This window comes from Orbicella franksi, chromosome 15 (genome assembly GCF_964199315.1).
Source record: "Orbicella franksi chromosome 15, jaOrbFran1.1, whole genome shotgun sequence".
In the NCBI taxonomy this organism is placed as follows: Eukaryota; Metazoa; Cnidaria; class Anthozoa; order Scleractinia; family Merulinidae; genus Orbicella; species Orbicella franksi.
Window position 1 is genome coordinate 15356693 of NC_138159.1, and position 130160 is coordinate 15486852.

The 130160-nt window shown below is 39.8% G+C and overlaps 16 protein-coding genes and 1 non-coding gene across 24 annotated transcripts in view; 8 read left to right on the top strand and 9 right to left on the bottom strand.

Annotated features, from left to right (window-relative positions):
• Positions 1 to 4557: 4557 nt before the first annotated feature.
• LOC145469857 (uncharacterized) lies at positions 4558 to 12546 on the bottom strand. Of its 3 annotated transcripts, XM_081453670.1 has the most exons (6): positions 9438 to 12546; positions 8940 to 9080; positions 8696 to 8842; positions 8299 to 8409; positions 5891 to 7742; positions 4558 to 4662 (listed from the first exon to the last, which is right to left on the bottom strand). In XM_081453670.1, exons 2-5 carry the CDS (start codon positions 9045 to 9047, stop codon positions 7719 to 7721), a joined length of 390 nt encoding a protein of 129 aa, XP_081309796.1. In that variant the 5' UTR covers positions 9048 to 9080; positions 9438 to 12546; the 3' UTR covers positions 4558 to 4662; positions 5891 to 7718. The 3 variants fall into 3 exon arrangements, with proteins under 3 accessions (XP_081309796.1, XP_081309794.1, XP_081309795.1); XM_081453668.1 differs by lacking the exons at positions 4558 to 4662; positions 5891 to 7742 and having other exon boundaries at positions 8107 to 8409; XM_081453669.1 differs by lacking the exons at positions 4558 to 4662; positions 5891 to 7742; positions 9438 to 12546 and having other exon boundaries at positions 8107 to 8409; positions 8940 to 9423.
• Positions 12547 to 15848: 3302 nt separating this feature from the next.
• On the bottom strand, positions 15849 to 17863 carry LOC145470134 (uncharacterized). Of its 3 annotated transcripts, none has more exons than XM_081453965.1 (4): positions 17352 to 17614; positions 17108 to 17254; positions 16711 to 16821; positions 15849 to 16149 (listed from the first exon to the last, which is right to left on the bottom strand). In XM_081453965.1, the coding sequence occupies exons 1-4, from the start codon at positions 17457 to 17459 to the stop codon at positions 16126 to 16128; spliced, it is 390 nt and encodes a 129-aa protein (XP_081310091.1). In that variant the 5' UTR covers positions 17460 to 17614; the 3' UTR covers positions 15849 to 16125. The 3 variants fall into 3 exon arrangements, with proteins under 3 accessions (XP_081310091.1, XP_081310090.1, XP_081310089.1); XM_081453964.1 differs by lacking the exon at positions 15849 to 16149 and adding an exon at positions 17848 to 17863 and having other exon boundaries at positions 16177 to 16821; positions 17352 to 17492; XM_081453963.1 differs by lacking the exon at positions 15849 to 16149 and having other exon boundaries at positions 16177 to 16821; positions 17352 to 17639.
• A 3712-nt stretch (positions 17864 to 21575) lies between these two features.
• On the bottom strand, positions 21576 to 23778 carry LOC145470181 (uncharacterized). The gene is made up of 5 exons (XM_081454013.1): positions 23613 to 23778; positions 23117 to 23257; positions 22873 to 23019; positions 22476 to 22586; positions 21576 to 21887 (listed from the first exon to the last, which is right to left on the bottom strand). The coding sequence occupies exons 2-5, from the start codon at positions 23222 to 23224 to the stop codon at positions 21864 to 21866; spliced, it is 390 nt and encodes a 129-aa protein (XP_081310139.1). The 5' UTR covers positions 23225 to 23257; positions 23613 to 23778; the 3' UTR covers positions 21576 to 21863.
• A 2165-nt stretch (positions 23779 to 25943) lies between these two features.
• LOC145469400 (uncharacterized) lies at positions 25944 to 30233 on the bottom strand. Of its 2 annotated transcripts, none has more exons than XM_081453106.1 (6): positions 29718 to 30233; positions 29332 to 29437; positions 29078 to 29224; positions 28141 to 28251; positions 27501 to 27669; positions 25944 to 26742 (listed from the first exon to the last, which is right to left on the bottom strand). In XM_081453106.1, exons 2-6 carry the CDS (start codon positions 29431 to 29433, stop codon positions 26411 to 26413), a joined length of 861 nt encoding a protein of 286 aa, XP_081309232.1. In that variant the 5' UTR covers positions 29434 to 29437; positions 29718 to 30233; the 3' UTR covers positions 25944 to 26410. The 2 variants fall into 2 exon arrangements, with proteins under 2 accessions (XP_081309232.1, XP_081309230.1); XM_081453104.1 differs by having other exon boundaries at positions 25945 to 26742; positions 29332 to 29456.
• A 5573-nt stretch (positions 30234 to 35806) lies between these two features.
• On the top strand, positions 35807 to 40348 carry LOC145469399 (uncharacterized). Its single transcript, XM_081453103.1, has 6 exons — positions 35807 to 36371; positions 36646 to 36772; positions 36902 to 37048; positions 37547 to 37657; positions 38454 to 38622; positions 39763 to 40348. Exons 2-6 carry the CDS (start codon positions 36671 to 36673, stop codon positions 40221 to 40223), a joined length of 990 nt encoding a protein of 329 aa, XP_081309229.1. The 5' UTR covers positions 35807 to 36371; positions 36646 to 36670; the 3' UTR covers positions 40224 to 40348.
• Positions 40349 to 42642: 2294 nt separating this feature from the next.
• LOC145469404 (uncharacterized) lies at positions 42643 to 50618 on the top strand. Of its 2 annotated transcripts, XM_081453110.1 has the most exons (5): positions 42643 to 46194; positions 46361 to 46507; positions 46967 to 47077; positions 47441 to 47609; positions 48349 to 50618. In XM_081453110.1, exons 3-5 carry the CDS (start codon positions 46976 to 46978, stop codon positions 48636 to 48638), a joined length of 561 nt encoding a protein of 186 aa, XP_081309236.1. In that variant the 5' UTR covers positions 42643 to 46194; positions 46361 to 46507; positions 46967 to 46975; the 3' UTR covers positions 48639 to 50618. The 2 variants fall into 2 exon arrangements, with proteins under 2 accessions (XP_081309236.1, XP_081309237.1); XM_081453111.1 differs by having other exon boundaries at positions 42643 to 46507.
• A 92-nt stretch (positions 50619 to 50710) lies between these two features.
• LOC145469405 (protein phosphatase 1 regulatory subunit 27-like) lies at positions 50711 to 55501 on the bottom strand. The gene has a single exon (XM_081453112.1). It carries the CDS (start codon positions 53285 to 53287, stop codon positions 52820 to 52822), a length of 468 nt encoding a protein of 155 aa, XP_081309238.1. The 5' UTR covers positions 53288 to 55501; the 3' UTR covers positions 50711 to 52819.
• Positions 55502 to 55600: 99 nt separating this feature from the next.
• On the bottom strand, positions 55601 to 71583 carry LOC145469398 (serine/threonine-protein phosphatase 5-like). The gene is made up of 16 exons (XM_081453102.1): positions 71218 to 71583; positions 69186 to 69355; positions 68163 to 68234; positions 67171 to 67315; positions 65968 to 66089; positions 65053 to 65118; positions 64661 to 64759; positions 63854 to 63959; positions 63263 to 63327; positions 62805 to 62882; positions 62255 to 62342; positions 61504 to 61544; positions 61218 to 61302; positions 60040 to 60133; positions 57123 to 57201; positions 55601 to 56686 (listed from the first exon to the last, which is right to left on the bottom strand). Exons 1-16 carry the CDS (start codon positions 71303 to 71305, stop codon positions 56621 to 56623), a joined length of 1464 nt encoding a protein of 487 aa, XP_081309228.1. The 5' UTR covers positions 71306 to 71583; the 3' UTR covers positions 55601 to 56620.
• LOC145470893 (small Cajal body-specific RNA 8) lies at positions 66542 to 66673 on the bottom strand. The gene has a single exon (XR_014042543.1).
• Positions 71584 to 72009: 426 nt separating the features above from the next.
• LOC145469403 (protein max-like) lies at positions 72010 to 78771 on the bottom strand. The gene is made up of 6 exons (XM_081453109.1): positions 78561 to 78771; positions 78439 to 78480; positions 77967 to 78074; positions 76641 to 76715; positions 75519 to 75567; positions 72010 to 75035 (listed from the first exon to the last, which is right to left on the bottom strand). The coding sequence occupies exons 1-6, from the start codon at positions 78624 to 78626 to the stop codon at positions 74797 to 74799; spliced, it is 579 nt and encodes a 192-aa protein (XP_081309235.1). The 5' UTR covers positions 78627 to 78771; the 3' UTR covers positions 72010 to 74796.
• Positions 78772 to 79915: 1144 nt separating this feature from the next.
• On the top strand, positions 79916 to 90872 carry LOC145469334 (alpha-(1,6)-fucosyltransferase-like). The gene is made up of 4 exons (XM_081453015.1): positions 79916 to 81321; positions 84185 to 84361; positions 87853 to 88003; positions 88785 to 90872. The coding sequence occupies exons 1-4, from the start codon at positions 80198 to 80200 to the stop codon at positions 89094 to 89096; spliced, it is 1764 nt and encodes a 587-aa protein (XP_081309141.1). The 5' UTR covers positions 79916 to 80197; the 3' UTR covers positions 89097 to 90872.
• A 146-nt stretch (positions 90873 to 91018) lies between these two features.
• LOC145469335 (UDP-glucuronosyltransferase 1A1-like) lies at positions 91019 to 98999 on the top strand. The gene is given in 6 exon segments (XM_081453016.1): positions 91019 to 91384; positions 91387 to 91424; positions 93030 to 93639; positions 94703 to 94912; positions 95625 to 95913; positions 96104 to 98999. Coding segments are annotated over 6 exon segments (1539 nt in total). The 5' UTR covers positions 91019 to 91275; the 3' UTR covers positions 96387 to 98999.
• A 2251-nt stretch (positions 99000 to 101250) lies between these two features.
• LOC145469248 (UDP-glucuronosyltransferase 1A6-like) lies at positions 101251 to 101907 on the top strand. Its single transcript, XM_081452935.1, has one exon. The coding sequence runs from the start codon at positions 101269 to 101271 to the stop codon at positions 101905 to 101907; it is 639 nt and encodes a 212-aa protein (XP_081309061.1). The 5' UTR covers positions 101251 to 101268.
• A 913-nt stretch (positions 101908 to 102820) lies between these two features.
• LOC145469249 (UDP-glucuronosyltransferase 2A1-like) lies at positions 102821 to 104626 on the top strand. Its single transcript, XM_081452937.1, has 3 exons — positions 102821 to 103019; positions 103485 to 103773; positions 104416 to 104626. The coding sequence occupies exons 1-3, from the start codon at positions 102821 to 102823 to the stop codon at positions 104624 to 104626; spliced, it is 699 nt and encodes a 232-aa protein (XP_081309063.1).
• Positions 104627 to 106598: 1972 nt separating this feature from the next.
• LOC145469395 (UDP-glucuronosyltransferase 1A5-like) lies at positions 106599 to 111930 on the top strand. Of its 2 annotated transcripts, none has more exons than XM_081453099.1 (5): positions 106599 to 106771; positions 107625 to 108231; positions 109336 to 109545; positions 110359 to 110647; positions 111115 to 111930. In XM_081453099.1, the coding sequence occupies exons 1-5, from the start codon at positions 106604 to 106606 to the stop codon at positions 111392 to 111394; spliced, it is 1554 nt and encodes a 517-aa protein (XP_081309225.1). In that variant the 5' UTR covers positions 106599 to 106603; the 3' UTR covers positions 111395 to 111930. The 2 variants fall into 2 exon arrangements, with proteins under 2 accessions (XP_081309225.1, XP_081309226.1); XM_081453100.1 differs by having other exon boundaries at positions 106679 to 107162.
• An 82-nt stretch (positions 111931 to 112012) lies between these two features.
• LOC145469396 (2-hydroxyacylsphingosine 1-beta-galactosyltransferase-like) lies at positions 112013 to 120892 on the top strand. The gene is made up of 5 exons (XM_081453101.1): positions 112013 to 112871; positions 116040 to 116646; positions 117401 to 117610; positions 118206 to 118494; positions 119429 to 120892. The coding sequence occupies exons 1-5, from the start codon at positions 112704 to 112706 to the stop codon at positions 119706 to 119708; spliced, it is 1554 nt and encodes a 517-aa protein (XP_081309227.1). The 5' UTR covers positions 112013 to 112703; the 3' UTR covers positions 119709 to 120892.
• Positions 120893 to 123913: 3021 nt separating this feature from the next.
• Positions 123914 to 130160, bottom strand: part of LOC145469250 (uncharacterized) — a 25952-nt gene continuing 19705 nt past the window's right edge. The window contains exons 10-13 of the mRNA XM_081452938.1: positions 127670 to 128282; positions 126274 to 126483; positions 125881 to 126169; positions 123914 to 125650 (exon numbers count right to left, since the gene is read on the bottom strand). Of these exons, the coding sequence (XP_081309064.1) occupies positions 125368 to 125650; positions 125881 to 126169; positions 126274 to 126483; positions 127670 to 128282 (1395 nt within the window). The 3' untranslated portion in view covers positions 123914 to 125367. The remainder of the gene's footprint in view (positions 125651 to 125880; positions 126170 to 126273; positions 126484 to 127669; positions 128283 to 130160) is intronic.

A 130160-nucleotide genomic window follows, 5' to 3' on the forward strand; every position in this document is an offset into this window, starting at 1 on the left:
AGAAAAATATTGACATATTAGTAGTTTGGCTACCTGTAAATACTGCTTTTTCTTTAGGATTTCACATTTATTGTTTAATCTTTGGTATCTCAAAAGGAAGTACTTCGATTTGTTAAGTATATTTATTGAGTGGCAAAATAATCAGAAACTGACAGTATCAATGTTATCACTCTTTTTCAGTTGGCGCCATAATTTTTTTATTAAACAATTGCCCAATCATTGCTAAACAAGTTGAGGTCATTTTCGAGATACAAAAGGTTACCATAGGCCGGCACTTATCTCCGGTTTCTATGCAGAGTGAAGCAACCAGGAGATTCGAATTACTGATATTCGAACTGCTTTTAATTTCCCCCGGGGGTTTGAGTTATACATTTTACCGCTCCACAAGGTCACGGACAGCACATCTTAAAAATCATTTTGCTGTTTAGGAAAAAATTCTTTTCAGGCCTCCTTCTTGAGGTGAAAGTGAACAAAAAAGACCTAGCTTGCGCAACAAGCATCCCCGTACGAAGATCTTTTCCGCATTGCTCCAATTGACGCGCGGTCAGGATGCGGAAAAGCTCTTTATACAGAAACGTCTACGCAGGCTAAACTAAGACCCAAAATATCGTGACCAAGCTCCTTTAAATTAAGGTCTTGAAATTTCCTGAAATAAACGAAGGTACCTCAGATGAACGGGGCGGCCCGTACAGCTTATGATTGTCAGGGCTTAACGAGGATATATGGTTATTTATTCTGCACAGATATTCCACCTACCTTTCAAAAGGTTGCTTTCACGCGATACAACAAAAACAAGAACCACATATTGATATGCAAGGGCATCTACGTTTTTCTCTTTCCCGCAGACCTTCAATATAATGTGACGACGGCATTGATTGCTGAAAGAAATATATATTAAATAAAAATATAGAGTCAAAAATTTAACTGATTCATTGCCTATGCGCATGAATAACTTGTTGCGAAGACATTAAACAAAGATGAGGATTTGGCGTGGATGTGTGAACATTTAAATGCGCGGACGGGAATAAAATTGTGATTATAGTGGAACCGCACCGCACTTTTAAATTCCCTATTCTCCATTTCCCGTTTCCCACTCCCTATTCCCCTTGCAGTAACAAGAGGAAAGGTTCCCTAATTTTAAAGAACCTGGCTCGCCGCAGGCCAAACAGTTGATAAGCAAAAAACAGCCTGAATTGAAAACAATTAGGGCAAACCTGGAAAAAAAATTATTACTTTATTTTTTTTTTTTAATTCTATTTATTTATTAACGCACAACAAGACACTGCTGAACCTGCTTACAATCCAAACTGCTACAAGCTAAAGGACAATTTGATTTCTATCATCACTTACAATATTTTCATTTAACCTACTTATTTACAAAATCAGTACTTTATGGAGCATCAAAAAAGTGTTCGATCTGAAAAGGAGGAGACACCTTGTAGAGCGTATGGCATTATCTTACAGAAAATTAAAGTGCTTAATGGGGGGTGGGGGGGGGGGGGGTTAAGGTGGCTGGCAACAGTTTCCAACACTTCCAAGACTTAGACTTTGTTGAGTCGTTATAACCACTCTTCATCAGCTGACGCTAAATTCATGGTATTGAAAAATCGACTGGAAAAATCGAAGAGAACCGAAACTTGTTTGAAATCATGCAAGGTGTCGCTGCGATCCACTCCAGGATGAGCGGGAACTTCAAACAATTCTGTTCGCTTGTTTGGGTCTACCTCCATGTTCTCGTTGTATTCTATGGAGTTCCATCCCCGCCAAAAATCAAAGTTGATCACAACATTCAACTTGACAGTCTAACAATTAACTTGGCAAACATCAACATCATATTTCACTCCTCAACTTTGTACTTTGTATCACAATCATTGAAACTTTAAACATCAACTTTCAAAGTGACAGTTCAACGTTCAACTTTATCCATCAACATTCATGTTAACATGTCAACAATGATCTTGACACTTGGGCTGTCAGCAAAAGATGAAGTTTGAATCTCCAAGTCGAATGTTGAGTCACCAAAGGCGCACCAATCCCGCCAAAATTCAACTTGAGAATTTGACTTTCAAGTTGATAATTCAACATGAATTGTTACGTGTCAATATCCGTGTTTAGCAATGAACATTGCTATTGCTGATGACGCAAATATGTTCACCATGACGTAATGCTCTCTCTCTTCCTCCCTCGAGAAAGTACCCTGGTTGCGGTTGGTCACGTGTCTAAGTATGCCAATCAAAGCCGCACAGAGGGTGGGTCCTCAACTTAAATTTAGTCAACACTGTCTAGGGAGGTAAATGTTTGCGCTGCTATACAGACGTTATTTATTTTGAAAGTGAAGCAAGTTGTTTGTCAGAGATCCTCCCTGACCAATGCTTCGTCGCTATGATCTGAACTTCTATGAGTATGAGATGCTAACTGAGAGGGAACTTTGCTTATTTTTCAGTGCTTTTTTAAAAACCGTCAACAACCTGCTTCGGATCAGTTTAATCAGTTTTTCACAGCAAAAGAATTAAGTAACCGTCAAATTATCGACGGGATGCATTCAGCTAAATGAGAAGCTAGTTTCTTGGCCGAAAATTGGACTTACCGCTAAAACAGTTTTAAAACGAAAGCCACTGGATTTTACAAACGCGCGACCGATGTCGCTGTTGTCAAGTTCTTCATAAAATTTCTCACAACAAGAGAACCGAATGACCGTCAAACTGTCGATTGGATAAATTCAATCAAATTCAAAGCTAGTCTCTTGGCCATACACTGGAAATATCAAACTCTACACGAAGGCATCAACGTCTCCGTTGTGATTTTTTCGATCGAAAAATATAAGCTGCTTAATCAAGTTATTGGTGTTCAGCACTCAGTCGTTAATGCTGTTGATGTCAAGTTCTTCGTAATTTGTTTTCGCCGCAAGAGAATGGAATGACCGCCAAACTGTCGATGAGAGTAATTCAATGAAATTCAAAACTACCTTTGTGGGCGAACAAACAACGTATTTAACTCTAAGCGAATGAGTAAATACCTACGTTGTGATTTTGCCGAATGAAAAATGAAATTAAATTCACCGCGCGGTTCATTTATTGTTGTGGTCGTCATTTCCAAGTTCTTTGTCAATTATTTTCACCACCCAAAATTCCAAAGACCGTCCAACTATCGATGGGAAAATTCAGCCAAACGCAGGGCTAACCTTTAAGCCGAACTTTGATGCATTGAACTCCAATATCGAATGTGTCAATGCCTTCGCTGTGAGTTCGGCCGAGGTTACAAATTCCACTCCATACTGGGCTCAGGAGGTGAGCTCAGTGGACACAAATTTTAACTGTCCTGCCCCTCCCTCCAATCATTTTTCTGGAATCTGGAAAAATCTAGCAGACACGTGACCAGCCACAACCAGGGTACTTTCTCTGACGTCCATTCTAGAAGTACTAGAAATTGTAATTTAAATTTATTATGCCCCTCTCACAGAAACGCCTCTGAGGGAGGACGCACTTTCGCCGTCAGAACTATTAAAGATTGGAACAGTTTACCCCGGTCTTTAAAAACAGAGAAGTCCGTTAAATCGTTTAAGGCTAAATTATGTAATACTATTCTTAACTCTCAGAAAACTAATGGAATTTTTTAACTCTTATTATTCGTAGTATGTTTGAAATTGTAAGTCCAGTTTATTATTTGTAACCATTTTTAATAGTAACTTAATTAAGTATTTTATTGTAAATAATATAGTATTTTAGCATTTTATTGTAAATAATATATTTTTAACATTCTAATCATTTTAAGCTGAGGGCCCCAAGTTTATCAGTAACTTAAGTTACTGTCACGGGTCACCCTCATTAAATAAAGTCTTTCCCTTCAATTCACTTCAGGAAGAGAGAGAACATTACGTCATGGTGAACATATTTGCGTCATCAGCAATAGCAATGTTCATTGCTAAACACGGATATTGACACGTAACAATTCATGTTGAATTATCAACTTGAAAGTCAAATTCTCAAGTTGAATTTTGGCGGGATTGGTGCGCCTTTGGTGACTCAACATTCGACTTGGAGATTCAAACTTCATCTTTTGCTGACAGCCCAAGTGTCAAGATCATTGTTGACATGTTAACATGAATGTTGATGGATAAAGTTGAACGTTGAACTGTCACTTTGAAAGTTGATGTTTAAAGTTTCAATGATTGTGATACAAAGTACAAAGTTGAGGAGTGAAATATGATGTTGATGTTTGCCAAGTTAATTGTTAGACTGTCAAGTTGAATGTTGTGATCAACTCTGATTTTTGGCGGGGATGGAACTCCATAGTATTCTTCCCCGGCCTCCCCAACGTGAGCAGTGAGATCCACAACCTTGTTGGATAAAATGGCGCTTATATGACACTATATTCTTGGGCAAGAGTAATAGAAAAAGCAAGAATAAACAAAAGAGATCAATACGTAAGCTTACCTTTTGAGGGGAAATGTGGGACTCCTTTCGTTCGTCGTGGCCTTTGTAAACAGGGTTACCAGAAGTAGAACTTAACAACACGAATATGACGAATAAAAAGTACTCCATTTTCTTGGGACTGCCTGGGACGGTGAATGACAATATATTCTGTTCGCTTGTTTGGGTCTACCTCGATCTTCTCGTCGTATTCTTCCCCGGCTTCGCTGATGTGAGCAGTGAAATCCACGACCTTGTTGGGAAAAATGACACTTACGACGTAAATATATTATTGATCAAGAGTAATTGGGGGAAGTCTGAAGAATAAGGACATCGATATACACCTCTTTAGGAAAAAAATAGGACTCCTTTGTTTCCTCGTGGTTTTTATAAACAGGGCTACCAGAAGTCCAACTTAGCAAGACAAATACGACGACGAAAGAGCACGCCATTTGGGACTTGGACAGTGAAAGGCTTCTGCAAAACAACTGTGGAGAAAATTGAGGACAAAAACAAAACTATGGTCGATTGCCGCACAGGTGACCCAAGATCTCTCTGCGAGGAGTAACGGTAACTCACGGTAACCTGTGAGATGCAGGATATGTTGGTTACACTCGTAGCCACCTCCACGAACGCGTTGATGGGCACAAACAAAAATCGTCGTCAATATGTAAACATTATTTGAGCGAACATAAGTTGAACGTACCTCCTTGTCTTTCAGAACAATTTCACGTGCATACTAAATGTTCTAACAAATTTGATTGCCTAATCAAGGGGATGCTTAAGAAAACTTAAACCATCCCTAAACGTGCAAACGGACTCGATTCGCGCAAAGGTATTCACTTGAAGAACTTATGATCCTTTGTCATTATGCTAATTTATAGAGACTGTATAGAAATCAAATCTTCGCATTATTTATTCACTTTGCCTTGAGAATGGTGTCACACTGACGCCGAAACGTCGGCTTTTAACGTTAATATTCGCCTGCTTATGTTTTAAGAAATCATTATTGATCAAGGCGATAAACATATTCAGCTATTAAATAGAAATAGAGCCTAGTCAGTCTTCGAATGGGGAAGCAGATAGGGAAAAAAATTAAATCTGAGATCTAAATTCACGGGTCACTGAAACAAATAACTTGGTAAGTGTTAAAATATTGAGAGAAGGTGGGCCTTTAAAGAAAAGTGTTCCCTCCGATGGTCGAAAGTTTTCTCTTACTTCTAATTTCCATATGAGAATGACATTGCCAAAGGCTTCCAAATATACAAGCAATTGGTTAAAAGGACCCTACTGTGCAAAATGGAACTATTTCGGGGACGAAGATGGAAGTGGATTGCAGTTTATCATTTTGTGAAAAACCAGAACACACTGAAATGCCAAAGGAACTAACCACAGTCTACTTTTCTAGTAGATTCTAATCAATTAAGCGACTGAAATATTAGAATCACTGATCAAAACGCTTCAATGAGAAGAACACTTACCTGCTGTAACAGGCACTCGATAGTCTTGTTCACTCAACAAACGTGAGGCAACAAGTCACGGATTGTTCAACAACAAAGACTTCCTATCATAAAGATTGGTTTTAACTGGCGCACTAGCAACATACGCAGACTCAACAGAGTGTAGCTAAGAAACGCCTTTTGTTTGGAAATTAGCATAACTAAAGGTGCTAACTATCAAAATCTTACTGCTTCTTCGTATGTCAGCTTATGCTAATGCTTATGCGCTAGTGAAAACACATGGCACATAAGAAGAGCACATAACACCCGACTCTATTTACACCAGCCCTCCTTAGCGCCTCCTCTCTGCGTGGAAAATGAAGGTTCTGCTCACATGCTTGCTGCATGAAAGGTCACAACAGAAGATATACATTTACGTTACGTTAGCAGTTGTCCCACAATTGCGGCGAAACTCCAGAACGTGTAATCTGAAGCTCTCATACTGTTTATGAGGCTAATTGACAAGTGATGTTTTAGATGCTTATCGAAAGTTTGTATATTACTGGGGCGAGGAGCACGCGAACACTCTGCCTGTGGTCTGATCTCTAGCTAGACCACAGGCTACCCAGGTGTTGTGTATACGATTTACGTGACATTTGCCTTACGATATCAGTCGCTTATAGGACAATGAATGGGAATGCTACGAAAATTACTCTTACTCTTACTCTTGCTACATGTACAAAAGATTTTTAAATAAGATGGCTTCCTTAGTATTATTATTACACGAGTTATATTTTCTGGTGTCTCGCCTCCATTAAAGAGAAATGGCTATAACCCACACTCGAAGCTCCATAAATTCTACAAAAATGGCCTAATCTCCCAAAAATTACCTCACGGTCTACAACTCTCATTTCTAATTGCTTCCTCTAGGCTTCCAAAGTTTATCTTAACCAGGCGAGAAACGCTACATGGTTTACTAGCGCTAAGTTTACATTTCTGCTTCGTCTCGAAGCTCACCTCTTCCAGAAGTTCAGTTAGTTGGGGCGCAAGCGTAAAAAATGACGTACCAGGCCTCTCTTTCCTTTATGTCGCTCCGCCGTTCTCTCTACTGCGTCCTAACTAACTGGATGCCTGGCAGAGGCTATCCCGAAGCGCAACCTGTTATCTCGAGCACTGGATTAGAAATTCTAGCTTAATGACCATCGCCATCGTGACAAAGGTGGAGGGACCGGAACGACTCTCATCATGCAAAGAGCACCAAGCGACGGTCATCTGCAATTTTCCTGCAGAAAAACAGATCGTAACTGGGCGCAGCTATGGAAATTTCCCTGCCATCCACAGTTAAGGCTCGCCTAACGGCTGTTGTATCACTTTTTTCTTTCTACCACATTTTGACGTCATCGGGAATCCAGTTACTGCACAGACGCACGGCAACATGGGGTCTATTTGCTAAACATTAGTCAGCGAGGCCGAAGGCCGAGTCAACTGCCGCCTCATAGAATGTATGCAATGATGTGCAATGTATACAATGAGAACACGATGCTGCATAGTGTTGCCATTTTATCTTATGAATAAATCACAACTGATGCAGTTTGCTTTCTAATTGAAGTTTATTTATACACAGCTTGAAATCTTAGCAAACTATCAAAAGCAGTGCATGCACAAGATCAGGAAAATGTTGCGGCACTGAAAATTATTTCCACCGTCTATTTTTTAGCAAATATCCTAACAGCAACGCAACAAAGCTTGAATTATTATTTTTACTTTATCTGCTGTTCTACTGGCCTTAATCAATTTTCTTGTGCCAGCGATAGCGATGTTCCTCCCGTTAAAGCTATTCTTTTGTCAATTCCTCTCCGATGTCAGCTTTTTAATGCCCGGCTGACTGCTTAATCTGTGAAGGAAAACATTTTGAAATATTAGTATTTTGGCTACTCATAAATACTTCTTTTTTAAGGGCTTCACATTTATTGTTTAGTCTTAGGTATCGCAATAGGTAGTCGTTTTACGTGAGCCTTATTACTGACATCCCTGGGCTAATTGCGTTATTGAGTTGATATCTGTGAATATACTTTTGGGGGTAGAATAGCCATCAATTGAAACTGAAACTGTCAATGCTGCCACTATTTTTTAGTTAGCGCCATTTTTTTTCATGCCACAATAATGATATCAAACAATTGCCAAATCATTCGTTAACGAGTTTTGGTCATGTTCGAGATATGCAAAAGATTACCATAAGCCGGCGCTTATCTGGGTTTCTATGCAGCATGAAGCGACAAGCGAAGGAGTACTGGAATTCCTGATGTCAAATATGCGACGATAATATAAAAAAAAACTAAGAAATGAGACACACTAAAATGTTCAAAAGAAAAGCATTGGAACCCAGATTTAGATTTTCGGGGCCTGGTGAGAATATATGATGGATTATTGTGTACGCATAATTGACCGACCTTTTCGTACGATCTACAGCACTGCCAACTATGCACACCGCAAAGGCAGTACTGACGTTTTTCTCTTTTCTGCGGTAAATCTTCAACATCCTGTGACGACGAAATTGATGCCTAAAAGAAATAAATATTGAATAAACATGTACAGTCAATTAGCTTTCAGAAGAAGAATGTGGTGATAGGAATGTCTAAAGCCGAGTACAACATTCAATGGTATGGGCCTAATTTAAACTGCGACTGACTCAAAAACGTGCTCGATGACCCCAAATCTTTATATTATAGAATTTTGATTAGCACTATAACACGTAACTTTTGGCAATTTTTGAAACTCGTTTGTACATATATACATGTTGAATTGTTTTGAAATTAATATGGGAGATAGTAGAGAAATGAAACTTACTGGCTTGAAATCATGTAAGGCGTCACTGCGATCCACTCCAGGGTGAGCGGCAACTTCAAACAATTCTGTTCGCTTGTTTGGGTCTACCTCCATGTTCTCGTTGTATTCTTGCCCGGCCTCCTCAACGTGAGCAGTGAGATCCACAACCTTGTTGGATAAAATGGCGCTTATATGACACTATATTCTTGGGCAAGAGTAATAGTAAAAGCAAGAATAAACAGAAGAGATCAATACGTGAGCTTACCTTTTGAGGGGAAATGTGGGACTCCTTTCTTTCGTCGTGGCTTTTGTACACAGGGTTACCAGAAGTAGAACTTAACAACACGAATATGACGAATAAAAAGTACTCCATTTTCTTGGGACTGCCTGGGACGGTGAATGGCTCCTGCAAAATAGAATTGACTAGTGTTCTGGCTAAATGGTCGAAAGCGTATATAATAATTATGGTATAGTGATCTCTCGGCCACACTTTTCAATTGAAACACTGTCCCTTTAATGAAGGCAGAAACTGCGAGTTTTCCTCAACTGCTCGACAAGGCAGGGCTTCCAAATGATTCAGCCTTGAAATAAAAGTGCTTACAAACATGACAAAACTGAGATATTTGAAAACGAAAACCCACTGAAGAAACCAGCCACGGTCTACAGTTCTCGTATTAAAGATTTATAGGTTAATTCTAGAATAATATAATTAATCGACGGAATAACTGAATGGGAACGGCTTCGATGAAAAGAACTCAGTTACCTTCTCGATCTAACAGGTTCTCAATAGACTTGTTCACTCGATCAACAAACGGGACGTTTGCGTAAAAGTGCAGCGTTGTGGGACCATTTATAGCGAACCATGCCGACAAACGGCGTAACAATATCCCTTCTGTCTCAACAAGACGATTGTTCAACAATAAAATCGGAAAGCATTAGTTTTCTTTGGAGAAAAAAAGAAGCTCTCTTGGGGTGCTTTCACGTACGCCGTAAAAACGGTACGTCACACCTATAGCCGCAAGACCATCCCTTTAAGGAAAAAGATGTTCTGCTCACACACGCGCCTGTTTAATAACTGCTGTATGACCACGAAAGGTCGCCATTTTTTTTTTCTTTTTTGGCGCGGTGATGACTCAAGAATATATTGAAGACAGCCATTCAAAAAATTAAGTCACGAATCTGAGATCGAGATGCTTGAGACGTAAACAACCTTTTCAAGATTTATTTAGATCTGTTTGGTTTTAGTAGCTGCGTTAATTCCTAGAAATATTTACCCAAATTTATAGAGCTTTGTAGGGAGACACCATTTTTGTTAGTTTACCTAGGAAAATTTCGAAACCTGTGGAATGTCTCTCATATTTCCTGTCTCTACAGGGCAAGGTTCAACTCTTTTATTTGGCCGACTGATTTTGAAGAATTGAACGGAAACTCCATGTAGAATTTCACTGTAAATGCCATAGCGGACACATTTGCACGTACGTACCAGTCCTGCGTTCCTTCACCCTGCGAGACAGAGATTCTCAGTTCTCTTGATAGTCCAGGAGAGACGAGAGGGAAGCTCTGCTCGCAACCGCTCGATCGTTTGATCAGCCGCCACCCACAAGCTGGGACGAATAAATTAAAAATACTGGGCTTCGACATTTGAAAAGACTCCCTGCGTTAGCTTCAGTTGCAAGCTAGTTCCAGTCGAATACGAACATAGCCTATTGACCGATGAATAACTGGCAATCTTTGATCTTTTGCTGTTTGTGCAGTTCCAGAAACTATTGCCGTACATTAATTCAGCTTAACAAGCTATTCACTGCCAGAGGAGTATATATATGAGGGTTGATAGGCAGGGCTTTTTTTAATTATTCCAAAAGAGTTTGTTTATCTGCAGCTAGCTTGCATGCAGTTTGCGAAGCACGCGCTGGACAACTTCGTCTTGGATAAAGCCAATTTTGGTTTATTTTGTATGTATGTTTTGTTGTCACTCAGTACTTCGTAGACCTTTACGAGATTTCCGATCGTAGTTTTTACATATATTTAGAACAGGACCTCTCTGTATATCACCGGTAGGTGAGTGAGTTTCCTGTGATAAATAATGTTATTATTATTGCAGTTTCTGTAAACTACAATGGAAAATTCAGAGTTCGAACGACAAGGAAATCGAGCCGTTGCAAGCAGAGGTTCCGTCTCGTCTCTCACCGAGCAGAGAGGGAAGGTAATGTCTGTTTGGCAGGGTACCCAAAGGTTGAAATAAAAAACAATATAAGTTACCAAATACTCAACTTTCTTCCGTGTTTTTCATTTATGAAACTGTTCCCTGAAAAACCTACGAAATAGCACCGTCAGCCTTGAGAAAAGAGGTTTTCCCCACGAAATAGAAACTTATGCTCAGTGGCGGTTTTCCAGGACATGTAATCTGAAGCTCTCGCTCTGTTTACAAGGCTTATTCAAACAGGTGATATCTTAGAAGCTCATGGAAAGCTTGTATGTTACTGGTGAGGGTACACTCGGTGCCGGTGGGGGTACTCCCAGAAAAATGTAGTGGGAGTGTGCGAAACCCTTACCCGTTACCCTATTTCAGACCAAAATCTGCGATTTTCCCTACCCTATGTCAGACCGGAACAAAAATTCTAATCGCTATTTTAGACCTGACCCTTAAATTGACACCACGTTATCATAAGGAAAAAAAAACTTACACAATTCGAGGCTAGAGAGCACAAAAATTTAGCCTTTTCTTCCCTCGTGCAACTGAAGTTTTCTTCGAATGCAGATGGGCAAGACAAATATGTATTCGTTTCTCAGCGAACGAAATCAGCTACAAAAGTTTACCTGACTTGGTTGAGTTGAATTGAGAACGTTAACCTGACTGGCTAATGTGGCGTCTTTTATTGCTGATAGTTGTAAGCCAAGATCGTCTTAAACTAACCTTTCTAACCAAAGCTTCTATAAAAACGCATGGTCTTCCGTGCACCTTACCTAAAAATAAGACTCATGAACCCTCATTTTATTGCCTTTTTGGCAAAAGTTGATATTTACCTTACTACACGCCAATTATTTCAAAAAAAAAGTCTGTTCGTGGATACTTTTAAAAAAGTACCCATTCTAAAGAACGATGAAAGTAATTCTTTGCATTCTTTTCCTGTGCTCATTACACCCTGAGAGGGGCTAGGTAGTCCCATTTCCCCTGGGTCATGGGAAATACTGGTCAGCAGAATCCCACGGATGATGACTTACTAACTTCTCATTACCTACATGTTTGACATTGTAGCGGTATTGTGGGAAGAAATTAATCTTGATAACGCGGCCCAAGTGATTTTCATAACAAAGCAAACCAGCGTGGCTTGAGTCAGGCAACCGAGAATTTAGGGAGTCTGGGACTGCCGGTAAAATTCACAAATTCTTGGAGGATCCGCTGATCTCGGATCCAGACCTCGTACTGGCTGACCGCGAATTTAAAATTTAAAATGGCCAACCACAAGACAGAAGGTACGATCGAAAAAGGTAAGTTTATCTTTTATTCATGTTCCAAATGGATGTATGGGCACCCTGTGACGAGATACCGATCTAAAGCTGGTTACAGCCGTTCAGCGATTGCTTTTGCTTCGAATCCTTGCGGCTTCTGTCGTGAGTCTTTTGCGGTGATCGCCTGACGAACAACTAACGATTGCTTTTGCTGCAAATCCTTCCCGCTTCTGTATTGAATCTTTTGCGGGGATTTGCTATTTTACCATCGAATTGTTATACTGACAAAGGTAGCTGACATCTGTTTTTTTCGTGGGTTCATTTGAAAATAGAAATGACAGACACTTGGTAGCCAAAGCCTAGTGAGGGCTTTGTAATCTTGTCTTGTTTTTACTTCATGAGCTAAACAGTTTTTCTTTGCATGGAGGTTCGTTGACTCTTTGGAGCAATAACTGTGGGAAATGAAATGAATGTGAAAGTTTGTCGTATGTAAGCGTTTGAAACAAGTGATAGCTTGCTTGTTGTACTTATAATAACAGCAATAGATCTTTATTAACTGAATATCTAGATTACGTCTGTTAACCGGATGGACATTGTTTATACTTCACTCTTCTTTTCAAGTTTGGAGGGAATTCACGATTTATTTTCAGAGTGAAGCTTGGATCCCTAAAGGATAATCAGAACACTGTAAGCACATTTTATCTTTCCCTTTTGTTTACTGTTGTATGGTAAGTGTAATCTTTTAAGTGTTTATACAGAAACTTTCCAGTCAAATGTAAAAATGAAACCATTAACTGAAAGTGTATGAAATCCTTCATCGAGCCAAATTTTGCTCGTTAGAGACTGCAAATGGTCAATTGGACCGATCTATGGCGAAAAAGAAAGTTTTGGAGAAAATTTGTGCTTTTCTTTCACCCTTCTGAATACCAAACTTTCACCAAAAAATACCGTTTTTAAGCGTTTAGTCAGGTTTTTTAGCTTCCATGACATTTAAATTGATGACGTCACAAGTGGTACAAAGAGCACGACCATTAATTACACGCATATGCGTAGTTGGTATTCAAAGGGTTAACGCATTTTTTGCGTTCAGAGTACGCAATACTAAATCCGTTGTTATATTAATAGTTTTACGGTAATATACCTTGCTACGGTATATCGAAATTACTCGCCCGCTGGCTGGCAAAAAATGGTATACTCGAACATGCTGGCAAACTTTTCTTATGTTGACTAGCTAGGTGACAAATTTAAAGCATGCTGGCTCGTTGACGACCTCAACGTCGAGCGCTGGCTGGGAGTCCGATAACTTCAAAATCCTGCTTGCTGGCGGTGAAGAGCGGGTATTTTTTCCCAGGAAAGTTAAATATTAAACAAGATTGACGTAGCGACACTCGGGTAATGTTAAGCACACTGTACGGTGGATTTTCTTCGAAACTGTCGTTGGGTACTCCTGGAGAAAGCACGCCATTTGGGACTTGGACGGTGAAAGGCTTCTGCAAAACAACTGTGGAGAAAATTGAGGGCAAAAATAAAACTATGGTCGATTGCCGCACAGGTGACCCAAGCTCTCTCTGCGAGGAGTAACGGTAACTCACGGTCACCTGTGAGATGCAGGATATGTTGGTTACACTCGTAGCCACCTCCAGGAACGCGTTGATGGACACAAACAAAAATCGTCGTCAATATGTAAACATTATTTGAGCGAACATAAGTTGAACGTACCTCCTTGTCTTTCAGAACAATTTCACGTGCGTACTAAATGTTCCAACAAATTTGATTGCCTAATTAAGGAGATGCTTGTTATAAGAAAACTTAAACCATCCCTAAACGTGCAAACGGACTCGATTCGCGCAAAGGTATTCACTTGAAGAACTTATGATCTTTGTCATTATGCTAATTTCTAGAGACTGTATAGAAATCAAATCTTCGCATTATTTGTTCACTTTGCCTTGAGAATGGTGTCACGCTGACGCCGAAACGTCGGCTTTTAACGTTAATATTCGCCTGCTTATGTTTTAAGAAATCATTATTGATCAAGGCGATAGATATATTCAGCTATTAAATAGAAATAGAGCCTAGTCAGTCTTCGATTGGGGAAGTAGATAGGGAAAAAATTAAATCTGAGATCTAAGTTCACGGGTCACTGAAACAAATAACTTGGTACGTGCTAAAATATTGAGAAAAGGTCGGTTTTTAAAGAAAAGTGTTCCCTCCGATGGTCGAAAGTTTTCTCTTACTTCTAATTTCCATATGAGAATGATATTGCCAAAGGCTTCCAAATATACAAGCAATTGGTTAAAAGGGCCCTACTGTGCAAAATAGAACTATTTCGGGGACGAAGATGGAAGTGGATTGCAGTTTATCATTTTGTGAAAAACCAGAACCCACTGAAATGCCTAAGGAACTAACCGCAGTCTACTTTTCTAGTAGATTCTAATCAATTAAGGTGGTATGGTACCCTAAAATATGGCGATGTTCATGAAAAATTCAATTTCTTGGAAATACAAGACTTAAGACCCTTGAGGACTTGTCAAAAACATTTTGAAACGATCTTGCCGAATTTCCTTCTAGATGAGTGTGAAATTTAAGGAAAGTACACAGTGGTATAAGTTTTTTCACGTGGCAACGGCCGTAGCAACGACTGTTTACTATAAGAACGTGACCAAAAATATAGATTAATTTTAACTTATATGAACGAAACTATTTAGAAAAAACATTTAAGACATGCACAACTCGATTGGTATAATTATTTGTGAAAAGCTTTGCCTCAAATTGCCATCACAGGCTCATTCATTTCCCTTATGACAAGGAATATTTCCCACAACTGCGGTAACTTTTTACAAAATAGAACAACCATTGCACCCCCTCCCCCGAGATCCAATCTGCACCCCCCCCCCCCCACTATTTGTGGCTCGTTAAATGCTTAATACTTCGTGTAAGAAACTTAAAGTGCATTTTTCTCAAAAGTTAACTTTTGTACCGACTGACTTCGTGCCAACATCTCTACTTTGCAAGGTTTTTAAATAGAATTTCTGAAACTTGGGCTCATCAAAGACCAATAGTGTCGTGATGATATAAACCCAAAAAATCGTAACATTTTCAGGTCTGTCACGTGACATGAGATGATTTGTCCACTGGGTGTGGTAAAAAATAAGGTTATTTCCAAATAAAACTGTAAAAAGCACTGAAAATAAGAGTTAACTGTCAAAACTTAGGTTCATATCACAGAACAAAACAGAAACTTACATGATATGCTTATTTGACAGTCAATTCTTGTTTTGTAAAAGAGCAGGAAGTGTTGGCGTCAATACTATAAAACACTACTTCCAAAGGCTGTGGCTGGTTTCCATAGCAACCATTTTGAGTAAAACTCTAGAAATTTAATTTCTCTTCTTGAGTGCAATAGCACACAATTGATCTTTCTTTACCATATTTAAAGAAACTTTTTGGTCCATATTGAGGGTACCGTACCACCTTAAGACTCGCCTAACGGCTGCTGTGTCACTTTTTTCTTTCTACCACATTTTGACGTCATCGGGTATCCAGTTACTGCGCAGACGCACGGCAACATGGGGTCTATTTGCTAAATATTAGTCAGCGAGGCCGAAGGCCGAGTCAACTGCCGCCTCATAGAATGTATGCAATGATGTGCAGTGTATACAATGAGAACACGATGCTGCATGGTGTTGCCATTTTATCTTATGAATAAATCACAACTGATGCAGTTTGCTTTCTAATTGAAGTTTATTTATACACAGCTTGAAATCTTAGCAAACTATCAAAAGCAGTGCATGCACAAGATCAGGAAAATGTTGCGGCACTGAAAATTACTTCCACCGTCTATTTTTTAGCAAATATCCTAACAGCAACGCAACAAAGCTTGAATTATTATTTTTACTTTATCTGCTGTTCTATTGGCCTTAATCAATTTTGTTGTGCCAGCGATAGTGATGTTCCTCCCGTTAAAGCTATTCTTTTGTCAATTCCTCTCCGATGTCAGCTTTTTAATGCCCGGCTGACTGCTTAATCTGTGAAGGAAAACATTTTGAAATATTAGTATTTTGGCTACTCATAAATACTTCTTTTTTAAGGGCTTCACTTTTATTGTGTAGTCTTAGGTATCGCAATAGGTAGTCCTTTTACGTGAGCCTTATTACTGACATCCCTGGGCTAATTGCGTTATTAAGTTGATATCTGTGAATATACTTTTGGGGGTAGAATAGCCATCAATTGAAACTGAAACTGTCAATGCTGCCACTATTTTTTAGTTAGCGCAATTTTTTTTTGATGCCACAATAATGATATCAAACAATTGCCAAATCATTCGTTAACGACGGATTTTTGGTCATGTTCGAGATATGCAAAAGATTACCATAGGCCGGCGCTTATCTAGGTTTCTATGCAGCATGAAGCGACAAGCGAAGGAGTATTGGAATTCCTGATGTCAAATATGCGACGATAATATAAAAAAAAACTAAGACATGAGACACACTAAAATGTTCAAAAGAAAAGAATTGAAACCCAGATTTAGATTTTCGGGGCCTGGTGAGAATATATGATTGATTATTCTCTACGCATAATTGACTGACCTTTTCGTACGATCTACAGCACCGCCAACTATGCACACCGCAAAGGCAGTACTGACGTTTTTCTCTTTTCTGCGGTAAATCTTCAACATCCTGTGACCACGAAATTGATGCCTAAAAAAAATAGATGTTGAATAAACATGTACAGTCAATTAGCTTTCAGAAGAAGAATGTGGTGATGGGAATGTCTAAAGCCGAGTACAACATCCAATGGTATGGGCCTAATTTTAACTGCGAATGACTCAAAAACGTGCTGGATGAGCCCAAATCTTTATATTATAGAATTTTGATAAGCAGTATAAGACGTAACTTTTGGCAATTTTTGAAACTCGTCTGTACATATATACATGTTGAATTGTTTTGAAAATAAGAGGGGAGATAGTAGAGAAATGAAACTTACTGGCTTGAAATCATGTAAGGCGTCACTGCGATCCACTCCAGGGTGAGCGGCAACTTCAAACAATTCTGTTCGCTTGTTTGGGTCTACCTCCATGTTCTCGTTGTATTCTTGCCCGGCCTCCCCAACGTGAGCAGTGAGATCCACAACCTTGTTGGATGAAATGGCGCTTATATGACACTATATTCTTGGGCAAGAGTAATAGTAAAAGCAAGAATAAACAAAAGAGATCAATACGTAAGCTTACCTTTTGAGGGGAAATGTGGGACTCCTTTCTTTCGTCGTGCCTTTTGTAAACAGGGTTACCAGAAGTAGAACTTAACAACACGAATATGACGAATAAAAAGTACTCCATTTTCTTGGGACTGCCTGGGACGGTGAATGGCTCCTGCAAAATAGAATTGACTAGTGTTCTGGCTAAATGGTCGAAAGCGTATATAATAATTATGGTATAGTGATCTCTCGGCCACACTTTTCAATTGAAACACTGTCCCTTTCATGAGGGCAGAAACTGCGAGTTTTCCTCAACTGCTCGACAAGGTAGGGCTTCCAAATGATTCAGCCTTGAAATAAAAGTGCTTACAAACATGACAAAAGAGATATTTGAAAACGAAAACCCACTGAAGAAACCAGCCACGGTCTACAGTTCTCGAATTAAAGATTTATAGGTTAATTCTAGAATAATATAGTTAACCGACGGAATAACTGAATGGGAACGGCTTCGATGAAAAGAACTCAGTTACCTTCTCGATCTAACAGGCACTCAATAGAGCTGTGCACTCGATCAACAAAAGGCACTTTTGTGTTAAAGTGCAGCGTTGTAGGACCATTTATAGCGAACCATGCCGACAAACGGCGTAACAATATCCCTTCTGTCTCAACAAGACGATTGTTCAACAATGAAATCGGAAAGCATTAGTTTTCTTTGGAGAAAAAAAAAAGCTCTCTTGGGGTGCTTTCACGTACGCCGTAAAAAAGGTAAGTCACACCTAATGCCGCAAGACCATCCCTTTAAGGAAAAAGTCGTTCTGCTCACACACGCACCTGTTAAATAACTGCTGTATGACCACGAAAGGTCGCCATTTTTTTTCTTTTTTGGCGCGGTGATGACGTCAAGAATATACTAAAGACAGCCATTCAAAAAATTAAGTCACGAATCTGAGATCGAGATGCTTGATACGTAAACAACCTTTTCAAGATTTATTTAGATCTGTTTGGTTTTCATAGCTGCGTTAATTCGTAGAAGTATTTACCCAAATTTATAGAGCTTTGTATGGAGACACCATTTTTGTTAGTTTACCCAGGAAAATTTCGAAGCCTGTGGAATGTCTCTCATATTCCCTGTCTCTACAGGGCAAGGTTCATCTCTTTTATTTGGCCGACTGATTTTGAAGAATTGAACGGAAACTCCATGTAGAATTTCACTGTAAATGCCATAGCGGACACATTTGCACGTCCGTACCAGTCCTGCGTTCCTTCACCCTGCGAGACAGAGATTCTCAGTTCTCTTGATAGTCCAGGAGAGACGAGAGGGAAGCTCTGCTCGCAACCGCTCGATCGTTTGATCAGCCGCCACCCACAAGCTGGGACGAATAAATTAAAAATACTGGGCTTCGACATTTGAAAAGACTTCCCGCGTTAGCTTCAGTTGCAAGCTAGTTTCAGTCGAATACGAACATGGCCTATTGACCGATGAATAACTGGCAATCTTTGATCTTTTGCTGTTTGTGCAGTTCCAGAAACTATTGCCGTACATTAATTCAGCTTAACAAGCTATTCATTTCCAGAGGAGTATATATATGAGGGTTGATAGGCAGGGCTTTTTTTAATTATTCCAAAAGAGTTTGTTTATCTGCAGCTAGCTTGCATGAAGTTTGCGAAGCACGCGCTGGACAACTTCGTCTTGGATAAAGCCAGTTTTGGTTTATTTTGTATCTATCTATGTTTTGTTGTCACTCAGTACTTCGTAGACCTTTACGAGATTTCCGATCGTAGTTTTTACATATATTTAGAACAGGACCTCTCTGTATATCACCGGTAGGTGAGTGAGTTTCCTGTGATAAATAATGTTATTATTATTGCAGTTTCTGTAAACTACAATGGAAAATTCAGAATTCGAACGACTAGGGAATCGAGCCGTTGCAAGCAGAGGTTCCGTCTCGTCTCTCACCGAGCAGAGAGGGAAGGTAATGTCTGTTTGGCAGGGTACCCAAAGGTTGAAATAAAAAACAATATAAGTTACCAAATACTCAACTTTCTTCCGTGTTTTTCATTTATGAAACTGTTCCCTGAAAAACCTACGAAATAGCACCGTCAGCCTTGAGAGAGAGGTTTTCCCCACGAAGGAGAAAGTTATGCTCAGTGGCGGTTTTCCGGGACATGTAATCTGAAGCTCTCGCTCTGTTTACAAGGCTTATTCAAACAGGTGATATCTTAGAAGCTCATGGAAAGCTTGTATGTTACTGGTGAGGGTACACTCGGTGCCGGTGGGGGTACTCCCAGAAAAATGTAGTGGGAGTGTGCGAAACCCTTACCCGTTACCCTATTTCAGACCAAAATCTGCGATTTTCCCTACCCTATGTCAGACCGGAACAAAAATTCTAATCGCTATTTTAGACCTGACCCTTAAATTGACACCACGTTATCATAAGGAAAAAAAAACTTACACAATTCGAGGCTAGAGAGCACAAAAATTTAGCCTTTTCTTCCCTCGTGCAACTGAAGTTTTCTTCGAATGCAGATGGGCAAGACAAATATGTATTCGTTTCTCAGCGAACGAAATCAGCTACAAAAGTTTACCTGACTTGGTTGAGTTGAATTGAGAACGTTAACCTGACTGGCTAATGTGGCGTCTTTTATTGCTGATAGCTGTAAGCCAAGATCGTCTTAAACTAACCTTGCTAACCAAAGCTTCTATAAAAACGCATGGTCTTCCGTGCACCTTACCTAAAAATAAGACTCATGAACCCTCATTTTATTGCCTTTTTGGCAAAAGTTGATATTTACCTTACTACACGGCAATTATTAAAAACAAAAAAAGTCTGTTCGTGGAAACTTTTAAAAAAGTACCCATTCTAAAGAACGATGAAGGTAATTCTTTGCATCCTTTCCCTCTGCTCATTAGACCCTGAGAGGGGCTAGGTAGTCCCATCTCCCCTGGGTCATGGGAAATACTGGTCAGCAGAATCCCACGGATGATGACTTACTAACTTCTCATTATGTACATGTTTGACATTGTAGCGGTATTGTGGGAAGAAATTAATCTTGATAACGCGGCCCAAGTGATTTTCATAACAAATCAAACCAGCGTGGCTAGAGTCAGGCAACGGAGAATTTAGGGAGTCTGGGACTGCCGGTAAAATTCACAAATTCTTGGAGGATCCGCTGATCTCGGATCCAGACCTCGTACTGACTGACCGTGTATTTAAAATTCAAATGGCCGACAAAGTTTGTATATTACTGGGGCGAGGAGCACGCGAACACTCTGCCTGTGGTCTGATCTCTTGCCAGACCACAGGCTGCCCAGGTGTTGTGTATACGATTTACGTGACATTTGCCTTACGATATCAGTCGCTTATAGGACAATGAATGGGAATGCTACGAAAATTACTCTTAATGCGACATGTACAAAAGATTTTTAAATAAGATGGCTTCCTTAGTATTATTATTACACGAGTTATATTTTCTGGTGTCTCGCCTCCATTAAAGAGAAATGGCTATAATCCGCACTCGAAGTTCCATAAATTCTACAAAAATGGCCTAATCTCGCAAAAATTACCTCACGGTCTACAACTCTCATTTCTAATTGCTTCCTCTAGGCTTCCAAAGTTTATCTTAACCAGGCGAGAAACACTACATGGTTCACTAGCGCTAAGTTTACATTTCTGCTTCGTCTCGAAGCTCACCTCTTCCAGAAGTTCAGTTAGTTGGGGCGCAAGCGTAAAAAATGACGTACCAGGCCTCTCTTTCCTTTATGTCGCTCCGCCGTTCTCTCTACTGCGTCCTAACTAACTGAATGCCTGGCAGAGGCTATCCCGAAGCGCAACCTGTTATCTTGAGCACTGGATTAGAAATTCTAGCTTAATGACCATCGCCATCGTGACAAAGGTGGAGAGACCGCAACGACTCTCATCATGCAAAGAGCACCAAGCGACGGTCATCTGGAATTTTCCTGCAGAAAAACAGATCGTAACTGGGCGCAGCTATGGAAATTTCCCTGCCATCCACAGTTAAGGCTCGTCTAACGGCTGTTGTGTCACTTTTTTCTTTCTACCACATTTTGACGTCATCGGGAATCCAGTTACTGCACAGACGCACGGCAACATGGGGTCTATTTGCTAAATATTAGTCAGCGAGGCCGAAGGCCGAGTCAACTGCCGCCTCATAGAATGTATGCAATGATGTGCAATGTATACAATGAGAACACGATGCTGCATGGTGTTGCCATTTTATCTTATGAATAAATCACAACTGATGCAGTTTGCTTTCTAATTGAAGTTTATTTATACACAGCTTGAAATCTTAGCAAACTATCAAAAGCAGTGCATGCACAAGATCAGGAAAATGTTGCGGCACTGACAAATTATTTCCACCGTCTATTTTTTAGCAAATATCCTAACAGCAACGCAACAAAGCTTGAATTATTATTTTTACTTTATCTGCTGTTCTATTGGCCTTAATCAATTTTGTTGTGCCAGCGATAGTGATGTTCCTCCCGTTAAAGCTATTCTTTTGTCAATTCCTCTCCGATGTCAGCTTTTTAATGCCCGGCTGACTGCTTAATCTGTGAAGGAAAACATTTTGAAATATTAGTATTTTGGCTACTCATAAATACTTCTTTTTTAAGGGCTTCACATTTATTGTTTAGTCTTAGGTATCGCAATAGGTAGTCGTTTTACGTGAGCCTTATTACTGACATCCCTGGGCTAATTGCGTTATTGAGTTGATATCTGTGAATATACTTTTGGGGGTAGAATAGCCATCAATTGAAACTGAAACCGTCAATGCTGCCACTACATTTTAGTTAGCGCCATTTTTTTTGATGCCACAATAATGATATCAAACAATTGCCAAATCATAATAATAATAAAAATAATCATAATCATAATCAACTTTATTTATTGAGGGTAGCACACAACAGTAATCCCTGAAAAACCAGTGGCTCTCATATAAATATTTACAGAATAAAAAGATGACGTGTTAAAAATTAAAAATAAAGAAAAATTCTCAAATATGCGACGGTAATATAAAAAAAAACTAAGACATGAGACACACTAAAATGTTCAAAAGAAAAGCATTGGAACCCAGATTTAGATTTTCGGGGCCTGGTGAGAATATATGATTGATTATGCTGTACGCATAATTGACTGACCTTTTCGTACGATCTACAGCACCGCCAACTATGCACACCGCAAAGGCAGTACTGACGTTTTTCTCTTTTCTGCGGTAAATCTTCAACATCCTGTGACGACGAAATTGATGCCTAAAAGAAATAAATATTGAATAAACATGTACAGTTAATTAGCTTTCAGAAGAAGAATGTGGTGATGGGAATGTCTAAAGCCGAGTACAACATCCAATGGTATGGGCCTAATTTTAACTGCGAATGACTCAAAAACGTGCTGGATGAGCCCAAATCTTTATATTATAGAATTTTGATAAGCAGTATAAGACGTAACTTTTGGCAATTTTTGAAACTCGTCTGTACATATATACATGTTGAATTGTTTTGAAAATAAGAGGGGAGATAGTAGAGAAATGAAACTTACTGGCTTGAAATCATGTAAGGCGTCACTGCGATCCACTCCAGGGTGAGCGGCAACTTCAAACAATTCTGTTCGCTTGTTTGGGTCTACCTCCATGTTCTCGTTGTATTCTTGCCCGGCCTCCCCAACGTGAGCAGTGAGATCCACAACCTTGTTGGATGAAATGGCGCTTATATGACACTATATTCTTGGGCAAGAGTAATAGTAAAAGCAAGAATAAACAAAAGAGATCAATACGTAAGCTTACCTTTTGAGGGGAAATGTGGGACTCCTTTCTTTCGTCGTGCCTTTTGTAAACAGGGTTACCAGAAGTAGAACTTAACAACACGAATATGACGAATAAAAAGTACTCCATTTTCTTGGGACTGCCTGGGACGGTGAATGGCTCCTGCAAAATAGAATTGACTAGTGTTCTGGCTAAATGGTCGAAAGCGTATATAATAATTATGGTATAGTGATCTCTCGGCCACACTTTTCAATTGAAACACTGTCCCTTTCATGAGGGCAGAAACTGCGAGTTTTCCTCAACTGCTCGACAAGGTAGGGCTTCCAAATGATTCAGCCTTGAAATAAAAGTGCTTACAAACATGACAAAAGAGATATTTGAAAACGAAAACCCACTGAAGAAACCAGCCACGGTCTACAGTTCTCGAATTAAAGATTTATAGGTTAATTCTAGAATAATATAATTAACCGACGGAATAACTGAATGGGAACGGCTTCGATGAAAAGAACTCAGTTACCTTCTCGATCTAACAGGTTCTCAATAGACTTGTTCACTCGATCAACAAACGGGACGTTTGCGTAAAAGTGCAGCGTTGTGGGACCATTTATAGCGAACCATGCCGACAAACGGCGTAACAATATCCCTTCTGTCTCAACAAGACGATTGTTCAACAATAAAATCGGAAAGCATAAGTTTTCTTTGGAGAAAAAAAGAAGCTCTCTTGGGGTGCTTTCACGTACGCCGTAAAAAAGGTAAGTCACACCTAATGCCGCAAGACCATCCCTTTAAGGAAAAAGACGTTCTGCTCACACACGCGCCTGTTAAATAACTGCTGTATGAGCACGAAAGGTCGCCGTTTTTTTTCTTTTTTAGCCCGGTGATGACGTCAAGAATATACTAAAGACAGCCATTCAAAAAATTAAGTCACGAATCTGAGATCGAGATGCTTGATACGTAAACAACCTTTTCAAGATTTATTTAGATCTGTTTGGTTTTCATAGCTGCGTTAATTCGTAGAAGTATTTACCCAAATGTATAGAGCTTTGTATGGAGACACCATTTTTGTTAGTTTACCCAGGAAAATTTCGAAGCCTGTGGAATGTCTCTCATATTCCCTGTCTCTACAGGGCAAGGTTCATCTCTTTTATTTGGCCGACTGATTTTGAAGAATTGAACGGAAACTCCATGTAGAATTTCACTGTAAATGCCATAGCGGACACATTTGCACGTCCGTACCAGTCCTGCGTTCCTTCACCCTGCGAGACAGAGATTCTCAGTTCTCTTGATAGTCCAGGAGAGACGAGAGGGAAGCTCTGCTCGCAACCGCTCGATCGTTTGATCAGCCGCCACCCACAAGCTGGGACGAATAAATTAAAAATACTGGGCTTCGACATTTGAAAAGACTTCCCGCGTTAGCTTCAGTTGCAAGCTAGTTTCAGTCGAATACGAACATGGCCTATTGACCGATGAATAACTGGCAATCTTTGATCTTTTGCTGTTTGTGCAGTTCCAGAAACTATTGCCGTACATTAATTCAGCTTAACAAGCTATTCATTTCCAGAGGAGTATATATATGAGGGTTGATAGGCAGGGCTTTTTTTAATTATTCCAAAAGAGTTTGTTTATCTGCAGCTAGCTTGCATGAAGTTTGCGAAGCACGCGCTGGACAACTTCGTCTTGGATAAAGCCAGTTTTGGTTTATTATTTATGTATGTTTTGTTGTCACTCAGTACTTCGTAGACCTTTACGAGATTTCCGATCGTAGTTTTTACATATATTTAGAACAGGACCTCTCTGTATATCACCGGTAGGTGAGTGAGTTTCCTGTGATAAATAATGTTATTATTATTGCAGTTTCTGTAAACTACAATGGAAAATTCAGAATTCGAACGACTAGGAAATTGAGTCGTTGCAAGCAGAGGTTCCGTCTCGTCTCTCACCGAGCAGAGAGGGAAGGTAATGTCTGTTTGGCAGGGTACCCAAAGGTTGAAATAAAAAACAATATAAGTTACCAAATACTCAACTTTCTTCCGTGTTTTTTCATTTATGAAACTGTTCCCTGAAAAACCTACGAAATAGCACCGTCAGCCTTGAGAGAGAGGTTTTCCCCACGAAAGAGAAAGTTTTGCTCAGTGGCGGTTTTCCAGGACATGTAATCTGAAGCTCTCGCTCTGTTTACAAGGCTTATTCAAACAGGTGATATCTTAGAAGCTCATGGAAAGCTTGTATGTTACTGGTGAGGGTACACTCGGTGCCGGTGGGGGTACTCCCAGAAAAATGTAGTGGGAGTGTGCGAAACCCTTACCCGTTACCCTATTTCAGACCAAAATCTGCGATTTTCCCTACCCTATGTCAAGCCGGAACAAAAACTCTAATCGCTATTTTAGACCTGATCCTTAAATTGACACCACGTTATCATAAGGAAAAAAAACATACACAATTCGAGGCTAGAGAGCACGAAAATTTAGCCTTTTCTTCCCTCGTGCAACTGAAGTTTTCTTCGAATGGAGATGAGCAAGACAAATATGTAATCGTTTCTCAGGGAACGAAATCAGCTACAAAAGTTTACCTGACTTGGTTGAGCTGAATTGAGAACGTTAACCTGACTGGCTAATGTGGCGTCTTTTATTGCTGATAGTTGTAAGCCAAGATCGTCTTAAACTAACCATGCTAACCAAAGCTTCTATAAAAACGCATGGTCTTCCGTGCACCTTACCTAAAAATAAGACTCATGAACCCTCATTTTATTGCCTTTTTGGCAAAAGTTGATATTTACCTTACTACACGCCAATTATTAAAAAAAAAAAAGTCTGTTCGTGGAAACTTTTAAAAACGTACCCATTCTAAAGAACGATGAAAGTAATTCTTTGCGTTCTTTTCCTGTGCTCATTACACCCTGAGAGGGGCTAGGTAGTCCCATCTCCCCTGGGTCATGGGAAATACTGGTCACCAGAATCCCACGGATGATGACTTACTAACTTCTCATTACCTACATGTTTGACACTGTAGCGGTATTATGGGAAGAAATTAATCTTGATAACGCGGCCCAAGTGATTTTCATAACAAAGCAAACCAGCGTGGCTTGAGTCAGGCAACCGAGTATTTAGGGAGTCTGGGACTGCCGGTAAAATTCACAAATTCTTGGAGGATCCGCTGATCTCGGATCCAGACCTCGTACTGGCTGACCGCGAATTTAAAATTCAAAATGGCCAACCACAAAACAGAAGGTACGATCGAAAAAGGTAAGTTTATCTTTTATTCATGTTCCAAATGGATGTATGGGCACCCTGTGACGAGATACCGATCTAAAGCTGGTTACAGCCGTTCAAAAATCTCTGCTGTGCCATTGTTGGGGTTTCCAGCGTTCTCGCAGAAGTATTCACAGCATTCAGTGACACGTCTAGTTGTGTGTTCATCCCAGCAACTTGATCGACTGGGACGGTAATGGTGAGAACCCCACCAAAAACCGAAACGCCGGCGTCGGGCAAGGCCACAACGGACGGATTTTGAACAGCTCAACCGGGTCTTACACTTCGATTTAGGTTCGGAACATATTTGATAGGCTGTATTGAGGTCCATGCCCCCGGGGCACAGTGCAGCACCGTTTAGAGAACTCCCGCTCTGCCTCCGCTTTCGATTTCCTTTTTCTGTAAAAGAACCAACGAAAGTAATGCAAATCTTCTACCAAAGAATTTTTGAATTTGTTCCCAGGGTCTCCCTTAAGGAAGAGAGTCACTGAGAACGAGGTCAGTACAAATAGATGATCATTTATTTTGCTCATTCCAGCGAGATCATGCATTGTTTGTTTGAACCAGGGTAATGGGCTCATGGTTTAAACATATCCCAGCATTCCTTTTATAGTTACCAAGGCAGCGTCCACACTATTGAAAACGCAGCTTTATTTCTACGGTTAGGCCTACCGTCCACTTTAATACTCACGAAAACGGAGCTTTTCGAAAACTCTCTTGAAACCGGAGAATTTTGAAAACGCCGGCTTTTCGTTTTCGTGTGGACGGTGAACATTTTGAAAACTTCGCTTTACGACAACGATGACGTCGCAATAACCATGTAATTTCCCTGACCAAGTTTTCCTCAAAAGCAAATCCAAAATGAGCAGTGATTGTCGCGTTTTTAAATTTCTCCAGCGTAATGTGGACGGAAAACATTTGATGCGTTTTAGAGTGAAACCTCCATTTTCGAATTCCTCTAACGTGGTGTGGAAGGGAGCATATAGACTTTGCTTTTACAAGGGTACGTTTCAATTAATCAAATACCTTTCCTCCAATTGAGTCAACATTTAGAAGAATATTTTGTACAAGTTTCAACTTTCATTTTATTAAATTTTGCCAAGTGTAACATGAATTTGAGTTGAATGAGGTAAACGCTGTAAGTTCTATCACCTCACCTTTAGTTCGGATTCCTGTTACTTCCAGAGTCTCCTGTACCTCTTTCACGTGGTATATCGGATACTGTGCACAAATATCTCCCAACTCATCACTGAGTGCAGAACGATCAGTCACTTCACCCTCAACAATCCAAGTGGTGTCAATCCGCCTGGTCTCTGTAATAACCACCTAACAGCATGAAGGCAAAATACAGAGCTGTTAAAGAATTTTAAAAGCGCTACTTTTCAGCTGACGTTAAAGACATCAGCCACGGTATTTTGCCTTTAATTAAAGGAAACCTGAGAATAACAGTTTACTGTGAAAAACATCAAAGAGATAGCAGTAACCCATAAAGGAACATGGATGGCTAAGGATGGAGAAGATTATCAAGGATTACAAACGACGAACATGAAAAATTTAAGCTAAACTTTTCGAGATGCGCAAACCGTGACATAGCTACTTAACGACTTGGGCCAATTGTTAGCTATGGATCATTCAAACTCCTTTCATATCGTTAATTAATCCTGCATTCTGTGAGATCGTCCAATAGTTTCACCGGGTACGTTTTATGCCTTATGCCACGGATAGCAAAAAGAGAAAGGAAGGAAGTTTCTAACTTAGTTTTATAGCAGAGCGTTATGGAAATGTTTTTGTTCTTACCTGCTTGGCCTTCTCAAGATCTCTTATCAGTTTCTCAGGCGTCGATTGTTCGTTTAGAAGAGGGAAGACATAGCAAACCTTGTCATCCGGAAATCGCAGCATGGTCAAATTCTGTGGTAACAATTTTTGACAAATTACAAGTAAAACCGAAAAAAATTGGCGGTAACAGTATCGCCTAACAACTGAAGTGAAATAAATAAATAAATAAGGACAAGGAAGCATTCACAAGGAACAGAATACAAATATAAAAGAACGATGGTACGAGATATTACATCGATCCATTTAAGTTAGTTGCAAACTATTTTATACAGATCTAAATCCTGTAGTAAATGACAGTAGGGCATAAAGGAAAGGGTTTTTTTTTTTCTACGAAAAAGGTTGAAACGTATATCCTGTATGTAGAATGAGCAAACTTTAAGTATAAACCCATGTGATTTGGAACCAGGCCAACGTGTTAACTACATAGTTAGGCACACTAGCGTCTGAAATAGAGTGGAGCCCGGTTAATACCGTCACCAATGGGCCATGAACATTTGTCTGTATTAACGGGGTGAACGAGTTAACGGGATGGGGTCAAATTTCATGACTGGTCTATTTTAAGTGACATCTTGTCGGATATACATATGTGTATGACAATTGCACTTGAAAAAGAATCCGGAATGCAGATATGATTATCAAAAATTAAAACTTCAATCAGTACGCACAACATTAACCACGGGAAGATGGTAGTAGATTTCCTACTATTGGTTCTCTCTGTAGTGAAACTTGAAGTATAAACACGATCATGCATGACTTGAAAACGAGCCAAGACCATCTCCAATCACCACTAACTTCCTTACGACTTCCTGTTTATTGTTACAAGACTCGCGTTTCTTTCACGGGAAATTTGGGATTAAATAAGCGACGTTAAGAGAGAAAATCAAATCAGACAGCTTACTTGTTTGAAATCATGAAACGTGTCGCTGCGATCCACTCCAGGATGAGCGGGAACTTGAAACAATTCTGTTCGCTTGTTTGGGTCCACCTCGATCTTCTCGTTGTATTCTTCACCAGCCTCGCTGATGTGAACAGTGAAATCCATGACCTAGCAGAGAAGCTAGTTTAGTCAGTTACATCTTTTTGAAAGAAGGTTCTAAGTATTTTAGAGTATTTGTGTTTAAACAATACGATGTATCCGCAAAGAAAACATACCTCCTCAGATCTTTCTCTCTGTTCGTCGCTTTCATGAACATGGCTGCCAGATGTAGCGCTTAGTAGGACGAATATGACGAGGAAAAAGCACGCCATTTGCATGGGACTGCAACAACGAAGGCTGTCTATTAAAAGCAATAATTAACAGAATTTTAAGGGAATAATTCAATCAACGTGTTTTATGATTCACATAAGCAGAGAAATGAATTTGTACTGGAGTGCCTTTGGAAACTGTGAGAAACTGAAACAATAGTTACGCATTCCGCGAAGTTAACCATAAAACCTGGAGAGTAAGGGAAACTAACCGGCTACGTTTTTGAAATTAGAAGACCTATGAAAACGTAGGAATCACCAAAACAAACTACCGTGGGATGAATTACACTTACCTGCTCTAAGAAACTCTCTCGAGAGTGGTTCACGCAATGAGAACTTAACAGGACGCTTGGTTTTATAAGTGCAATTTTATGGGCGTAGTAATATGAAACATTAAGATCGAATAACGTCACATTCTGCCTATTTCAACAAGTCAACAAGTCAACAACAAAATTAGGAAGTCTGATCCTGTCTTCATTGTCCTTGTTGGCCAAAAAGATACATTACACTCGTTATCTCTTGCTCTTGACCAGTTCCCGCTGACATACGGCACAGTGAAGAGCACGTTTCACTTCAGAGACTGCAGAGGGTCATTAAAAGAAATGAAGCTGATCATGAAACAAATTCTCTTCTAACAAATGCCTCGAAGTGGAGAAAGGAACTAATTGTTGTATAATATATGAATAAAATTGTTCAGTTGAAAAACACTTGAGAGAGATAACGCTATGGGTGTCAGTCGACAAGGAGATCATTGGCAACAAAATCAGAAACGAAAATGGTATGTAATAACATCTTATTTCAACAGGTCGATAAGCTACTTTTTGCAGTCCATCTTCATTGTCTGTTTTTCCTTGAAAGATACATTACATGTGACATGGTCTGTAATTAAATAATATTTTCCAAGTTTAAAAACGCTCAGCCTTTCTTAACTCTTCCGGTTAAAGTGGAGATAAAAGGTTCTGCTCACGCGCTATGTAATGATACGTGTTATTGCGGCACGAAAGGTCATTACAAGGCGATATATCAATCAGCGCTTTAGTAATTAACCGCGGCTGAACTATAGAGCATGTATTCCGAAGTTCACACCCTGTTTGAGAAAGGTAATTGAAAACATACGGTACTTTGAGGCTCGAGAAGAAAAATGAGAGCTAATAATAACACATTTGTATGTTTGTTTTGTCGCAGCTATTACTGTTCTGTCGAGAACCCGCCATCTTGAACAATACTTTAAGAGAGGCACATTCGGAAAGGGGTGAAAACTAGCCACGGATCGTGGAAGAAGTGGGTAAGGGGGGAAGATTAGGGGGGAGATAGAGGGTAGGAGTGTAGAGTGTGTCTGGGTAGATAGGAAGACCATTTCGTTAACTGTCAAAGACAAACTGATTCGGATTATCTTCATAACGTTATTGTAAAAGCTATGCTGCTCAAGGGAAATGTTTGACCCAGTAAGAAAATTCCATGGGGTGAAATTCGCGAGGAAAATTGAAGTTGAAACATAGTTGCGGTTTCTGTCGCGCCAGTTACCTGAAATTCAAGGTGGAATTACAGTTCAAACTCTCAAGGGAATCGATAAATAGTTCGAAATTGCAGACGTCCCAAATAGGTAATAGTAAATGGAAATTGGTTTGAGTTCTAAATAAAGGAAAATCTGAAATACCCGAGTTTGAATTGACGGGTTCCAACTGTAACTCGTAAGGCGGTGAATTTTCTTTTGGAATTCAGATCTTCCAGTGTTTGTAGTTTAAACTCATAGGCCATTTCCTAGTTGCATTTCTCCTCTGTGTCAAAACCAGTCTTCGTGCAAAACGATTCACATGAAAATGTATTTCCCCTTCAGGTTCTTTTTTTATGCAAATCAAACTCATTTTCACATAAAAAGTTTTGCCCAAGGACTCGTTTTGAAACAGAGGCGCAGAGTATGTCGGTAATGGCCTATTGAATTGCTTGCTTTCTCGATTGAGTAATTTCTCTTCTATCAATCCTTGATTTATATAATTAGCGAGTAATCACGCGAATAGCAACATCCATCCTGCCTATAGATCTTTGGAATGTATTTTTGTCGTTCCAGATAACTCTCCGGCTTCAGATAACCAAATATTAAAATGATTGGCAATTTCAGTTCAACAAACTGCCACTAAGCCGTAGTTATGGAACGCCAGAACTGTCTCATGATACTTTTTATTATATTGGGTGGTTATGTCATTATATTTAGTACTTATGTTATTATATTCGGTGATTAATTCATTATACTCGGTGCTTATGTCTTTATATGCGGTGCTGTCTTCATTATATTCGGTGCTTCCCTCGTCATATTCGGTGCCTTCTTCGTTATATTAGGTGGTTTTTTCCTTATATTCGGTGCTGTTTTTGTTATATTCGGTGCTTTCTTCGTTATATTCGGTTCTAACTTTGTTTGGAATAAGCACCGAGTATAATGAGTTAATCACCGAATATAATAACATAAGTACTAAATATAATGACATAACCACCCAATATAATGAAAAAAAAGTATCATAAGACAGTTCTGGCGTTCCATACATAGCCGTTCTTTTAGATTCCTCCGCAAATTGTAATGTGCCGTGGTTGATTCTTTTCACAGTGCCGTCATGGTTTCCGACTTTTTAAAGACCTTTCTCTGAATTTGTGTTTCTAGAAGTCGGAGAGTGAATGTTTTTGTTTTTTCTCGCTAAGTGAAGATTCATGGCCCCAGGCTAAAACTGCGTAGGAGTACAGGAAGAATGTTTATTTATTTTCACGCAAAAAGTCTGTTCAACGGAAGTTTCTGGTCAAATTTAATCCCCTAGTGAGGTTTTTTTTTACGACACGATCAGGGATAGGGCAAAAGGGGTTATCTCTTACTCTAATGGCATCCAGTACCTTCACGTATTATGTTACCGGCCACGCGCGTTGCGTGGGGTTTTTCGTGGAGAATGAAAATGCGGCGAAATTTGAAAACGGAGGTTTCACTCTCAAAATGTCTTTCAATGTTTTCCGTCCACACTACGCCGGAGGAATTTAAAAACGTAACAATCACTGGTTATTTTGGATTTGTGTTTGAGGAAAACTCGGTCAGGAAAATCACATGAATATGGTGACGCAATCGTTTTCGAAAAGCTCTGTTTTCAAAATATTTTCCGTCCACACGAAAACGAAAAGCCGGCGTTTTCCTCCGGTTTGAAGAGCGTTTTCGAAAAGCTCGGTTTTCGTGACGGATTAGTGTGGACGGTAGACCTAACCGTAGAAACAAAGCTGCCGGTTTTCAAATGTCTCCTGCGTGTTAAGTGGACGGGGCCTAAAGCCATTTGGGATGTGATGGCTATAGACCCTGATAAGATTTCTAAAATCGGGAGAGATCTAAAATTAAAAATAATGTTGGGATTTCACTTTACTTCGAAAATCAGTCATACTTGCATACTTATATAAGGAGCCAACGTTTAATTTCTCCTCTAAGTATCGCTACAAATAAATGCACGAAAGCATGAGAAGATACAAGTTGTTACGAGTGGGTCCGGAAGGGAAGAGTTGTTTTCATAACTTCCAGCTAATGTGAACTGGCAAGTTTCCCAGTCTCGCCCTGTTTCAGTTTCACTCACTGTCTCCTTTGCCTGAATGTTTGCTCGCCGTCACAAATTAATTATGCAGGTCAAAAACAGTCAAGGGTTTAAGCCGAGTGTTCCCCTTGTTTTCAGAACAACATGCAGATATATTGAACGGTTTTTCAAACCTGTAGAACAACCAGATGAATCGCAACCATGTTTATTAGGTCCGCTCCGTTTTCGGTCTGATCTAGTGTTGACGAAAAACTTTTGATGCGTTTTCAGAATGAAACTTCCGTTTTTGGACGGGCCTCACAAACTCGCCTCTGCCATTAATTCAAATTGCGGAATCTAGTTATCTTTGAATCCTCCAACACCTGCCAGCCTACAGTGTTTGTCTTGGCAGAAAAGACAGGAACTACTTGAAGAAACGTGTTAATGGCTCAGAAATTTTCCGGCGGTGTTCCAAACGGGGATGAAAGAAATGTCGCCGAAGGTATACGGGAGATTTCCGACAAAACGTTTCCGTACCGGAAACATATCACACTCTGAATTCAAGCCTCAAAGGAAGTTGATCACCGAACAAATTGGAATGTTGTCCGCCGGTAGAAATCTTAGACTCAAATTAATTCTCTCACTAGCTTTTAAACGCATCGCATATGTGTTCATTTGCCTACAGGATACTTCAGATAACCAAACATTAAAATGATTGGCAATTTCAGTTCAGTTAAACTTCCTAAGCCTCACTCGATCTTTTGGATTTCGCCGCAAAATTTCAATGTGCATTACCATCGTTTTCGAGTTCATAAAGACCTCTCTGCATAATCTGTATTTGTTCGATAGAAAAACGTCTAAATGTTGAAACATCCGGTGGGTTTTGACTGATTTTTCTCGCTAAGTGAAGTTTCATTGCCCCAGACGCTCCTATCATACTGCGTAGGAGTATAGGAGGACTTTTTTTATTTGTTTTCACGTCCAAAATTCAATAAAAAGGAAGCTTCTGCTCAAATTTAATCTCCTAGTGAATTTTTTTTTTATGACGCGATCAGAGATAAGGCAAGTAGGGTCATCCCTTACTCTTGTGCCACCCAGTTCCATCGCGGATAATGTTACACCACGCGCGTTGCGTAGGGGTTTTTCGTGCAGAATGAAAATGCATCTAAAGCCCCGCACTACGCGGAATAAATTTGAAAACGGAGGTTTTACTCTGAAAACGCATCAGATGTTTTCCGTCCACGCTACGCCGGAGGAATTTAAAAACGTAACAATCACCGGTTATTTTGGGCGGGGGAATCACATGGTTAGGGGAATCAAATGATCCCAATTAATTTAAAAGTGTTCGTAAAATTTGGCCTTTGCTCGAATTACTCGCAGAAATTAGATGAGTGCTCGCTTGCTCGTGCTCGCAAAATTTTTTGCAACTGCTCGTATACTCAGATTCTCGTTAAAATACGCTCGATTTCCGTATGGCAAAACTGGGAAACATGCTTTCTCGTTTTGCTGACGTTTTATTGAACCTGACGCACTTAAGAGTTTTTCGCGAAAGGCACCCGCAAAAGTAGAAAGTCATCTAGAGACATGAAGACATGAGGAATATTACTAATACTATTTTACCTTCAGAGCTTGTCAGATCTGTATGGTTTCAATTGGTTAAATCCTATAAGCCTCCAAATGAAGCTTCATTGCGTTGAATCATTTTCAGTCAATCAGCGGGAAACCAGTTTGCCAATCAAAGAAATCGAAAACTCGGAATGCTTGTTAAACTCAGAATGCCACGTTGTGTACATTTCCTAAGAATAAGACCAAAAAAAAATTCTTCCATGTCACAACACTTCAAAGTCTGGTAGTTTTTAACTTCTTCTTGTGGGTTGTTCACAGAGTCGGGTTAGAAAGCTTTAGATCACCTTGAATGTCCACCCACTGAAGCTCGCTGAATCACGTGAAGCTACGTGACGTAATTTGCCATCAAACAAGGCATAATTGGATGTAAGCTGCTGGGATTGTTGGAACGGGATTACGCCCATTGTCCTGTTTTGGAGGTGTCAGCCAGATTACTTGGCGCAAGGCAACGCCATCTGTAATTTTTAAGGTGCTCGCTGCTCGCAACACAAATTTGGTCACTGCTCGTCAGTCGCAAAAATAAACGCACGGCTCGCTTGCTCCCAACCTGGGGGGTACTCCCTCAGATGGGCTATATAGGTATGTACAGCGCCAAAGGGTACAGTTTTTCGGCTCGGAGTTGGTCATAAATAGGGTATCGATTTTGGCCAATTTTGGCCTTAAATAGGGTATGGCTTTTGCACTCTAGTCTTGAATTGGGTATGTTTTTTTTAGAGGAAGCTACTTTTTCATCATTATCGATAAGACCATCAACAAAAAGCCCATCATAAATTATTTTTAGAGCAACTGTGCCAGCCGCAACGGTCTTAAATAGGGTATCGAACTTTTGAATGAATAGGGTAGTGAAAATCGCAGATTTTGGTAATAAATAGGGTAAGGGTTTTGGCCTGGGAGCGGGCCGCACACCCCCACCCAATTTTTCTGGGAGTACCTCCCCGGGGCCTCCAAATGCTCGCAAACTGACCAGTCGATACCCCTGTGATTATCGTGACGTCATCGTTTTCGAAAGGCGTTTTCGATCCACACGAAAACTAGCCTCCCGACGCAGACGTTCTTTAGGCTCGTCACGCAAGTAAGCTATCATTGCGTGACGAGCCCAACGATTTTTATTTATTTATTTATTAAGCTTCGGCCTTCTATTACATATAAAGAAAAAGAAATAGAAGAGGAAGCAAAAAAAAACAAAACAAAACAAAACAAAACAAAAAAAAAGACAGACAGCACAACAAAACAAAATGACCAGGGGAGCCGCTACAGCTTATCGTCCCTCCAGGAGGCTGTCGAAAACGAAAGGCCAGGGTTTTCAAATTCCTCCCGTTTTTAGCACGTTTTCGAAAACCTCTGTTTTCGTGACGGATTAGTGAGTACGGTAAGCCTAACCGTAGAAATAAAGCTGCGTTTTCAAATTTCTCCGGCGCAGTGTGGACGCTGCCTCAGATTACGCGGTCCAGAGAGAGTGGCGCCAGAAATGTACACTGGATGTCGCCCCGCAGTGACCTTTTCGTGTTGTATTTAGCTTGAGAGCAGAATCTTGGCAAAGAGGATGAAATAATTAAGGAAAGCTGAGCCCAAAGGGTCACGTTTAATGTATCTTCATGGCAAAAAGGACCAATGGAAACAAAAGGGTCTCTAATGATCGACTTCTGGAATGAAAATAAACAGGATGTCATTACATATTTTTGTTTCTGATTACACTGCCGTGGCTCTAATGAATACTTCCCATAAAATTGGCTTCGACACAATCTTCTCGTTTCTCAAGTGAGCAAGTATTTGGAGTGCCTCTCGGAACAGGTAAGTGTTCTTTTCACCGTAGATTTTGCCGCGTGACTCGTATACTTTTTACACTCATATAGTCCCAAAAGGCGCTTAGTTTCCTTCCGTTTCCAGGCTTTAGCCTTGAACCTCGCGTACGTAAGTTCCTGGGATTTTTCTCTTTCAGCCACATTTCTTTGGGGCACTAGCTAGTTCCGATATATGGAACCTATTGATATGCTGGTGAATCAAGTGTTCGAGTTTGATTGAAATTATTCTATCGTCAAATTTCTATTTATTATTGCTTTAATAGACAGCCTTTAAGGTCCCAGTCCCAGATGGCGCGCTTTCTCCTGGTCGTATTCGTCTTGCTAAGTTCTACATCTGGTAGCCATCTTCATAAAGGTGACGACCTGACCGAAGGTTCTCCTTCTAAAAAGGTATTTTTACTTTGCTGGTAAAAGCTTCTGTTCTCTTCGACTGATCTTCAAAGTATTAGGTTATTGTAGTCTTCCTGAGTAAACAAATAGTTCTTAGTGGATTTATGAAAAAACTGAAACATTTACCAGGTCGTGGATTTCACTGTTCACATCAGCGAGGCTGGAGAAAAATACAACGAGAAGATCGAGGTGGATCCAAACAAGCGAACAGAATTGTTTCAAGTTCCCGCTCATCCTGGAGTGGATCGCAGTGACACCTTACATGACTTCAAACAAGTAAGCTGTCTGATCTGTTTTTCTCTCGAGAGACTGCTTATTCAACTCCAGATTTCTTGTGAGGGGAAAGTAGAAAGTAAAGCATTGTACTGAACAGCAAACAAGAAGTCGTTAGGAAGTTAGTCGGTGACTGCCAAAGTTGATCTTGGCTCGTTTACAAGTCACCGTGTTTATACTAGCTTTAAGTTTCCAATTTTTATCACTTCACCAGTTGGAGAAATCTTTTTGTTCTTTCCCGAATAGAGGCAGCTCGAGGTCTTTACTGTCATTTCGTTATTCTTCCTTTCCTTTCATCCAAACATTCTTTACAATCCTGTGACAGTTTTGTTACTTTATACAGTCTTACAATATCTTTCGGCTTTCTTACTTTGGTTAGTTTGTTGCTAATATGCCATACATGTATTCAGTTTTCCTTTCCCCTAAGCTGTCAAGGGATATTTACTGCCAAAGCACGTCCCTTTTACGTTGAAATATAATAACTTATTTTTGTCATCACAGAAACTTACCATCGTGCGATTCCCCGACAGCAAGAATTGCTATGTCTTCCCTCTTCAAAACGAACAATCCGCGCCTAAAAAACTGATCAGAGATCTCGTGGAGGCCAAGCAGGTAAGAACATGAAATTTAAAAAAAAAAAAAAAAACATTACATGTAAATGGGAACAAACACGTCCTTCATTCCTCTTAGAACTCAGATTCCAGACATGAACATAAACACACCGACACATCAAATTCCTCCGGTTTGAAGAGCGTCTTCGGAAAGCTCTTTTTTCGCCACGGATTAGTGTGGACGGTAGGCCTAACCGTAGTAGAAACAAAGCTGCGTTTTCACATTTTCTCGGCGTAGCGTGGACGCCGCCTTGCGCCTAAATTTACAAGTAACTCACTCACTGAGACAGGACGTTTATTAGGCCTCCAGTACGGGCGAAAAAAAAATTAACACTTATTATTATATGGCAAGGTAGTCTTGAGGTTTAGAAGAATTTTGTTGAATAAATATCAGACTGAAAAGTTTATTTCTTTTAAATCTTATAGTAATATGAATTTGCTGCGGTCTGTCTGTACTGCCACGACCTATGAGACCAATTTCGATATATTAAAATTCCGCCTAAAACAATAGACCGCAGCACAAGGCTCCGAAGAATAAATACAGAGTTTGTGGGGTTTATTCCCCAGAGCCTCGTGCTGAGGTCTATTGTTTTAGGCTGAATTTTAATATATCGAAATTGGTCTATTAATTTTGATAATAGGTCGAATCTAATTTTTAGCTAATCCTTCAGTCCAAATTGGACCGCATGAAGTCCTATGAAATATACTTACTCAAGCCCTCGCCAGGTAAGGCAACGAACGGATTCAACACGAGAGGACATGGTTGACACTTATTTTTTTTCCGTTCATTCCATCAGACTGTTATTACAGAGACCAGGCGGGTTGATACCACATGGGTCACTGACAACGAAGTGACTGACCGTGCTGTCCTTGGTGATGAATTAACAGAGTTTTGTGCGCAGTATCGGATATACCACGTGAGAGAGGCGTTAGAGAGTCTGGAAGTGACAGGCATCCGAACAGAAGGTGAGGTGATAGAACTTACTACATCCTTATGCATTCAGAACTCCTCGGTAACACGAGGCTCCCATCTTTACGAGAAACCAGAAACTGCAAGGGACCGCATACGATTAACGCTGCCAACGTAGGATCTACAAGAGATCTGATCAGCCAAAAAAATGTATGAAGACAAACAATAGACTGCAAGACTGATACTACGTGAAAAACGTTTCGAGACACCAACATGACAAGAACCGATAAAGTAGGATCGCAACAGTGGACAGCTGTTTCGCCCTTCTCGGGGCTCGTCAGCACTGTGTAGCGAAGATATGTAACGCCAGCCCAACAGCCAACGCACGTAAATTGCAAAATGACCCGTTCACTAGATCAAGTTCCGTACTTTGAACTCACTTGCACCCCGAAACACGCGTTGCCACATCACGTGTTTCGGGGCGCAAAGAGACAGAGTGTCAAGATTGATGTCTCGAAAAGCAAAAGAATAAATGTGGCTAGACAAGGCCAGCCTAAACATTTAAACATTTATTCTTTTGTAAAATTTAAAGCTCTTTTTGTCGCCAAAATGTTTCGTGATCAGATCGCCAAGCCTTCTTAACTTAACAACGATTTCAAATTCATTCGTTTTGCTTTCGAGGTGTGTCAGAAATTTGAAGCCGTTCTGCGTGAATAGAAATCTTTCCCGAACCTGTCAGATACACACGCTTCGCGCTTGGGCCATAAATCGATGGGGAAAAACTCGGTCCGTAACTTACAGTACGGCCTTCGAACTCGGTTATTAAGAGGTATATGCAAATTGAAGCTAAGGTCAAGTTCAGACGCCGTACTTCACATGAGCCGAATCGAATGCAAATGAGAAAAATCCTCTCTTCAATTCTCCCTCATTAGCATTCGATTCGGCTCATGTGGAGTACGGCGTCTGAACTTGGCCTAACTGACTTGATTCCAAACATTTTAAGAGCTTGCGAAACTGGTGAACTTTGTAAATTGCTTTGTTGCAATATTAAAGAAAACATTGAATTTCAAAAACTGCAAAATTCCCCGAATCGCCTCCCCGTATAGAACTTTGTAGACTAACCCCTAATCCCTCCCCCCCCCGCCCCGCCTCCCGGGAGACAATTTGCATGAATGACTTCTTTGGTTGTTTTACAGGAAGAACAAATCGGGTGCGGAGACAGAGCGGAAGTGGTCTAGAAAATGGTACAGCACTGTGCCCAGGTGGTATGGACCTTAGTGAAGCCAGCGAAGCCTGTTCTGAGCCCAAATTAGACTGCAAGACAGAATACACTTGTGGTAAGATCGTTAAATGTAGAAATGTCACGCGTGACAACAATGCCAGGCGTGAAACAACTAACGTGCGTGACCGGCGTCTCAGAATTGGAAGAATGTTACGTCTCTTCAGCCGCAGAGGTTATATGGGTTTTCATTATCGCCCTCGACATCGACGATTTCGCAGGGATTCTCGCAGCCTTTCTCGTCGATCAGTCATTTGTAGGAATGTTCACATCACAAGGAAAGTCACAGTATGTTGCAAGTACATTTGCAGCAAGGCTGAAAATTCTGACAACGAAGGAGCAGAGATTTTTGAAAGGCGTTACATCAGATTTGGTTAATAACAAGGGAACCCTTCGTCATTATATTTCTGTCAACCGTGATTTGGGGCATTCTGGTTTTCATACTTTAGGAGGGCTCGAGGGAAGAAGGGACAACGTGAAATGATCAAGATGGTTGGAGGGGGGGGGGGGGGGGGCGATGTTCTACTATACAGCCTTGAGCCGTGACTGACTATCATAATTAGACATACCAAAAAACAGATGCTGTAGTTTGATTCATGAAAATTGCTTGAACCGTGTGGTCGACAACTAGTCTCTCCTCACAATATCGCTGCAATGTAAAGTATGAAAGTAAGGAGAAGATAGGTAACCATCATCTAAGGTAACGTGTCTTGATAGAGAGAAATTAAACGTGTAAGGTGAGAAAATTACCTTGACGCTGTTCTAACCCACAGACTGAAATTGTTTGAGAACCTTTCTTTTTTTAACTTCGTTCTTACTTAAGCAAGCTATGTTTTTATTTTCTTTACATATAAAATGGATGAAAGCGTCAGATTATATTACACGGCTTTCAGGGTTACGCATTTTGTTGTTTTCTTTTTTTCTTAGCTAGATTTCGGCCGGAGCGCGAGCTTCTCTCTCGAACAGCGGCTGGTAATCGAGCCCATCTTTTCTCGAGAACAGTTATTTCAGCACATCAACGTTGCTTCGCCAGTATCCTTTCTGAGGAAAACGAAACTTGGTTACTGGCAACGAAACCGCCAGCTTTGTTTTGTGTTTCTTAAAGTTATCATTGCCGGCCCATTTCGAGAGATCAAAAGATGAAGTTGCTAATCAATTCATACTTTCTAATGGTAGGATTTGTAGAGCTCATATCTCTTATATAACAAGGTTTTAATTACATGTGTTTTAACAGACCGCTCAAGATCGCTTCAAGCGTGAAACTTGACGAGTAACTGTAGTTTCTATAAAATTTGAATTTATACATTTCTTTCAGTGGTTCTGACACGTTCATCCCACATTTCCCAAAATTAAAAAAAAGTTTTCAGTGTTCTCTGGGATTCCCCCGCGGTTAAAATCTTAAAAACATCGGCCCACCATATACACTTTTTTTATCTTAAAATCACTGTCGAGGAAGGCAAGTTCTGACTAGGGAAAGATCGACTTTTAAAAATTTTAACGTTGGAAGAACTGCTGGAAAAAAAAATAAACTTTTCGATACTTTTTTTCTTTTCTTTTCTTTTTTTTTTTGTCGTCGTTCAGTTAAGTTAACTTCTTATAGCTAGCAATCACGGAAATTAGTGGAGGCCTAGTGGCTTCATGGTTAGTGCGCTCGTCTCCGGATTGAGCGGTTTGGGTTAGAGCCCTGGCCGGGGACATTGTGTTGTATTCTTGGGCAAGATACTTAAATTGAATCTCACAGTGCTTCTCTCCACCCAGGTGAAAAAATGGGTACCAGCGCAATTACGAATGCTGGGGGTAACCCTTCGATGGACCAGTATCCCATCCATGGGGGGAGTAGAAATACTCCTAGTCGCTTCATGCTACAAAAACCGGGATAGGCTCCGGTCTGATGGGCCACTTTGCTCTTATGCAGACTTTTACTAAAATTAGCTACCAGATAGAGTTGACCCAATGACGTTCTGTAAGTGTATACATATACATAAACAGAGAGATCAGAGGCATGGTTATAGATGAGAGATCAGACTTGAAGTACTTAGCGCCGGCTAACTCGTTACTTCATAGCATTAACTAAAACTTAAGGTAATGGGCGTTTACATATTTTTCAGAATATGTACGAATCATTCGGCATCTCGAAGTTTATATTAACCATAGGTTAGAGCGACATTGCGTCTATTTCAGCATGTTTTAGTGCCTTTGTTACAAGTAACCGTTGTGTAAATTTTTGTTTTAATAAATGATGCTACGAGAAAAATAAAAGAAAAAGACTTTTGCTTGATTCTTAGTAATAGAAGTGAACTCTTGTGTTCTAAAAGTAAGCCCTAAATAGACTGTACTCTTCGTTTTCGGGCAAACTGCACTTGGAAAATTCGACAACGCTTTAAACAATTGCTCAACACTAAGACGTCAACAAGAATTGAAAATTGTTAGACTGAAAACGTGAGCGTAAACCTAGTGTAAAGGTCACGACAGCTTTAACACATGTAGAGGCATAAAGCTGCTTAAATTAGAAACATACGAAAGCAGCTTTACGCTAGTTTACAAAGCAGTTAAGTTATTTTTCAACAGTTTTGCCGCTGGCGCTGTCTCAATAAAAACTGAGATTCCCAGTTTTTGTTTTAAACAAAGAACCATCTACCCCACCCAATCTAATGATGGGAATTAAGACAATATGAGAACTATGTCTGTTCCAAGTAGGGCCCTTTGTCTCACTTTAGAGGGATATTTATAGGGATATTTGGTTTTTTGACAGAAAGAGACTGGAGCCAAAAGAGTTGCTATGGCAACAGCAGTGCCAAGTTTCAAGAACACTGCTACATTATTTCTAGAGATATTGTTTATTCAGTATTTTACCATTTTTAGTTGCAAACAATATGACGTCATCACTGATCTAATTTGCATAATAGAAAAACGTCAATATCTCTAAAACGGAAAAAGATATTTCAAAAAGAAAAACGCCATTCTTCTGTATTTTGAAAGGCCTTTAAAATAAGCGGAAAATATTTTTCATGTCATACACACTTTAACTTCAGTGTAATGGCGGTGCGTGACATAAAGTTGTGATCTCGTTCATCAAAAGAATATGTATTTATCTCGGGATTCTTATGTTTGCTATATCGGTGTACCATGAAGGTACACCGTGACCAATATAGCGGCTCCATACTGGGCTCTGTAAATTTGTGCGAAATATTTCGACAAATATCTGAAGAGTGTCTTCTTTATTTATCTTCCATAAAGCCGCAATTTTTTGACTTCATCCAATGAATGGTTTTTGATTTATTATTATTTTTTTAATTCCGTGACATTGAAAACGGTTTATGCAAGGAAAGAAACGGAGTCTCACTGAGCAGTTTTCCTTATTTTCTCCCTTGAGTTCTTGTTCCTTGAAACCTTTCTTCCGCCATGCATGCTATTGTTTATTTAACTCTCTTTTGACAGGCTAAGTTTGACCTGTCGTTGCTTTCCTGTTTACAGTGTCCAGTAAATTGTGACACGATACATTACACGGGTCGCAGAGAGAAATAACTTGAAAGACGAAATCGTGACAAATCGTTAATGTACGTACTTAAATGTTTTTCTCAAGCTTTACCAGCCTTTACAAATACTGCCATTGAAATCAAGTTCACTTAGCTTTAAATTTTTGACATATTCGGTTAAAAGTTAACACATTTGCGGCTGCATATGCATGGTTTCTGGCCAAAAATGCGCTAAATATTGTTCGCGTATACCTGGGCCAGAACTACTCTGAAGGAAGGTCAGTTTAGGTCAATTGTGTTGGATGAGGAAGATCTTGTAGCTGTAGTACGTGGCTGTTAAAGCAAGCTCACATTTCTGAAGTGATTAATAATAGCGACCACTTGCACACTATTAATTTCAAGGGCTGTTAACTGATAACTGTGGATTCTGGCAGTTAAAATTTTCAAAAATTAGATGACTCGCTTAAAATTGCTCGTTCTTAGCAGGACGGTCTCAGAAACAGCTGTACCGAAACGTGATCAGAAAAAATCTGTGGGTAGGAAGGTTAATTTAGGTCCATTGTGATGGTTGACTGAGGAAGACCTTGTTTATGTAGTACAGGTATCAAAATAATTCGAAAGTTTCCGCGAAAAACTGGCGAAAAAGTTGTCTTTTTCCTATTTGATATTGAAATTCCGGCTACTTGTGATGGATATTGCGGTGAAATACTTATTATAACCGGGTGCACATATATAGTGGCGTCGGAGAGAAGCTAACCCCAAGGCAAGAAAAGTTTCCGGCCACGTGCTGTTTTCGCTAAAAAGAAAGAAAGTATGAAAGGGATTCCTGAAACAGATATCTCGAAAAACACGATCGCAGGTCGTTGTTTTATCTTGTTTATAAGCTGAAACTTCCGTAAATAATCAAGCACAAAGCACCGAGATCTGAATCCTGTAACTGAGCCGAAGTCTTTGATGTAAGTACTTGAGGCAACAAACGCTATAAAAGAGTGAAACTCTAATTCATAGTAAATCTCTCAAGATGCACTATCGATGAAGAAGCATGCACCTTGTAGATTGACGCTGAAAGCGTTATCTGTGAAGACATGCGGGTAATACGGAAAGAAACGGCTTTTCACTGAGCAATTTTCCTTATTTTCTCCCTTGTCTTGTTCCTTGTGAACTTTCTTCCGCTATGAACACTTTTGTTTATTTCACTCTCTTTTGACAAGCTAAGTTTGACCTGTCGTTACTGCCTTGTTTACAGTGTCCAGTAAATTGTGACACGATTCATTACAGTTTGCAGATAAAAGTGACTTGAATGACGAAATCGTGGCAAAGTCGTTTATACACGTGCATGACATTTTTTTTGAAACTAGACCAGTCTTTGTAAATACGACTGAACCCGTGCCATTGAAATCAAGTTTAAATTTAAGACAATTTACGATGCTTAAGGATGGTTTCTGACCGAAAATTCGCCAAACTTTTCCCGGTACCAGTTGTACGTTCAAAAAGGGGGAAGTATACTGGTGCCAGAAATACTCTGAAGGAAGGTCAAGTCAGTAGTGTTGGTTGAGGAAGATCTTGTAGCTGTAGTATGTGGCTACCAAATCAAAGTCACATTCTTTGAATAAAGTTGAGTGCGACTGTTTCACACTGATTTCAAGGGCTGCATAACTGTGGATTCTGGCAGTTTAAACTTTCAACAATTAAATGACTCGCCAAAAATTGCTTGTTGTAAGTTGTACGGTCAAATACCGAAACGTGGTCAGAAATACTTATTATAACCGGATGCGTATTAATAGTGGCGTCGGAGGGAAGCTAACCCTAAGGCAAGCAAAGTTTCCGGCAACGTGCTGTTTTCGCTAAAAAGAAAAGAAGTATGAAAGGGATTCCTGAATCGGATATCTCGAAAAACACGATCGCAGGTCGTTGTCTGACCTTGTTGATGCTAATACGTCCGTAAATAATGAATCCCGTAATGAGGAAGCGTTTGATGTTAGTACGTGAGGCAAAGCCCATAAAATGGTATAAAAAGAGTGCAACTAAAATCTGAAAGGCAGTTAGTAGCTGAAGACTGTGAGCGAAGAGATAGAAAACACTGAAGAAGAAGAAAACCAAGACTTCTTTACAGCCATGTCAAACGTAAGTGTGCAGAGCTGAAATTCACCTATAATTTAAGTCGAATCTTCTCAGTATAGGTTTCTTTCATACATACTTACATGCTACTACTTTCTTTATCACTTTTTTCGATTCGCTCTTTTTCCTCTTCTTCTTTTCACAAAATATGTAGTGGTGAAACAGGACCAAACAGGAAATAACAGCTTACAAGTGTTACTAGAAGCCCCCAATACATTGTTCGATAGCGTGACATAACATTTATTTTTCCGTCCGCGACTCGGATTCTCAGTCAGGAACATCGTAATTACACCAAATCTGTCTTTGGTTTCCTCCAACGGAGTCACCTGGACGAAAAATTGTAACCCCTGGAGTTCTATTAAAGGAGCTACGTCACGGTTTGCGCATGTTAAAAAGTTAAGCCTAAATTTATCAAGTTTGTCGTTCGCAATCCATGTGAATCTTCTCCATCCTTAACCATCCTTGTTTCTTAATGGTTTATTATTATATCTTTGATGTTTTTCTATCTTAGTAAACTATTATTTTCAGGTTTCCTTCAATTTAAAGGTATTTTTGAACGTGGCCAAAATTTCAGGACTGAGCTCCTTTAAGACTAAATTATTCTATTTATTCATTTCTTTTGATAGAAATTATTCGAAACCAAGGTACAAGTGGCGGTGCTATTTCTGGTGATAGTTGTCTTGTCAAGTTCATCCACTACAGCTAGTCGTATTTGTAAGTGTGCGCAGCAAAGTAAGGATTCTTCCTCTAAAAAGGTATGTTTTCATTTCCGGTTCTTTTTATCGAAAACTCTGAGATTCGAAACTAACCTGTGTATGAGAACCCTCTTCCCGGGTCGCGTAAAAATGTTTCCACTTCCTCTGCGCCCCACTAGCATACTATTTAAACTTATCAGGTGAGCTGTCATTTTTTTTCCACAAGGTCGTGGATTTCACTGTTCACATCACCGAGGCAGGGAAGAAATACAACGAGACGATCTAGGTGGACCCAAACAAGCGAACAGAATTGTTTGAAGTTCCCGCTCATCCTGGAGTGGATCGCAGTGATGTCTTACACGATTTCAAACAAGTACGTTTTGCTAACTATGTACACAATTCTTTGTGTACGCCTTAGAAAACTATTTTTCCATCTTTTACGTCAATGCTCATTTTATAATTAAACAAACTGATCATACTTGTAATTTCTGTTTTCATACTGGTCCTTTTCGCACGATATAAATTAAGCACTTACCTAAATTTGGCTCAATTTGGTCCGACTACAATTTCTAAAATCGTTTATGGATGAGTGATGGGTGATAGTGGCGAAGTCAAAAGCGAACTGCCCTTGCAGAGGAAATAATTTTTTTAACTGACATTTAAATATCAGCTTTAACCCTTGATAACTGCTGACTTAGTTTCTGTTTGCTTTATGCGTTGCTTTAAATTTACCCTAAGATAACAATTTTAAAACCCAGCTCTGATAGGGTACAAAAGACTTATGCTAGTCAGATCCTATACAAATTTCTCTTATTTTGGCTTATCGCTACAGAATCTGACCATGATGCGATTCCCGGATAGCAATGTTTGCTATCTTCTCCCTCTTCTAAACGAGGAATCTGCACCTGAGAAACTCATAAGAGATCTTGAGAAGGCCAGTGAGGTGAGAACAAGAAATCTATTTTAATAATGTTTCTGTTAAAACTCGTGGAGAATCTTCGTTCGTTCTTATATATTCTTATTCATTCTCTCTTCCATCTTAATTTTCTTACAGGAGATACGCCATGGTTTTCGCATCTTGAAAAGTTTTTCAAGTTCGCCAATCTTCTCCATCGTTAACCATCTTTGCTCCTTTACGGTTTATTATTATCTTCCAGTAAGCTACTATTTGCAGGTTTCATTTAATTTAAAGGCAATTTTGTACGTGGCGTAGCCCCTTTAAAAAAAGCTCCAGTCTTTTATTTCTGGCCCATGTCTTGTTTTTAATACGCTCTTACACTTATTTATTTTCCGTTCATTCCATCAGATGGTTATTACAGAGACCAGGCAGGTTGATACCACGTGGATTATTGGCAGTGAGGTGACTGATCGTTCTGTACTCAGCGATGAGTTAGCGCAATTTTGTGCAAAGTATCAAATATATCACATGAAAAAGGCTCCGGACTCGCTGGCTGCGACAAGAATCAAAACAGAAGGTGAGAAGATATAGAGAAATATATTTTGTCCCGGCGAAACGCCCATCCATTTTCTTATAAGAAAACCCCGTTAATACGGTCACCCCGTTAATATGGCCAACCACCGCATTCTGAAATCCCAGCCTGTGTAATCTTTTATAATTTTACCCGGTTTATGCGGCCACTCGAATCAATTATGCTCATCTTTCCATTGTTAATATTTTATACGCTGATCAAGTTTCAATTTTTTTTGAAATTATACCCTCCTTCCGGATGCTTATTGAAGAACAGTTGTTTAGACATGCAATTGTAGTAAGTCTGTTAAGATGTCACTCAATTTAGACCAGTCATGAGGTTTGATCCTACCCCGTTAACACGGCCACGGATTTTCATGGCCCGTTGGTGACCGGATTAACGGGGTTCTACTGTTTGGATTCAATTTCTGTCTATATGTCTACTGAGCATGATGTCTTCTCTACGCATGCGCATAGTCGCTAGCTAATGAGGCACTGTAAACATGCAGTGCAGAGCCGTAGCCAGGAAAAAACTATGACCGAGGCAATTTCCACTGTTAAATTCTCTTTTTAGGCATTAATGGTGTTTTTAGGATATTTAGGATGCCCATAAACAACTAGCGCGAAAAACCAATGACTGAGGCAAGTGCCTCGGTTTGCTTGTTACCAGCCACGGCACTGTAATGGAGTCAGACCTCTTCGCCAAATGATTTAATATGTTATTTAAATCTTTTGTTCTTGTACAGAAAATACAAACCGAAAGCGGAGACAGTCAAATGGTATCAACAGATTGTGCTCTGGTGGCATGACCCTCAGTACAGCTTACCAGTCTTGTTCCAATCCTAAACTTAAGTGTAGGGTGACCGACCGGACCTGCTACAAGTACGTAATTTGCGCCGATTTTGGTGGTCCTAACAATCCACTGCCAGAACTTTTCCGGCGACAGCTGACTGTCGTTGCAAACAGCGCGGGCAATCGTTGTCGGCAAGAGCACATTTGGAGAGCAATTGTATGCTGTGAGTATATTTGCAGCTAATTCAATGCATTGCCATTACAATACCTCGTTAGGATCTAAAAAGCCACTTATTTGTGAATTAATCTAAAGTGACTTCAATAAGTCCTAGCTTAGATGATGCATGATCCCTGAAATACTTGAGCGTCTAATTGCTCATTGCTTTCCAGCTAGATTTTTATTGCTTTGTTGCGGGAGTTTGCAAAACTGATCCTTTTTTTCAAATTTCAAACCAATTCTGTTCTGAGAATGTTATTGATTTGTATTCACATTTTTAATTACAAGATCAATATGAAAATTTTACTTATACTGTGTTCATATATTTTCCATAATACTTTTTTCGGATAATTTGGTTTTCCCTCAAGACGAGAGAAGATCGTTAATTCTCCTAACTAACAGAACTGAATTAGTTATTAGCAGAAAAGGAGAAAATAGGAGTTGAAATTGGCCATGAGAACTAACCATGAACACATGGCGCGATGTTGATAATGATATCAAACGTGACGTGACTGGCCACCAAACTTTAGATTTGGCCAAGCGAAACAAGATAAAGAACACAAACAATGCTCCCGCTAGTTCGAAAAACGACAGAAGTGGGGCCGACTAACAAGAACGAATGAAAACGAGTGAGCTTGTTAAAGAAAACCGTGCTTAATTAGTGATTGGTGACTAAGATAGCACTCACACAAATTTAACTCATGGCACTTATCTACAAACTAAACTCATTTCTTGTCGCCCGCTATGGGTGCGAAAATTCACCAGACACACCTTCAAACTGGTTTGTTGTCCAGCCACCTGACGATTGATGCTCATTTTGCGTCACGTGTTCATGCCTAGTTGCGCCTCTGAAAACTGTATATCAAGCCTTTTTGTATTTGTTTAGATCTAAATTTTGCTTTGTAGCTAAAGTTTTTTTTTTTTTTTCGTTAAATGAGCCAACACGAATGCTTTTACATTTGTGAACTCGATAATGACACTGGCGTACAGAGAGATTGTTAAAATTAGATGTTATAATTGATCAGATGTTAAAATTGACAGTTTTATACCCAGGATCTCTCTACTTTCCGTCCCATGACGCTCTCGGGGCGGGAGGAAGAGAGATCCTGGGAACAAGGTTGGGAAACGGTAATCGAAGTTATTATATGACTTCGTGTAAAGAGAAACAAAGTGACCAATTATCACCATAGGGTCGATTAAGTTTTAAAAGTTGTCTACATATACATGGCTGCGGCGCATCATTGTTTGTAATAGTCAAACCTGGCTTACCGCAATATGGATGGCCGTTTAAAGAGAGTCCGTATATACGCCTCATTTTAGCTATAAAGTCTATAACTCGCCAGGGCGGGGTTTCCCAAAAGCCGATTATACTAGTTGAGGATAATCGTTAATCAAGGTTTCAATCTCTCTGTATGAAAGTTTTTTTTCCAAAGGCAATGTTTTAGGGTTCCAGATTAACCGTCTTCAAAACTGGAGTACGGGATATAAACTTTGAAAAGATGTATAAAAACCGAGATGTAAACCAGGTCTAACTTAGACTTGCTGACATTGTCGGCTCTATAGCTAAATTTTAAATTTTTCGTATTCCAGAAATGCATGACTTTTATAGACTGTTTTACGACGAGCGATCAAAAGTACAATTTGTACTAGTTTGATTGCAATTTTTCAGTTGTATTGTTAGGATTTGTTGTATCAGTAGTGTCAGTTAAGTTTAAATTTGAATGCAGGTTTTCACTAGTGCATAAACATAAGCAATATTTACGGGCACAGTGAGGTAAGATGCTGATAGCTATAGCGACTATTGTTTGGAAAATTTCCTGGCAAAAAGCGGCACTGACTATGTCAGCCTGTTTTGTTTTTGCTTATGCACAAGAGAAGACCAGTCTTAGGTGCCTTCAGGAGCCAAATCGGGGAATCTGTCCCCTATTACGGCTCCTGGTGCCTTTTTATATAATAAGCGCTGTGTAACATTTTGCTTTTAATCATAAAGAATGCCTTATAAGAAAAGACTCTTGTTTGATTGTCAGTGATATAGATGTTAACTCTTGTTCCTAAAAGTAAACTCTAAAGAAACTGTTCTCTTCGTTGTCAGACAAACTGCACTTAGAAAATTCGTTTACGTTTCAAACAACTGCGAAACGACAACAGGAGTTAAATGAAATATGTTGTGGGAATTACTCTCGTACAGCTTGAAACTGTCGTGTGTTTTTGACCTGTTTTCAGTGGCTGCCATGTTGACCAATTCAAGTTTTTTTGAAAAATTTCTCCTATTTAGTTCTCGTTCGCTGAGTGTTTCCATCTTTTCTAGATTTCTAGATCGCCAAGTGCATCGTTTTCCCGTATGATAGAGCTTCTCCCTGAATCGAAGAGAACAAAGAGAAACTTAAAAGCACAAAGTCCAAAACATCGCAAACAATGGTTAATGACACTTGGCGCTCAAATGGCTTCCTTACGTCACTCTTAAGTCATTACTGCACGCGGAGTCTTGATAAGGTGTGATAATTCAACAACAAAGGGATTAGTGAATGGATTATTACACTGTCTCTTGAGTTCGTCACCAAATTTAATTAGACTGTCTTAGAATAGAACCCTTAGACTGCAGCTTAAAAACGTATTTGCGATGCATTAGTTGTGCGTTTCTTTGGTTACGTTTATTTACTGATGTGAATTTTAAAAGAATGTAAAAGATACCGACTTTGGACAGGAAATGCGTCTCTCACCGAGTTTCATACCAGATGCTTTAACACAAACACACTTAGACGTCTCTGTATGCAAACTGATGGTTTAATCAACAACTTCTTCAATGGCTTCACGCTCCAAGTTTAATAATACCACCAAGCTGGGATTAAAATACCATTTAGGGTTGAATAATAAATTAGGCTGCTCTAAGTTCTGAGATATCTCTCGTTAAAATGATCAAGCTTTAAGTTTCGATTCACACCTAGCTCTTAACCAGTCACTCGTTCATTCCTCAAAGAGAAGTTGTCTGGAGCAGACAGAGTATTGTCCATAGAATTGTGAATAGCTGTTGTTTGAATCATCAAGGGTCTCTGCTGTAAGTTTTACAAGGCATGTATTTGTCTATTTTTCCAATGCAATTGGAGCGCAACAGCTTTCGATTTCCTTGAAAGGCCGGAAACGTACACTCGGAAATTTGTCTGGCAAACTAAATATCACGTCCTGAATTTATTCCCCTTAATCAGGCGTCTTTGATTTGTTTTGTTTTACAAGAAAGCACGGTCAACGAATTAGAAAAGGTAGAACAGAAAGTTTCGCTAAATATTAGTTGATATAAAACTCAAGTGAAACTCTTTTATTTCGAAGTGATAAGACAAGGAAGGAGGTAAATGAGTTTTACAAAGTGAACGACTAACGTACATTGAACGAAGAACACTTTACAGATAAACAGGAACCTCTTGAATAAGTTAAAAGCTTAACAGTCGGAAAGGAAGCAATAAACATTCCACGAAGAGCTTTTTAGAGGCTTTTTTTTTTAATTCTGCTCAATTCACTTCGACATTGAATGGCTTCATACTATGACTCTACAATTCCACTTCAACATTTTACACATTAGTTGACTCTAGTCGCTATTTACAAAGTTGCTCAATCTGCGACCGGCAGTGAGTCGTTTTCAAAAGAACACTTACAGTACCTAAAGAGATATGGGGCCATTGACTTACATGATTGTAAAGCGTGGACTGAAAATCTTCGCTTTGAGAAACAATAAATATTTGAACCATTAGCTTTTCAGCTAATTTTACAAACTACAATTGCATACCTAATTTTACATGTATTTGTTGAAACAAATTTTCGCAATATTTTGCATATAATTGCTGCCGGACAACTGCCGCATCCAGATTGCGGCTGGTTCAGGATGGCCGTTCTCTCTTTAATAACTTGACGTTTTCAAACGACAATAATTTAACTGTGAGCTCAAAAGGAGGGAAATAAGTTCGAGGTTCTTCACGCAGTACGTCTTTTTTCTTGCTTTTTGCTTGAATTAAAGTAAATATTTCTCAGCCTTTGTTGTTATTTCGCTCCCTTTCAGCTTGCCTTTGAAAAGCGGTCTTCGCAGCACATGTATTCAGAGACTTCTGAGAATAGATAAACGTATCGCTTCAAACGGAACAAAAGAAATAGCTTTAAACTAAGTTTCTCTCGGTACAACCAACAATTTGAGAAATTCATTCGGCCGATTTTAGGCGTAATTATTTGGTAGGAGCCAAGCTCTTTCTTCTTTCCTCCGGCGAATACTTCACTAACATCTCGATTAAGTCAAAGTCGTCAGTTAAATCGACGGGGAATTCGCCACTGGCGTTGCTTATGTCTGGATTCGCTCCGCTTCGGAGAAGAAACTTCGTTACAGCAATGTTACCAGCTCGCACGCTGTGATGAAGCGACGTACTACCTTCTTCATCTTTCATGTTCACATCGGCTCCAAGGGTGACCAACATTCGAATGCATTTTAAGTTTCCGTCCTTAACAAGCTGATGAAAAGCCGGGTTGCTTTTACCGCCTTCTGTGTTTACTAACAGTTCTGGATCCACGCTGGGGCGTTTCAAAAACTGGCACATCTCGGAAGGGTCGCCATCTTTGACCATGTCGTGAAACACTAAGTCATGAGGGAATTTCACTCTGCGATCCATGATCTCTTTAATGGCTGTGTGGCTTGGCATCAAAAAGCTCTCCTGTCTAAGAATTGCAGAAATGACTTAAATATAATGTTTCTTTGTCCGAACTTGCCTTTTACTTTCCTCTTCAGGCTCGCTTGAATGTCGCACTCGCAATCTGTTTGTGTATGTCTATCCGATCGGGGGTGAAAAATACTTTGTATTCGATATCTGAAGAGTTTACTTTCGAACGGAAGACAGTAGAACTCTTTTATTATATTTTTCCAAACACTATAACACTAACTGAAAGCTAATTGGTTGGTTTATGGAGTCTGTTTACAAAAGTCTATTATACGTGATTGACAAATTATTTCCTTACGTAATATCAAAGTCGAACAACGATTTAATCAACGGGTGTGACGTCAAAGTGTCAGAAAACAAAATGCAATTTCCAAATCTTTTTGAGAGCGGAACAGCGAAAAAGAGCTAAAAATAACAGATGTTACAGTTGGACGAAATACACTTCAAAAAGCACTTCAAATCTATTTCTACGTCGGCAAATTTACATTCGCTTTCCGGAGTTGGCAAAAACTGCTGATTTCAGAATGACGAATTCAAACATGACATATTTTTTTAATTTAATCTTGCCAGAGCTCTATCTGCGTCTTTTATCGTCAATCTTTATTTTAAGACCGGCTAACTAAACAAAATTAAACCAGAGCTGAATTACACGAGTAAAACAAATCCGCTTTTCTTACGTCTTAGTGTAATTTGCCATTACGTAAATGGGATTTTTTCAAGTGCGAAAGAGATTAGTTTCATCGGCGATGTGCAGAGCTGATAGCCTTAACAATGACACCTTTGCGATCAATATTAAAACACTAATAAGAGGCTTAACCCCGTCAAGTCTCGAGGTCGAGAATATGAACATTCTTTGCGAGTATAGGATGAATACATTTTGTCACAGCGCGCAAACGTTGTTTGTTCTAAGGCTGACACTTACGGAAGTGAAAACTATGCAAGTAATCTCTGACCTCAAATGAAGTAGAGTTGTTGGAATTTTATGCTTCAATCCCTGATAACAGAATACTCAACAGAGAGCCACGTAAACAGTTTTACACCACTTTAACGGAAAACTAGCTACGCAGACAAAGGGACGATCTGTGACAAGCTACCAGCTAGCTTTCAATCTTAGTCTGGGAAAAAAAATAGATAAATGGATCAGATTTTGCTTCCATTCTGAGAATGTGGTACATACATCCTGAGTTGATCATTTTCTTTATTCTCATCACGTCTCCTCAACAATGTACTAATATTGTAGGAAGAAATTGTATGTTGATCAATCTTGAGAAGAACTGAATGAACGTTTCAACATCAGTGGTGTTTGAACAATCAACCTAGCACATGCGTTACCATGGAAACTAACAAGCATGCATACAGCTGAACACGTGCACTGTTTCACGTTAGTTGAGCTGTGGGCAAAATTACTTACACGTGTGTTGACTGCGCATGCGTGCACTTCGACAGAACAAGAAACAAAGTGTTTGATTACATGCAGCACGCGCTGATCACGCCTACAAATACAGTCGAACCTCCCCATTCGGAAACCTCTCTAATACGGACACCTCGGCTCTAACAAGGACACCTCGCTAACACGGACAGTTTCCTATGTACCGACAAAATTCTCACACATTTCCTCTATAAAACCTCTATAATACGGGCCCTCTCTAAAACGGACAACCGACACTAAATCTCGGCCCTGAGGAGCAAATTCATACAAATTTAACCTCTTAATCACGGACACTCCGGGGACCAGGTGTCGATAATTTGCAGTATGTACCATTTCCTGTCAGTGGTTACACAAACATTGACACTAATTGATACCAATACCAGAACATGTCAAAATATTAGTTTTCAAAACTTGCATTTACAAATGCAAATACAATACATTGTACAATAAAGTTAATCAATTTAAATTCAGAAATTCACAAGACACTCACTTTTGGGCCTGATTTTAGTTACTGAACACTCTAAACTGTCAGTGAACACTTAAAAAGTGACGTCATCTTAGTGTCCTCTCCGATACGGACACCTCTCTAATACGGACACTTCGCTCTGTCCCTTCGGTGTCCGTATTAGAGACGTTCGACTGTAGAGAGTCAAGAGAGAGGACTGTGGACTAGCTACCTTGATAACTTCATCAGGGCGAATGGGACTCTGATCCAGCTGAGGTTACCATCCCCCACCCCCCATGAAAATTATATGACATTGCTCCAACAATTTCCAAGTACTTGGTTCGCTGAATGATAAAGCCACAACAATCAATTGAGAGAACGTGTGATTTCTTTCCATTATTATCATACACGCATTTAACATACAAGGCGTAAAGAAGTTACTTTATTTTCATGCATAAGTCTTCCAAAAATCCCACCACCCGATAATTTAACTGACTGCGCTGTTGAATAAATAGTCTACAGACTATTCAGAGAATACGTGACCAAACCGATCGAAAACCAAACTACAACTTTCACAGCTGACAGCTAATACCGAGCTATAGCTGAACGATGCGGCACATGGTGTAAATAACTTCCGAAGTGTACAGTGCTGATAATGAATTTCTGATATGTCTATTGCTAGCCTGCGCAAGAAGTGTTCCCTTACTCAACGCTTTTTCCGCATTTTGGCCGCGCACGAATTGAAAAAAGAGCAGATTAATCGTCGATTTTTTTTTTTTTTTTGCTCTCGCTCCAATTTGCGCGCAGTCACAGTGCGGGAAAAGCTCCAAGCCACACAGGCTAGGCTATTGCTGGCGCCAAGTGCGCTTTGTTTAATGTATTTAAAAAAAGTTCCTGGCTCGTGCATTGGTTTGGCTGTTAACTGATGGATAATCAGTTCACGTGAACTCGGACTCACTTAACTGAAGGAGTATTTTCGCTTTTTCCTAGGAAAGGCATTAACGTCACCGTCTTGCAATGAGATTATAAAAGAAGAAGAATTTATATTTTAAGTTTGGAAATGTAACGATAGAAAGTATCACTCCAAAGATGGAATAGGAAATATCTTTACATCTTTTTAGTACAAAAGACTTGCTCGGCATGTGTATAATTTGTTATGTTCATGTTATCACAAATTTGAAAGTCTGGTTCACAAACTAACTCGAGGCTTAATATAACAGTCACAGGGTGTCCATTGATGTAAATGGCCTGTACAATTGATTTCAATAAATTATAAACTCTCTGAACTCCCGTTTACGACAGGGAACTAAACGGGCCAGCTTGAGTCTGGTACCCAAAGAGAATTATGCAGTATACGTCATTTGGTTGTCATGGCAAGCATCTGGAATAATGGCTTTCGGAAGGGTATCCGCCATCGCGCTGCATGCTGGAACCATCGTGCGTGTTACATGAAGTCAAACATGGGCATCAATGAGTTTGCGTACGTCATAGGTTTTACGTCGGGGTGAGGCTGAGAACAGAACAATAGAAAATATATATTTTTTTAAGTTATGTGCGTTTGTCTTCGTATGTTGACTTGCTTTGTCTTACGTCTAAAGTGAGTCAACATAGGAGCCAAGTGTCCCATCAGGCCGGCGCTTATCTCCAGTTTCAGTAGCCTGAAGCGACTAGTAGTATTTCTACTCCCCCCTGGATGGAATGCTAGTCAATCGCAGGGTTACCCCCAGCATTAAATTTGCCGGTACCCATTTATACACCTGGGTGGAGAGAGGCACTGTGAGAGTAAAGTGTCTTGCCCAAGAACACAACACAATGTCCCTGGCCAGGGCTTAGACCCGGACCGTTCGATCCAGAAGCGAGCGCACTAACCATGAAGACACCGCGCCTCTACACCTACAGCCCTAGTGTAATTACAACGTTTTTTTTTGACGTTAGGAAAAACTCACCACAGCGTCATAGGTTGTGTAATTGGGTTTCATGTCCATTCCCATGGTGATGAACGCTCCTTTGTTTCCCATCTGGTCACTACAAGATGAGGCGAAAATTAAAAGTTCACTTAGGAAGTACTAAAACACGCAAAGGATAATAACAAACCAAAAAGGTACAAGGCTGGTTAAGATTGGGAGGGATTGAGATGGATTACGGACGGTGTATTTGAAACATTTGGCTTCTTCTGACAGCGACAAATACTAGAAATGTTTTCCTGAGATTCAACTCAAAATTTCATCTTGATACTGCAAAGTTATGACGTAGATCTACGGGGATCCGTGTAGCGCCTCCGTAAGTAAGTAAGTAAGTAACCTTTATTTAAACACGATAAGTAATTAAGCTTACAGCTTGTGGGGTCGTGTATAAATAAACAATAAAGAATAATTACAAAATAAGAATTAAAAAAAAAAATTACAATGTAAGATGTAATCTAGTTTACATAAAAATTTGTAGCTAACAATAATTACCTAATTATTAACATTATGTGACTAATAAACGTATACCAATGGGCAGTCGAGTCATCTTCTGCAGTATATATTCGCAAAGCTTATGTCCCTGACCAAAGTAAGATTATTGATCATCTTAGAGAAGCTGTTTACACTGTTCGCCATTCGGCATCCAATCAGTAGAAAATTCCACAGAATTGTACCTCTGTAAGTTACGGAGGATTTCTTGATATTTGATTTAAAATGAGGGATTTCCAGCTTAAGGCTGTTTCTTAGATTATAGGAGGATTGTGATTTCGCAATATGTGCAGTCATACAGGGTGGTTAATCATTGTAGTACATTTTATAAATTAGTTTCAGAATGGAGTTCTTATAATAGGTTCTTAGAGTGTCCCATTTGGTCCTGGTGAGGGCTTCAACCGATGGTAGGTCTTTAGGAAAATAGAAAATAAGCCTTGCTGCTCTGGAGTGTAGTCTTTCGAGTGAGTCGAAGTCATCTGAGCGATTCGTGCCTCCCCATACGGATATACCGTACGTGACTGCAGGGATTAGAACTTTGAAATATAGGTTTAAGAGATCTTGCTTAGGTAAAAATCTGCTCTTCTTTATGAGACTCAATTTGTTGACGAAGCTCTTCTTTGGTCCCTTAATATGTGCTGACCAGTTCAATTTATCGTCAATATCGACACCCAAGAGTCGACTTTGTGTGACCCGTTCCAGAATGTTGTTTCCAAGGTATATGGGTGGGTGGGGGCCTGTAAAGGATCCTCCGTGGATTAGCATGTATTCGGATTTTTTCGGGTGCGGGGTCAGCTTATTTCTCACACACCGCGCATACAACTCGGTAAGGGATTGATTCAGCGCAGCAGCGACCTCGTCTATGCTCTTCCCTATGCAGTAGATGGTCGTATCATCAGCGTACATATGGATGGTCCCAGACTGAACTGACCCCACGAGATCGCTTGTCTAGAGAACAAATGGAGTGGGACCCAGGACACTTCCTTGTGGGACACCGGAAGCCACCGAGCAGAATCTGGATGGTTGCCCGTTTAGGGCCGTGTACTGCAGCCTAGATGTAAGGTAACTCGTCAGCCAATCTAGTAAGAGGCCACGTATTCCAAATTGACATTGAAGCTTGTTTAATAGGATGTCTTGATCTACACAGTCAAAGGTTTTCTTAAAGTCGACAAATGCAGCACCCACCACAAGACCTGAGTCTATCGCATCTCTCCAAGTTTCTGTCAGGTGGACAAGGAGGAACTCGGTGGAGTAGCCCTTTCGATATGCCCACTGATTATCTGTTACCAGACGATTAAAGTTCAGCACGTGGTCTATAATTGTATCGTTGACACATGATTCCAGAATCTTGCTTGGTATGCTAAGAATAGAGAGAGGACGTGTGAAGTATGTTAAAAGTTATGTCTAGTTTTAGACTGTTCGCAGTCCCCTATTTTTCCGTGAGATCGTAGATGTCGATCGTTGAGTTCGACTGGCTGCCATCTTGGTCTCTTGATGCGAGCGAAACTGGAGAGAGTACGTCTTTTTTATGTACTATCGTTAACTTTGCCGTTTTCCACTCCTGGAAGACGACGCCTGTCTTGAAGTTTAAATTAAACAGAGATGTCAATGGGGGTACCACAGTTTCTCCAAGCAGTTTAATTAACCTCGGTGCGATGTCATCTGGGCCGGTTGCCTTGTTCGTTTTTAAATTCGATATTTTATTTTTAACAGTACTTTCTTGTATTCTGATGACATCTAAGATTGGTCTGCCTGTTGGGTCGATGTCTGTGTCTGCTTCAGTTTGAAGTACCGGTAACTGCGCTGCTAGTGTCGCGCCAATCGAAGAAAAGTAAGCATTCTGATTGGTTGTTGCTCAACCAATCAGACACTTCACGGATGCCCGTGTAACTACTGTTTGAATTTCCGGAAATTTCCAGTGGTGAATGGAACAGCATTTTTCGGAATTTCCGGAAAGACAACCTCGCGAGGTATACCGAAAATTTTAGGAAATTTCTCACCAGATATTTCCATTCCATTTGACTTTCCATCCGGAATTTATTATCGTTTGAATAGTTCTCTTGTCGGAAATTCAACACTTTCCGGATTTTCTGGTAACTTTTCCAGGAAACAGACCATTTTACGCTTGTCTGCTCAGTGACCTGGCCTTTGAATGGCAGTGAGGCTGGAGTTGACCTTGTTTTGATACAGACCTCACTGCTTTTGTCATGTAAATGCACCTAGTTAGCATAAGAACAACCTGTTTTACACAACAAAAGCAGTGAGGTCTGTATCAAAACAAGGTCAACTCCAGCCTCGCTGCCATTCAAAGGCCAGGTCACTGAGCAGACGACTGTGAAATGGTCTATTTCTAAACCATGGGTGGGGTGGGGGCCCGGGGGCACTGTGGCAGGCAATACAAATAACTAACCAGTAATTCGGAGCAGAGAAGACCGTAATGCACCTCCCATCATGTGCTACTTCATAACCCTCTGGTTTCACTTCATGACTCCTGATAATGTATTCTGCAATATAAAAAATAAGAATATGAACAGATAAATAACTGAATAAAAAGAAAGATTGTCAAGCCATAATTCGGGGCAACGTGGCTGAGTGCTTAGGGCGCTGGACTTGAAATCCGGTAGTCGCGGGTTCACGTCCCGTTCTGATCACTAAGCTGGAGTCGTTTCTCGGTAGACCCTAGCTCACGAGTGAAAGTTTGGGAGAAAGAGAAATGCTGTGGGAACAAGAGCTTAAAAAAAAAGACTTCCATTCGTGTTTCTGTTAAACAATTAGATTATTCGCTCTCGATTTCTATGCGTGATAGTTGATTCGGGCGCATCGCGTGATAGTTGACTCGGGCTGCGCCCTCGTCAACTATCATGCATAGAAATCGAGAGCGCATAATCTAATTGTTGTATAAATCTACTAGTCGTTCAAAACTTTATCTAAATCCTCTTCACAGACACTTCGAAAACGCCAAGAAGCGGTCGTCATTTTGTTAACAAGGGCACACTGCGAAGCTACTCACCAGCTATCACAGAATAGATAATACGTAGCGTAGCCAATCGGAGAACGGCATTCGTGATAGAACGCTAGTAGACAGTAGATATATACTAAAACTCGATATAAACACGGTACATGTTTTCTGTTTCTTTTAGAAAATTCCGCAACGAAAAAAACACTTGTTTACTTTGATCATCTGAATTATATAAATTCTCCATGCTTGCGACATCATTACGCCAACAGCTCCTGCTAGTTCTGCGTTTCTATCGAGTTATTGAGCAGTTTTCACTTGAGTATCGAAAAGTAATTGGTTTTGTATCACTACGCTACACGACTGGCTTGAAAAATTCGCGCCACTTTTTCATCCAATCAGAGGTAAAACCAAAACCAATCGTAACTCGGTCGCACGCGTTTTCCCGCGCTTTGCGTCAGCTACATGTAATTACTTCGAGTTTTGATTGGTTCATTGTATTGTCTGTGTCCTTTGTGATTCGCTAGAGTGATTATTTTGGTTTTGGTTTTACGACATTCAGTGAAAAGCGTTCCAGAAACATGATTTTAAACCAATCAGGGCCCAGCTGCCTAATGTCCAACAAAACTCACCTAGATCGTTATTTTCACAAAATTCCTTTGTGACATCTGGGCCAAACTGCACGCCCACTCCACGCTTACTTGCCGAACGACCAGGCTGTAAGGAATGATACGGTTATTTATCACTCAGTCATCAAGTAAATATAAAGGAAAAAACTTTTCTGATAAAAATGATAGGTCCATCAGCTTACAGGCGAGCAAACTTACAAGTATGATAGTGAAACGAAAAAAAAAGGTATAATAATTCACGACACGATTTCGCTAAGCTGAAGAAGAAGAAAAAGAGAATCAGTCATACTTGAGGTTGTGGATCAGACCATAACAATTCACACATCAGACCTGAAAGAAGAACGGCGGGAATTAAATTTAGTTCTACCCAAGGACTCTGTAAAACCATCCGTAGCTAACCTGTGTCATTAGGGTGAAAATAAATCACAGCTTGACGTGATTGGGTGTTGATTTAAACTCGGTATAAGCCACGGCTTTTTTAATCAAACGTGGAACGTACAATAACTTGGTTTTCACACAGTTTTCCCTGTCAATCAAAACTATCTGTCATATGAATGCCGTGAGAGAAACGATACCGGTATTTAGGGGTGGACAATAACACTTTTGAGGTGGAAGGAGGGGTGATTTTGAATAAAATGTCCTGCAAGCATACTTGCACCACAACATTCATGCAAACGAACATTGCCGAAAAATAATTTCACGCACGTTCAGTGAGCCAAGAAAAGCACGTTACATGGAAAAGATTATTATGCATACACACGTTCCGATAAAAAAATTTCTAGTGCATGAAAGAGATAAAAAAAATTCCTGCCTATACCAAATCACCCACACAACCCCTCAAAAGTCAAATGGTCCACCCCTTAGTACTTCCACCACAGTCTTTGTTGGCGTGCTTCAATGTTGTCCCCCCAAAAAGACTCAAACCTTTACAAGGCTCGTAAACGTTTGCAGTAAGGACCGTTATGATTAAAATTCTTCATAAATTCCATCCGCAGTGATACAAAGTAAGATACTGGTAAACACTTGCTGTGGTTACTGACCTTCCTCTCCAGGTTGTCTGTTTCTGTCTATTGTTCTAAGTTCATCCAATTTCACGTCATCTCTTTGAAACAAACCACCGTGCATGACCTGAAATTTGTGGAGGATAATGCTTAGCAGACTGACTGGACGAGAATAATAATCTGAATAACATCTTTCATACTCTGGCAGCGATGTAATAAAAATATCTAAAGCATGTTTTTGTTGCAACTCAGGAATTTGCGCTAGTACTTGTTATGTTTTTCAAGTCTGTGGATGAAACCCCAGTGTGTGACAATTCAAATGAAAGCTATTGAGCGGTACTTTCATGTGGTACTGTTTATTATGCTGTGCAAGGTTGTTCTAACATTTAAGTCTGTGGATAAAACCTTAGTGAGTGACCATTCAAATGAAAGCTATTGAGCAGTACTTTTATCAGTGTGGTACTGTTTATTATGCTGTACAAGGTCGTTCTAACTTTTAAGTCTGTGGATTAAACCCTAGTGTGTGACCATTCAAATGAAAGCTATTAAGCAGTATTTTCACGATTGCAGTTGTTATCAAAAGTCTTACCAGCACTTTTTTGTTTATTAGATGACAAAGTGGTAGCCAGTTATAGACCTCAGTGAAAAGGTCAGCCATGTCTGTAGTATATGTGATGCAGCGTTAAGATTAATGCACAGTTTCATGGACAACTGAATCTCTACAAGGGGCTGAAACATTCTGGCATAAAGGAGAAATATATTAAGGCTCGATTACCAGCCACTCTTCAGGAAAGGAGCCTGCGCTCCTCCCCTAAAGGCTCTTCTCAGGGAGCAACGTACACCAGACTCGCGAGCGTGGTGGAAATCAAGCCTAAAATATTATTAGATGCACAAGAGACTGACAAAAAGAGAAAAAAAGTATGAAGTAATGGAAAATCGCTACCCTATAGAAAGCAGTCTCGTTTACATTGGAAAATAAATTCCTAGAGTTCTTATATGTTTGGGAGAATTTGCATGCCAGTTAAAGCAGGTGACCTGTACAAAAGGATATTTTGTTTTCACTTCTCCTTCAAATCCATACATTTGATTCATGTAGATGCTTTCATGATTACCTGTGAAATAAAACAAATTGTTTTGTTATACCTCCCAACTCAAACACGTTTTCCGATTGGAGGAAAAAGTGTCACGTGTCGTGGGTCAAAACTCACTAACTTGCCAGGGAAACAACAACTTGAACAAAAATAATTTTAACAAGAAATCTCAAATCTCCGAGCAAAAACCTCCTAAAACGCGATGCTAGTGCAAAGAAAGGCATACGTTGATGTTGCAAATGCCTTTTTGAGAACCTTGGGAGTTAATTTAGCTCACATCAATGCTGAAAATGTAAAAAAATGTCTAACAAACGTGTTTTTGCCAAAAAGCACCAGGTGTCAATAGGTTAATTTAGATCCTGGTGAAGAAGCGATAGCAGCTGATATCAAAAGGGATCTTATATGTGAACCCTCAAGGTGACACCATTGGGTACTTAGACCTCAGTGAGTCCCAAAAATATTAGGGCTAAACTGGGGAGAGCTTGAGGGAGGTTGATAATCTTTTATTACAGGCTCACAAAACGTGCAGAGAGCTATGTATTCTTACCTCGTGACATAAAAAAATGATCTGGATACAAGAGTTTAAAACTGAAAAGTGTAAAAATTACTTCACAAGAAAATGATCCTCTATCTACAAAGTCTCCATTAAATAGCTAAAGCTCCATTGAGGAGAGATAACTGTCACAAATGAAAAGAAAGTATTGCAGGCAAAATTTGCAACATTTAATGTTGTATTAAAACTAATCAGAAATTATGTTTTTGGAATTGTGTTCTTGATAATGCCAGTTCTATAATATTATTTTAAACCCATCCTCTAATATGAAACAAAGATTTCATAAAAGGCCTTCCCAAATTTCAGAGGTTGCTCAACTAGCCTTCTCCCACTCTGAACCATTCCCCCTCTCTCCCCTCCCTCCCCTCCCTTGCCTCTTCAATCTGTCCTTCACTTAAGGTGCTGAGAGCCTATTCCCAGGCTGTCCTTGACATAAGAATGCTGTCTTTCGGCGCACCGATCACATGCACCACCAGCAAACTTCAGGACACACATGGCAGGAATGCTGTTCGTGAAATAATGATGATAATAGCCAAATTTATATTTAAAGATGGGAAACTAGTCACAGATGGAATTCTGTTTGACAGAATACGGTCTAATATGAATTCAAGGACAGCTAAATGTCTTAAAATCTTGACTGAAACTCATCCTGATTTTCACCCCCAGTATGAAGTTAAGAGAATCATCCATTTGAGAAGAGTTTTCCATCCTATTTTCCTGTCGATTTGGATAGAAAAGTAGATGATTTGTTGCAACAGATCGGATTACAAAAACAGTTTTCAAAATATTATTAAAGGATACATATGGATTTTCAGGGGATGGATGTCCATTAAGACGGAAAATATTTAATAGATCATAAAACTGTCCATGTATGTCACCACACACTGTGAATGTTCCATTCTGTAAAACAAAATAAACACAGTCAATTTATTTCTAAAAAAAATTATAGTCGTCAATCATATCTCTAAGTTAATGCTTGTTGTTGTGGGATCTGATTGAAATCTCAAGAGAAATAAAACTTACTAGGCCTTTCATACAAATTATACTTTATTATTGATTTCCTGATTTCCTATACATAACGCAGTTTTAGCAAATACTCAAACTTTTGTCTTTGGTTAATTCACCCACAGCTAATTAAATTGAATGAAATTAAAATTCATTTTGTGTTACAATAATTTGTAGCAATTGATTACCTCGGGAACTGAAATTTCAACCATTGACGGCTGCTTCTCTAATTGCTTTTTTACTTCTACTAAAATCTGAAAATGAAACACACTGTTATTAGAGACTATTTCACTGATCCATAACAAGTAATAGACTGAGTACTGTAATTATTTGATTTAGCGCCCTCCTTCCAATAAGTGCACCCTTTCAAATAAGTGCCCCCCTTCAAATGTGTTTTTATTAATAACTGCCCCTATTCCAATGAGTGCCACCATTTTAATAAATGCCCCTATTCTAATATTCTAATATTACAGTGCCATCAGAGTACGTATCACAGGAGGTTCATCTTCCTTAATTACTCCCATAATGTAATGCCGCATTACAAAAACAGTGATCTTCATCTGAGTTTCTCAGATGAAGATAATGTCCATGTGAGTGCATAATTCCTTCAAAAGAATGATCTCTTCTTCAAATTTTGTGGTGATTGTTTTAGAGGACAACATAACTTGGACACCAAGTGAATCCTCACAGTCTTAGATAAAATTGTTGGAGACCAAAAATAAAAGATTGAATTTGCATTTCAAGGGCAAAATGTGCACTTGTAGTCTATCATTGATTACAGTTCACCACTAAATTTTCTCCAATTCTTACTGGTTTAAATTAATCAAGTGTTGTGGTAGTGTTCATTGGCAGTGAGACACTTTAAGTCCAAAGTGCCTGTCTGAGGAAAATAACTGGATGGTTTGTACTTGTCCATTTTACAGCTGAACATACACAAGGCTACTGTCATGCCCAGGCTCTTCCAAGCCGGGAGAACAATAAACTCCAGACATGTATATCAATGAAAAAAATTACTAACAACACTAGATCACAGAACTAAAACTTTGAGTCCAAAACATGGGAATGAGAAGAAAACTGGCAAAAACCAAAGACAGGTTATTTACCTTGTAAGCATACTTCTTGTGTATCTTCTTTTGATCTTGAAATCTTTCAATTAACTCCTCTACAAATTCTTTTGTGATTCCATCTTCACTCAGTCTTGGACCATCATACTCATCTTCAACAACTAAGGTAAGTTAAGCAATTACATCATAAACAAAATTTATAAAGTATTAACAACAAAGAGAAACCTTGAAAATTTGTGGACTAAAGTTTAGTTTGACACTGGACTCTGAATTGCAGTGTGAAATTTTGGTCCAATAGCCATGGCCTAATGGATTGTCCATTCCAGCTAGTCAATTCAGTCAGATGGGCAACTTAATTTTTTTTGGGAAAATTCTTGAGTGAGTAAATCAAGATTTCAGAATTACTGTAATGGAGTACTGTAAAAAGAGGCTACCCTAGTGAGAACAATGTTCGAGCTAGTACATCAAAAGAGCCTGCCCAATGGGCAGACCCGAAAACTTGGTGTTTTCCTTGTGCCCTGTAGCTCAATACGGAGTCCTGCATCAAACAAAAATTTACCCCACATGCCTCCCACGCATTTGCAGTACACAATTTTCTGGGGTACACTGTAGAACCTGTGTGCTCCGTATCTGTCCATATGGCTGTTCTTGAGCATCATACAGTCATCAGAGAGCAACATTTATTTAGGGAGTATTTAGTGATGAACACACAAAGAAATTTTCTGTGCCATGTATCAAACTCCCAACAACAATGAACAAAAACACCTGTCACAACTTTGTAGTGGCCATTTTGAGTCATCTGATTGTCTCAAGACCCTTTGTGAAATGGTTTCCTGGGACATTGTTAATCATAATGTTGGTAATTAATAGTATAAAATGAGTGCCCGAGATGGAAAGAGCATAACAGTTGTGTAAGAGTGAGATTAGTGATAAAGAGTGAGATTTTATGACAAACAGCTGGTGAACTTGTCATTGAAAAAGTTGCTAGATGGCAACTTTTCCAATCTAGAAAAATATTTCTATAAAATTCTCTTTTCCAAAGTTACATTTCACATCACTGGTCTCTCGATCGGCAACTTTACCAATTTCATCACACTGTTTCCATTTCCAGCAATCATTTTGCTTTTTTATAACTGACAAGGTTGCATGGCAGCACTAAGCAAAGAGCCTGGCAAGTACATTGTACAATGAATTCAAAAGACAGGACTCTCTTGACAATATTGATGCAAAGATTTCACTAACCCATGGAGTCCACATCTATAGTGTCAGCCAAAGATTTCTTATCATCTACTGCGATGGCTTTCTCAAATGCTTGCCTTCGTACAATCTTCTCACACTCTGTGTACTTAAGGATGGCATCTTTGTCTTTTGGTCGAAATTTCTTTACCTAGAAGAGAACAGAGATCATTAATTTTGATGTTATCCATGGTAAAACTATTATTAATAGTTTTTAATAGTTGGTTGAAGCACTTGAGATATCTTTTAAGAAGCCATGCATCTTTTCAAAACCTGTAAATTCATTTGCTGCCTGTTTCATGCAGCTCTATTGCTTTAAGGGCTAGGTTAATTATTTCTGTAGTTTGTAGACGCATTGCTTTCTTGGCCAATCCTGTCACTGTGCAACTACTCAAGCCAGGCCACTTGAAAAAGAGTTAACTATCAAATTGTTAAGTACTTGAGAACAAGGGATAACAATCTTTTTCTCAAATAAACCAATAACATTGAAGAATACAAACAATAGTTCTTAAGTAAAATTGAAAAACCTACGAAGTGTAAAGTGTTGCGAACCTGTCACATAACTTTGCCATTAATTTTGTTGATTGACTATTTTCAACCCGAAATTTTGCACACTTTTTGAACAACAGTTCCGGTTTAATTGTCGCAAAATGAATTTTCAGGCTAAATTTTTGAAGCAAGATTTATAATCTACAGGGTGTATGATTAGCCATCAGGGACTGAATCTCCAAGAATGTATATACCACAGAAGAGTTGATAGTGTTTATGTTTTCATGTCAAACAGACCACTTCTTGCTGTTACAAGAAGTTACCAGTCCATTGTCCTCAGTTTACCGTTTGATTGCTTAGTTTTCTTCTAGGTGGCCAGGTTCAAGAAATCGTACTATAAGACTTCTAAGAGGTGCATGGTGTCTTTTTTTACCATATACATGTATTAGACTAGTTCACCTTGCAGCATGCCTCTCATGAATTATCAACTTGATATCTACTGCACCTACCACTTCATAATCCTTGAGGCTAAGTTTAAATTTTCCAAGAGCCATGTTTGCCGAGGCTCTCCTGTAGTACGCCTGACACAACAACAACAACAAAAAAAACAAACAAGTAATGATGGAATAAATAGATTTTAGTATTAAAGTTCAACCTCCTCTAGGCCAAGACTTCCTGTAAGCAGACACTTGGTGATGGTTGCCACTACAAACAAACACTGTATTTTTAACCTCTCATAAGCGGACACCTCTCTTAAGTGGACACTTTGTCTAGTCCCCAGAATGCTGCTTACGGAAGATGTAAATTTATTTAGTACTGTGCACATGCAGTTCTAAAAAATATCCATGACTACCCTATGGAGGGTCAATGAAAATTCTGAGGGAATGCTAGTGGAGGGTTTAAAAGTCCATATTTTTCAAGGAAAGTGAAAAGCTAAATTGAAATTTTCAGAGGTGAGGGAGTTTCAGATAAAAAACTTTCCATGAGAAGGAGAGGGTATGAATAGGATTTCTTCTGGGCTGGAACAACACATTTTAGCAATCTCAGGATTTTGAATGGTTTGAATCAGACATAATGTGGCTTGATCAAATGATTTTTTGATCAGTCACTGAATGGAGTAGACATCAGCCACAATCAGGCAATAATGCTAATTAGGAAATAGCCCAGAGAAAATATGCACACTGATTAGTTCAAAATCATGTTTCTGTAACTCAATAGAAACACAAAACTAGCACAAGCTGTTGACATAATGATGGCATGAGCAAGGAAAATTTACATTTTGATGATCAAAGTAAACAAGCTGTTTTCTGTTTTCTGTCGCAGGATTTTCTTAAAGAAATAGAAAACATGTTCTCTGTGTTCTATCAAAACACTTGTGGAAATTTTGGAGAACTCAAAAATCTATAGTAACACTGACCTGTGGGCTCATGTTCCCAAAGCAATTCTTGTTCTCCCAAACTTCCACTTGTGCTTCTTTAGCTCGATAGAAACACCATAAATATTAAATGAGTTCTAAAGTAACATGATCTTACCTTAATATATTTCTTGTCCAGTTCAATGGCCTTGTTGGCATCTTCGAGGGCATAGCCATAGTATTCAGTCTTAATGTAGCAAAAGCTCCTGTTACCATAGTATGCTGGTACTTTGGGATTCAACTCTATGGCCTTCGAATAGAGACTAACGGCTTCATCGTAATGTCCCTCTATGTATCAAACATAAATTATGAAACAAATTTTCAGTTTAGATGACTTTGAAAATAACTTTTGTTGAGTTAAATAAAAACTGTTATACTGCCAAGACGGCCTTATATACCAATTAGCATGATGAGATGAAGTGATAATGATGACGACTTTTGCCAAGCCTACTAGTTGCACCAGGGACTCCAGGTTTTGACCAGCATCCACTGGAAAGTTATTGCAGTTTCAGGGCAGATTAGTGCAACTTTAATAACAGATTCTCCCAGACATCAAAATAAATTTCCATCATTCTCAGTTTGTAACTTAATAGTGACACACGTCTCTGGATTGAGCAGTCGGGGTTCGAGCCCTGGCTGGGGACATTGCGTTGTGTTCTTGGGCAAGGCAATTTACCCTCACAGCGCCTCTCTCCACCCAGGTGTATAAATGGGTACCGGCGAACTTGATGATGGAGGTACAAATGTAACCCTGCGATGGGCTAGCATCCCATCCAGGGAGGAGTGGAAATACTTCTAGTTGCTTCGTGTTACAGAAACTGGAATAAGCTCTGGTCTGATGGGTCACTTAGCTTGTATGCAGACTTTACCTTACCTTAATACGCTGGTTGACAGGTCTCACTGAAGTGCATTTCAAATATATTATAATTAAAATTGGCTCTATTTACTCATAAAATTTTAAATGACTCAACAAACATTCCAACTATATTCCATAGAACCCTTACTCAGGCATCTGAAGTCCATACCTACAACACAAGATTTGCTGCGAATTTGAATTTTCATAGGCCAAAAGTAAATAATAACTATGGGTCCTCTACTTTCTCTTTTGTTACATCAAAACTTTGGGAAATTATTCCAACAGAATTTAAAAAACTGCCTTACACTTCCTTTTATAAGAATATAAACTATACCTTTTAAATACTCAATATTACTCTTCAGCATTATGATTTATTCATTTAACTTGTTTATTTTGAATACTTTTGTTATTCACATTTTACTTCCTTTATTGCATTGTTTCTATTAATTGATGTGTCTTGTCTTTTATTTTTGAACGTGTCAGTGACCAACACGATAGCATATGCTTCTTTGGTCACTGAGCACATTTTGTCTTGGTTTTATTATTATTATATTTTCCTTATTTTAATTAATGAATTTTTTGTAATAGTGTGCGATAGTGAAATATGTCTGTAAATAGTGTCAATTAATAAAAATCTGAAAATCTGAAATCTAATATTAAAAAGTAAAAGCTACTTATTAGATATTTCTTACCTAAATGTACACCTGCATAATAACTGATTGGGTTATTTGATGAAAATCTGGCTGGGAGTTCAGAGGGAAGAGGGGGCACAGCTACACTGACCAAGTATTTGGAGCATCTTGAAATTTTAGCTCAAATATTTTCAAGTTAACGTTAAGTTTTTGATTTGTAAATTATCAGACTCGAGGTTAAGATCTATATAACTTTTCCTTACATAATAACCTTTGTAATTCAAGCGGAAACTCTAGATACCTAAGAAGTTATATATTACGCTCTTCTTATGGCGCAAATTGAAGCAGACAGACAGGCAAACACGCAAAGATCAAGTAGAATACGATTAATTGAGACGAACAACCTTATCTAATCCTCATATTAATTTTATACCTGAAGTTCTTCTTTTAACGATGATACATACATGTAAGATTACTGATCAAGATAGAAAACAAGAAGCCAACATAACTATTTTTAAACGCCGGCCGGCCGGCGAGAATGCAGAATGGAAAAGTGAAATCATGCCTTTTCAAGTATGCATATTTCTCGGATCGACGAGAGTATATTTTATGAATTCTCCAGATCGCAAACTAAAGAAGTGTCTTAGTTATTGAAAACCTACCTTTAAAGTGCTTGTTTGCCTCTAGTTTGTATTCATCAGCCTTCAATTCGTCCTCTGTCAGTTCGCCATTAGCCTTCTCGTCCGCCATTTTTTACCTCACTGTCAGGTCCAGGTCCCTCTCCTAAAACGAAGCAGGGAGAGCAGACATGGAAGGAGAGGCATTGTTCACCTCCTCAACCCAGTAGTGTGGGGCGTCTTGTGAGGCATTTTGCTCGAGTGAAAAATTTACCTTCACTTATCACTTAGAATCATATTGAAGACTCTCTGAAGTGGTTAGTAAATTCTGCCTCAGAGCTGCTGCTGTAGAGGTGTTCAGAGGTATTTTTAACATAATTTATATTCAACTGTTATATATAGACACTTCTGATTAAACATCATTTGTGAATTAATATTTCTGAATTAGAGACCTTTGCTACAAGTCTGCATACAATGAGCCAAGTGGCCCTTCAGGCCACAGCTTATCCCAGTTTCTGTAGCATGAAGTGACTAGCATTAAATTAAACTGGCTGGTACCCATTTCTACCCCTGGTATGGGTGCAATGTACCCCGCCAGGGTTTGAACCTGGACCGCCCGATCCGGTGTCGAGCGCACCAACCATCAGGCCATCGTGCATCCACATTGTTATAAGTGGTTAAAAGTATACGTTATGCTCGAATTTTGTTTAAAATTGTGTGTTAAATGAAATCACAACTTCCCCTTTGCTACCCTCTCTGTGGCCTGACAAATCCCCTCCCACTGCACCTCTTCCTCATGATAAGGAATCAAAAGCAAGGAAAATACCCAGTCAATACTTTGCTAATAAAACTGATACTATATTTTCAATCGCTTGTAATGCTATGCAGTCACATACAGTTACATAACAAAGATGCTGTAAAGCTACTATTGAGTCATATCAATTAAATACAGATCATAACTAGGCAGTACCTGATCATCTTTTGTTTCGATATTGAACCCGTGATTCAAAATTCATGTCAGAAATAATTTACAAAATGTACAAGAAACAAAAAGAAATAAATTAGAAAGCACTGTGAAATAACTCCATATCATTACATACAGATAGGAACTTTTGCTCTTATCACCTTGATTACATACATCTAAGTAATGGATAAACTTTCCAAGCTCAAGCCGAGCCATTGACATTACAGTCAAACCTGCATCGAGAGGACACCCTCAGGATCCTTGCCGATGTCTGCTTTATACAGGGCATCAGCTAAAAACAGGCTCTCTTGGAGTTTGTCTTTAAAGGGTCGTAAAAGTATTAAACAGTCTTGAAACAGTCAAATATCATTCCGTAAACCCAAGGTAACTCTGGATACTGTTTTTCCATAAACATTGACAAGCATATGTGGTTGTTTGACAAATGAAGGATTTATTAGGTAATAGACATATGCTTCAATCAGGGTGTCCGTTGAATACAGTTATTTTTTTACAGTAAATGTGAGGGGGAAAAATAGGACTTGCGTTGCTGTCCGCTTAATAGAGGGCGTCTATTTAATATGGGGTCTGATTAATACAGGCTTGACTGTAGTTGATATGTTGTTGCTGTAAATTAATAAAACTGTTATAATGATAAACAAAACCCAGAAACATCACCAAAGAATAATGCCATCGAAAATCCTAGTTTGTACTGACAACTGAAACCCACAAATAATATTATTATTAATAATCCTCTAAAACAGTTTTAAAAGAGATTGTAAGAATTATGCTTACAACAAACAGCAAAAATTGCCTCTGATTTAGTTTGGTTTTCCACTAATCCTTAAATGCCTTGAATAAATTCAACACAAAAAATACAAAAAATCTCTGGTACAGCATAATAAGAAACAGGAAAAGCTTCTTTATTGCTGTTGGCCATAAACGCCATTCCTAGCCTCGCTACATACTAGCAGTTTCAATATTTCAAGCTCTATAAAGAAAGATCGCTAGAGGGGACAAGGTGAAACTTGTCCAAGACAACCCCCCTTCTTCTTCGTTTGTCGATGACAAATGTACACATTGCTTTCAAGACTGTCACATTTCTGTCGTGGTAATAAATGTTAGGGAGTGAAGGTCTCCTTTAACTTAAAGGACCTCAGTGCTGTGCTGTATGTAAGCAATCTTAAGGATCCTACTGTTAGCATGGTGAACATGCAACAATTGCAAAATTAAGTATACTGGAATTTTTTTACTGCCACCTGCTTAATACAGACACCTGCTTATTATGGACAGCTTTGCTTGTCCCAATGAAAAGCCCATGCACATAATCATTTTCTCATTAGCCTGGTTATAACAGACACCAGTTAACACAGACTGCAGACATTTTTCTGTGACCCAAGTGACTCAATCTCATACAAACTTAAACTCACTTTACAGAAACTGGTTATCATCGTTGCACTATATAATTATGTTATGATTATTATTATAATTATGCTAATTGTACAGTCAAAAATGTAAATCTTCCTACATAGTATAATTATGGGACTTATAGTTAAGATGTTAAACATCACTCTGGTTGCTTTCAAATTATATCATTATTTTAGTCTTTAATCCAATAAAATAGACATCTGCAACATGTATTCTCACATTGTGTCCCTGTGATGTCTGTATCAAACAGGTAGCAAATGTTGGGAAATGCTAAATAAAATAGTCACCAATCTTGGGAAAACCAAATTGCTAAATTTAGCTAGTTGTTGCTGAAGTCACTGACCTTATGGTATGAAAATAACTGCCTAGTAAGCTTGTTTTCAGATCAAAGGTAAGTAGCAAATAGACTAACGTGAACAACATTTCTTTTCTAAGACTAACTTTTACTTTATCGGTTGATAAGTCAATAAAGTCACCAGAACAAAACATTTTATATCGACTTTCCGGTATAGCACTTGTAAGGGTTAGTTCAAGAGAATTCCGTAGATAATCTTTGTTGCTTAGATGATACTTTTGTTACCAAATTACAGACTGAGCTTACTAGTTAAAGACAAAACCAATACAAACACACTATCTATCATTCATTGCTTTCCACAGATCCTCAAAAGGAGGCAGAATATGACAGATGGCTTCTAATATACATTCATTTGTTCCTTAGTGGTCTACTATTTTTCAGGGTTGTGTGTCCAGACCTTGCATAGTGCATGAACACGAGCACGTCTAGTTTGAAGGAAACTCTTAACTGATGCTAAAATGAACAGCTTGGCATTCAATTTGATGGACAATGGGTCTGAGACTTTTGGGGGGACTATCACCAAACAAAATCAATTGCCAGGTCAGCAAGATGGGTTCTGAAAACATGCCACCTTTGTTGCTGCCCTCAGTGCTGGCAGGCATACAGGACAGTAAGTAATTAAGCTACCACTGAATTCTGAACAACATGTGAATTGCTGCATCAACGCATGTCCATTACCCTTACTGCCAAGCTAGATTACAGATCTGATGCTCCACTCAAGGCAATTTGCAAAATTCCTCAAAGTTCATGTCTTTGATGTCCAGGCTGTTTACTGTAAACAAAAAAGAAAGAAAAACCCTATTGTGCCCTAGATAGTCATTGTGTAACTACTTCAACCAGATTTAAAAAACCCTTCTGCTAAAAACACATGTTCTAGATGCTAAATGTCACGTTTTCTCCTCTTCGCTCTGTTGCTATACTCGTCATCCGATGTTAGCTCAGCATTATTGTTCTCGACTTTAATTGATAAAGGTGAACTGGGGTCCTGCTTTAGCTGGCTTTCCAGAAGGCCATCTCCAGAAGGTGATGAGCTAAGCAGATTGTCGGTACTTGTCAGAAGAGCTGCTGTTGCGTCAATGCTAAGCTGTCCTGAATTTCGCGCTTTCTCCAGTGCACGAACTGTAGTAAAAAAAAGAGACAGGGCTGTCAATAAAGGCCGTAACCTGTACCACCTGTTATGGCTGAGCATGCTCGATGTGCCCTTGATCTTACGGGTGAAACTTAGCTGGGCTGTAGTTGATACAATTCACCCATAAAGTAACAAAGTAACAACAGATGAATCAAAACTTAATGACAGCCCTGGAAAAATATTTACCCAAAAATTCAGCTTTTAATCTTATTTAATATGAAATAAATACCTCCATGTAGCTGGTGCTAAATTTTGAGAGTATCTCAACACAGTAATTCTTTCCTCTGATCATACTACTACTATAAATGGCAATCAGGTTTTCACAAAATCTAAAATTATACGTCGGTGGTAAAACTGACCAAGATGAAGGGTAAGTTGCAGGTGGACAAAGAGTGGAAAGACATACCTTAACATCATATAAAATGTTTCTGACCATCAGGTACATATAACTTTTCCAAAAACAAGAGCCATACCTTGTTGGTCAAGTATTCCATTTTGTCTTTTGAGGTCATCAATATCAGTCTGAAAATAATACACAATGTCATCAATAATTTCCTATAAAAATGTACAAAATAAATATATGGCATGACTATTCCAAGCCTCACCTTTGATCCTCTGTACAAATGCACTGTTTGCTCATAGCTACTTAAACAGGAAAACTCTGCATTTACATTTACATGTAAGCTTAGTGGCCCTTCAGGCCTGACTTATCTTTGATCCCTTATTATGAAGTGGCTACAGGAGTATTTCTAGCCCCCACTCACCTACTTGCCTTCTTTTTTTGTCTTGGTATTTTCTAAAGGAAATAGAAAACATGTTCTCTGTGTTTCTAACAAGTTTTAGTATAAATCTACTAGCGTTGTATCATGAATGCCATTCTCTGATTGACTCCACTACTCACTATCTATTCTGTAATAGGTAGTTAGTAGCGTAGCAGTGTGCCCTTGTTCACAAAATGACGGCTGCTTCTTGGCATTTTTGAAGTGTCTGTGAAGAGGATTTAGATAAATTTTTGAACCACTAGTAGATTTACACTAAAACAATCAGATTATTCGCTCTCGATTTCTACGCATGGTAGTAATCTCAAGCTCGTAATCTAATTGTTTAATAGAAACACTTGTGAAAGTTTGGGAGAACTCATAAAAGCTGTGGAAACACTCACCTGTCAGCTTGTGTTTTCACGGCAGATCTCATTCTCCAAAACTTGGGTTTGTATTAAACAATTAGATTATGAGCTTGAGATTTCTATTGCGTGATAGTTGGCAAGGGTGTAGCCCGAGTCGACTATCATGCATAGAAATCAAGAGCGAATAATCTAATTTTGCTTTAGTATAGTCATTCAAAACTTTATCTAAGTCCCCTTTACAGACTCTTCGAAAACATCAAGAGGCAACTGTCATTTTGTCAACAAGGGCACAGTCTGCTACACTACTTGCTATCACAGAATAGATAGTGAGTAGCATAACCAATCAGAGAACAGCATTCGCGATAGTATGCTAGTAGATTTATACTAAAACTTGATAGAGACATGGTACATGCTTTCTATTTCTTAAATTCACAACAAGAGAGCAGCAGGTTACTCTACATGTACATACTTGGTGTGAATGATTCTTTCTTCTCATAAACTGTATGTAATCTGTTGCCTTGTTGAGGATTTGAGCTCTTGACGCCTGCAAGAGATATTTTGATTACTAGACATAAAGCACAGCTAACATCTGCTATGAGATTGGCATGGCAACATCACAAGCAATCGTCTGAGATTACACCCAAAACATTTCACACCAATGACATATCACTCTACAGAGTACAAAGAAAAGTCTTTTTTTAGCGTGCCCTTCGAGGGACTGTAACTACAATGTACTAACTAGAATGTCATTCTCGTGATTTATCTCCCCTAAAATGTATTACTTACACAACTAGTTAATTGTATATCATAATAAAGTAATTTATTTTCTAGCAGTACCTCTGTAATTTGAATTTCCTCCAAACCTTTCCTCCCAAAAATTGATTTGCGCATTGGGCAAGCAAAGGACAGCATCTACCTTTTCACCTTGCTTTTTTTCTCTCAGGCTAGCAACGTAATTCAATACTGTTCAATTGGATATTTCCTTGTAAATTCAGCCATAAATAGAAAAAACTTCAACAGTTCCCATGCAATGTGCAAAACTTTAAGTGTAGCTTGAGAGTGCGTAATTAATTGGTCTAATGAATTCAATGATATGACATTCACAGTCTCAGGGCTTTGAATTGACTGCTTTTTAACTGCAGTAAATTAAAAGATGTCAAAACTATTATTAATACTAAAAGGTATAAACAAAGAAACAAATTTTGAATTTACTTTACTCACTTGCAATCATGTTTGACAAGGAGAAATTTCAATTAAATTAAAGTACATGTACTACTTCATCCTTCATCCCACAGACACTAAACTGTTATCTCCCAGTTAAAAACACTGTTATCTCCCAGTCAATAACACTGTTATCTCCCAGTCATGCTCAGACAAGTGGAACCCTGCAGTCTGTCTGGGCAGGTCCACCACAGTAGATAAAATAAGTGCTTGCATTTGCATAAATTCTAAGTGAAATTTAACCAATAATATGTTAACTGATAAACACGCAAAAAAAATTCATTTTAGTTTTGAACACACACGGTGAAATATTTTTATCTTGATTAATCCTATCAATTGCCGGTATAAATGTGGGAAGCTTTTGGTAACCAAAGTGAACAAATTTGAGGCGGACTGGAATTGATAAACGTTATGCCATTAGGACGTCCGGACAGGCATGTAAAGGCGAAGGATTTACGAACGAATATAGCAAAACTCAGCATTTTCATCAGCTAAACACCAGCTTCTTGTAGAACATTCTAAAAAGAAAACAAATACAGGAGATAAATGTAAAGACGAAATTTCGCAATCTTGCCTTTTCTCCTTGTAGCGACGGAATAGAATCTCGGAGATGTGCGAAGCTGTCTTTGATGTGATCTCGTCTTTTCCTTTCTAATGCGTTGTGATGTGCCCTTTTATCAGCCTAAAAATAAAGAACAACACAATTTGGTCACAATGTGAAATAAACGTGCAGGCAAAACCCACTTCTTCAAACAGACAGATTAGGACATGCATTTCTCATAAAATATTCAGGCCAGAGTGAACCAACAACATGGGCTACCAACGATAGCGTGACGCAAGAGTCGGCGAAAAAACCTTCCGATTCTCGAACACTGAAAGGATACTTGAACTACAAAAAACGTCGATCTGATTTCTAAGCCTCGCGATTATCCAAAAAATCAGATCTGAGGAAAACGGAGAGGTCCAAAACACAAACACGTGGTTTTGAAACGAAGGCCATGTGGAAAATTGCACGCGCAATTTGACACCAAAACATAGGGCCATACCTGGGTCATGAATTGTGTTTCTTCGCCATTTTCTGCTCCCTCCTAAACAAAATCAAACAAATTCGAAGAAAAACGTTGTTTTTTGTGACTTCTTAACCATCACAACGAAACAATAAATTTACCTCGTCGCTTTCGATGTCGATTTCTTTCTCTTCGTCGCTCATGCTGTCCCCGTTGCCTTTCGCCATGAAGCCGTCCCTCGTGATTAGAGCACGTGTCAGAAAATGACGCCGCTTTGAGTTGGTAACGACAGCCAATCACGAAGCAGATGTGATTAGAAGTGACGACAGCCGATGAATGACAGTCGAGCGAAAGAGTTTGAGCAAGTTGTCCCAAGTCGCGATTTTGGCAAAATAAACGCGCTAACGGAATCGTAGTTTCTCAAAGTCAGTAATATTGATCTGGATCTATTGTTTTCAAATGGGCAGAGAGGTACTTTTATAATCTTTTTTTAAATCTATCTCCTATTTATTCAAAGGGTTTACTAAAAATCAAGCTTTTGGCAGGAGATCCTATCATGGAAAATGGTGGGAACGGGTATTTACGTAATTGGTGAAAGGACCTTTTATTCTTCCGTGAAACGTGATGCAGAACACCCCCCTCCCCCCGCCTTTACCACCTTGGTGGAAAAGTGTACTTTTGCACTCTATCCCCTGTTTCATGATACGCTTCATTCTTGTTTTTGCACTGATCTATTAATATGCAAAAACGAGAAAGGTCAACCCAACGATTTCTTGATACTAGGTGATCCAAGACTAACAGTGCGTCAAAAGGGCTGAAAAAAAAGCTTTTCAGCAGCATCTGGGGTCATGATCAGAGGCAAGCGGGCTGGACGCGACGGGTCACTAGACAGACTGAGGTGGAGCCTCCCATGAGAAATGGGGCCCGGGAAGGGGTGTATATGAGGCGCGGAATCTGATATCAAGTTGCTGTGTTCAGAGGTAAACTCCAACTTTTTTCTGTTTTTACTTATCAAGACATCTTTTAGGTTGCACTCTTATCAATGTCTGTCCGTTTTAGAATACTAATGATAAGGGTCAATAAGATACAAAGCTCGGGTCAAGCTTATTGTCTCCAAGGGGGAAGTAAAATTCAAATTTTTTAACAATACTATACTTTTATAAACCTGGGTTCAATCTGGTTTTGTTTGGTTCTGACGAAGAGTGGTTTACTGATGGAAAATTTGAAATTTGATTTATTGGAAATTTGAAATCCTGCCGTGCTGCTGTAGCCGAGCAGCGCCTTGGACGAAAATATTTAGAAACAGTAACCTGCATGAGAGGCCCCTTTATCAATTTTCAATCGAAAATAGTTTGAAAATCAAATCTTCCTCACTAGTAGCAAGCGATACGGTACCATGCATTCGGCATCAGTCGGAAATAGTCGGGACCAATCGTTTTCTTCCGAATGAAGATTTCGGTAGGATCTGCAAAGAAACCCAGACTTCTTTGCGATCACTTTCCTGTACGTAACGCCTGGGAAAGAAATTCAAGATTTCGTCCGGTGTCTGGTCGCGACCAAGGAGAACTGATTCTTCATGAAAGAAGATTCATTTTGCTCCCTTAAAATACGCTGATAAGTGACGAAGACGCTTCTGGGTATTTTCGGGCTCTTTACAAAATATTATGGTTATTCTAAGCTTGAGTTGGCTCCTAATAGTTAAATAATTTACTTCGTGAATTAACTCTTGGCTGTGGTAATGTCTGTTTAATACAACCAGAGTTTGTTAGGATTCAGGGCTTATCCTCGGCTTTTATAAATGACAAGAACAACTTGGAAGTATATCTTCGCTCTAGTATCAATATGGCTGCTAATTCTGGGCTATATGGGCTGGCAGCTTCTGTCAGTGGCCGAGGATTCGAATCGAAATGTAGCTGCGGTTATGCAGAAAGAAAGACATGTGGAACTACTACAGAATCAAAATGAGGGGCTCAAAAAGAAGTTAGCGGAGCTTCAAGCTGAAAAGAACAAGTTAGAAATTGAAGTGGGACAGCTTAGAAAGAAGAATTTAGATCTTGAGCGAAAACTCGCCGCGGAAGCTTCTGAAAATCAGCAACCGGTGATAAAGGAAAAACGCGACTCCGAAGTGGCGATCAATTCTGTGACCAACTCTCATGGTTTCACCCCGCCAAGCGAGGAATTCTTAACTACGAGACGCAGAGCAGAGAAAGAATTGAAAGAAATATGGTATTTTGTAAGTGCGGAAGTCAGCAAAGTGAACAAAATTGCTTCCGAAAATGTAAATAGAAAGCTTCGTGAAATGGTGCAAACTGTTGCAGATATGCACCATGCTTTATCACTGAACTTCGAAAAGTTGAAGACGATGGATGGTCAGAAAGAATGGGTCGAAAAAGAGCATAAAGAACTAACCGATCTTGTTCAAAGACGGCTGCATTACTTGCAACATCCTAAAGATTGTAATTCGGCAAAGAAACTTATGTGCCAGATCAACAAAGGTTGTGGGTACGGATGCCAAGTACACCATTTAATGTATTGTTTTATAGTCGCTTATGGCCTTGAAAGAACGCTTATAATCGACTCTGTCGGATGGCGATATTCAGCTAAAGGATGGAACGGGATTTTTAAACCGGTCAGTGAAACCTGTACAACATATCAAGGCCATCTAGCGAGCTGGAGTGGAGCCGCTTCGACGAGAGAAAATAATATTCTTATGCCCATTGTCGATAGCCTGTACCCACGACCGCCTTACATGCCTTTAGCGGTACCAAAAGATTTAGCTGGTAGAATTCAACGAATTCATAGCCATCCATTTGTCTGGTGGATTGGTCAGTTTGCGAAGTATTTATTTCGTTACGCACCGCCGGTACAAGAGGAGATCGACAAGAAAAGAACCCTTCTTGGTTTCAAGAAGCCCATTGTTGGGTAAGAAAATCATTTTAGTTTTGATTTCGAATATTAATATGTATTTCCTCACGTCTGTGTTTTTTAGCGGCTAGAAATAAACACATGTTGTTAGGTCAGCTGTTAGCTAAACATTAATAAATTATGAGCTAAAAATAATCTTTTTTATGTTATTTTATTTTCATTTAAAAGCTTTAAAAAGGTATCCTTATATTTTTTCCCCTTTGGTATTTTGATAATAGTGTCTCCAGGGTTGCAAAGCATCAAACATAATACATGAAATTTAAAGTAGAGTATTATATTTTAGTTGAATATATTAATGGACCTTTACATCTAATTTATTTTCAGTATATATATATATATATATATATATATATATATATATATATATATATATATATATATATATATATCACTCATTCAAAATCCATGGACTTTTTCACCCAAGAGATTAAATCACCGAAGCTTAATTCATCTGAGATGAACAAAATATTGTTTATAAAATTTTGATAACTTAAAAGTCTTGTGCAAAAATGGTTCTTAACTGCCCGGTAACTGAGATAATTAAGAGCCTTTTTCACACAAGACATGTAAGTTATCAAGATTTAATATTTGCCCCTTTTAAGAGAGTTAATATTAGGTGATAAGTTTTGTTTCAACTTATAGTGTTTCATTTTTCAAAGCTTTATGTTTTGTACTTAGATGAGATAAATCCACCTCCAGCACGAAAAGCAGCAATTCTTTGAATTAAGTGTTGATTGCATCCCTTGGGTTTCTCACTTTTGTTCAAATATTAATATTAATGAGGGTATCAGTTTCAAACTTTATCAAAATTATTTCAGTATTCATTTTTATGCCATGATGTTTCCATCTTTGTACTTGAAAATTTCAATTTAGTAAATATATTAAATATTGCTATGTCGATTCACTCTCAAACATACAAATTATATTTATGTCGAGTGAAGATTATTTCTGTTTTGATTTAGACACGTGTATGAATAATTGATATTCTTGACAAAAAAGCTAACCACAGTCAATATGCAAATCTTGAAACTCAAAGGATGCCATTTACATTATGGCTACATTGAGTGAGACTGGGTGAATAGTGTTGCCACAGTAACTCAAGAATGGTGGATACAACTCTTTGGAAAAAAAGGTTTTGTTAGGAACTAAATGTGTTATTGAAAGCATGTAGTTAGTCATACACAAAAGATGAAGCAACCTTAAACATCTTGTAACTTAGGTGGCCATAAATTCAATATTTATGAAAACTGCGATGTAACAGGCTGATCACATCACTATGCTGAAGTGACTTCAGGGCTGAAAGCTCTCAGGACTTTTGTCTATAGAGAACCATTTTTACCAAAAATATAATAGCTGGAGTTCAATCCAGTCATTAATATTAGCAAGAAATCATTGATAAGAGGAGACCATTCTTTAGTTGCCCTCCTGACATGGTTAGAGTTAATAATTGTAAAGTGTTTTTAAAACACTGATCACTTGTGTTGTTGCACCAGACGCTGCTATAACACACTGATTGATAGTATGGAGAGCCATTTTTGTAAAAAAAAAATACAAATCACTAGAGTTCAGCCTCAGTTCTTAGTGCTAGCAACAAATTGTGAGTGAAAAACTTGCTTCAATTGTCATCCTGAAATGGTCAATCATTAAAACTAAACACCAGTCACTAGTGTTGTTGCACCAAGTGCCATTGTTACATGTAGGTTCTGATTGATAGTGCTAAGTATCAATTTGCAAGTGTTCCTAGGCAGATCAATAGTGCTAGTGACCAGTAATATTGCTTGACCCCTTGAATGAGATAGTGCTCCCTTCAGGTTTAATACTCCCCGTGGTGGCAGGCTTGAAAATACAAATTTTATTTTCAAGATTGTGTTAAAAAACATTATTTTACTCGCTGTGCTCATTTGAAAAATATTGTTGTACCACTCTCAAATAAAATTTATATCTAAGCCCCACTGTGCAATATCTTGGATATATATCTCTAGGTGGAGAGATGTTAGCAGTAGTGTTACAATGAAGTGCCCACGTCAGGCTTGATGGTGGACAATTCTCTGAATCTGGACTCAAACACTGAGTAATCTTTACGCTGTCACACCTATTACCAATCCTATTCAGTCCATGTCGAAGCACAAGGCCACAGATGGCATTTATTTGGCCATGCAACAAAACAGATTGAACGTTTAAGAAATAGAAAACATGTTCCGTGTTTCAAGTGAGTTATAGAAGCACAAGTGGAAGTTCGGGAGAACAAGAAATGCTGTTGGAACATGAGACAACAGGCAAATGTTTCAGTCGCTTTTTCGAGTTCTCCCAAGCTTCCACTAATGTTTCGTTGTGCTCATGCCATCGTTATGTCAACAGCTCATGCTAGTTCTGTGTTTCTATCAAGTTTTTGTATGAATCTACCAGCGTTCTATCATGCATGCTGTTCTCTGATTGGCTACGCTACTCACTGTCTATTCTGTGATAGATAGTGAGTAGCATAGCAGTGTGCCCTTGTTAACAAAATGACGCCCATTTCTTGGCATTTTCAAAGTGTCTGTGAAGAGGATTTAGGTAAACTTTTGAACGCCTAGTAGATTTATATCTAATTACTAGATTATTCGCTCTCTCTATTTCTATCACGCGATAAAAGCCTCAAACTCATAATGTAATTGTTTAATAGAAACACGATTTTAGACCAATCAGCACACATACTTTCAGGAGCTATTTTCTAATTTAAAATAATGATAAAAAGTATTAAGAGAGTAAGCCACATTTGAATTAAATATTCTAAGTTGTTTCATAGTGCACTGTTGGCATCTCTGGATCTAATTTAGAAAGTAAGGGTTCTCATTTGATTCATTTTCTGTCACAATCATAGGGTTCAAGTGAGAAGAACAGATAAAATAAACACAGAGGCTGCCTTCCACTCCATTGAGGAATACATGTATTGGGTGGACTTGTATTACAATAAGTTAGAGAGAGTGCAAGCAGTGGAACAGAGGAGGGTTTACCTTGCAACAGATGATCCAAATTTATTACCTGAGGCAAAGGAAAAGTAAGTTCAGTCTATACTCTCTCATACTGTAGTCAGGGGTTTCAATAATAGCTGGGTAGCGGGTAGATCTACACGCTTGTAATGAGCGGACTACCTGCTTGTAGCTGTCCCAGGTAGCTGTACACAAATAACTAAGACCAGATAATTTCCTCGCAGCTAAGGATTCTCTTCAAGAAATTTGGCAAAATAAGTCTTATGTTATAGGTAAAGAAACAGAAAGGTACTTTCTAGTGTTAACCCAGCCTTTTGGACCACGAACAATGAAGGAAAGTGTGACCTAACATGCGAGAACAATCGCATCAATACAAAGTGAAAAAAATGTGCCAGGCACTTCAGCTGAAATCAAGAGGAAACTGGGAGTAAGCATGAATAATAATGGCTGCCAAAAGGCAATCGTTATTAGCATATTTCGCTCCAGCCTCAAAACAAAAGAGGTTGAAGAATGATTCTTCGCAAGGTTAGTTGAGTGTATTGAAAGGGACACATTTCGATTCGGTGTTTAAACTTTAATATTATGCTTCTTTTTGGGGTGAAATATGATGTATGGTTCCTGAATCGATTTGAATACAAAGAATTAAAATACCACTTGTTATCAACCTTGTCTTTCTAATTTGATTGACTTCTAGGAACAACAAAGCAACGTAAAAATATGCCTCCAAACACGGGAAAATGCATCTGGGAGAGTCTTGAATTTCAAAATCTCCCGGGGGAGCATGTCCCCAGACCCCCTAGTTGGGAAGGCCTTCCGGGCCTTTCAAGAAACTACCCGCCTGTTTTTCTAAACTACCCTCCTGTGTCAAACATTATTGAAACCCCTGCAGTGTAGTTACATTTGTACGCTTTTGTCATTAATTCTCACATGTATTTTATTGCGGGACTCAAATAACACTTGAATTCCGGCTTGACCTTGGAACAAGTAGCTCTAGAATTTTGCTTGCCTTGGGCAAGTCTTAGCTTGCTCTTTTAATGATATATCTGGCAGACAACTTGCCTGATCCCTTGCCCATTGGGCAAGTGAGAGGGAAAAGTTACTTGCCCAGAAGGAAAATCTACTTGTCCCGGATGACCAGACGGCACTTTTTTGAGCCCTGTAATATTTATCATCAGTCAAGCTGGTCTTTTGATAAGATGTTATTTATTTTTCACCATCAATTAACAAAATCAGAAGAAAGAAAGGAGAAGAAGTTAAGAACCTATATGAAACCCAACCCTGAAGCCCTCCTAATCGATGAAAATCCAGGATCTCCATAATCAGCTATTAAATTCAGAACTTTATTCTCGTATTTAAAATCTTAAGATATGGTAAGTGAATTTTGCTGAAAACTGTCAGTGAAAAATATATAACTGTTTGTTTGCTTTTCAAGTTTAGAAGATTGATATTTCTAAATATTAACTGCAAAAAGAATGGGTAAAAAAGCGTTAAGTTTTAACTTTCTTAAGTATATGACAGTTATTTTTTATTTGCTTGACGGAATTTACATGAGATCTTGAGTTATGGTTTGAGTTACTGGGAGGTTAGGAGAATCGCGGGATCAAGGAATCAAGATTCTACTGTAGTTGATGATTGTTTATGCGTGTGCTTGAATAATAGTAGATGTCGACTCAGAAATTCTTACAGCACAACTACAGTGAACAGGGCAACGTACAGTGGAAAGATAAATATATTGCTTCAGTTGAGGCCTTGAGCTACTGTACTGTATTTTAATTCCAAGCTTTTGTCGTTCTACAGCAGCATCATGGAATGTTAGAAAATATTCCATAACGCATGATATAAAAGTGGTGTAGGTGACGCGAATGATGCCGTAGAACAGCAATAGCTTGGAATTAAAATACAGTACAGTAGCTCAAGGCGTCAATTGATTCAATACATTCATCTATTCCGAAATGCTAGAGAAGGACAACTTCAAACGTTTATACAGTGGAAACCATTCACAATACAAATGGTAACAAGGCATTCCAAGAAAACATTTCTAAAAGAGAAGAACAGCCATGCAAGGATGACAAAGTTGTAGTTTCCATTGAGGACTGCTTTTTTAAAAAAAAAAAGAAAACTAAAGGCTTGATACATTTGAAAATGAACCTTGTACTTATTGATTGTGTGTAAACTTACACTTGTCATTGTATAATAGTTGTCAAGAAATTCTTAACAGTACAACTACAGTAACCAGGGCAACAGACAATGGAAACTATTCACTGTGCAGATGGAAACAAACCATTCCAATTTTAGTGCTTAGACAGTAATTATTTTAATATGGCAGACAACTGAAGAGGCTCAAAGAGCAAAATATAAATCAAATTTAACATCATATACATCAAACTACCATGATTTGCCAGTTTTAATAATATTATGTTTCTAAGATCTTTTAAATGCATCACGTGTGTATTAAGACATGATTTTTTGTTCTTCTTCAGTCTTGTTAGACAATCAGGCATTGTACAACTAACAAAGTATTCAACTCAACACTTCAACTTAGGTTGTTTGTGTCCATTCTGCAATGCCATTGATTTTCATTATTTACATTTATTTTTTAAGTACCTTTTACCATGCAGTAGTTTCACAGCAATGCATAATAAATTCCCAAGCTAAGAGTAGTCAACTTCTTTTTAACTGGTTAATACAGTCACATCATTATTACGGCTAGTTTTTTGTCCTTGCGAAATGCCCATACAATGCGGCCACCCTGTTGATACGGTCAATGGCCACATTCTGAAATTCCCACCTGGATAATCCTTTATAATTTAACCCCATCACTCAAAACAGTTATGTTCATATTTCCATTGTTAATATTGTATGTACTGACTGAATTTTGATTTTTTCAAAGTTATATCTGCATTCTGGATGCTTTTATCAGATCAGTGACATGCAGTTGTGATATATATCAGGGCTGTCATTAAGGGCTGTACATAACCCATAACACCTGTTATGGGTGAGCATGCTTGATTTTCCCTGATCTACTACAGGTGAAATTGCCTGTTGTTGAAAGAATTCACCCACAAAGTAGCAAGTTTTCTATGGGTGTGCAGGGGTTTCATTCGGGGCCTGGCGCCAGGCAAATTGAACATTTGTGAGGACAAGTTTGTCCAGCTGTTTTGACCATCTAGTGGAAAGTTTTATGAAAAAGTTCAGATCAAATAGTTGTGCCTGCCTGCAAAAACCAGATACCCTTTTGCTGAAAACATCAACTTAGTGAAACCCCTCAGTGTGGAGAGCAAGGGTACAGGCAACTTGAAACGCAATGACAGCCCTGTATCTGTTAATATGGTCACCCCATTAAATAGGCCAAATTTTCATGACCCTCTGGTGACTGTGTTAACAGGGTTCAATCAGGTAGTTGTTGACAAAAGATTCCATTGAACTCTACTTTTATTGGAAATTATCTGTATTATTTTTTAACAAAAATCATGTTATGCAAGAACTATGTATACCTTTCTAGTTTACTTTTTTATATGAACAATTTTCTAAGGGACTTGCTGTTTTGATTCCTTTCCAGGTACAAACACTATGAATTTGTTAGTGATCAAGAAATTTCCAAATCAGCAGGGCTAGGTTCTCGTTACTCAGACTCATCACTTCATGGAGTTTTGTTTGATATTCAGATGTTGTCTGAATGTGATTACTTGGTTTGCACCTTTTCGTCACAGGTAAAGCGTTGTTGTTGTTGTTGTCATGGTAACAGCACTTCTTGAATGGGACACACGCCTAGAGGGGAGCCCTCCTTTACCAAAGAAACGTTACTAGTGGTTCCTTATCCACTTTGTCTCTGTCAGCTTTATATTTTGTCCAATCTGAAAATTCCTTTAGAATGTGAAATTTTTCAAGGTTCTCAACTCAAGACGTTTCACTTGTTCCCTAGCAACCTTGTTGTTTTGTAACACCTCACTTGTTTGGCTTTTCATGCATTCCATTGTTTAACAAGTAAGAAAAGCATCAAAGATTGCAAATTTACGCTATGGTAGGTCTGTGTTGCATACAAAGAATGGCAAGGAGAGGGCACTCTACACCCACTGACCCCTCATTGTGTGATGAATAATGAATTTAGCAAATCAGCCACATTTTCCATGGTCACTACTCCTTTATTTAATAAGTCAAACTATACTCACATTCTGATGGGTTCTTACTTAGGATCAATTTTAGGACAAAAAAAAATGGATTCCATGTTTTCCATGGATCTGTACAGCGAAAGCGAAAGTGAAAGAAAACCGTGCAAGAAAAATGGCCACGCAAACTCCTGGAGGATTTCACGCGGCCATATTTTCCTCACGGTTTATTTACAGTCTTGGTCAATGGACTAAGCAAAAGAAGGACTACTCTTAGTCTAGGGGCATTGTGGTTAGTTAGTTACTTGTTTTAGAATAATGTATAATTCCAAATATTTGCTGGCAAATTAGCGAAACATCATTTCTTTCTGTTCTTGATGACCAGGTATGCCGTGTGGCCTATGAACTTATGCAATCATCACAACCTGACGCAGCCAAAAAATTCCAGTCCCTAGATGATATTTATTACTACGGCGGGCAATCAGGCCATGATGTTCGAGCAATTTATCCACATAAGGCCAAAGATGGTTCACAAATAGATCTCTCTGTGGGAGATCGCATAGGAATTGCCGGCAACCACTGGGATGGGCACTCCAAGGGTCTTAACCACAAGACAGGTCAAGACGGACTCTTCCCATCGTACAAAGTGGAAGATATCATGGAAGTCTATGATTTCCCAACATATGATGGAGTGTAGTTGTCCTTTCAAAATTTGACGACTCTTTTAAATGAAAATATTTTAATAATTCAGATGATGTTAGTGAATAACATAATTTTATATAATGGCATAATGTTTCCCAAAGCAAAAAGCAATTCTTAAAGCCTCCTTGTTTGAAAAATGTATTTAGTTAGAACCCTCAACTTCAAATAATTTCATACAATGTTGTTAAAGGTAATTCTGCGGTTCTCCATTTCTTCACTTTCAATACTTAGCAGTTTATTATAAAATGAAGTGGTATATAAATCTTGATTTAACAGATATATCTCTTTGTACATTCAGTTTTTTTCTCCTAAGGGATAGCCATGCTAGGTATTTTTGTTTGCCCCTCCTTACTGCATACACAACATATATTGCTATATCACGCATTGAGTGTCCACACTGAGCGAGACGCTCAACAATACTTATTGAAGTTTTTTTTTAAACATCTTAATTGTGGTTCACACTGCTTACAACACTGGTACGGCTGCCCGCTTTGACAACTTGGCAAGGATTCTTATATCCTTGCCAAGCTAGAATTAAGAATTCTAGCTGAGGAAATGACATTGGTTGCAAATATTTACTTAGCAGAATTATTTGCATGGAATTCAATGCATAATTGTTATTTAGCATTGTTCGTGTTCATTACAACAATGCAACCCATACCTCTTTAAAGGACAAAAGCTCACTGTACTGAAGCTTTGTCAAAGTCTTTATTGTGCTTTGTGCATGATGCTCCCGCTGATTATCTATTGTAGGCTTAATTTCCACTGCTCTTTCGCGTCCAGTGTTTGTTCCTCAGTTTGGGGAAGGAGTAAGAGCTCATTTCCCAAACAGTGGCTGGAAATCGAGCCTATATCTATTGTAACTACAGGAAAGGTTATCAAGGCATTCCTTTGCTTCAGCTAACAAAGCCTTTGTCAAATTTAAATCCCAGATTAGTGATAAATATCAGGATTGTCAATTTCATCCATTTCAGGAGTTCTAGTTAAAGTTGAAATGTCAAGTAACTACTTTTAGCCTTCATGACATTTTCGTTTTGTAACACTTTTTTTCTTGTTTTAACTCATTTTAAAGGAGTACAGTGACATAAATCCTTGTGTATTCGATTGGGATTGTTTCTTTTTTCCATATCACATGATTTAATTTATTTTTATGCTTTTTTGATGGTCAGGGTCTTCTGCCATCTTAACAAAATGTACTGGGTGACAATGAAAGACATTTGATTAAAATTAAATGAAATATTAATATATTCTTCATCAGAAAAAGTCGTAAGCTAATGAACTGTACAGGAAGTAAAGGGAAGAAAAATCGCCTGCATGGTAATCTAGCATATTAACCTCGCTCAGATGTGATGAGCACAACAAGACATACTCATTCTCGGCTCTGGAGGCGGGAATGAAAATACACTAAGGGACGAACTTTATTTTTTTAGAGGGGGGTTGGGTATTTTTCTGAGGCATGAAATGTTTTTCACTCCCATAGGCTGTGCATGATCTTCTTTGGTGGGCAATAGCCTGCACGAGAATTTGCTGAGCATCAGAAAACTGGACATGGATAGAAGGCCCCTGCATGATTATTTTTTCCAGCAGTTTTGCTGTACAGGGATTTTTTTTGGTAATTGCCCAACCTAAAAAATAATGGTCCGTCCCTATTAAGTATAGAGCGAACTCGGTCGACATCTACAATTTGTCACGCAATCTTTCCTCACGCAACCCTCGTTAGGGAAGGGTGCGTGACGATCCTAGACTGCGAGCAGTCTCACCTTTGCTCGAACATCCGTGGGGAAGAACGCAAAGAAGAACTCAACACAATTGAGCAGTCGAGAGCGTGCGAGCGTGACATGCGAAGCGCGCGCCGCTTGTATACCGCGCTCGCAGGTTCAACTTGTTTTGCGTTCTTCCCCACGGATGTTTGAGCAAAAGAGAGACTGCTCGCGGTCTATGACGACTCATACTAGTAAGAACGTCTTCGCAGGAGGCTAATAGTTTAAAGACCTTGAATAATTATTTTACATCAGATGCAGTCTCGAGGAATTCTGGCCCATTTTCCCGGACCAAGATACGGCCATACGGGCACCGTACCCACTAGGGGGTGGTGGGGAGGAGTGCGCTCTGACGATGACCGCGAAATATTTTAGTTTGTCGCACGCTAGGGAGTTACATGAAGAAAGAAAGAAATGGCGACGATACTACTTGTTGTTGTTTCACTTTTGACGGTGAACTCTGCTTTGGCGGCCAGAATTATAGGTATTACTGGAGAGTCTTCGGGATCTCACTATTTCGTGGTGAGAAAGCAATGGAAGAATTATCGTCACGGGGACATGAGGTTTGTATCAAAGCATTGTTAAACACATCAGATCGATATAGCTTCCTGGCTTTCATTTCACTTTAGGAAGTTACGATCACGCAAGCAGCGCTTTCCATTACGAAGCTTTTTGACGTTTCACTTTGGTTCGCTATAACAGTACGCGCGCGAGTCTGAAGCCCGCGGGTGGAAACTTCGGCCTCACTTACTCTCGGGTCTGCAATCGGACACAATTTTTCGCACGTAGCTGAAACATTTGAACCTTAGCTTGACTGACACACGTTCGACAGATACTTGACCTTGATCATGAACCAATCAGGATACGTTTGTTGCAAAAGTTGTCAGGGTTGTGAGGCTGTGTGTTTTGTGAAGTTTATTAAGCAGAGTTGGGGGCTCACAGTTCTCATTTTATCTGTCTTTGAGGGTTGATTCGAATGGTGAACCTCTTACATGGGCCGGGCGGGCGGGGGGGGGGGGGGTGGAACTTCCGTCTGAAAGGGTCGGAATGCTTGTCAAATAGTTTGAATTACTGCAATGACTTTATGATGACAAAGGTACCCCTCAGGGGTGGGGTGGAGCATCCATAGGGAGTAGCCCTCCTGGGGGAGTCCCCGCTGGGCATTTTTTTCTGAACACCTTAAGTTAGACCTAAGTGACATCATGATCTGTAATTTTCACCCCTGAATGAGACATCCCCAACTCTCTTACAGTAAGTATAAGTAGTCCCTTTGGCATGACCTCTTGCGACCAATGAATGAGCAGTCTGAGGTATCAGTCACTATAGGAAATGTTGTACTACAATATTGTGGACAACTGGAGCACTTAGATTTTTATCAATTTGAAATTGATAAAGGTAAATTTACTGCTATAATGAAGATGTTGTTTCAAGATTTTGCTCTGATGAATGGCTGATGCTTAAAATGTGAGTTTCACTTGTCTATTATTCACTATGGTGAATAAGTTAACCAACTTAACCTTTCATGAAAGTGGCTTTGCTCTGGGACAGGGCACATATTAAAAATGTCAGCTTTACTATTGTAACTCACAGTACAGCAGTTAATTAATTTCCAGGTGCGGGTGGGGGGGGGGGGGTGGAGGGGGGAAGGTGATCCCCATAATGGCCTATATAGGGAGGCTCTGCCCAAGAGGGGCACCTTTTTCAGGCTTCAGGTATATAAAAGGGTAGGGAATTCACAAGCTGAGGTATATGAAAAGGTAGCTAATGGATATCTGTCATTTAGTTATTTCAAAAAGCCTTAAATTAAAATAACTCGAACAGATGCACCAATATGGCTGTATTATTTCATTCATTAGGCACTAGGTACATGAAAATGACAAGAGGACCTACGTTTTTGGTGTTTTATTCATAGTATGGACCAGGTTAGCAAGTATGTGAAGGGGGTACCTTTTCTGTCAAAGTGGTATACAAAAGGATAAGGATTTGGACCAGTTTTGGGCAGAGCCCCCCCGTGTAGAACTTGTAGAGTGTCCCCCCCCCCCCCCCATTCCCACCCCTAGGAACAGAAGTCAGGTTGTACTGAACCGTTAAGTCACATACTTTATATCATTATATAGGAAATAATGACTTAATCCTCTGTGATCAAATTCTTGTTTTAAATTGTGTAGGTAGTTCTTGTAAAGCCCTCCATGGAGAAAGAATCAAGATCAGATGAAGAGATTCCTCATAAGACGTACCAAGTCCCATTTGATTCTGCTTTTCTTGAAAAAATTGTAATAAGAATGGCAATTGAAGAGGGGATGTTGAAGGCAATTCTCAAATTGAATGAACTGCGAAGAGTTGATTGTGAACACTTGTTAAATGACACAGAACTACTTCAATCTCTGCAGAATTTTGACTTGGTGGTATATGAAGCAGCTGCCATATGTAGCGTGTTAGTCGCTGATCTTCTTGGTATTCCTCATGTTGTAATATTTCCAATTTCACCAAATGTTGCAACATCTTCATATTACCAGATACCCCTTCCTGTGTCATATGTTCCTGTACACATGACTAGCTTTACCAGTAAAATGTCCTTCATACAGCGTTTTATGAACTTTGGAATGTACATTTTTTCTCAATTTGCGGCACATTTTATGTTTGCCACTTCCATGGGCCACCTCAAGGAGAAGTACAACATCACGCCTGAGATAAGCTACCATGAGGCTCTTGCAAATTATGAACTGTTGATTATTGAAGCAGATTTTGCTCTGGAATATCCACAGCCACTTCTGCCAGGTTTGCATAATGTGCAGGTCTAGAAAATATCCATACCAGCCCACATCAAGGATGGTCATTGGAAATTCCAATGGGGTGTGGGGTCTCAAAAGCCGAATTTTTAAAGGGAAAGCATGAAGTTAAACTGGAAATTCCGTGGGGCACAGGGGGAGCATACAAACCAAATAACCACCTTTGGTGGAGGTGTTGGATATTTTCTGGAACCACATAATGTATTTCTTTTCAATATAAAATATTAATTTTTGAAGACGGTCAAGCCATGAGGGCTTGAATTTAAAACAGTACAGTGACTGAGAATTGGGCACCAATTACTGTCCCCAAATTTTTATTTTGTATATTAATTATTATCAAAAGCCCCTTCAAAGACCCTGTTTACATGGAGGCAGGGACAGTCAACTGCCCTGTGTAACTGGCCGGGCTACCTGGCTAGGAGGGTTAACACATAGCCTGCCTTTCATACATGCAACTCACCTAAATATGTCAGTCACTGGGCCATCTTCTGTCTGGCTGCTAAGCAAATTTCAAAGACGATGGTGTACGGTAGAAACCTTTTGGCACACACAAAGTTTTATTTTTTATCACTTGTTCCACTAGTGGCAACTTTTCAATGTCTTTACGGCAGTTACATGGCAAAAAGATAGGCATGTTTAAAACACAAAATGGCAAAACAATAAAATATAACTGCAGTTTGCCTACCGGTAAATATTGCTCAGGTTAGCACAAATATCACTGATTGGAATTGAGGGGGGTTGGCTCAAGAATTGTATGGGTAATAACTGTATCCCAGATTATTAACTGCCATTTCATGTTTGAAACTAGACAGTAGGGTGCCCCAGAAAGGCAGATTACCATGTCTGGGATAGCCGGGGCACTCTCCATGTAAACTGAGGCCCTAAAAGTTTGAATCACATTAGTTTTAGAGACCAATAACAAAGATCCAATGTAGAAATCATGATCCACAAACCAAAAAACAATCAAAATGCATTTCTCTACCTTTTTTCTAAGAGGAAATTTCACAAAACCTCTCCATAGTCATGTTAACATGAGTGTATTTGATTTGCAGGTCACATCATGGTTGGTCCCATTACCGTACAACCTAAAGTCAACCCACTCCCCCCTGATTTAGTTGATTTTATCAACAGTGCAGGAGGGAATGGATTCATTATTGTTTCTTTTGGGTCTTATGTACAAACAGTTGTTCCTAAGGAAAAGATTGACATCATGGCCTCAGCTTTTGGAAAGTTGAGGCAGAACGTTTTATGGAAGCTCAAAGGTAACAGTGATTTGTTTGTACCATACATTTGCATAATATATAGATTTAGCCAAGCCTAAAAGCAGAGCACCGAATTATAATAAGGTAACCTGGCCTGAGCCTGCAATCCAATCAAAAGCCAGTACCTGGGCAGCGGTCAACTTCAAAAAAAACATGACCTCGATAAGCTCTAACCTTGAGCCCACCATATGGTCACGTGATACTAGTCAGCGGATGCCTTGTTTTGATAGGTGTCAATAGGTGATTTGTATGCGATGATGGCGTGATTTAATTGCAACTAAGAGAATCCTTCACTTTTTTGTTTCTTATGCTAATTAAGGCAATTGCTATTGAACCCCGCTGGAAATTTAAAATTTAAATAATAAAGATTAACGAAAGGAATTCTGGTAGTTGTAGTCAAATGACATTACAACGTGCAAATCTGCTAATGACCAGAACATGGATGCCCAGTATCGAACATTTACGCTGTAAACTAAGGCTTCATTTAAAGCCGCCGTGTTGTGCGACTTCGTCTCGTCATTGTGCGTATATGCGCCCACTGAAGCATTACCCGGCGCTAGCTATATATGATGACCATGAGAAAAGCAATTCATGGGTTCCTATGAGTATGATTGCTCCATTTGGCAGCCTTTCTGGCCATGGTTGGAGCTGATGTGACTTCCACGTTGTTTGCTATGCTTGTGAAAATCTCGTTCTCTTTTTATGTTTAAAGGGTACATCCCTTCGTTTCTCAATGCTAATGTCAAAGCAGTGTCATGGTTACCTCAGAATGATCTATTGGCTCACAAGGACATCAAAGCTTTTGTCTCCCATGTGGGACACCACAGTCTCTATGAGTCAGCGTACCATGGTGTCCCTGTGGTGGCTTATCCCTTATTTGGAGATCAGCCTTCTAACGCTAAGAAAGTAGAGCATTTTGGACTTGGAATAGCTGTGGATCACCAAACTGTGAATGCCCAGCAACTTTTAGAGGCAATAGAGAGTGTTGTCAATGAACCAAGGTATTGATAGCTTTGTGTCATTTGTTAGTTAGCTAGCGTAGCGATTATCTCAGCTTTCGGAGATTTCGCCGCTAACAGCTGCAACTCACGAGGATGCTCTTAAAACATTTGAGTGTCCTCAAACCTCTCAGTGAAATCATTTTCAAAAATGTTAGTTTTCCAGCTATAACAATTTAAACCTCATTTCTAGATTCAAAACCGAGGCCATGCGCATTTCTCAGCTGATGAAAGACAGTCCACGGACCCCGCTGGAGAAAACTGGTGACTGGATAGAGTATGTACTCAGACATGGTGGAGCCCGGCACCTCAGAGCTCAAGTGTTTAACATTCCTTGGTATCAGTACTACCTACTTGACGTCATAGCTTTTCTTGTTGCTGTGGTGACATTGGTTGTCATGGTGATAAGATTGACATGCAGATGCATGTGTCGAGTGTGCTGTCGACGGAGTGACAACAAACCTAAGAAGGAGTGAACTGTTCTTAGTTCATTATATTTTTTTAGAAAATGTAGAAGTCATTCGTTTGTATGTCATACCGTTTCATCTCGATTCTGGTCTCACTTAGTGTGTTCAGGACGAAACGCTACTTTAGTAGAAAATGTACGTCGTCGTCGTGTCCGTTTTAAAATGTTATCAACTATTTTTGGGGGGTCAATATAGCTATACCTCGAATCAGTCTTAGATTGGTCTCTTTTTAGAGATTTAATTCAACTTTTCCGACGAGCATCGCTACTCTGAAGAATCAAAGCAGCTTTTATTATTTTTTTTTAATTTAACAAAGCAGCTTTTATTGGTGCTACCATTTTCTGAAGATTTTTGGAAGTTTTTGAAGCTTAATGAAGATTTTCGAGGAAGATTCAGAGATCTTTCGACTTCTAACCACATATTTAAAACATTTAAGTATTACAAACTCGTCAGTAAACTTGATGCCATCATTAATTATTTTATTAACTACTGCAGTGGCAACAGAAAATGCTTAGAAATCTTACTTTCAAGGGTATTAGTCCGGGTAATTTTAATTTAGACCAATTACTATGACAGAAAAGAGCAACTTTCGCGAAAAAGAACAACTTCCTCTTTGTTTTTTTTACAAGATGTGTGCAACTTTTTGTCTAATTTCGAGCAATGTTTTGAGAAATGTGTAACAACTTGTAGATAGCTTTACAGGAGTAAAGTGGTGGCTTTTATGTGCAGAATGAATATGAAGATGGAGAAACCGCCCCATATTCGCGGCAGCGAAAGTAAGTTTCCCTCACGAAAGCTGTAGAGGGGTACTTTTCGAGAAAATTGCGACAGACAGCGAGGATGTCACTTGCTTGATTCAAATCAATAGAGAACAGTTATCAGCTGCAAAAATACTCTGCCATTTTTCTTTTCACGAAAATGCCGTCATGACGCCAAATTCGTCAAACTTGAAATGAACTCACTCCTGCCAGACCAATTTTTTGCACCTAGTGAGACCTGTATTAAGCGGACACCTTTGGGACCCTCACTAGTGTCCGCTTAATACAGTGTGTCCGCTCAAAACAGGTTCTAATATGTTGTGCAATAAAATTTAATTATTAACTCTTTTGTAACCCAGTGTAACACGGTGTGTTACACTGTTGTACTGTCCAGTCAATCAAAGAATCAATCTAGAATTGGCTTGCTCATTTGACGGTTGAATTGACGGTAAAAATATTGCGTTTCTAACCGTTGACGGTTATTATTTCATTTGGTCTTTTTTGGCCATTTGACGGTTGATTGTTAACCCCATATTGAGAACCTCCAGCGAGAATGAGTGTTTTGCCCAAGAACACAGCACAATGGCTGGGGCTGGTTCGATTTCCGCGGCTCACTCGAGTCTGGTCTGCGGTCCTGGACTTCTTCCTCGAACAGCAGCTGGTAATGGACTGAAACACTCATTAAGCCACCGGACTTCCTTAACAACAACAACATCTTTATATTATAACATTTTTAGTTTATTCAATTCATTCAGTATGTTTTCGACGAGGTAACTGTTACAATCTTGTTTGAATTAGACTGGAGGCTAAATAAACCGTTAGGTTTTTGAGTTAGTCTCCAGCCTAATTATGTCTAATTGTAGGACAGGAGAGATAAAGGAAGTTTACAGTTTACAGTTCGGTTTTAATGAGGGAGAACAAAAAAAAAAATTACTTAACTTGTGGTACTAAATTTTTGCGGGGTCTAATTTTTGCGATTTTGCGGTTTTTTTCCACGATCCGCCAGAAAAATTCCTGCAAAACTTTTCTCCGCAATAATTTACTACACTGGTGAAATTCTACATACAAATATCACAAGTAGAATCTTGTTGCTGCTATTTATTTAAAACGTCTCTTTCGTTCAGAGACAAAACGATGAAATGAGAAACAAAACTTTCAGAAATAGAAACGTTTACAGGAAAGGATCGTCTGAAGGTGCTCCAATGACAAGAGCATCTATAATTCCACTCAAGAGCAGGGTGTAAATGTGATAGAGTGAAACGGATTACTGGATATTTCTGTGTTTTGCATCTCTACATGTTGTTTCATTAGCCAATTGCACGTAGTTTAATGAAAAATGCGAAAAACGCGACTTTCCTAAAATTGCAAAAATTAGTACACAGCAAGAAAAAACAACCTTTTTACAATCACAAAAAGTATTTCCCGCAAAATACAAAAATCCGCCGATTCGCAAAAATAAACTCCCGCAAAAATTTAGTGCACCACGGTAATTCGGGTTTTGGTCTGAGAGTAAATAATGTTTTTCTGGTTTTGAAAAAGCAAATAGGCTAAGTTCTTAGAAATGGGTTGGAAGCTCTTTCCAAAGATCTACTGCCTGAAACGTATAATTTGTTTTCTCTATATTTGTCGTTATGCGTAGTTTGTATAAATTTTGTGCAGCTACTTTCCTGCAAAGCAAAAACTGCTAAAAAAAATTGTGCAAGGGGAGCCATGGGGACAAAAAATCGAGCACGTACTTTCTACTATCCAGGTCATATTTTTGATGTCAAAAAAAAAAAATGCTTGCCCAAGCTATTGCCCAGCAAAAAAACAATCATGTACAGTCCAAAGGTGAGGGGAAAAAATGATGCCCCAGAAAAATGCGCACACCACATTCCCCCCCCCCCCCCGCCCCCACCGCCTCCACCCTCCTCGCTCCACCTCAAAACAATGATGGTTTATTCCTCAGTCACGGTTGCGTTACGAACCCCTGACTATAAGACGTACATAATTAAGCAAAGTTCAAGAGTTTGTCATATTTGAATAATTATACACCGAATGCAAGTATGGCGGACCGCTCGGTTGTCGCCCGGGACGAGTCGCATGCAAGCGAGGCTAGTCAGGCTTTGATGTTTCGTTTTGACAGAAAAGTCTTGCTTTGCCGTCGATCTGGTCTGTTCTTGTTTCGCCCTCCCTATAAATTGTTGTGTTCCTGAATGCCACCAGAAGGCATTGAAATCTTTCACAGCAGAGAAAGTGTTTTTTTTTTTTTTCGTTTCCGCGGTCGCCTCTCGGGGAAAACAGACGAAGGAAAGTAGTTCACGATCGCCGAGGGAACTGTTAAAATTTGTTTGTTCAGGCTGGAGGATCTCAGAAAATCTGTAAGCGACCGCATTTAGCTCCAATTCGTTCTCATTTGGCTCAAACCATTCACTGGATACAACGATGGGGGCAGTTGAAGTTCATTCGCTTGGTTATTACACCGTAGTATTTGTTTCGTCCGATTCCGTGCGAGTGGACGCGAAGTCAACTTCTTCCTTTGAGACAGAGGATGTTTTTCAAGAGGAGCTTTTCTTTACTTTGGGGAGGGTACTGGCCATGTAAATCGTGCTGGAACACCACCAGACACCACATAAGCTCGTCATTTATACGATTTTTCTAAGATCTTCTGATGTGAAATGTAGCGAACAAACTTTAGTTCCTGCGGCGATCGTGAACTCCTTTCCTTCGTCTCAACGAATTGGATTGATCCACTATTTTCCCTAAGCTTAAGAGGCGAACGGTGGAAAAAATTATATCTCTTCTCGTGGCGTTCAGAAACACAGCAGCTCGTAGCCACAGCTAAATAAAACAGACCAGATCGACGACGAAGCAAGACTATTTTGGTGAAGCATTGTCAAAGCAAAACATCAAAGCCTGACTAGCCTCGCTTTCATGCAACTTGTCCCGGGCGCCGACCGAGTGGTCCGCCATATCTGCTGTATTGTCGTCACAAAATGGCGTCGTTAAGTTGCCTTGTCTTGCTCTTCACTGTTAAGTCTGCTTTGTCTGCTAGAATCGTGGGCATCAGTGCTTTTTCATCGGGATCTCATTACTTCGTCGTCCGGAACACCTTGCAGGAGTTGGCATCACGAGGCCATCAGGTAAACGCAAGCTACCTATATTCCGTGCGTTCGACGTGAGTGCGTTCGACGCCTTCACTTTAACAGCTTGAATGATTTCATTAGAAACCATCTTTACATGTAATAGAAAAGACGTTCTCGTCCCCATAGCCCTTTTCGCTCCTCTGAGCCGGCGGGGCCTTAGCACATCGAAGGGCCTTTCGATTCTCGTGCCAAGGCCCCGCCGGCTAAGAGGAGCGAAAAGGGCTATGGGGACGAGAATGTAGAGAACACCGTTCAGTCACGGTATTTTGAGTTATTTTTTCCACGTACAAAATTACCTTTAAACTGAAGGAAACCTGAAAATGGTAATTTACTGAGCGCGAAAACACCAAAGAGATAATAGTTAACCATAACGGAATGAGGATGGTTAAGGATGGAGGAGATTAACACGGATTACCAACGACAAACTTGAAATGTTTAAGCTAAACTTTTTAAGATGTGCAAACTGTTCGAGCTCCTTTAGCAGATGTCAAATACACAGTAAATATGTAAGTTGCTCTCAGTCAAGCGCGGCCTCCATTCCAATCTGCAGTCAACGGCAATCAACAGCAAGGTTTGACATGCAAACGAGGTGACTGGGTCATTCTGTATTGCGTTGACCCTTTTCCCTTGTTCGTATGGCCTTTTATTATACGGTTGACATGGTCCGCGATGAAAGAAGAATTCTGATTGGGTCCCTTAGAGGTCCGAATTTTACTATACGGACCGCCATGGTGGACCGCTCATGAATTAATTTAGGCGAATGAACAGTTTCTTGTAAACTGGATTTTTTTTTTCCCCTCATGTTTGGAGAAATTGACCAGTATTTCTCCAATACGGACCTCGCGCTAGCTCATAACATATATATAACCAGGAGCCCATCACGATGTGACAAAAGAATATTATTACTGGAAGTTTTCAAGTGTTGGACAAACATGCATTCCATGTGCATTCAATTCTAACGACGAAACTCAATTTTCGACTATTCGTTTTTGTTTTTCACAGGTTGTGATGGTGGTTTCCTCTGATAGGCCACCAACACCCAACGAGAGAATCCCACACAAGACGTTTGAAATTCCCTACAAACCTGGCTTCATTGAAGATCTAATGATAAGACCTGCACTTGAAGAGAACAAGTACAAAATTGGATGGAACCTGCTTCAAGTTCAACTTGTCATGTGTGAAAGCCTTTTGAACAGCAGTGATATCTTGTGGGAGTTCAAGAGCTTTGATTTGATCGTGTTTGATTCCTCTGGGCCGTGTGGTATCTTAGTCAGTCAGTTCCTTGATATTCCAAGTGTAACAGTTGTTATTGGACCTCCAAACCAAGCTATTTCAACATATCATATGGTACCCTTGCCAGTGTCATACGTACCGTTGCGTGAGACAGGGTTGCCAAGTAAAATGACATTCGTTCAGCGTGTTGTCAACTTTGGAATGTTCATTGTTACCAGATTTCTACTCGATCTTTTTGTTGCTCGTTCATTTGACGCACTTAAAGCTAAGTTCAATATCAAGCCTGAAAGAAGTTTCGCGGAAGGTCTTGGTGATACAGAGCTGGTGATTTTCGTAGCCGATTTTGCTCTTGAATTTCCACAGCCTCTTCTACCAGGCTGGTTGAACAAATTAAATAGATACGTTTTACCATAGTTGGTAGAGGGGACTGGGTCTCCTCAACCAACTGGTTTTACTTATAACAACTGGTCTTAAGTTACTTACGTTATGAAATATAATGACAACCAATCGGAATTTTCAAGCAAACCGATGTTGCGTACTTAATTATTCCACGAGCACGCTTTGGAGATGCTATAATCGTCTCATATCCAACAAGGGTGAATGGAATAATTGTAGTACTAAAAAACGCTCCCACAATATAGAGAACTAACAAAAAATCAAAATAAGGCCTCGAAAATTACATGTATGCTCACCATATTTGTAGAGCATGGTATAATGGTTCATATACCATGGTGGCTAAGCCAATGAAAACGTTTGAATTACGTTACCCAATGATCTAGTTTTTGATAATTGGTGTTATCTCGTGGAAGGCGTATCATGGTGTGCTGTCTCACCATTATGCGTCGCTCCTACCGATCAGAATCAGTGTGCAGGGAATTCGTTTTAAGATCTCTAACTATTGTTTATGTACACTATTATACATTGAACTCACTATCTCTTTTCTGATTGACCGAAAGCGTACAGTGAATTTTCGAAATCAGCGTCTGTGACGTCATCTAGCTGCAGATTATACAATAATCATGTCAAGGACACTCAAGGTCACAAGTAATCATGTCATGTATGACCGGGGTGCCTGATTTCTAAGGGTAATCATGTCAAGCTCGAGCGCTTTGTGTTGGTTGCGGTCAGTGAAAAAGCAAACACATGGTTTCCATTTATTTTTTCGTTCAATGTATAATAAAACAATTACTAGATTCGGTTTTTGTGATATCCAGAATAATCACGGTCTCGGTAAGTGTTATCAGCCTCAGCCAACTCCTACCTCGACCTTGATTATTCTGGATATCACAAAAATCTCATCCAATAATTGTTTATTATAGGTCATATCATGGTGGGACCAATCACAGTTCAAAAGTCTGAGAAGCTCCCTCCTGATTTTCAGGAATTTGTAGGCGATTCAGGGGGGTACGGCTTCATAATGGCTTCCTTTGGAACATATGTGGAATCAGTTATTCCTAAAGAAAAGATAAACATGCTGGCTACAGCCTTTGGAAAGTTGAAGCAGAAAGTTCTGTGGAGACTGAAAGGTGATTAAGTTACAATTTTAGCGAGAGATTGAGCGACTGGCTGATTTATTGACTAATTGATTGTTTAAAACTGACGAACTGACTGTCTGTCTGACTGGCTCAATGAATGATGGACCCACTGGTCAATTGGTTGACTGACTGACTGACTGACTGACCGACTGACTGACCGACTGACTGACTGTTGACCCACTGACTTACTGACTGACAGACAGATCTGCTGACTGGCCGGGCTTGCTACATGACACATCAGCTAGGTGGCCAACTTGACGACTGACTGGCTAAGTTACTGATAAACTGCCTGGCTGTCTGGTGGACCGACCAACCGACTAACGGCCTGATTGGGTGAATGATCGTAAAGCAAGCGAGCATTTTTAGAGCAGTAATTTGCATATTTACCTCAAGTAACTTAGTATGACTAATTCAATGACATAGCACTACTCTTACAAAACATTTGACCATTTTTAGATTATGTTCCACCATCTCTCAGTCCAAACATCAAAGTAGTGTCATGGTTACCTCAGAATGATCTATTGGCTCACAAGGACATCAGAGCTTTTGTCTCCCATGTGGGACACAACAGTCTTTACGAGTCTGCGTACTATGGTGTCCCTGTGGTGGCTGTTCCCTTATTTTCGGACCAGTTTCTCAATGCCAAGAAAGCAGAGCAATTTGGACTGGGAATAGTTGTGGATTATGGAACTATGGATGCTGAACAACTGTTTGAGACAATTGTGCGGGTAGTTGATGAACCGAGGTGAGGTTGCTAGCAAAGAGGCGACTGGCAAGGGGATGGCTTACTTCCTTGCCGGGGGGTATTTCCTATAATGGCCTATACGGGGAGGCTCCGCCCGAGAGGAGTACCGTTTTCAGGCTTAAGGTATTTAAAAGGGTAGGGGTTTCACAAGTTGAGGTATATGAAAGGGTAGACAAATCTGTCATTTAGTTACATCAAATAAAGGGTCTTAAATTAAAACATTTCGAACACAAGCACCTCGTGGCTGGATCATTTCATTTATTAGGCATTACGTGAAAATTACAAGAAGACTTCCTTTTTGGCGATTTATTCATAATACGAGCCAGTTATGAAAGTATGTTAAAGGAGTACCTTTTTCATTTTAAGTACAAAAGGGTAAGGAGCCTTCCCGCATACAACGTTGTAGACTATCCCCGGGCGCCCTTGCTCCCTCCATCCCTCCCTCACCTCCTCTGCCCTCTTCTTTTCCGCTCTTCCCCCCTTCTTTCCCTCCCTCCGGCTTCCCACGCTACCTTGCGTACTCTTTCACTCTTTTTTTCTTTGTTCCTCATCTGACGTGCAATTTCGATTCGCCTGGTAATTACAACAAAGTGTGTGAACTGTGTGTGCAAGTTTTCTCAGTTTTCTGAACGTTTGTTTCAGATTCAAGGCAGACGCGATGCGCATTTCCCGGCTGATGAAAGACAGTCCACGGACCCCATTGGAGAAAACTGGTGACTGGATAGAGAATGTACTCAGACATGGTGGAGCCCGGCACCTCAGAGCTCAAGTGTTTAACATTCCTTGGTATCAGTACTACCTTCTTGACGTCATAGCCTTCCTTGTTGCTATAGTTACTTTGGTTGCATTCTAATAAGGCTGATATGTAGATGCATTTCCCGTGTGTGCTGTAGCAAGGGTGATGCCAAACCCAAGAGGGAATGATCTCGAATTAGTAATCAAATTAAACAATATTGCCGCTTGATATTTTGTCAGGAAATCATCGATTAGAATCAAACGCTGGTAGAGGGCTCCGAACTACGTTACGGTTTCCTACATCTTCAAAAGTTTAGCCTAAATTTGTCAAGTTCATCGTTTGTAATCAGTATTAATCTTTTCCATTCTTAACCATCCTTGCTTCTTTATGGTTTATTATTATCTCTTTGGTGTTTTTTTTTTCTATCTTAGTAAACTACACAAGCGCACCTTTAAAAGCACTATTTTCAGGTTTCCTTCCATTAAAGATAATTTTGTACGTGGTCAAAATAACCCAAAATACAATGGCTGAGCTTCTTTAAGGTAAAATGGGAACTAAAATTTCTCTAACTTTTTCACTTGTAAAATGGAATTTGGATGACCTGGACTGAGAATCACAGACAAAATTTGAATGGGACTGTGATTTAGGCAAAAAAAAAAAAATAATAATAAATAAATCGGAAATGAGGTAAGGGTAAAATTTGGGCTGAAAATTGGATTTGTATCACCTTGCCTGTCGGGATCCTCCTTTTAGACCGGGTTTAAGACATCAGCTGAAATCAGTGGGATTGCAAAGTAATGATTAATAGATACTTGCCTATGAATAGGCCATATTCGTATTCTCGGTATTAGACTGGATCTAGCTTGCAACTGAGGCTAATGCGAGAAGTCTTTTCAAATGCAAATGACATTGACTTCTTTTTAATGATATTTTCCTACGCATGTGCCTCCTTTCCAAGCTAGTTCCAGTTCAATACCGAGGATACGAATATGGCCTATTAACTTCTGACATGCGATCAGGCATTCTTATTTATAAGAAAATGTTTAAGCAAGCAATGGGAACGATGATCCTGCTGGTATACGTTGGATCAATAGTGATCTAATCGGCTTTACATATAAAATGAAGAATACAAAAGCAAAAACCGACACAACGTAGGATGACTTTTTGAAGGTGTACTATATTTCGGCTGAGTTTTACGTATTTCCGGTATTACGAAAATATCGGCTACATAAAAACACGTCCCAATGTAAAATTCTCATTGTACCTGAAGAAGGCTGGTTTGGCCAGCCGAAATATAGCACACCTTCAAAAAATCATCCTACGTTGTGTCGGTTTTTGCTTTTGTATTCTTATTTATTTGGATCATTAGCTTCTTGCATTATTATTAGCACATAAGTTTTTCTCTCCGGATGCCGAAAATAAAATTTATCCATCAATAAAGTTACCTCAATAAAGTTACCTTTCTGAAGAAGTATGTTATGAGGTCTATTGTTATAGTTTTTTATCGTACCAACACGAAGTTTTCATACTATCACCTGCTTTGTCTAATCTCGTTCCCAGGCTCCACGCGATTCTTTTGGTCAGTACCAAGTATCGAGACCAATAACGAAAACGGCAAAGATAACGGTAATACAATGATAATGACACTGATAACGATAACGATAATGATAATGATGATAATGATTACCTTTTCACAATTTAGACTGCATTTGTTTGAGGAGACTTCGTCAGTCTAAAACAAAACGTGACGTGAAGTATAACTATTAGAGACCGAAATCTTTTTGCCAGCTGGAGTGCCGCTAGTTACCTCTGCAAAGAACTAAACTACTGACGAAACTCCGCCATAACTTTCAGGAAGCCAAATCGAATTGAGCGGAATTTCAGCCACGATATAGCATGAGAGGTTGCCTTGTGTTACGAAACTTTTTTGACCATTTTTTATCTCTGTGTAGTCAATCAGAAAATGCTGTCTAATTTGCACTGGAAATTAACGGATTCTCTTCAACTGGGATGGTGTGACAATCAGGTAGAGTTGCGTTACGGCTGCGTTACGTTACAATTACGTTCCGATTCAAGTGCCTCCAAATATTAAATATGCATAAGGTCGCTTACAATATGGCGGTGTTGTGTTTCCTGCTCTTTTTTCTTACTGTTAAGACAGCTTTTTCTGCTAAAATCTTGGGATACAGTGCTTTTGGTTCGGGATCTCATTACTACGTCGTCAGCAGTCCCCTACAAGAGCTTGCTTCACGAGGACACGAGGTACTGATCAAAAACTGAGCGCTGTAACTTGCTGAATCGCGTTTATCGATTAATCCTGACAGCCTAAGGAAAACGGGTCTGTGCGTGACCAGAAAGCAATACGCAATCCGTTCAGATATTCTACCAAACAAGAATCTACAAAACGTTTTTTAAACGCTCAGGCTTGTAGTCAGTTAATTAGTTAATGCTTTGCTTAACTCGGTTTGAACATTACGTGCACTGACATCCGCATCAAATATCACTTTTACGTCTGTTACAAAACTGTTCTCTGCGGTTCTCTAAAAGTTCGCTCCGCCGTCTCTGGGTGACCTTTGTATCTCAAGGTGTTTCTAAGGGCTAGAGAGAGCATCCCCAGCCTCCAGTGATGTCCAGTTATAGACAAACTGATACGGTTGGTAAAATCAACTTTTCGATCCCTACAGTTTGGCATAAGTATGACTATATATCCATATGTATATATTCATATATTGGGTCTGTATTCAGGCTCGTATAGATACTGTACGAAGAATTGAATGCATGCATTCTCATGTCTAATTTGAGAGAGTTACGCCTGTTACGTATTGTCTGGCCGAAAAAATTTTATTTTAAAAGAACAAACCCCAAGGGTGACAGTTAAAAACAGGTTCTGACGTAATGTCTGTCTCAACCTCGCTCCCAGGGCCTTCTCCGCGATGATTTTCAAAATCGCTGAAAAGTGAAGAAGCCTTGTGTCTGTCTTTTTTCTTGTGTTTTGAATCGGGTTATTTTCAGTTAACAAATTAAAGGGAGCTCCGTCAGAATCAACAGCTAGATTTTTCAAATTTGAGACTTAACTGTTTTGTTTTTGTTCAGTTTTTGGTTTTGTTTTTGAAAGGTTGCAATGCTGGTGTCCTCTGATAGGCCAGCAAAAGCCAATGAGAAAATCACACACAAGACTTTTCAAGTTCCCTACAAAACTGGCTTTGTTGAAGATTTGCTGATAAAACCTGCCCTCGCAGGGGGCAAGTATACTGTTGGTTGGAACTACCATAAAATTCAACTGGTCATGTGTGAATGTCTATTGAATAGCACCGAACTCCTGCAAGAGTTAAAGAATTTTGATCTGATTGTTTTTGACGCCTTTGCACCATGTGGTGTGTTACTCAGCGAGGTCCTTTATATTCCGAATGTCATGGTAGTGACTGGATCTCCCAATGATATCTTCGCACCGTATCGCAAAGCTCCCTTACCATTGTCTTATGTTCCGATGCGTGGATCAGGATTTCCAAGTAACATGACCTTCATTCAGCGGGTTAGAAACGTATTTAAGTATTGTTTCGGCAGAGTGCTACTCGACCTTTTGTTCATTCGTACAATGGACGAGATTAAAGTCAAATTCAATATCAATCCCGAAAGAAGCTACAGTGAAAGTTATTCAGACTCAGCACTAGTGCTTTACTTGGCAGATTTTGCTGTGGACTTTCCGCAACCTCTTTTACCAGGTGGGTTAATCACATAGAAATATACACTGTAATGGCATGCAATGAATGTTTAATCAACCAATCAGATGGCAAGAAGACCATATTATAGCTGACTGAATTGTATGATTGATGCATTGGCAGTTTTCTGTCGTTATGACGTGACTCCAGAAACTCGTTATGGAAAACTGGTCGCATATTATAATTATGAACTCGAGATTTCTAGCGCGTGATCGTTGACTCGATATGCACGATAGAAATGATGTTTTGTTAAATACAGTCGAATCTCCCGTAAGCGACCACCCGAAATGTTCAGCCTTGGTGGTCGCCAACGGGAGGTGGTCACTTACGAGGGCTTAGACCATAGTGGGTCATAATTTTGTCTCATTAGCATAAGGTAGCTGCAGACGCTTGCCCCATGTTTTAAATGTTTTATTCATGTGAAATGTCATGTCAATTTCGAAAAAAAAATTTGGTACTTCCCATTGAGAAATTTTCGTCTCTTGTACAACCCCAGGAATATGAGAATGTTATAACCCCATATTATCCAATGTTGATCTATTATCTGTCAAGTGTTCGCTTACGGGAGGTTAAAAACAAAAGAAAATTTCAAACTTTCAGCTCTAAAAGTGGTCGCGTTCTCTTACGAGAGGTGGTCGCTTACAAGAGGTTCCAAATACAGTGATTTGGCTTGGAAAGTTTTTGGTATTTTGAAAAAGTGGCCGCTGAGGAAAGGTGGTCGCTTACGGGAGATGGTCGCAACCAGAGGTTCGACTGTAGGTTATTCCGTTAAAGACATTTCAGTGGCGGATCTAGAGGAAGGGCACGGAGGGCCCGCCTCCCCCCCTCTCTTATTTTGGGTAAAAAAAAAAAAATGGAGAAGGAAGAGCCGGCAGGGCAGGCATTAAAAAAAAACGCCTTCCCCCCCCCCCCCTCCACCACCCTCCTTAGCTCAAGGTCTGGATCCGCCACTGATTTGTATATGCTAGTGCTTGACCTAAATTTTAATATCTTTTGTCTATGTAAGGTTTTAGGATTTTTCCACTAGTTTTGAAGATAGACTGCTGTTATGTGGGATTTATGACACTAAAAGATCGTTTGTCTAATGATTGTCAAAATATGTCTCAGGTCATATCATGGTTGGTCCAGTAACAGTCCAGAGGCCTTCACAGCTCCCCCCTGATTTTGAATCCTTTGTCAATAATTCAGGAGGGTATGGGTTTGTAATGGTTTCCTTTGGATCATACGTGGAAGCAGCCCTTGGTACAGAAAAGATCACGATGCTGGCCACCGCGTTCGGAAAGTTAAAGCAAAGAGTTCTATGGAGACTTAATAAAGGTGATAATGCTGCAATTCTTCTTTGATTGCTTTATTCACTAATTAACTAACAGACCGATTGACTGGCTCCTACTGTAGGCTTACTGCATGTGCTAACCTGCTTTATTAAACAAACTATGACGTACTTACGAACGAACGAACGAATAAAACCACCTTTCGGAGAATACGTCGCAAGTAATCATTTCGATTTCAGATAAAGCGGCATTTTATATGTGCTATTAATTCTGCTGAACAAATAAGATTCCATGTTGCTGGGTTTCTGTTCAGTAACAACAGGGAGCTTAAGCTAAGCACGACGCCAACTGCAACAAGAACGTCACCGACCAAAACACTTACTAAGCAGAACAATGGTTGTGCACGTGCGCTACAAATCTTTGTACATTTTGTAACCATTCGCTGCAAAGCAACAACGTCAAGTTTTGCGTATTTTGAAGAATGTGAGCCACGATGCTAATTTTTTTCTTCTGAAATTGATCGCTGCCGTTACATATTTGGATTGAGTGGAGTTTTAGACCGCTCGGCCTACTGTACAGTTCTAGATAATTGCAAAATTCAAAAGTACAATGTAAATCCATTTTTTCTAGCCGACGTCCTCGGCGTCGCCGTCGTCACTGCGTAAGCTTCTCTGATGGGTCACAGATGACGTCAAAATGTTCTCATAACGAAAAAGTGGCACACGAGATCACTGATGTTCATATCGTTGATGCGTCTGTCCCCCAAATAATAAGGACAAGAAAAATGCAAGAATGATACATTTGACTGATTTTATAAAAGTGACTTGAAACTACACTTGCAGTAATATGCTATTTCTAGACTACGTTCCACCGTCTCTCAAGCCAAACATCAAAGTAGTGTCATGGTTACCTCAGAACGATCTGTTGGCTCACAAGGACATCAAAGCTTTTGTCTCCCATGTGGGACACAACAGTCTTTATGAGTTAGCGTACCATGGTGTCCCTGTGGTGGCATTTCCCTTATTTTCGGACCAATTTGCCAACGCCCAGAAAGCAGAACAGTTTGGACTGGGAATAGCTGTGGATCATGAAACTACAGATGCTGAACAACTATCTGAGACAATTGAGCGTGTAGTTAATGAGCCGAGGTGAGCATTTCCTTTATCCATTTTGTTTCGACTTATGGGTCGGAAATTAGCACAATCGATAAAAACCTATTCCCATTCTTCTACCATTTCTCCCTCCCTCCTTCCTTCCCTAGCCTTCCGTCCACCTTCGCTTCCTCCCTCTCTCCTTCCTTCTCAATTCAGTTCCCTTTGTCCTGTTCCCTTCCTCCTTCTTTCCCTCTTTCCTCCCACCCGTCTCCTTTCCTCGCTCATTTCTTTCTTCCCTCCTTACCTTCCTCCTTCCCCCCTACTCAAGTTCCCCCTGGTACCTCTCTTCCTTCCTCCTTCTCTCCCTACTATCCCCTATCCCTTTTATCCCCGCTTCCCTACCTTTCGCCATTCCCTTCATCGCGCTTCCCAAAAAACCTCTGTACCAACACACTCTTTCCCTCGCTTTTTGTTGCTTATTCGACAAGCAGTTCACTCAGTTTTTCAAATGCTTATTCTAGATTCAGAACAGAGGCAATGCGCATTTCCCGGCTGATGAAAGACAGTCCACGGACCCCGTCAGAGAAAGCCGGTGACTGGATAGAGCATGTTCTCAGACATGGAGCCCAACACCTCAGAGGTCAAGCGTACAAAATCCCTTGGTATCAATACTACTTACTTGACGTCATGGCTTTTCTTGTTACTATAGTTACCTTGGTGGCCATGGTGATAGGATTGGCATGTAGATGCCTTTGCCGCGTTTGTTGTAGAAAGGGTGAAAGCAAAACTAAGAAGGAGTGAGATCGCACGTGGGCTTTCTGGCTAGTTTGTCCGTTCTGCAGTATTGCAACGGCCAGTTCCTTCCATGAGACGCCCCTGCAGGTTATCATGGTGGTTGTATTCACCAGAATAAATATCCAGACCAAGATGATGAATACAGCAACCATGATTCCCTGCAGGCGCATCTCATAAAGGCAACATTGGGCACTGATTGTGCTAAGAAGATAAAAAGAAGCTGAGATAGTTTGCTTTGCCGTGATGTCACAAGTTGTGAACCGTTTGTTGTTAGATTTCGAATCAAAGTTCGGTCGTTTTTTCGGTGAGACTGTATGTAAATAAATGTTTTAAGTTACTGTAACGGCTCAGATTTGTACAACTAGTCGTTCAAAGTAGTATTGTGTGTGATCCAGGTAGTTCTAATCAATTCTGTAGTTTGTTAGTCGATATTGTTGAAATCATTCACCATTTCTTTTTACTCATAACAATTTGATGGTGACTCCAGTCTGTAAAAGAAATATTAAATTAAAAACAAATAAACAAACAAACAAACAGAACAACGGGTGTTGCTAAACAGAGTAACAAAGTAACGATTAACAAGTAACGAAGTAACGAGAAACCGAGTAACGGGGAAAAAAAATTTCAGTTAAGTGTTACAAATTACGAAATCTTATAAAACTGCATAAAATCGATTGAAACAGATAAAAAGTAAAGGAAACATGTTAATGCCGTATATATTTTTTTCTTCCTTACGCCAAGGTTTTCAAAATTATACGCAAAGCGGCTGAGGTCTAAGACTCTAAAATTTAAAAAAGGCTCAAGCCCAAGACTATATATTACGGCGGATCACCGTGGAAAATTTTCGTGACGGGTGCAGCATGCAGAACTTTTTTTTTGTCACAGCTCATGGCGGCTTCATATTCTATGCGCTGCGTTATTGAGACCTTGGACTCATGTGAATCGCTTAGTATTTCTTAATTGACATATCATAGTTTGGATTGGCTCAGCTCTTTTGGCTCAGTCACCATTAAAATAATATGACTTAGTTGCAATTGTCACAGAAAAGCAGTGCGTGACCTTCCGTCCTAAAAGGTGAAATGATCTCCCGAAATCATAACCCTGGAGACAATCCTTTTCAAGAACTGTCAAAGATGACTGAACAGGGCTCTTAATCATTTTTCTTAAACTCTTTTCAGTCAATCAGAAAATGCTGTCCTATTTCCATTGGAAATTATCGAAAGATTTAAAACGAAATTTTTGATCGAAGCTTCAATTGGGATGGTGTGACAATCATGAAGAGTTGCGTTACGTTCCGATTCAAGTGTCCCCAAATATGCAAAACTTCTTTTACAACATGGCGTCGTTGTGTTTCCTGCTCTTGCTTCTTACTGTTAAGACAGCTTTTTCTGCTAAAATCTTGGGATACAGTGCTTTTGGTTCGGGATCTCATTACTATGTCATCAGCAGTCCCCTAAAAGAGCTGGCTTTACGAGGACACGAGGTACTGACCTAAAACTGAGTGCTGTATAAACCACGTTTGTCCATGATTCGTAGACCTCCGGTCGGTGTAAAACGCAGACTGCGGACCGGAGGTAAAATGAAGACTGAGGGTAAAATGCAGACTGCAGTCTACAGACTTTTTAAGAATATATCGTGCTCTTCCCATTATCGAATGCTAATCGTAAACAGAGTTATTCTGGTTAAGTTGTAGTCCGGTTAATTAGCCTGATCATGAATATCACTCAGGTTAGCCGCTAAATAACGCTTCAGTTAGCCTGTTTACGATCAGTTCTCAATGGTGGAAACGGTAACACGATTCAGTGAAAAAGTTGAATCATGTGTACTGAAAACATCCGCAGTCGACTGTCGATCGATACCCTCTATCGATACGCTCGTGATCCAAAAAGTTTATATGTACAGTCTGCGGACTGTATTTACCCCTGGTCTGCATGCAGTCTTCATTTTACCTCCAGTCTTCATTTTACCCCCCGGCTCACAGTCTGCAGTCCGCAGTCCGCAGTCCGCAGTCTTCGTTTTACACTGACCGATTAATCTTCAGCCTGTGGAAAACGAGTAGAAGGAATTCGAAAGACGCGATCTGTTCAGATTTTCTACCAAACATTAATATTCAAAACGTTGAGAACGCTCAGACTTGAAATTAATTAAGGTTAATGCTTTGCTTCACTTGGTCTGAACATTATGTCCATCCATCCATCTCTACATATATTACTTTTGATGACTGTTTATTGCCACGCAGTTCTCTGCGGTTCTTTAAAAGTCCGCTCCGACGTCTCTGGGTGACATTTGTATCTCAAGGTGTTTCTGGAAGCCAGAGACAGCATCCCTAGCCTCCAGTGATGTCCAATACAGACGCGAATATTAATCATATTTATATGAACCTAGACATAGAGAGCTGTTATACCGTAAAGTGCCACTTATAAGCGTTCTCCTTTTTCATAGGCCAGCCTACCTGTAAACCAAAACTACACCCCGGTTATGAGCCCCCCCCCCCCCCCCCCCAGGATATAAGCTCTCCTCTTTAGCTTTCCTTGTTTTGAATTCGTTTTATTACGATGTTTTAAAGCTCAATTACCAGTAAATGAAAAACCTATTTCAATCAACACGTGCAGCTATAGCTCGTTTCCAAACGTTTTTGTTTTTTATTATGATTATTCCGGTTATAACCCCCTCGGATATAAACCCCTCTATTTATAAGCCCATCTAAAAGCCCTTACGAAGTTGTATTAGCCCAGGGCTTATCACGGTATTTACTTAGTGCCGGGCAGCGCCTTGTCCTAGCCCTTAATTGTGCCATTCGCAGCATGTAAGTCAAAAGATTTATTGAATACCAATGAGATCCCAGTAATTCACTAAGTATTGTATAATCTGACTTTAGCAATTCGCGTACGTTAGAGACATCGCAGCAATTTAACCAGAGCAATAGCAATAAGTAGCAACCAAGTTTAGTAGTTTTTTTTAGATTCCTGACCCACCCACTCCATAGGCTGTTCTGATCGTATGTAGCCCTGTGGTTAGTATTGTATCCCCTCGGGGGGGGTGGGGGATACTCCCTTATATGGCCTATGAGGTATGTGGAGCCCCAAAGGATATGGTTTTTCAGCCGTTTTGGTCATAAAAAGGGTATAGATTATAGCCATTTTGATCATTCATAGGGTCTGGTTTTTGCACTCTAGTCTTGAATAAATTGGGCATGTTTTTCAGAAGAAGCAACGTTTTCATCATTATCGATAAGACCGATCAAGAAAAGCCCATCACGATGCCTTTAACATCGGTATTTACTAGGGAACTAGATATAAGATAGGTCTAAAATAGGGTATTGATTTGGGGTCACCTCATAAATAGGGTAGGGAAAATCGCAGATTTTGGTCATAAATAGGGTAAGGGTTTTGGGAAGCGGGCTGCACACCCCACCCAATTTTTCTGGGAGGTCCCCCCCCCCCTCCTCTCCCCCGTGGATTGTATCTGTTTTTGATGATTGAAAATATAATATCTAGGATTCTATTTACGGAATCTTGAACGAAGGTCCGTTACCATGGTATCTGTTGTAGTTTTCCATGATTGTAATAATAGTGTTGTATGCTGAATGATATCAAATGAGCTACCTGATCCCAACATGAAGTTGCCAGTCCTTGTGCTTAGAAACTGATACGGTTGGTTATGGTTAAATCAGCTTTTCGATAGGTACACTTTGGTATAAACACTGTACTGTATTCGGCTCGTATAGATAAGGTCCGAAAAATGCATGCATTATCATGTCTAGTCTGTGTGAGGTAGTTAAACGGGGCAGAGGGGCAGGGGGGCAGGGGGGGGGGCAGGGGGGCAGGGGGGGCAGGGGGCAGGGGGGCAGGGGGGCTGTATCCATCCCCTCCTCCAAACGGAAATTTTGGGGGGCTTTGTCCCCTAAGCACGTTTCTTGTGGCCGTACCAAGCAGCGACTACTTCAGCGAGCATTTGGAAGAGTTGCAAATGGTCTTGCTTTGGAACTGATATAGACCGTGGCCGGCTAGGCCACCAGCTTCACATGATGCAGTGAAAACTGCACTACCCGAATTAAGCACGTCAGGTCGCAAATATTAGAACCATTTGCGAAGCTCTCAACAAAACGTCTGTCACCAAATCGCTCTTAGGAGAAGTCCATAAACAAACAGCGCAAGACATTTTGGAAAATACGAGCAGAGGTATGCGCCTGGCTTAACGATGAGCCCCCCACCCCCACCCAATCCCTCCATGCTTCAAAACGCTCCGCCGGACCGAAAAAATCTGTTATAAAACTCATTTAAAAATTGGCTGGGAACATTACCGGGGTATTAAAGAGCAACCCCAAAGGGTGGCAGTTAAAAACAGGTTCCAAAGTAATGTGTCTTTTCTCTTGTGTTTTCGATCAGGTTATGTTCAGTTAACAAATTAAACGGACTGTTTTTGTGTGGGATACCTGCGGCATGAGTGATGACAATAATGAAGGATACGTGTGGTATCCCACACTATTGTCATCGGCTCGTGTCCGTTAATGGGCTGGAGTATCCCTTTGGGTGCCTATTTTTAAGAGGCTCCGTCAGAATCAACAGCTAACTTACAGAGTTTTGAAATTTTGAAATTTCTTTTTGGCTGTTTCTGTTTTAGTTTTAGTTTTTGTTTTTGTCGTTGAAAGGTTGCAATGCTGGTGTCTTCTGATACGCCAGCAAAAGCCAATGAGAAAATCCCACACAAGACTTTTCAAGTTCCCTACAAACCTGGTTTTGTTGAAGACTTGCTGATAAGACCTGCACTTGATGGGAACAAGTACTCTGTTGGTTGGAACTTCCATAAAGTTCAACTGGTCATGTGTGAATGTCTACTGAACAGCAGCGCGCTCCTGCAAGAGTTGAAGAATTTTGATTTGCTTGTGATAGACTCCCTTGCATCATGTGGTGTGTTACTCAGCGAGGTCCTTGATATTCCGAATGTGATGATAGTGACTGGATCGCCCAATGATATATTGACAGCGTATCGCAAAGCTCCCTTGCCATTGTCTTATATTCCGTTGCGTGGGTCAGGATTTCCAAGTAACATGACCTTCATTCAGCGTGTTCGAACCTTGGTTGATTATTGTTTCGTCAGACTGGTAATGGACCTTGTGTACATTCGAACAATGGACGAAATTAAAGTCAGATTCAATATCAATCCCGAAAGAAGCTACAGTGAAAGTTATCCAGACTCAGCGCTAGTGATTTACGTGGCAGATTTTGCGCTGGAGTTTCCGCAACCACTTCTACCAGGTTGGTCAATCTCATATATTTGGGGAGCAGGGATGGCGCAGAGGTGAGAGCGCTCGCCTCCTCCCAATGTGGATCGGGTTTGTTGCCGATCCTATGCCATATGTGGGTTGATTTTGTGTTGGTGTTCGCCTTGCTCCCAGGGTTTTTCTTCGGGGTCTCCGGTTTTCCTCCCTCCATAAAAACCACCAACAAATTCCAATTCGACCAGGATAGAGTACCCGCATGAAAACCAGCTGCTAAGGTCGCTAAGGCTGATGGGGCTTCCTCTTTTAATATAGTAATCTATAGAAATGCTATACATTGTAATGGCATGCCATGAATTCTTTATCAACCAATCACATGGCAAGAAGGCCAGAGTATAACTGATTGAATGGTGTGATTGATATCTTGGCACTTTTTTGCCGTTATGACGCCACTCCAGAAGCTATGTTATTTTAGAATTAGAACACATGTATCGTGTTTCTGTTGAGTTATGGAAACACGAGGAATGCTGAGGGAACACGAACCGACAGGCGAGTGTTTCCACAACCTTTTCCATTTCCCAGTAACTTTCACGCGATAGAAATCTGAAGCTCATAATTTCATTGTTTAACAGGTTGTTCCGTTAAAGACATTTTTACATGCTAGTGCTGAACAGTTTTTGTTTATGTAAGGTTTCAGGATTTTTCACTAGTTTTGAAGGTAGACTGCTGTTATGTGGGATTTATGGTACTAAAAAAATCGTTTGTCTAATGATCGCCAAAATACGTTTCAGGTCATATAATGGTTGGTCCAGTAACAGTCCAGAGACCTTCACAGCTCCCCCCTGATTTTGAGTCCTTTGTAAATAATTCAGGAGGGTATGGGTTTGTAATGGTTTCTTTTGGATCGTACGTGGAAGCCGTCCTTGGTAAAGAAAAGATAACGCTGCTGGCCACCGCGTTTGGAAAGTTAAAGCAAAGAGTTCTATGGAAGCTTAAGAAAGGTGATAGTGCTGCAATTCATCTTTGATTGCTAAGTATTGATTAATTGACTAAAAGACTGACTGACTGACTGACTGACTGACTGACTGACTGACTGTATCGTACTTTAGGTTAACAGTTTTATTAAATAATCCAAGTACTACGTACGTACGAACGAACGAAAGAACGAGCGACCGATGGACTGAACGAAAGAACGACCGATTGAACGAACGAACGAACGAAGAACGAACGACCGACCGAAACCGAATAAACGGACGAACGAATGCAACCACCTTTACGGAGAGCTATAGTCTTAAGAAGTCATTTTGATTTGAGATAGAGAGGCATTATATATGTTATTAAATCCGATTAAGAACAGTAACTTCCATGTTGCCCTGGCGTTTGTTCAGTAATGGATGACGTCAAAAAGTGGTAACAACAAAAAAGTGGCACTCGAGCTGTAAGGCGAGCGTGTCATGATGATGTTAATGACATCATCTATGCGTCTGTCCTCCAATAGAACACGAGCAAGAACCAGTTAAAACGCAAGAATATATTTGACTGATAACAAAAAAGGGACCTGAAATTGTACTTTATGCAGTAATATGCTATTTCTAGACTACGTCCCACCTTCTCTCAAGCCGAACATCAAATCAGTGAACTGGTTGCCTCAGAATGATCTATTGGCGCATAAAGATATCAAAGCTTTTGTCTCCCATGTGGGACACAACAGTTTTTATGAGTCAGCCTACTATGGTGTCCCTGTGGTGGCGGTTCCCTTATTTTCGGACCAGTTTGTTTACGCCAAGAAAGCAGAACGGTTTGGACTGGGAATAGCTGTGGATCATAAAACTACGGATGCTGAACAACTATCTGAGACAATTGAGCGTGTCGTCAATGAGCCGAGGTGAGGTTGTGAGCAAAACAGGAACAAGGATAGTGATGGCTTTCTCCCTCCTTCCTTCCCTAGCTCTCTAGCCATAGTCCAGTATCCTCAAAATGGTCCATGCTCACTTATGGCTCTCTAGTAATGATTGTGATTGCGCTGTGTAACTGACGAAAATTTGTGCTAGTGCTGTTACATCGACCTAAAGATGGAAAATAGTGTCCTCTTTGTCCCACATTAAGCCAAAATGTGCTTAACAATTCGATAAAAGCCTACTCCCTTTCTTTCACCATTGCTCCCTCCCTCTTTCCCTTCCTACCTTCCGTCCACTCTCGCTTTCTCCCTCACTCCGTTCTTCCCACTTCAGTTCCCTTTGCCTTGCTCGCTTCTTCCTTTCCGCCCACTCGTCTCCTTCCCTCGCTGACTTTGTCCTTCCCTCCTTCCCTCCTCTCCCCTTCCCTCCTTACCCCCTTTGTTCCTTCCCACTTCAATTCCCTTGCCTTGCTCCCTTATTGATACCTTCCTCCATCTCATCTCTTTCCCTCGCTCACTTCTACCTTCCCTCGCTGTCTGCCTCCCTCCCTCCTTCCTTCCCACTTCAGAACTCTTACCTTACTTCCTTTCTCCATCCTTACCTACCTACCTCCTTCCCCCTACCCAAGTTCCCTTGTGATGCTCCCTACCTCCCTCCCTCTCTCCTTCCCACTCCAATACCCTTGCCCTTTTCCCTTCCTCCTTCCCTACCTACTTCCCTCCTTCCCCTGACCAAAGTTCCTTTGCTTTGCTCCCTAACTACCTCCCTCCAGTTCCTTCAACTCCAGTTCCCCTACCTCGCTCCCTTCCTCCTTCCCTTCTTCTTCTCTTCCCTCTCTCCCTTACCAGCGCAATCTTTCACTCGTTTTTTTGTTCCTCACTCGACAAGCAGTTCACTCAGTTTTTCAAATGCTTATTCTAGATTCAGAACAGAGGCAATGCGCATTTCCCAGCTGATGAAAGACAGTCCACGGACCCCGTCAGAGAAAGCCGGTGACTGGATAGAACATGTCCTCAGACATGGAGCCCAACACCTCAGAGGTCAAGCGTACAATATCCCTTGGTATCAATACTACTTACTTGACGTCATGGCTTTCCTCGGTAGCTTAGTTACCTTGGTTACCATGGTAATAGGATTGACATGTAGGTGCCTTTGCCGTGTTTGTTGTAGAAAGGGTGAAAGCAAAACTAAGAAGGAGTGAGTTAACGCTTTCTAGCTAATTTGTTCGTTCTGCAGTATTGCAACGGCCCGTTTCCTATCTGAGACGCCCCTGCAGGGAATCCTGGTAGTTGTGTTCACCAAAATACATATCCAGCTTAAGATGATGAATACAACAACCAAGATTTCCAGCAGGTTCATCTCATAGAGGTAATTATATAATTTGGCACTGGTTGTGCTAAGAAGCGAAAAGGAAGCTGATTGGTTCCTTTTGCCGTGATGTCAAAAGCTGTGAACCGTTTGCTGTTGGATTGCGAATTAATTAAAGCTCGGTTGTTTTTTTCGCTGAGACTGTAAATAATTGTTTTAAGTTAATTGGTACCAGCTCCGATTGGTAGGACTGGTCATTCAAACTGTAATTTCTGACGGTTGAGGGACGAATTAGTCAGAAATTATTATATATTCTGACGGCACGATGGAGAGGCTCGCGGGATGTCATCATAAGCCGTTCGGGGACTATTTAGGCATTTGGCGGGAGATTTAGGTCATTCTAAGTTAGTCAGTCTTCGTGTTCGTCCACTTTTGTATTAAGCTTTTGTTATAACACCTTGTGTGTATAATTTTAAAATGGTCTGGCTTATTTATTTTGTACCTTTTCCCTGGGGTCTCTTGCTGCCGTATTAGATGAGGAATACGTTTTCGTGCACATATTTTTTTAGCCACATCCAAAGGGTGGTTTTTCGTATATGGCGTAGCACAGGTTCTAATTGTTAGAACCAATATATAGTTGTAATTTACAAGGATGAGGATTACCCTATTAGATGGAATACATCTACATCAGATGACTGACTGATGCATCCTCAATAAACTATAGCACCAGAACAGCCAATATTTATCGCGTGCATTATTGCCGGACTAATCTAAAAAAATTATCAATTCTTTACCAAGTTCCAAAGATCTGGAATTCCCTTCCTGTTACAATCACTTCATTGTCAAGTTTTCCCAATTTTAAGAAAAAAACTGCAAGAGTTTTTAGTAAAATAATTACTGAACTGGCAAAGCCGCGCTCTGTTGGACTATTTATGTAACCGTATTGTTACCCACGAGGTGGCCTCAACTAAAAGCCTGGTGGTTTCTAGAGGTCACCTCGCCTCACATTAAAATATTTATAAATACTGTACATTAAGTAAAAAGGCAAATAAACAGAATGAATGAATGAATGAAACTATTCACATTGAACTGTCTCGTGTTAGTGTAGTCAGAATGTAGTATCCATTTAAAGTTCCAATCAATTCTGTAGTTTGCTAGTCGATATTGTTACCCAGTGGCAGATCCAGACCTTGATCGGCATGAGCTAGGGGGTGGGGCGGTTTTTTTTTTCTGCTTGCCCTGCCGGCTTTTCTTCCTTCTATGATCTTTTTCTTACCCAAAATAAGGGGGGAGCCAGGGCATCCCTCGGGCCCCGCCGCTGAATCCGCCTCTGTTACCCGTTTGATTGTTGAAATCATTCACCTTTTCTCTTTGCTCAGAGCAATTTGATGATGACTCCAATCTGTAAAAGGAATATTAAATATATGAAAAACAAACAAACAAACAAACAGACGAACAACAACAACAACAAAGCGAAAAACTGTCGTTTGTGTTCTCTGGACTTAGAAGTGTGTGCGTTTTGTTCAGGCTGACCCAAGCGCTTATAACACCTGGATGAATTAACAACAAATTTTGATTTGAGACCCAAGGATATCCCTACCACGCAAGACCTCAGTCCATCCAGAGACCTCAGTCTACCTCTACCTTCGCAAGACCCTGTGGACACTCGAGAGATATAGAAGATGTTACACGGTGGCGAGAGGATATGAATCTTATGTTCGAGTGGCAAAAACAGAGACGTACTTTTTTTGTCACGAGAACATAAAATTTACATCTTTGAGCCAACGTGTAATGTTCTTTTTATTCTATAGACAAGAACTATACCGAAACGAATCGAAAGCACAGACCACATATGAACTAGGATCGGCAGTGGAGGCTGGAATATCTTGTATATCTCTCCATCGGTTTACTTTGAAGAAACTCCTTGACTAGTTTTAATTCACATGAAGTTTCTTTCTTCATTTTGGCATTTTTCGCATTTGCGTGCTCCTTAGTGAACGATTTTATGTCGGCTTCAGTGAATTTAACTTCCCTATCGCCCGCCATCTTTGGCAATTGCAATGCAATGGCGCGAAATGACGTCATCGATATCCTTCAAACTTTGCAGACGGGGGGTAACCTAACAGTCAGCATGAAAGTATCAGAAACAGTTTTCTTGACTAAAGTTCTCTGTTATTCAGTTCTGTCATACGTATTTTTTAAATTCTCAACCTCAGATAATACATTCCTTTCTGTGCCCCAAATGTAGCTCAGCCTAGGAATTTTCTTGGCGGTAGGGAAACGTTCCGGGGAACAAAAATGGTTGAGACCAGCAGATTTCAGTGGGCTTTCTGCCATGGAAATGCGAGAAATAATGGGCAACGCCATTCCAAAACTATAAAATGTCACAGAAAAAGAAAAAAATTCTTGCAGAACTGCTGAAAAAAAAATTCTTGTAAGAGGAGCCATGGAGAAAAACTCGAGCAAGTGCTTTCAACTATCCAGCTCCTGTGTCTTACTTTAAAAAAAATTCTTGCACAAATTATTGCCCAACAAAAAAAAATCATGCACATCCTAAAGGTGAGAAAAAAAAGAATGTCCCAGAAAATTGCCCAACCAGAGGCGAATCCAGGGCAGGGGTTGAGGGAGTTGCAAACCTCCTTTTAGTAGCAATGTTTCGTTATTTCTCATCAACTTTTCATTAAAAAAAACATATTAGAATAAAATTGTTTTATACGTTGTTATTTTACGTCCGCCAATTGACTGATTGACAAGTTAGGAAAAGATAATGTACATTTCACGACTGCATTAGTATTTTTATTTTTCTGTTAAGAAATGAGTAAACTCCAGATTTTATATCATGCCTTCACAAACGCTTTCCAAGTGTCAGGAACGCCGGAAATGTCGATCTAGAGGGTAAAATGGGAGAACCTTTCCCGGGGAGGCAGATGACCCCGAAGTCTCCTAGAAGCTCCCACTTGCAGCGCTTGCCATCCACGCCGATGACGTCGGAAGTTAGTAAGTGGTACAACACCCCCCACCCCCACCCCCACCTTCCCACTTTCAGAAATTCCTGGTTCCGCTCCTGCAACCCCCTCCCCTCAAAAAAATAATGTTTTCCCGTTATCAGTTTAGTGAGCTTGACCGGTTCTGGGTAATTTATGGCCCTCTATCACGCAAGGCTAGCATAGCGTGGCGTGACAAAGAGAGGGCCAGAACTGGACAACTACGTAACCTTCATTTAATTTGACTTGCACAAGGAATATGAATTTTAACAACACTGATAATTCGCATTTTCTCGTAAACTCCTCTCCTTTGCCTTTGCCACAACTTTCTGGAATATAAACAACTCTCCATAGTGGAGATACTCGGAGGCTACTACCTGTAAAAAAGAGTGCCTTTTCAGGCTTTGGGTATACAGAGGGATAGGGCCAGTTTCACAAGTTGGGTTATATGAAAGGGTAGGAAAATCTGTCTTTTAGATATTTAATAGGGCGTTTAATTAAAGTATTTTGTACAGACGCACTTAATTGCTGTATCATTTAATTTACTAAACGCTAAAGAAAAATGACAGGATTTCTTTTTTTCTTTGGCGATTTATGTATAATATGAAAGCATGCCTTTTTTCAATTGAAGGTACTCGAAAGGGGCACCTTTTCTGTCAAAATGGTAAGGAGTTGGGCTTCGGGGCGGAGCCTCCTCGTATTGTAGAGTACCATCACCTCCCGGGTGGACACTACGGGGTCGACTACAAAATGAAAATTTAAATCAGGGCACAGGGAACCCTCACATCCGTTTAGAATATGAATAAAAGATTAACCTACGAGTTAACCGCGAGTTTCGTGTCGTAGGGCGGCCATTTTCAAGTTTTCATACGCGCGCGGCCTGCTACTGCGAAGTCTGGAAAGGAAATTACGGAAATCACTCGCAGCCTGCTCGGATCTCTAATTATTATCCTCGGTGAACGATCGGATCCTCCGAGAATTTGCGAATTTTCCCGCCCGCCCAGACTTCCGTAATTTCGGTTCCAGACTTCGCACTGGCAGACCGTGTATTAAAAATTCAAAATGGCCGCCACAAAACACAAATCACGCGCGATCAGGGGCCCTGCGCGCGATAAAGGTAGGTTAATCTTTTATTTATATTCTAAACGGATGTGAGGGCTCCCTGTGTCAGGGCGCAGAAAAGAAAATATTTTCTGCGCCCTGATTTAAATCGAGTAATCGCGCGGCAAATTTTCGCGCCTTTTCTCACCATCCCTTCGTTTGGATCGCATTGAAATGTCCGCATAATCCATCACCTCGTCGTTGGCCAAATGGCCGAACTCACGCATCCTGAACTTGGGACGGAAAGCCGGACCACCACGTTGTTCTGGCAGGTGGTATGGCTCTGCTATTCCAGTTAGATAACCAGAATGAATACGGTCAAATATCATGACTGGTCCAAATTGAGTAACGTCTTAAAACAGATATATCACAATTGCACTTCTTAACAACTGCTCTCTATGACAAGTATCCGGAATACATTGTACAGATAATTCTTAAAAATTGAAACGTCAATCACTACATACAGTTGAAAACATAACTAAAGAAAAGCGCGCGCTCTGATTGGTTAATTCAGCGTCTACTATTTGCCCATGGGTGTACGCTGCTGCCGTGTGTGCTAATGTTTACAAAGCAAATATTTTGACAGACATTGTTTCCAAAGTACTGGCCAACTTCCCTTCTGCCAGAAATGCGAAACTGTCTTCACAGGGGTTTTCTTGTAAGAAAATGTATGACCGTTTCGCCGGGACAAAAGAAGTGGCTGTAATAACAAGGTGACCGTATTAACGAGCTGACTGTAAAGCTGGCTTCCAGATTTTTCAGCTTTATAGCAGAGCTTATCAAGGAAAGAAAAATGGAAAAAATCTATCTAATCTAAAATTTTATACATATATCTACTACATACATCGAAACTTTACTTTGAATAAACTAAGCTCCGGTTTTGTTTTCCCTGATTCTACTGATTACATCGTGGTTGATGAATAACAAGGTAATGAGGTCTACAGTCCTAAATAACAAATAATTCAACTTAAAATAGCTCACTCCATCTTAGTTTTGTTGTTACTCAGTATTCTGTCACCAACACACACGTCGCAAACATCTAAATGTCAATCGTATCACCATGACACCAATATCACTGCAGCAACAAGAAAAGCTAGATAGCTTGAGCAAAAAAATGTCTGATGGTTTGGAGGAACTCCCATGTGAAAAGTTTGTGGATGATCGTTGGAGAAATTGAATTAAATGCATAAAGGAGACCAACCTGGGTGAAGATGAATCACCTTGAGGGCTAGTGGCTTTTGTCCCAATCACCATACGTGAGACCAGAATCTCTAATTTATACCCCTAAGCGAGATGACAAGCATCCCCGACATTTTCACATGGTAAGCTGCAGTTGCTCAGTTCAGTTGCTCAATTTTCAAAATTTTCACTCAGCAACTTGAAGACAAAAATGCTTAAGATGGCTGAAATGATATGACACAAATGAATGAGTCATACATTTTCTAAAAATTTTGAACTAAAAACAGTTCACTCCTTCTTAGTTTTGTTGTTGCTCTGTCGACAGCACACTCGATATATGCATCTACATGCCAATCTTATCACCATGACAACCAATGTCACCAAAGCAACAAGAAGAGCTATGACGTCAAGTAAGTAGTACTGATACAAAGGCATGTTAAACACTTGAGCTCTGAGGTGCCGGGCTCCACCATGTCTGAGTACATACTCTATCCAGTCACCAGTTTTTTCCAACGGGGTCCTTGGACTGTCTCTCATCAGCTGAGAAATGTGCATGGCCTTGGTTTTAAATCTGGAAATGAGGTTTGAACAGAACAGTTTGACCAGCTATTTGCATTTGGTTTAAGTTATTACATTGAAAAATTACACAGTAACTTTAAAATATTTGAAAATGATTTCACTGTGAGAAGTTAAGGACACTCAAATGTGTTAAGAGCATCTTTGTGAGCTTCAGGCGTTAGCAGGAAAATCTCCGAAACTTGATAGTTATACACTTAAAGCTTAAACAAAAGCTATCAATACCTTGGTTCATTGACAACACTCTCTATTGCCTCTATCAGTTGCTGGGCATTCACAGTTTGGTGATCCACAGCTATTCCAAGTCCAAAATACTCTGCTTTCTTAGCGTTAGAAGGCTGATCTCCTAATAAGGGAATAGCCACCACAGGGACACCATGGTACGCTGACTCATAGAGACTGTGGTGTCCCACATGGGAGACAAAAGCCTTGATGTCCTTGTGAGCCAACAGATCATTCTGAGGTAACCATGACACCACTTTGATATTGGCATTGAGAACTGAAGGGATGTAGCCTTTACACAAAACGAGAAAAAGAGATTTTCTTAACAAAATGATATCTATAATTATATAAACAAAATATAGCCTTTTCAAGCAAATCACAGTGTTAAATGGTTACCTTTGAGCTTCCATACTACTTTCTGCTTCAACTTTCCGAAAGCTGAGGCCAAGATGTCAATCTTTGCCTTGGAAATAACCGTTTGTGCATAAGACCCAAAAGAAGCAATAATGAATCCATTCCCTCCTGCACTGTTGATAAAATCTACTAAATCAGGGGGGAGTGGGATGGTTTTAGACTGTGCAGTAATGGGACCAACCATAACATGACCTGCAAATCAAATACACCCATGTTAACATAATGGAGAAGCTTTGTGAAAATTTAGATTCAGCTGTACCTTGTGTGGACACAAGATACATGGAGTGAGAGTTACTGAACTATATCACATTTGCTTACAGTTACAGAGAGATGCTATACTTACCATTCATAAAGGAGTATATGATGTTGGGTGAGGAAAGGGTAGCTAGATTAACCAGTGATTGTTATGCTTTCTTCCCAGGGGGGGCGAGGTACTCCCATAAATTTTGGATAGGTGTGTGCCGCAAAGGGTCTTAAGCCCTGACCCTTAATTGAAGGATGAAGCAAATGAAAATTGATACCCTATTAGTCATAAGGCACAAACCCCAAAAATGACACCCTATTCAAGAGGAAAACAAAACTAAGAATAGCACAAATGGGTCAGTTTTATTTCGTTCCTTCATCTATGGAAGTTAACAGATTAATTCAGTTTTAAAAGAGCTTTTTGTATTGAGCTGGACTCATTTTTTACGCACTGCAACTTTAGCTGATACAATTCAGGTACCCTATCTAATTAGGATCACACTGGCAACACAATGCCAGGGATGGGAAAAAATTTGAAATCTACTGGCCCAGTGCACTAGTAAATTTCAGTTTTCACTTACCCCCACTAAAATATTACATGCTGATGTGGCAGTCAGTATGGCAATCAGAGGACAAACATGAACAAAGTATGCTTGGATTCCTAACTAATCCATGCTTTCAACTCAATGGTTAACTACTCTTACTTGAAATAGCTTCTGACTGGAAATTATCATGTAGCAAGCTGACATCTTCATTCACAGTCACGAGTTCTGAGGTTAATTTCACTTGCCCACTTAACTTCTATTTTCACTTGCCCAAGAGCAAAATTTACTTGCTACCGCAATGATATCCAATTTATATTGTCAAAACACCACCCTATCCTGTGCATGTACCTATATAGCCCATATATATATGGGAAAATTCCCCTGCCCCCCCCCCCCTCCACCCTGGGGCTCTCCACCACTCAGAATGGTGACAGGTACAGAAAGCAAATAAAGACCCCAGGAATGGACTTCAGGTACATTTCAATGTCTATGCTATATATTTTACCCTATTTATGATTTGAATAAAAGAGATATTGAATGTATTGCCATGAACAATATTTTTCTAGAACAAAACAAAACATGACACAAACCTGGCAGAAGTGGTTGTGGATATTCAAGTGCAAAATCTGCTTCAATGATCAACAGTTCGAAACTTCCAAGAGCTTCAAAGTAGCTCCTCTCAGGCGTAATGTTGTACTTGCTCTTGAGGGGGCTCCAATATATTGCTGACAAAGCAGACATTCCCGAAAAAGAAAAGACATACGCTCCAAGATTCATGAGACGATCTGTAAAGGACATTTTACCAGTTAAGTCAGTCATATGTAATGGAACATATGACACAGGAAGTGGTATCTGGAAAAGTGGAGCTGGAATGTTTGGAGAAAGTGGCAATATTACTACCCAAGGAATACCAAGAAGATCGGCAACTAACGCAGCACATGGAGAAGCAGCTTCATTTACTATCAAGTCAAATTTCCTCAGAGATTGAAGTAGTTCTGTGTTATTTAACAAGTGTTCACACGTGACTCTTTGCAGCTCATACATGTTGATAAATAACCTAAAAATTCCCTCTTCAATTCCCGTTTTTATTACAAATTCCTCAAAGAAATCAGGGTTAAATGGTACTTGGTACGTCTTGTGAGGAATCTTTTCATCTGATCTTGATTCTTTCTCATTGGTGATGGAAGGCGTTACAAGAACCACCTAGTACATAAATATTCAACAAGAATTTTATTACAAAAGATTTATCATTTCCATTTCTTAAAGTATGTCCCAGACTGTGGTTGAGCACAAATTGACGACACCTTTTGAAAGAGACAGTCCCAGCTTAACACCCAGGGGTGTGACTCCCAGAAAAATTGGGTGGGGGTGTGTGGCCTGCTTCCTTAAACCCTTACCATGGTTAAGACCTCAATGCTGTGACCAAAAAATTTGATACCCTATTTAGGAAGTAAGGGTAAAGTCTGCATATGAGACAAGTGGCTCATCAGGCGCAAGCTAAATATCCTGGCCTCTGTAGGACAAAGCAACTAGGAGTAATTCTACTCCCCCTGGATGGGATGCTAGTCCATCCCAGGGTTACCCCCAGCATTAAGTTTGTCGGTCCCCATTTGTACACCTTAGTGGAGAGAGGTACTGTGAGGGTAAACACAAGTTGTCTTGCTCCTCCCCCAAGACAACTCAGGGGCATTCATATAAGCGGTTTGACTTTTCAACAACAGTGAAAAGTTAACTCTCCCAGGGTAACTCGGGGGGGGGGGGGGGGGGGGGGCGGTGGGGGGGTTGTCTCAGGTACCCAAAACCATATTAATGGGACCAGTACAAAACAGACCCCAGTCAAGCTTAAACGTTGTAAAACATCAAGTTCTTTGAAGGTGTTATATCTATTTGGAACCAAAACCTCAGAACTCAAGGTAATTTCAGAGGCAGATTTAAGGGGGGTGGATTGGGTAGCTAGGCTCACCCTCTTCAGAGGAGGAAAAATTTTGAAAAATCCTGTATCCACCTCTAAAATTTGATGACAGCAGGTCTTTTTTGCAGGGTGCAGGGTGCAGGTTGCAGGTTGAAATTTAATTATAACTGGAAAACTTGCTGGCACTAAAAATAGTTAATAACCTATATACTCATCAGGGGTTCTTACATAAAGTAGTTCGCCTCTTTCACACAGTGAAAACACGATCGATCCGCTATAAGTACTTATCGATCGACAAACTGAGATCAGTGAAATCTCTTCAAAGCCATCTGAATGGTAGACTACGAGTAGTCCCTCTTTCGCTTAGTCCGTCGTGCGTGATGCGAAAGAAAACCACGAGAAAAAAGTGGCCGCGAGAAATCCTGGAGGTGAGGAGCGCACGAAAGGAGGGACTACTGCCCAAGCCCAAGAGTTTGAATTATGTGTTACACTCACAACGCAAAAATATGATGGGCTTATGTGAAGAGCATTGACAACATGTTGTCAACATTCGAGATACGTGTGACATCTTGCAGGAATGTTTTGGAACGAGAACAAATCGAAGCGGTACCAGAGCAAATCGGAGTGTTGGAATCGCGTTCCGCAAGCCGTGATTTTCTTGCGAATCTACCACCTGTACGTTTCTTTTAAGTGCCAGCGCTTTTCCATTTATAATTAAATTTCAACCTGCAACCTGCACCCTGCACCCTGCAAAAAAGACCTGCCGATTTGATGAGGTCTTGGTTAGAATTGTTCAAATTTTCAGCTAGGTGCAAATTAGAAGTGTCTCGTGTGATGTGAGAGCCAATTTTTCAACTCGCAAGCGTCACTCAGAGACTCATATCACACATCATGCCACCCCCCATCCCCCCTTGAAAAATCCTGAATCCGCACCTAAATTTTTAATTTTGGAATTTGATGACGTCTCAGCTAGAACGTCTCAGCTACCGGTGGAAAGAGCGAAAGCATATTGTCGGCCAGGAAAAAGAACTTTATATTCATAACTGAGAACAACTTATATACTACAACGGATCAGTGGTCGGAAAACTTCGAAATGGAGAGCATTGCGTATCTCAAGCACCTTACGTAATCTTAGCGAGCGAAAAGTGAAGAATTAAAAATGCCGGCTT

What these genes read in the sequence shown, in the direction of transcription:
- LOC145469857 (XM_081453668.1), bottom strand. Translation starts at nt 9,047, where the DNA reads ATGGAGTACTTTTTATTCGTCATATTCGTGTTGTTAAGTTCTACTTCT. An exon ending in CCCACATTTCCCCTCAAAAG is followed by an intron (nt 8,843 to 8,939) that starts GTAAGCTCACGT and finishes TTATCCAACAAG; the next exon opens with GTTGTGGATCTCACTGCTCA. An exon ending in CCTTACATGATTTCAAGCCA is followed by an intron (nt 8,410 to 8,695) that starts GTAAGTTTCATT and finishes TATTTCTTTTAG; the next exon opens with GCATCAATTTCGTCGTCACA.
- LOC145470134 (XM_081453964.1), bottom strand. Translation starts at nt 17,459, where the DNA reads ATGGAGTACTTTTTATTCGTCATATTCGTGTTGTTAAGTTCTACTTCT. An exon ending in CCCACATTTCCCCTCAAAAG is followed by an intron (nt 17,255 to 17,351) that starts GTAAGCTTACGT and finishes TCATCCAACAAG; the next exon opens with GTTGTGGATCTCACTGCTCA. An exon ending in CCTTACATGATTTCAAGCCA is followed by an intron (nt 16,822 to 17,107) that starts GTAAGTTTCATT and finishes TATTTTTTTTAG; the next exon opens with GCATCAATTTCGTGGTCACA.
- LOC145470181 (XM_081454013.1), bottom strand. Translation starts at nt 23,224, where the DNA reads ATGGAGTACTTTTTATTCGTCATATTCGTGTTGTTAAGTTCTACTTCT. An exon ending in CCCACATTTCCCCTCAAAAG is followed by an intron (nt 23,020 to 23,116) that starts GTAAGCTTACGT and finishes TCATCCAACAAG; the next exon opens with GTTGTGGATCTCACTGCTCA. An exon ending in GCTGTAGATCGTACGAAAAG is followed by an intron (nt 21,888 to 22,475) that starts GTCAGTCAATTA and finishes TTTCCTTCACAG; the next exon opens with ATTAAGCAGTCAGCCGGGCA.
- LOC145469400 (XM_081453106.1), bottom strand. Translation starts at nt 29,433, where the DNA reads ATGCAAATGGCGTGCTTTTTCCTCGTCATATTCGTCCTACTAAGCGCT. An exon ending in AGAGAGAAAGATCTGAGGAG is followed by an intron (nt 29,225 to 29,331) that starts GTATGTTTTCTT and finishes CTTCTCTGCTAG; the next exon opens with GTCATGGATTTCACTGTTCA. An exon ending in ATCTTGAGAAGGCCAAGCAG is followed by an intron (nt 27,670 to 28,140) that starts GTAAGAACAAAA and finishes TCATGCTGTTAG; the next exon opens with GTGGTTATTACAGAGACCAG.
- LOC145469399 (XM_081453103.1), top strand. Translation starts at nt 36,671, where the DNA reads ATGGCGCGCTTTCTCCTGGTCGTATTCGTCTTGCTAAGTTCTACATCT. An exon ending in AAGGTTCTCCTTCTAAAAAG is followed by an intron (nt 36,773 to 36,901) that starts GTATTTTTACTT and finishes AACATTTACCAG; the next exon opens with GTCGTGGATTTCACTGTTCA. An exon ending in ATCTCGTGGAGGCCAAGCAG is followed by an intron (nt 37,658 to 38,453) that starts GTAAGAACATGA and finishes TCATTCCATCAG; the next exon opens with ACTGTTATTACAGAGACCAG.
- LOC145469404 (XM_081453111.1), top strand. Translation starts at nt 46,976, where the DNA reads ATGATGCGATTCCCGGATAGCAATGTTTGCTATCTTCTCCCTCTTCTA. An exon ending in ATCTTGAGAAGGCCAGTGAG is followed by an intron (nt 47,078 to 47,440) that starts GTGAGAACAAGA and finishes TCATTCCATCAG; the next exon opens with ATGGTTATTACAGAGACCAG. An exon ending in GACAAGAATCAAAACAGAAG is followed by an intron (nt 47,610 to 48,348) that starts GTGAGAAGATAT and finishes GTTCTTGTACAG; the next exon opens with AAAATACAAACCGAAAGCGG.
- LOC145469405 (XM_081453112.1), bottom strand. Translation starts at nt 53,287, where the DNA reads ATGCCAAGCCACACAGCCATTAAAGAGATCATGGATCGCAGAGTGAAA.
- LOC145469398 (XM_081453102.1), bottom strand. Translation starts at nt 71,305, where the DNA reads ATGGCGGACGAGAAGGCTAATGGCGAACTGACAGAGGACGAATTGAAG. An exon ending in GAGAAGTGAAAACAAAATAT is followed by an intron (nt 62,883 to 63,262) that starts CCTTTTGTACAG and finishes TGCATCACATAT; the next exon opens with ACTACAGACATGGCTGACCT. An exon ending in TTGTGAAAATAACGATCTAG is followed by an intron (nt 60,134 to 61,217) that starts GTGAGTTTTGTT and finishes TTTATATTGCAG; the next exon opens with AATACATTATCAGGAGTCAT.
- LOC145469403 (XM_081453109.1), bottom strand. Translation starts at nt 78,626, where the DNA reads ATGGCGAAAGGCAACGGGGACAGCATGAGCGACGAAGAGAAAGAAATC. An exon ending in AAACACAATTCATGACCCAG is followed by an intron (nt 78,075 to 78,438) that starts GTATGGCCCTAT and finishes CTTTATTTTTAG; the next exon opens with GCTGATAAAAGGGCACATCA. An exon ending in TGGAATACTTGACCAACAAG is followed by an intron (nt 75,036 to 75,518) that starts GTATGGCTCTTG and finishes TTTTTACTACAG; the next exon opens with TTCGTGCACTGGAGAAAGCG.
- LOC145469334 (XM_081453015.1), top strand. Translation starts at nt 80,198, where the DNA reads ATGACAAGAACAACTTGGAAGTATATCTTCGCTCTAGTATCAATATGG. An exon ending in TTCAAGAAGCCCATTGTTGG is followed by an intron (nt 81,322 to 84,184) that starts GTAAGAAAATCA and finishes TCACAATCATAG; the next exon opens with GGTTCAAGTGAGAAGAACAG. An exon ending in TTACCTGAGGCAAAGGAAAA is followed by an intron (nt 84,362 to 87,852) that starts GTAAGTTCAGTC and finishes ATTCCTTTCCAG; the next exon opens with GTACAAACACTATGAATTTG.
- LOC145469248 (XM_081452935.1), top strand. Translation starts at nt 101,269, where the DNA reads ATGGTGGTTTCCTCTGATAGGCCACCAACACCCAACGAGAGAATCCCA.
- LOC145469249 (XM_081452937.1), top strand. Translation starts at nt 102,821, where the DNA reads ATGGTGGGACCAATCACAGTTCAAAAGTCTGAGAAGCTCCCTCCTGAT. An exon ending in AGTTCTGTGGAGACTGAAAG is followed by an intron (nt 103,020 to 103,484) that starts GTGATTAAGTTA and finishes GACCATTTTTAG; the next exon opens with ATTATGTTCCACCATCTCTC. An exon ending in CGGGTAGTTGATGAACCGAG is followed by an intron (nt 103,774 to 104,415) that starts GTGAGGTTGCTA and finishes CGTTTGTTTCAG; the next exon opens with ATTCAAGGCAGACGCGATGC.
- LOC145469395 (XM_081453099.1), top strand. Translation starts at nt 106,604, where the DNA reads ATGCATAAGGTCGCTTACAATATGGCGGTGTTGTGTTTCCTGCTCTTT. An exon ending in TCCGCAACCTCTTTTACCAG is followed by an intron (nt 108,232 to 109,335) that starts GTGGGTTAATCA and finishes AATATGTCTCAG; the next exon opens with GTCATATCATGGTTGGTCCA. An exon ending in CGTGTAGTTAATGAGCCGAG is followed by an intron (nt 110,648 to 111,114) that starts GTGAGCATTTCC and finishes TGCTTATTCTAG; the next exon opens with ATTCAGAACAGAGGCAATGC.
- LOC145469396 (XM_081453101.1), top strand. Translation starts at nt 112,704, where the DNA reads ATGCAAAACTTCTTTTACAACATGGCGTCGTTGTGTTTCCTGCTCTTG. An exon ending in TCCGCAACCACTTCTACCAG is followed by an intron (nt 116,647 to 117,400) that starts GTTGGTCAATCT and finishes AATACGTTTCAG; the next exon opens with GTCATATAATGGTTGGTCCA. An exon ending in CGTGTCGTCAATGAGCCGAG is followed by an intron (nt 118,495 to 119,428) that starts GTGAGGTTGTGA and finishes TGCTTATTCTAG; the next exon opens with ATTCAGAACAGAGGCAATGC.